The sequence below is a fragment of the Carica papaya genome, chromosome 1, assembly GCF_054855325.1.
Source record: "Carica papaya isolate Zhongbai chromosome 1, ASM5485532v1, whole genome shotgun sequence".
NCBI lineage: Eukaryota > Viridiplantae > Streptophyta > Magnoliopsida > Brassicales > Caricaceae > Carica > Carica papaya.
The window spans coordinates 11646660-11790838 of NC_142309.1; the positions used below are offsets into that span (position 1 = coordinate 11646660).

Here is a 144179-nt window from a genome sequence, read left to right on the forward strand (position 1 = left end):
TCAGGAGTAAGTGAAACAGGTGGATCGACCCATAAACCTCAATCCAGATCCATAACTCCAAGAACAAGCTGAACACATCTATGTCTTGAAGTTTGTGTCATTCAATATTGGGATAGAATTAACATTCGCGATGATACTTTTAGCAGAAAAGAAAGCTAAATAGAGAACAGACAACATCCAATCAATCAATACTCAAATAAAATTATAAACCATAAATTATAATAATGAATTTAAATTAAAGTAAATCTCATATTAAGATATCAAACACTCCATTAACACTTTATCTTTGAAAAAATATTAACTTATAAGTGATATCTTGTTGTAATAATTAAATAATAACAGTAAGAACACATACTAAACAATAAATCTTTCTTTAGACCGATTTATAGTTCACATGCAAAACTGAATAAGTGTTACATATTTATTACCTCAAATTAGAATACTATTATATTAAACATTAATCTTCTTTTGAGTCGATTAACATTAATATAAATTACACTCATATAATCATTTGCGTTATAAAATAAATCAACTTAACACAATGGATGTCACTTTGGCGACATATTGTCCAAATCAATTCACTTCAAAATGCATATACATACACCAATATTTAAATCCAAAATTATACCAAATTTATTCTACAAAAAGAAGAAAAATATCCATAAAAATAACAAAAATTATCCTGAAGATTGACCCCTTAATTTTTTTGGGTCAAACTATTGACCAATCAAAGTCAAACTTGATTGGGTCGGGTCTGGACTGTACCAGACCAAGTTGGGCCCAACTCGAACCCATTTGGGCTTTCGGCCCCTGTGTATGCGGGCCTCCCGTCCCCTCTTTTTTTTTTTCCTTCCTTATTCTTTTTTTTTTCTTTCAACCTCAGGCTTGAGGCTAAAGCCCAAACTCAAAAAAAATATTGGTTCCATGACCCACAACCTGAATAAGAAGAAAACTCTAATTTTTTTTCTTTTAGTCTTCTTCTTCTTTCCGTGAGGGGTAACTATCAGCAGCTGCCTATAACCCCCTTCTCCACCCAACGCCATATGTGATGTCGTAGTCAGAAGGCCACAGTCACCTCACTGGTGCGGTCGTAGGACTACATTGATCCCATCACCGTGGCTCTGCGATCTCGTCATTATAGCCACACGACGCTCTTCTTCTTCTTTCTCTTTTTCCTTTCACCAAAACTAGAAGGTCTAGCTTGTCCAGCGGTGCAATCGTGATGTTGCTCATCACTGTCATTTGGCCTTGCAACCGTGAAACTGCACAATTGTGTGACCTTGAACCAAAATGCAATTTTTTTTTTCGTTTTCATTTAAACCAAAACAAATTTGAACAAAATAAACCAAAACTTTTAATCCGAATGATTCAAAATGAGTGGTTCTGATACCACTTGTTAGATTCAATCCAAATCAAACCAGATCTAAAAAATAATAACCGTATTCATATTGAATCAAAAGTATTAGATTTTGTAATATGAAGCGTACCTTAATCCATAACAGAAGAAATCTTTGTATAGTACGGTAGATCTTTCAAATTAACACTCAGTTATAAAAATTGGATTTCTCTACTAATGGGATAATAAGAAAAATTGCGCACATGTGATTTGGGAATCATAACCGTCTTTTATATTGTCGATATTTATCATTTTTTATTTGTCAATCATAAAATAAGAAATTAAAAATATGGTATCTGCAGATATTATAAATCCATACTTTAAGTCTGATATATTAAGACTCATATATTAACGTAATTGATCACTTTAAAATGGACCCAATAAATTAATAGTCTGTTGTTCACACCAAGATCCACATCAAGCCCATTTATTGATTAAAAAAACCAACACTTAATATAAATTTGAATTATTTTTGTCCAATCTAATTTTTCAAAAATTAAGTAAAAATCTTTTTTAGTTGATATTTTTCACTTTGAGCTCCACCACCATTGGTAACAAGTTTTTAGATCTTGATATTTTCATAAGATAATTAATGAGAAAATTATAATAAAAAAATGAAGAGGTGTGAAGTAAACAATTTTTCAATTTGCATTTCATATGGATCATATAAGTAGTTAGTGAACCTTCAATACCGACGCCCACTAATGCATAAAAAATCAATATTAAGTTTATCTATACATTTGTTATGTTCATATTAAAAAATCATATGAATTGAATTAAATAATGTTTGGTTTATTCTAAGTTTTGGATTACTAAAATCTTCAATAGTAATATAATTTGATATTTAATTTAGATAAAAAAAATTAATTTAATATTAAAAGATGAATTTTATATATTATAATATTACAACTATATGAATTATTATTATTGTGAATAAAATAATTTTAGATAATTTTAATGCCAAATGTAATTAATTGATAAATTTGTGTGCATTATTTTTTGAAATATATGAATTTTGCCATGATGGAAATGGATAACATCTCTTCTTTTAAAAAAAAGAATTAACATTATGAATGTTACATGACCTACATCTTGATGAATAACTTTTTTTATAATTATAATTAGAAAAAAATTTTAGTCAATCAATAAAATAGCCTAACAAGTCTCTATTGTGTAAGAGATATTATATTTTTTTATGTTTATATCATGTACGGTGAATCAAAGTTAACATAAAATAATTTTTTTTCTCCATTTTCATATCATTCAAAACTTATATATATACATATAACTTTATAATTAGAATTCACATAGTTATAAAAAGTAAAGTAAGAAAAGAAAAAGAAAAATTACTTGCTTGGCAAATAAGGTATGAGAATAGGTATTGAAAGAGATAATTTATTTAAACAACGTTCTAATATCATTAATCATGATGGAAAAAGGCCCTTAGAAATAATAACAAGAATATAAAGATTCATACTTATGAGAAATGTATTAGTTTAGAAGATCTCTCATGGATTACATTATTAGATGGACAACTCGAAATGACATATTTAACATAATGATGATATCTACATTCAATTGTAGGATCACTTGATAGATTGGAGGAGTTATCGATATTTCGAGTTTTATAACAATATAGACATTCAATTATAAAATATACAGAGAGATTATGACAATATTTACATTAATTTTTACAAAATTGAGCCTCAATGTTCTAATAAGATTGTTGGAAATAAATAATAAGAGCGACAATCAAATATTAAGACCATGATATGTCTTCTCAAAAGTAATTTTATTAATGGCTGAATTTAATTTGGAAGAGGATTCTTAGCTAACATAGAGGCTTGAACAGTTTCTCTGTCACGGATCACACCCCATCTTATAGGAGTAATGACCGGAGCATATTTATTTAAATTATATAAACTCAAGTTAAGTAAAATAATTTAAGTTTATTAATAATAAAAGAGTTGCAGAAGTGTTACATCCCTTAAATATAAAACATAAACATATATACGAGACTCTAAATTTCTTTACTTACATTACTAAACAAAAATACGAAACAGTAACTTTCATATCAAAGTTTAGCCTTCAAAGATTTCCTCCGTATCACCACTCACTCTGCAGCAGTATTTTCTGTATATTGAAGGTGATAGAAGGGGTAAGATAAAATATTTCAATAAACAATATTATAAAATCACAATATAGTACATGCAATACATAGTTTCTTTACACACAACAAAACATATATCATATAATCTTTTCAAAATAGATACAAATCAGAAGACAAAAAATATAAATCAGAAAACAGATGCATGTTGTATACTTCATCACTATTACGGAGGATCAATCAATTACTATACATTATGCATAGACACAGATACTTATCGCTCGTTCTCTATGTACTTGAATATGGAACGACATACATGAGTACCTTGAAACACTGATACCTCCTGAACACAGAATGGTTAGGACACCCGAACACATAATAGTTATATACGGCCAGATTGAAGCCTAGCATAATGCAAGTGCTTTCAGATAACTTCTTTTCATAATGAGTGATGCACACATATCAAAATCACATTTCGAAAATACAAAGCGAAATAGTATTTATAACGAAGTAAAACTTTAACAAATACTTATTTAATAAATATAGAAAATAAATTAAACATGTACACATTTTTATAATGAAAATATGTAAAATACTTTAAAACTACGTAAACTATGAATTCATAATATCCACTTACCTTAGGTCCTTAACAGTCGTAGTCTTAGTTTGGGTAGAGTTCTGGCTTTATTTATAACTTTTTCCTCTAAAAAATTTAGCAAAGTTTCAAGATAATTTTTGGTTACTTTCTTGACTCAAAAATATCCAACACAATACTCAAAAACTAATCCTAAAAATCAAAGAGAAACCGAACTTTAAAACTTAAGAAAAAACTTATATTTCTAACAGTTTATAGCTTCATTTTGATCGTGAGTCTTATTCTTCTTATCTTTCTATTTCTTTGCTCTCATAAATTTAGCAGAGTTTCTCCAAGATTTTTATCTAAAACTTCAAAATACTCTTAAATATCACATACTTCATACTCCATTTTCTTCTTTCACCTCTATGCTTCTTACTATTTTTCTCTCATTTAGAATGTCTCTTCCTCCCTTCTCCTATCCCTTATTTATAGGAGTGGGGAGGCACGAGAAAAAAATTGCAACTATTCCATCTTATTATTTCATCTAAAAGTTATCATTTTTCATAATGTCACTTCACTTAAAAGGTTACCACTTTCACATGTCGTTTTACCTAAAAGGCCTTTTAACATGTTACTTCTTTTAAAAGGTTATCACTTTTTACATGCCGTTTTATTTAAAAGACTTTTTCACATGTCACTTCATATAAAAGTTATCATTTTTTGTTATGTCATTTGGTCTAATAATTATCACTTTTCATTATACCACTTCATTTAAAATATTTCCACATTTTCTCATGCATCTTCATGTTTATTCCAGCTCCTTCATCCTTATCCATCCTTTTTCCATTTGACTCTACACTATATTCTTAACTTAATTATATATTTTCAAAACATACAAAGCTAAATTAAATATATTAGATATAAGAAATTAACTTAGAAGTATTTTTAAGCTATCACATCTTCCCTCCCTTAAAAAGAAATTTGGTCTTCCAAATTGGACTTACCAATAGTCATAAACAGACTGGGTATATGGCTTCTTTAGTCGAATGGTGTTGTTATAATACCTTTACTAAGGAGATTACCTTGGACCGTAATATCCTTTTTTTGTGATCCACTATCTGTACAGGAAGCTCAATATAAGATAAGTTATCTTAAAGTGTAAAAGGTTCATCTCGAAATACATACAATGGATCTGAATGATATTTCTTCAACATCGATACGTGGAAGACATTGTGTATGTTGGCTAACTTAGATGGCAATGTTAAATGGTAGGCGACAGCTCCCACTTTATCCAATATCTCAAAAGATCCAGTAAATCGAAGATTGAGTTTTTCTTTCTTCCCAAATCTCATAACCTCTTTAATTTGTGAAGTTTTCAAAAATACATGGTCGCCTACTTCAAATTTTAAATCTCTTCTTCGATTGTTAGCATAACTTTTCTGCTTATTTTCAGCTGTCATAAGATGTCTTCGGATCAATTTCACTTTCTCTGTAGTTTCTTCTATTAATTTAGGTTTAACCAATTTTTTTTCTCCAACTTCATCCTAACAAATAGGTGATCTGCAGGGTCTTCCATACAAAGCTTCATAGGGTGCCATTTGAATGCTGGACTGATCATCATTGTTATACGCGAACTCAATCAGAGGTAAATAATCGTTCCAATCACCTCACAACTCAATGACACAGACTCATAGCATATCTTCTAGAGTTTGAATTGTCTATTCTGATTGACCATCTATTTGAGGATGGAAATCCGTACAAAAGGATAACTTGGTCCCAATAGCATTCTGTAGATCGGTCCAAAATCTTGAAGTAAAGCGGGAATCTTGGTCGGAGACGATTGTGATTGGAATTCCATGCAATCTTACAATCTCCTTGATATAAAGCCTGACCAACTTTTCCAGCGAGTCATTTATTTTGATAGCCAAAAAATAAGTAGACTTGGTTAATCTATCAACGATAACCCATATAGCATCATGTTAGAATCTTGTTTTAGGTAGACCCACCGCGAAATCCATAGTAATATATTCTTATTTCCACTCTGCTACCGACAAGGATTGAAGTAGTCCTGCTGGTATCTAACGTTCAGCCTTTATTTGTTGGCATATTAGACATTTAAAAACAAACTCTGCTATATCCTTCTTCATCCCACTCCATTGATATCTGATCCTCAAGTTTTGATACATCTTAGTGTTGGCAGCATACAGAGCAAATCTAGAGTAGTGCGCTTCTTCAAATATCTCATTTTTCATACTATTATTATTTTAGTACACATACTCTGTTTCCAAACCTCAATACACCATCTTCCAATAGTCTGAATTCTGGTCTAAGTCCCTTACTAACATATTCCATAATCGACTTCAATGTAAGATCAGTCTGCTGAGCTTCTATAATTTTCTATATCAAAATGGGTTGTACTTTTATATTAGTTAGGTATATTCTTGATCTCTTATGTCGGACATTCATATTCAAATTTTTGAACTCCTCTATAAGTCTCCACTTTGAGGCTATTATGTAGGTAATAATGTAAGTACTCTTCCTACTAAGTGCATCTGCAACCATATTGTCTTTACCCGGATGGTATAGGATCTAGCAATCATAATCCTTAAGAAATTTCATCAATATCCTTTGGCGCATATTAAGTTCTTTTTGTAAGAATAAATACTTCAAACTCTTGTGGTTCATGTGAATCTTGAAACTTTCAGCATATAGATAATGACACCAGATCTTTAAGGCAAAAATTATGGCAACTAGTTCTAAGTCATTGGTATGATAGTTATGCTCACGATTTTTTAATTTTCTAGAACCATAAGCTATCATTTTTTGGTATTGCATTAACACGCATCCCAACGCTTATTTTGAAGCATCACTGTAGATAGAAAATCCACTAGTACCATTAAGAATAGTCAATATTGGAGCTGTTGTCAACCGTTTCTTTAGTTTTTGAAAACTTTGTTCACATTTATCATTTCACTCAAACTTTGTAGCATTTCTAGTGAGATGAGTTAGTGGAGTAGCAATCTTTGAAAAAATTTCAATAAACTTCCTGTAATATCCAGCTAGATCGGGAAAACTTCAGACTTCAATTACTATTGTAGGCCTTTTCTAGTTTATTACTGCGTCTACTTTAACTAGATCTACTAATATCTCGTCCTTTGAAACTATATGTCCAAGGAAGACAACCTCATTTAACCAAAACTCACACTTTTTAAACTAGGCATACAACTTCTGTTTCCTAAGTATCTCAAACATTATTGTCAAATGCTCCGCATGTAAATTAATTAATATATCATCAATGAAGACGATGACAAACTTATCCAATAATCATTGAAAGACTTTGTTCATCAAATCTTTAAATGCTGTAGGAGAATTTGTTAGACCAAAATGCATGACTAAGAATTCGTAACAGCCATACCTGGTTCTGAAAACAGTCTTAAGAATATCCTTTTTCTTAATTTTTAGTTGATGGTATCCAGAACGTAGATCAATCTTTGAAAATACTTAGAATCCTTGAAGTTGGTCGAATAAATCATCGATACGAGGCAACATACACTTATTTTTTATGGTAACTTGGTTTAGTTGCCTATAGTCAATACAGAGTCGCATGGTACTATCTTTCTTCTTCACAAATAGTATTGGAGCTCCCCACAGTGATACACTTGGTATGATGAAACCCTTATCCAATAATTCATGCAATTTTTTTTGAGTTCCTCTAATTTGGCTTTCGTCATTCGACACGGAGCCTTAGAGATAGGACTCGTACAAGGAATTAAATCAATAAAGAACTCAATCTCCCGGTCAACAAGTAAACCTGAAAGATCTTCTAAGAAAACATCAAAAAATTCCTTTACCACTGGTATCTGTTGTAGATTGACTTCTTTACTTTTATTCTCCACTACGTAAGCCAAATACCCTACACATTCCTTCTCAAGTAATCGTTGAGCTTGAATGCAAGATACGAGACATGGATATTGGGGCTCCTTAATCCCTTTGAATTTGAAGGCCTTGTCATTGGAAATATTAAAAGTAACCGTCTTTCCATGACAATTTATATTGACATGGTACACTTCCAACCAATCCATTCCTAGTATGACATCAAAATCATGTATGTCTAAGAGTATAAGATCTGTTGGTAACTCTCTATTAGCAATCTCTACAATACATGTTTAATAGACTGTGCTAGTGATCAAGTCTTTATTAGTTTGGGTAGAGACTACTAATACATATTCTAAAGGTGAATGTTCAATGTTCAAATGCTGAGCAAATTCATGTGATGCAAAAGAGTACGAAGATCCTAGGTTTATTAAAACTTTAGCTAAGGTACTAGAGATAGTGAGCATACCTTAGATTACATCATGAGAGAATTGAACATCTCGCTCTGTAATGGCATATACTCTTCCTTGAGTTGTTGGTCTGATATGCTCTTTATTTATAGGACACTCTTTGATCCGATGTTGAGTACTACAACATCTGAAGCATCCATTTGTCAACTTATAGTAAGGTCTGCTACCATGGTTCTTTCTAAAGTGAGATATATCTGTTCTGGTCCTTGTGTTGGGACTAAGAGATTCGTTTTCTGCCTTTTATCAAGTTGTTGTGGCTCATAGACATTTCTCTTATTATTCGGTATGAATGGTCAATCCCCTTAGATCTGTTGTGGGATTAGACTTGTAGCATCTTCTACAATTTGGGCTCGTTCCAAGGCTTTTTGAATTTTTAAAATAGAGATCTCTTTACGCTGGCCTCTCTAAAACTTCCTGACTCTTATGCTTCCATCTGCTACTAAGTTAGGCGCGAACCGAGCCAGCTCTATAAATTTTTCTGCATATTCTGCCTCCTTCATATTCCATTGCTTTAATTCTAGGAACTTCATTTGCTTTTATTCGTAAACAAAGTTAGAAAAATACTTCTCATAGAATGCCGCTCCAAATACTTTTCAAAGGATCGGTGCCCTCAACGATCCCTTCTTCAGGCGCCATCAGTGTTCTGTAGCTCCCTTGAATATGAATGTAGCTAATTGTACCTTTTGCTCTGAAGTGGCGCTGAGAACATCAAATATCTTCTTTAACTCCATGATTCTCTGTTCGGCTAATATCGGGTTAGTTGCTCCAGCAAATGATGGTGGGTTCATTCTCTTAAATCTTTTAATGAGTTTTTCATTATTTTCCTCCATCGGCTGGGTGTTACTGGTACTAGTATTATTATCGTTTGTAGCACTTTGGCTATGAACTACGTGTTGAGTTACCACCGTGGTCAAGCCTTCGACTACACGCATGAGTCTATCTAGACTCTGCTCGATCCGGTCTTCTGGAATCCAATGTGCTTGCTCTCTCGTTATCCTTGTCATTTTCTATATTAATGAAATCCAATTCTATCTAAGTCTTGTATAACCGTAAGTCTTGTATTCAAGGGATATCCTAGAATCATGATTTGATACCACTTGTCACGGACCACATCCCGTCTTATAAGGTAATGACTAAAGTATATTTCCTTAATCATATAGACTTGAGTTGAGTAAAATAACTTAACTTTATTAATGATAAAAGAGTCGCAAAAGTGTTACATCCCTTAAATATAAAATATAAACATATATATAAGACTCTAAATTTTCTTACTTACATTATTAAACAAAAATATGAAACAGTAACCTTAATATCATAGTCTAGGCTTCAGAGATTTCCTCCGTATCACTGCTCACTATGCAGCGATATCCTCTGTATCTGGAGGGTGATAAGGGTGAGATAAAATATTTCAATACGTAATATTATGACATCACAATATAATACATGCAATATATAGTTCTTTACACATAACAGAACATATATTATATAATTTTTCCAAAATAGATACGAATTAGAAGACGAAAGCATAAATCAGAAAATATATGCATGTTGTATACTTCATCACTATTATGAAGGATCAATCAGTTATTATACATTATGCATAGACACATATTTATCACTGATTTTCTATGTACTCGAACACCAAATGACATATATGAGTAATTTGAAATACTACTACCCCCCGAACACATAACAATTAGGGCACGCAGATTGGACTATTTTTTCATACACCCGAATACGGAATGGTTGTGTATGGGTACACACTTATTACTTCGCCAACACCCGAATATGGAACAGTTATGTACGACTAGATTGAAGCCTAGCATAATGCAGGTGCTTTCAGATAACTTCTTTGCATAATGAGTGATGCACACATCAAAATTATATTTCAAAAAAACAAAGCGAAATAACATTTATAACGAAGTAAAACTTTAACAAATACTTACTTAACAAATATGGAAAACAAATTAAACATGTGCACATTTTTATACTGAAAAAACATAAAATATTTCAAAACTACGTAGGCTATGAATTCATAATATCTACTTACCTTAGGTCCTTAGCAATCGTAATTTTAATTCCAGCAGAGTTCCGGCTTTATTTATAATTTTTTCCTCTAAAAAATTTCAACAAAGTTTCAAAATGATTTTTTGTCACTTTTTTGACTCAAAAATATCCAACGCAATACTAAAAAACTAATCCCAAAAATAAAAGAGAAACCAAACTTCAAAACTTAAGAAAAAGTTTACATTTCTAACAGTTTATAGCTTCATTTTAATCGTGAGCCTTATTCTTCTTCTCTTTCTTTTTCTCTATTCTCACAAATTTAGCAGAGTTTCTCCAAGGTTTTTATCTAAAACATCAAAATACTCTCAAATATCACACATTTCGTACTTCCTCTTCTTCCTTCACCTCTATACTTCTTACTATTTTTCTCTCATTCGGAATGTCTCTTCTTCCCTTTTCCTATCTCCTATTTATAGGAGTGGGGAGCCACGAGAAAAAAGTTGTTACCATTCTATCTTACTATTTCATCTAAAAATTATCAACTTTCATCATGTCACTTCACTTAAAAGGTTACCACTCTTCACATGTCGTTTTACCTAAAAAGTCTTTTAATATGTCACTTCATTTAAAAGGTTACCACTTTTCATATGTCGTTTTATCTAAAAGAGCTTTTCACATGTCACTTCATCTAAAGAGTTACCACTTTTCACATGTCGTTTTATCTAAAAGACCTTTTCACATGTCACTTTATCTAAAAGATTACCACTTTTCACATGTCACTTCATATAAAAGTTGTCATTTTTCGTTATATTATTTTGTCTAATAGTGATCACTTTTCATTATACCACTTCATTTAAAATATTCCTAAATTTTTATGCTTATTCCAGCTCCTTCATTCTTATCCATCTTGTCTCCGTTTGACTCTAACACTATGTTCTTAACCTAATTATATATTTTCAAACACATGCAAAACTAAATTAAATATATCAGATATAAGAAATTAACTCGGAGATATTTTCAAACTATCACATTCTCACTCTAGGCGATAAGGCATATAGATCGTATGAGATATTGATGATATTTATTAATTTCGGCTTATAAGAACTAATTTCATATAAGTGGCACTCAAGCTAAAAATTCATCTATAGACTGTTCATGTTCTTTTTTAAAAATGTATTGTACAATCCATAATTGATAATAATGAACGAGTTTTACAATATTATACCAAGTTATTAAAAAATCTTGAATGCTCTTTTCATTATCAGAATAAGAAAATTAAATATGAATAAAAAAAATTTAAGTACTTTAAAACCAAGTGATGATTTGACGATTTTTGTTATAATAATCTTTTAAGTGATTTATATATTTGGTATTATTTTTATATTTTTCACAAGATAGTCTGAATATATCTCATAATATGTTAAAGTTTGCACAACTAAAAATACTATTCTTTCTTGAATTAAAATATTATAATTATAACTAAAAATAGTATTAATATGTGATAAATAGCATATTTTTTTTGTTAGAAAAGCAAAATTTTAAAAAAAAAAGTGAATAGATAACATCGAATAAGAAAAGAAATAAGGTTGCAAGAGATCTAGAGGAGAAATTGCACTTGAGGTGGTGAGTACACTTTCAATAGTAAGCTAAACATGTAAGGGAGTTGGAGTATGTCACAAAGATGATTATAGAATTAGAACAAGCTAATTACTAAATAAAGGACTTGGGGCACAATTATGAATGGTTTAGAAAAAGTGAAAGGATGAGAGGCATAAAGCAAAAACTCTAATATTATTTTAGTTTGATAAAATCTGTGTCTCTCTATTAAACTATTTTGAGTAACAAAAAATTCTTATTTACACATGTATTTATTAGTTAATAAAAAAATAATATGTTCAAAAAATAATAAAGAATTTTGACATGTGCCTATTACTGATTTAAGAGACATAATTTCTTCATTAATACATAAGCGGATGTATCTCCAATTCTATTAATATTTTTTGTATGTTCGCTTTCTTAAAATTTTCATTTTATTTTCTTTCAAATTAAGCAAAAAAAAAAAAGAAAAAGAAAAAGAAGGAAATAAGATTTGGCTATTTTTATAACCAATGATTCTTTTTTTTTCTTTATAAAAATTAAATCAAATAATAATGAAAATGTTTGATTAACAACATTTGACTATAACTTTTACAAAGCTAAAATAATTTGAAACTAAACAAAAATATTAAAAATATTTTCGGTCATAACTGAAATTAAACTCTATAAGCACAGAAATATAGTTATCGTGATTTTTAAAAATTATCTATACATTAGATAGATACAGACAATTTATGAAAAGTATCATGATATAAAAGTTTATTAAAATATATATTCATATTTGAAAATTTTAATTTACTAATATTTAGTAACTTAATTTTTAAATATAAATAAAATTTAATATTTTAATATTAATATGAGATCCTTTATATTTATAAAATATTTTTTACTGTAAAAATAAATAATTTAATTAATATTTATTAATTAAAAAATAAATAATTTATATTTTTTTTTGTCATTTCAATATCTATAATTATTTTTTAATAAATAATAAATTTTATTCTTCAAAATAATAATATTTTCTATATTTATTTTTATTAAATATGATATAATTTATTACTAAAAATATTTTTTTAAAACTTTATTTTGATAACATTTTTACTACTGACAAAATATGCACAAGCTGCGCAGAACAGTGAAAATATTAAAGCAATAATTTAATTTTCTTTGTTTTTTAGTTATAATAAGACGTTTTTTATTTTCCTTTTTAAATTACTTTTTTATTTTTTCGCTTCCTTTTCTTTTTCTCCAGTGTTTTTTTTTTTTTTTAACTAATATATACCAATTAGTTTAATTGTGTAATTTACAAGAACTTCGATGCAATCCTTGAAATTTCAAATTTTGTCCCTCGATTTTCCCGTCCCTCCCCGACGAGGTTTTAGAACGAGATAAAACAAGAGAAAAAAAGAGGATAACCGAATCTATTCTCACATACGCTCTTACCAGAGAGTAGTAGTTGAGGTTAGGCTCATTTCCTTCCAGGCTCCTTCAATGGCGGTTTCATTCACTACCCTGGTATTTTCTCTGCTAACTTATCATCGTTTTGTTTGTTCCCGGGATATCCATTGTTAAAGAAAACGAAATTGAAATGAAATTAGCTGAAAAGGGTTTTGCATTATTACAACTCTTCCTCGTTTCCTGTTTTTCGTGACGACCAAACACTGTTCAAAATTCGATTTTCTTTTTCTTTGTTTAATCTTGTTTTTGTTTAAAGTTGTTTTCGCTTAAACTTGGCTACTTCTCATTTACTTCAATCTCTTTTGCCTTTATCGCAGTCAAATGCCGGGTCGCTCTCAGCTCCAAGAAGCATATCGCAGAACAAGATTTTTGTTCCTACGTGCAATGCAGTCAAATTTGACAGGAGAATTTCATTTGAATCGAACAGTTCATCTTCTAGCCCACTCTGTGGTTCGCGGTGGACGGTCCCGCTCAATTCTTCTTCTAAGAGAAGATTTGGTCTTCTCACTTCGATCCGGGCTAGTACTGGGGTTCGGAGCCTTTATCTTCTCTTTTTTTTTTTTGTTAATTTTCTTTCTCTAGTTTTAAAATTTTTGTTGAGTGTGGCTTGCTTGCAAATAATTAAAAGGAAACGTTTCTCGATATCTTTTGTGATTTGTTATGGTTTTAATCATGAAAATATTTATTATTGACTTGGTTCAGGGAGTGTTGGATTTAACGAATCAGCTAGGTTGTATTTTTTTGAGTTTTTTCAGTAACCAAATGTATAAAATTTGTTTCCGTACTAAAAACACTGATATGAAGTCAGCGCATGCTGATTTTAGAATAAATTTATCAATTCCTTTGAATTTCATAGTATTAAGTTTTCTAAGTTATGCTTTGGAAAGATGTGATGGAAAGCCTATTGAAGTTGAAGGAGAGCCGGAAAATATAGTTTGACTTTATACTTCCGTTTCAGGAAGTGGATTTGCAATCAAAAGTAACCCACAAAGTGTACTTGGATATCAGCATTGGCAATCCTGTGGGGAAGCTAGCTGGTAGGATTGTCATAGGATTGTTTGGTGATGATGTGCCTCAAACAGCGGAGAACTTCCGGGCTTTATGTACAGGTTCTTATATTATTTAATCTCTGTGTTAATTGTTCACATCAATTTTTTTTTTTTTTTGATTGGTTGATAAAGCTTTACTTTCATTTCATATCTTGATAAGGGGACAAGGGCTTCGGCTATAAAAATTCCACGTTCCATCGTGTAATTAAGGATTTCATGATTCAAGGAGGGGACTTTGATAAAGGGAATGTGAGTGGTTTCTTTGTACCTGTACTTTTGTTATCTTTTATTTATTGTCTTTTGCAAATATCTCAAATGAATGCAAAATGGGTCAAAAATGAAGCAAAAGAAGGGCGTAACGTTATTGTTTTAGTTTCCTATGAGGAATATATCACAATTTTCTTTTGTGTTGGATAATGTGGGTCGAGTTTCCATGATGAGGTTATCTATGACAAGAACCAACAATTTAAATGAAAGGAAATGGAGGGGATAGTTGAGAATCAGGCCCACGTGCTCAACTTACCTTTTACCTATTTCCTTCTTCCTTCTCTTGAAACAACCTTTTTCTAAGAAAAAAGGTTGGTGCGGAAACAAAAAAGCAAAGAATATTGCTCCCAATTCCTTAGCTCCTGTTTGTTCAAAGAAAGTGAAGAAAAAAAAACCACTTTCTCAAACATGAGTATATACAAATCCGTATATCAAGAGCTCTGTACATTAGGTTCGTCAGAATAGAGAAAAGATAGCAAGACTAGAGAGAGATATAGACAAGCAAGAGAGATTCGAGAGAGAGGGAGTTGAGAAGGAGATTGAGAGGATTTGGAGATAAATTGTTTTTAGTATTTTTTGAATATGAGATTACAACCTACTTCCATCCAAGATCAACCTATTTATAGTGTTGAATTTAGAATCATAATATGTTAATTGGATATAGATTGCTAGGCCTTCATTTATTCCTTGTATGCAATGGTAAACACATTATACCATGGATGCACATGCTCTAACTTCACAACACAACCTTACGTCTCAGATAAACTTTTAATAGTTTACTATTGGCACTAACAACACTGTCCCTCGAATAGCGACCTTGTCCCCAAGTCTGAGATGTGGAAATTGCTGATGAAAAAACTCATGTTTTTCCCAAGTACAATCATTGCATTGCTTCCAAGCCATTACCGGTACTTATTCTGCTTCTTTCCCATTCCTGATAACTTTCGTACTTTGCAAAATTCTACGGAAGTTAACACAACAATCCCTTCTGAATCCACAGTAGGAAGTTCTTCAAAATAGATCTTCTTCCCTGACACATTTAATTGTGACACAAGAAATACTGGTGAATTCGAGAAGTCCCGACATTTTCAGCTCATAAGCAGCCTCTCCAATCTTCTACAAAATCTCAAAAAGCTCATAGAAGCAAGGAGATAGCTTGGATGCATTTCCCTTTTGCATTGAGCCTTGTTGAAAAAGTTACAACTTCCATAACACTAGTTCACGTTCATTTAAATGCCTCTCTCTGCGATTTCTATCTGCAAATTGCTTGATTCTCTGTTGAGTCTTAAGTAATTGTTGCCGTATCTCCTCACTCATTTGCTGTATTTCCATAAAAACTCTTCCATTGCTTGAGGTGGGGTTTGGATATCTATGATACCCAAGAAACACTGAGGAGCATAACCTTACTATCCCTGAAAAAGAGTCATCTTTAAACTAGAATGTTGGTTGTGTTACGCCACCATTTTGCTAGTATCAAACACTTAGTCCGATCCTTGGGCTTCTAATGAGCCATACATCTCAAAATCATTTCCAAGCATTGGTTCAAGCATTCAGTTTGACCATCTGTTTGCAGATGGTATGCCAAACTGAAATGCAGGGGTATCACTGAAAGTATCATTAATTCCCTCCAAAATATGCTTGTGATGATTTTATTTGATCTAATACTAACAACTCGGAAATCCAGTGAAGTTGATGAACATTTTCTAGGTAAATTCGAGCAACCTTTTGGTCAGTGAAGGGATGCTTTAGGGCCATAAAGTGACCCTATTTGGTAAAACGGTCAACAACCACTAAAATGGTATCTTTTTTTCCTCCGACTTAGGCGATTGTTTTGTGAAAACCAAATAGACATACATCCAAGCCTAGGTGGGAACAGTGAGTGGCTATAATATTCGTTGCGGAGATACTTCCCTCGTTTTGCGATGCTGGCAAACCTCACAACACTATATCCATTCCATAAGCTGCTGGTTTGCCCCTTGCCAGTAGAACTATTTCAAAAAAAGACTTTCATGGGTTGCCTTAATGCCAGAATGCTCTCTGGTCCCCCTCCCCCCCAACAATGCAGAGTTATGACATTGTTGCATGGTTTTTTTCCGATGCTTAAGATGTTGATAGGCCGCCTTAATGCCAGAATGCTCTCCCCTCCCCCGCCCCAAACAACACTGAGTTATGACATTGTTGAATGGTTTTTTTCCTTGAGGCCGTACTGGATCCTATCATGACCCTATCTTTCCACCTCAGAATACCATACTTTAAGCATAAAGAGGGTTTGCTCGTGGACACGAGAAGTAAATCTTATAATAAATTATGCAAGAAGGAATGGAGTTGCTTATAACAGTCCCACACCTCGGTCAACCAGGATGGAGTTGCTGTCAACACTACAGCTTGCAGTTCAGCTGCATTCCCATCCTCCAACTGCCTGGATAGGGAATTTGCTACTCGGTTCTCAGACCCTTTTTTTGTGCTGAATGGAATAATTTAAGCCTAACAGTTTCGGCATCCTTCTTTGCTGCATCATGGAAATAACCCTCTGCTTCAGGAGGTATTTGAGACTTCTCTGGTCAGTTTAATCATGAACAAAGCTCCCTTGAAGTAGTGACGCCACTTGGGCACAAGATATAGGACCGCCGACCATTCTTTTCCATACACTGATTTGTCCTGATTGCAAATGTTTAAAGATTTACTAATAAAGGCAATCAATCTCTCTTCTGCATCAACACAGCTAACCAATTATAGTTCCACTTGCATCTATTTCCACTCTGATGGGCTTAGAGAAATTTGGAAGCCTCAAAATTGGACGAGTCACCACTGCTTCCTTTAGGGTTTGGGATGCTTCTGCAACATCCACATTCTAAATAAATGCATTCTTTTTAAGCAAGTCTGTCAGCGGTTTGCTTATTATTCCACAGTGTCTGATGACCTTCCAGTAATGTAATAGCATGTTAGTCCCAGAAAACCTCTCAACAGCTTTACTGTTTTAAGTTGTGGCCAATTGAGCATAGATCCTATCTTCTTCGAATCTGTTTTGACCCTTTGTGCAAGAATCAAGTGTTGTAAGTATTCAATTTCCACATGTAAAAAAGAACACTTTGGTTTTCTTGGCTAATAAATTTTGGGACCTCAAGACAGTCAATAGCTTTTCCAATTGTTCAAATGCTCTTCTTCAGTCATACCATAGATTAATATGTTTGCTTATTATTCCACAGTGTCTGATGACCTTGCAGAAATGTAATAGCATGTTAGTCCCAGAAAACCTCTCAACAGCTTTACTGTTTTAAGTTGTGGCCAATTGAGCATCGATCCTATCTTCTTCGAATCTGTTTTGACCCTTTGTGCAAGAATCAAGTGTTGTAAGTATTCAATTTCCACATGTAAAAAGGAACACTTTGGTTTTCTTGGCTAATAAATTTTGGGACCTCAAGACAGTCAATAGCTTTTCCAGTTGTTCAAATGCTCTTCTTCAGTCATACCATAGATTAATATGTCGTCGAGGAATACTAGTACACGCTTGCACAAGTATTCGTGGAAGACATGGTTCATTAAAGCTTGGAATGTGGTGGTGCATTGATTAAGCTAAAGGGCACCGCCTTAAACTCATAATGATCATGGTGTGTCCCAAAGGCAATTTTGTGGATATCCTTCTCTTTCACTCTTATTTAGTAATATCCCGCCCTTAGATCTATCTTGAAGAATATCAAAGCCTCGCTCAATTTGTCCAGTAAATCAACAACAATTGGGATCGGGACCTTGTTCTTAACTATGAAAAAGTTCAATTAATGGTAATCCACATAAAACCTCCATGTTTCATCATTCTTTTTAATTAGTAGGACCGGCGAGGCAAAAGGATTGTTACTTAGCTGTACAAGATAATTTGCTAGCATATTTTTCACTTACTGCTCAATTTCATTCTTTTGAAAACAAGCATAACGGTAAATTTCTCCTTACCTTGCACTTTGGTCCTTGTTACACAAAACACAATTCCATCATTGATCTATAGCAAAAATTGGAGGCTTTTTTAACCTCTATCTCTTTTGAATTATTTCTTAGGAAAAAGAGTGGAGGTCTTCCCTTTTCCTTAGAATGCGACTAATTACTCCTAGGATTCCACCTCTGAGGAGCGAAAAATTTATTCCTCCTAGTGAATCTAGCCATCTTAATGATTGATTGTTCGTGAAGTAGAGTCTGCTCAAAGGCTTGGTCCAATTTTTAAGGCTTCAACAATCTAATCATTGGTTGTAATTCCTCCTTCAACCCATTAATAAAGCTGGATATGAATCTCTCAGATAGTATGGGATTATTAGTTACCATTCTAGTCCTCAGTTGCTAAATTTGTTCTCAGTACTCCAACACTGTCCCTACTAGAACCAATTTATTGAATTCTTCTATGAGATCTTTACGAGCAGCTCTTCAAAATCTTGTACATAATTCTTTCACAAACAAATCTCAATCCAAGCTTTCATTCTTAGACAACCACCTTTGGGCCCATATATCAATAATTTCTCCTAAAAATAGCATAACAATTTGCACTCTCTTCTCATTTGGAGTTCCATTTAAGAAGAAATATTTAATGCATCGCCTAATCTAGGCCTAGAGTTTACACCTCCAGACACAGGTATCTCAACCTCAGGCAGCGCAGGATTATTACTAGAATTCCTTGTGTGACCTCTGTTACTGCTTTCCCCAGCCTCATACACCTTTAGTGTAGGCAATAAACCCTTATCTAAAGTATTATTTGGTTTTTAGGGACTTACCTGAGCGTTTGTCTATGATTCTCTCAAATTACTGCATAGTAGCTCCACAATTTGTTCGAATTGCTGATGAGCCTGCCTCTATGACTCATACATTTTAGTTACAAACTCAAACAACTTTTAATCAACTTCTTTCACGGATTCATCAAGCTGTTCGATCCTTTGCTAATATGCTAATATTGCCTTCCTTTATTTTGTGTGATTGGCACCATCTATGCTTGCGTTCCTCATAATCCAATGGCTCTAATACTATTTTGTCAAGAACTCTGGACACTAGATCCAACAAAATAGAGAAAAAATAGCAATGCTAGAGAGAGATATAGAGAAGAGAGAGATTCGAGAGAGCAAGAGTTGAAAAGGAGAGTTAGAGAATTTGGAGATATATTATTTTTAGTATTTTTTGAATATAAGATTAATGCTGCTACCATCTAACATCAACCTATTTATAATGTTGAATTAGAATTGTTATATATTAACAGAATAACAAATTGTTGGGCCATACATTTATTCCTTACACACAATGCTAAACACACATATACTACACATGTAGATACTCTTAACTTCACAACACAGCCTTACGTCTCTGCTAAACCTATAACAGTTCACTATTGCACTGGCACCATATGCTTTTGCATTGTGAAAGACTAGTATTTCTTTGTTTTAACATTCATACATAAGATTTAGGCGAGTTTCTCGAGCACTTAATGCATTTGTAGATCCAAGATATTATATCATGAATTATACCTGGATTACGATTAAAGGGTCTACATGTCGCCTATTATTTTCATTCTATGATGGCATTAGAGCATTAGGTTTGCGATTCCTCTTAGAGTTCTTCATGTCGTTTTCTTGCAAACAGGTGCTTTACCCAACACAATGAAGGGACTCGACATGCCACATGGCCTGTGTGCCATAATGGCTCGCTTGCCTTAATAGCAATTTCATTTTGGCGAACAGATCCCATGGGATGAGTCTTTGGAAGGGCATTATAAAACACAACCAGAATAGTGTGCTTGAGCGTACCAAGTGGGAGGTGGGAAGAGGTAACAAAGTGAGATTCTGGCTCGACAAATGGTGTGGGGATGAATATCTTATTTTCAGGCTTCCTATGATTTTTGCCATTGCCCAAGATAAGAATTTCCTTGTTGAGGAGGTGTTTGGGGGGTGTCAATGGTAGGGAGTGGGCGATAATGGTGAATAGAAATATGCAAGAATGGGAGGTGGAAGAGTATGAGAACTTACTCCAGCTCATGGCCATAGTCCACCTCAACAATACCAAGGACAAGCTCATATGGAACTTGAAGAAAAATGGTAACTTTTTTGTTAAATCTTTTTACTGGCACTTGGAATGCTACTGTAAAGATCCGAAATCTTAAGGAAAAGAATATATATTAAAATAGCAAAAATAAATAATAATTAGGGTTTACATTACTTGTACAGTAATTTAGAATGTTCAATAGGAATACGAGAATGTCCATTTTAGATAAGAGTTAAAATAATAGCATATAAATGAAGCTAAAATCCTATGGGGTTAACTTCCACTGACAATTTTGATGGGGTCCGGAATGTAACATTTACCTGCAACCCTCCAGCTGTTTAGAATCTGGATCTTGGTTTTCTTGATCTGAAATGGTTAAATAGGATGATGAATTACATTAGTTCAATAAGAATATCACACTAATTATTGACATGAAAAACCGAAAGTTGGTAAAAATTATAAAATAACTAATGGAGTCATTTGTTTTCTTAAATAAATAAATTTAATATAAAATCATTTATTCTATATTTACTGTTACGAGTTTTCAAAATCGACTTATAAGAACAATAACTCAAATAACATTATGATTTCATATATAAGTGAGCAAGAACAACAAATTTTTCTTTTTCCCTGCTTACTGGTACATCTGGAGGTCCATAAAGATGTCCTAGAACCCAATATCCAAATTTGTCAATTAACCGGCTGTCTTCATACCCCGTCTGGTAATGAGCACCAAACACACTATCGTCTCGATACCCTATATGGTATGAAGATGAACCATATCTCTCAAACTTTTTCGGTATGAGACTTTTTAGTCTCGTCCGACTGAGATAATGTTCATAGTAGGGTTCCCTATGTACTGGATCCGTATACCATTTCTCAGAGTACTCAGTAAGCCTTTCATATCTATATTCACATTATTAACCAATTATCAGTTACATACCAATATTTCATATTTACAGATCAACGTAAGTCATGCAAATAAGCGATACGCACAATAAGAAACATGATTGAGACATTTATTGCAAAACAAATCAACAAATGAGGGATATGCAATTAGTTAAACTTAATAACCGAGAAAATAATTAAAACTAGCAATTTAATGCACACAATTAATAGTAAACACTTTAAGCAGTATAATAGAAAATAAACAGTAAACTAGAGCAAATATGCACTGACCAGTTCCAGCTCTACTAATGACTTGTAATTATTTTTAGGATTTTTAATTTTCACAAAATACAGTATTATCGATATTTAAGTTTCAATTTACTGTAACATGGAAAAGAGTGAGGAATTCTTACTCTGAACCGGTGTTCGAAACACGTACATTCTACTGCGCCTCCTGACAACCCCCTGGATTTTCTGAATTTTTCTGCGTAAATTAAAACATTTATCACATATCCAAAAATACCCCGAAAGGTCAAAATAGACGTTTTAAAATCTTTATGGCCGGTTTTAGGGTTCCGGTACGGGGTGGCGTTGTGCTCTAGTGCCAGCACCTCTACCTGCGGCGGTGGTTCACCTCAAACTGGTCGGTTTTACATATAAATCTGCGAAAAACCCAGTTAGGATGCTTTGGTTGGCCGAAAAAGACAAAAAACCGAAATCTTACTGGTGGAAAGTCTCCGAGTGTGACGGCTCTGCCGGTCCTCCTTCGCGGCTGAAGTTCTCTTTCGGTTAACCTGCACCAAAAAAGGATGGAAAACACAGTGGTAAAAAAATAACGAGAAACGGGACATCGGAGAGGGTTTTGGGTTTTGGCCGTGGCGGCTTGGCCGAGCTTTGCTCGCGGTTTCTTGCTCATCTATTGACCCTTTAGCTCTAATATTGGCATAGAGAGACTCGGGATTGAATTCCTAGCGGGAAGGGAAAAAGTTTACATCTCTTGGTGGTTGTTGGTGGCTTTGGTGCGTCCCTTTGGCAATTGGTCTTCCCTCCGGCCGCTTCCTCCTCCTTCTCCAGCTGGGTGTCGGCTAGGGTTTCGGGGCCGACTGAAGAGAGATTTAAATATCTCTCTTCTCTTTGATCTTGGTCGTCCATTCGCGTCGACGTGGAGCAAGGAGAGCTGTTTGATTGTTGCTTGTTTAGGTCAACTGCGTGGGCAAATCTGGACCGTCCATCGCGATCAATTTCATCCGTCCGATTACGTTTAAAGAGAGAATGTATTTGGGCCATTCGTGCGCGCGGGATACGATCTGGGCCATCGGATCGCTCAGGCACGCGGATCGCTCGTGTGGCCTCTCGCATGGAGCTGATGTCAGCGCATCCGCCACGTGGCGTGTTATGACTTGTTGTGGCTGCTGATTGGGCCGTCCTACGTGGCCAAATTTTTTTTTTTGCGATTTTACCTTGTTTTCAAATTTTCTTTCAAAAACACTCCCTTTATTCACATTTTCATCTCTTTTTTCCAAAATTGTTTTCAATTTCATTTCTAATTCATTTTTTCTCAAAAATTTAATAAAATTTAAATTAAAATAAAATTTTGATTATTTATATATATATTTTATAGATTGAAAAAATCATTTCGGACCAAATTTCCAAACCCGGATGTTACAGCTACAGTGAGATGAGGGGCGCTAATTTCCAACTAAGATAAATAAGAAGGCTCAAGTTCCTCCAAGAATTTTTTTCTTTGCTTGGGAAGTGGTGAAAGAGCGAATGCTGACTATTGATAATATGGGGAAAACAATAGTGAATAGATGATTCCTTTGCAAAAGTACCGTTGAGATTTGCAACCACATTTTGTTCTGGTGTCTACTTTCTTATAATCTCTGGACTATGGTCTATGGTCTATGGTCTATGGTCTCATAGGTATTAATTGGGCTATGGCAGGTTCGATGAAAATGAGTTATTGACTTGGAAGGGTCTTAATAAGAAGAATAGATTTTCTTGTCTCATTCCATTGTCTATTTTTTGGATCATTGGAAAGGAAAGAAACAATAGGGCTTTTGAGGGGAGGGAAGATTATATTATTAATATAAAAGATAGATGGTTTCGTTATTTTGCTTCTATTGTTTTAGGACAACCTTTATACATTGGAAGATTTTGAAGTAATTATGGATATACTTATTGACATGTAAATTTTGTAAATGGGTGGCATCACCCTTTTGGTGTCGTTTACTTTATGTACATCTTACACTTTTTATTTTTTTAAAAAAGAGATGAGCTAGTAGCTCCTCTCTTGCTTTTTTTTTTTTTATAAAATTTTTCTTTGAAAATTTCACTATAAAAATAGCAAAATTTTTATTTTTTCTCATTGTTTTCTTTTCTCTAACATATAAACTTTTAATAAATGTCCTAAAGAATGATTCAGAGATTGAGTGCAATCTATGTAGAGAAAAAAACGTAGAAGAGTGTGTTGTTTCAGTCGATTTAAAGAAGAGTAGCAGATTTGGATTACAGTGGTGATCTTGTGCAGTGGCTTTTATACCATGTTGTGATCATTATTTGAATCAAAAGAAAGGACGAAGCAAAGTGACTTCAGAGAAGAAAGAATTCTATTTTATTATTTGAGTATAGATTCTCAACTATTTATACAAGTTTTTCATGATAGAAAACATCTATTAAAGATTTGCAACTATTCATTCTATGTATGAAACATGATATTGTGTTCCTACAAATTAAGGATTTGCAAATAAATGTAAAATACTTATAGAAATATTGCATTATTTTTGGCACTTAAAACAATATTTATCTCCCTCTTGGATTACAAGAATAATAATAATCTAAACCTAATACCTAAGAAAGACAAAACAAAAGGGCTATCTGATTATCATCCTATTAGTTTGGTGACTCCCATCTATAAAATCATAGTTATGGTGTCGTTCTTATGGCTTAGTGAAGGAGACAAATCATTGTGGGAAGGAGACAAATCATGGACGCATCATTTATTGTTAATGAATATGTGGCTTTTATGCTAAGGGTAAAGAAAGAAGAGGTAGTCCTTAAATTAGACTTTGAAAAGGCTTATGATAGGGTGAATTGGAGATTCGACGGACACAGTGGGGCCCACAAGGCTTTCGGACCTAAATGGAGATCAATGGATGATAGGGTGCCTGTTTTTTGTCTGTCTTGCGGTGTTAGTGAATGGAAGAGCCTAGCAGTGGTTTCAGGGCACTCAAAGGATCAGATGAGGTGATCAACTATCTCTCTTCCTTTTCACTTTATGCTGTGTTTGGATGATAAACTATTAATGGCAGTATGATAATTCACTGGATTTGTCTTTTTTAGATCACTTCCAAATAGATGGTATGATTGGTTAGGTGGTTTTTAGTGGTAGATTATTTTTCAATTTTTTTCACATTTTTCAAACCGATTCGGTTGTTTTTAATGATTGAATATTTTTCTTCCCATTTTACTTTCACAATTATTTATTAATTCTTGTTTTACCCTTAAATCCAAATTTTGTTTTTCTTATATTAAGTATTAAAAAATTAAATTTTTATTCTTCATAATAAATTTATTTTTTAATATTTTAAGAAAAAATTTATTAAAAATTACAGTTTAAATAATTTAACAAGTTAAATGACTTAACTACAAGTTAGATGAGTTTTTTTCCTTATATTTTTTCATTTAATATTACATACAATAAGACATGGACAAATTGGTAATTTAACTGAATATACAACCCTACCATCATATCAATTCAAACAAAACAGTTGTCATTACTATATATTAATACACAATCTTTTCAACTATAGTATAGTTTTGTAATTGTCATCTTGTGCAGTTATCAAACCTTACCGTACATTAATTACTCATTAAAAAAATCAACCAAACACAACATTAGTAGTAGATGGTTTAAGTAGGATGCTTATTAGAGGATCTAAGAAAGGAGCAATTGAAGAATCTATTGTTGGGAATGATAGAGTTCAGGTGTCCCACCTCCAATTTGCAGATGAGATAATCCTATTCCTATCTCATGACAATAGACCTATCTTTAATACACTTATGTTGGTTAGACTGTTTGAACTTACGTTTCGTTTTCTCATCAACATGGCAAAATGTGGGTTGTAGTAATATGGCTGATAGCACAATGAAAATCTAGGGGAGGTTATCGATTGTGTGACTCTAGCATGACCCATTACATATCTTAGCATCTCGTTGACTCTAGCATAACCCTAGGTGTAAATTGTTTTGGGATGAGGTGTCTAATGTTAAGATAATTGGAAAAGGGGTCTTCTTTCCTTGGTAGGATTACTCTTCTACAAGCATGCTTGTCTAGTATCCTTATCTATTACACGTTCTTATTTAAGGTCTCTGCTAGTATAATTGAGCACTTAGAGGGTGTGATGAGAAATTTTCTATGGTAAGGGAATCGTGAGGATAGGAGAGATCATCTAGTTAATTGGGAGGTATGTTGTAGGTAGAACATTTCGGAGATTGGGCATAGGAAATTTTAAATTTAGGAACTTTATCATTATTTGTTAAATAGCTATGATGCTTTTCGGAGGGACCTAATTCTTTGTGGCATAAAGTGATAAAAAATTGTTCATGGGAGAGAGTGGAATGGCTGGGATACTATAGCTATGAGATCCACCATCCACAAAAGTCCATGGAAGTCAATTTCAACTTTGATTAACATCTACAAGCTCCTTACTGGGTATAAAGTTGGGAACGGTTCCTAGGTCCTTTTTGGGAGGATCTTTGGAGGGGAGACCAACCCTTGGTTATCCAGTTCCAATGTCTCTTTCGCATATCTTCCCCCAGTAGTGCCCTGATTGACTCTTTTACACTTCCAACACTTCTCTGGCTTGGAATTTCCATTTTTCCCATGGTTTGAATGATAGAGAAACCATTAAACTCCTCACAGTGTTGAACTTGTTACAATTGTTTCAACCCTCCCAGCAATCTGATTGCAGGATATGAACCATTGACTCCTTGGATACATATACCTGCAAATCCTTTTTCAACCATATAACAGAGAACCTTGATTGTTACCAAAGTATCTTTACCAAGGCATTCTGGCAAGTCAAAGTCTCATTGGAGGTGAACGTCTTTGTGTGAACTGCAATCCTAAACCGGTTTAACCCTAATGAGTTGCTGCAAATTCCTCGGTCTAAACAACCTTTGTCTCCAGACAAGTGTTTTATGTGCCATAACAGCAGGAAAACACATTGTCATCTCTTTTTACATTGTGGAATGGCATGGAAATGGGTTAGGCTCTTTGACACTTTTAACCTAGTGTGAGTTACTCCTTTTGATTGTTTCATCAATACAAATTTTGGTGGTTTTGGAATTAAGGTAAATGCTAGATCATTGTGGCAAGAAGCCTTGTTTGCTACTCTTTGGACTATTTCGATAGAAAGAAATCGCCAGATTTTTAAAGTCCGTTCTTTGCAGGACAAGGCTCATGGGAAATACTCTGACATCTCCCTCACTGTCCTTGGTTGAAGTTTTGACGTGTTTTGTTTTGTATTCGGTGCTTTCTTTTTATATTTTGTTTTGTTTTGACTTCCTTTGTTTTAGCAAGATATCTTATCCGCCATTTTTTTGTACTATTTCCTCCCTTATCTTTATGATATTTCGTTTAAGAAAAACATTAATTTGTGTGGTGATGAAGCATGAGTCTGCTAATGCCAGGCATCTTGGCAATTACTTGTAAAGGTGTTTTACATCCTCCATTCTGGTCATGGTTAACCAGAAATTGATAGAGTGCAAGAGATTTGACCTTATTACTCCTTAGAAGAATTATAGTAATGTAACTAATTAGTTTTTATGTACTTTACTAATTCACCATTAGGATTATTATTTTCTTTCTCTGGGTTATATTCTATTTCTATTGGTAATTCTATTATTTTTTATCTGTAGCTGTTTCATTCACTTCTATTAGCAAGCAAATAGTGTACTTAATACAGAGACTTCCAATTTAATCATGAAGTAGTAAACATTTTTAGTACACATGATCAACTATAGGTTAATTGAATGGACTAAAGTGAGGCCCTGCTCTCGTCTTTTATTTGCTTGGAGTTTATCCAGTTGAACAGGTAGAGAAATTAATAAATAAGAGAAAGAATAAATTTTTTTTAATGTGCTAGAGGTGTTGGAGAGGGTATTTTGGCTATTTTCAGGTCTTTTTGATGATATTATATTGTCTACTTAGTTAAATGACATCAAAACTAACAGAAAATCTCTTAAGTTATATTTCTGTAGGTTTCCAACATGCAGTCATGTTTTTCTTTTTTTATATTATCCTAAAATTCAGTAATTTCTTTTGTAATTTGCCTTCAATTAAAAGTTGAAAAAGAACAAATAAATGGAAATACTTTTTCTAGAATGTCTAAATCCTGAACATTTATATGTAGAAGTACTTAATCAATTATATATTACTAATTAGTATCCTTTCAAAAAAAAAATTATTGATTAGTATATTAGTCTGCCTTATTTTTTGTGCTAAGAACTGAATTTCATCATGTATATGACATAGTTATGGCTTCCCAAAAGTTATGTTTTATTATTTTTCATATTTCAGAACGGATGTTTTTTCATGAATCAAAGTACCAGTATCCAATTTGACCCTTATTGACTGAGCTTGTATCTTTGACTATAAAGTTATCGAGTTAGACACTTAGATATACTTATACCTGGCACTTGCGTTTACTCCGAGCCACAGAAGTGAAGTAATGATAACTCATCTCTGTTTATTTCAAAAAAAAAAAACTCATCTCTGTATTTATGGTCTATGATACTTAGCCTAATATGACAAAGAAAACAGAAAAAAATTTGTAATTAAATAAGAGATAAAATTCCCAAACTAACAATGCATCTGTTTTAGTAGTTCCTAAATAAGCTAATTATCCTTAATACATAAAAATAATAATTACATTAGTATCTCATACTATTGGGGTATGTATCTTCTAGAAGATCTCGGTTTTATCTCACTTAATATTTTACATTCTCTCTTTTTAGGTTTGTAAGTATGTTGCTGTATTGTAACCTCAGAGCTTGCTGGTTCCATCAATAAAATCTTTTTTTCCTTGGTATTCTTGCATGGGAAGTTTCTTTGAGTTTCTTTTGTATTGTTTCTTGAATCTGCTTCGTTAACCTGCTGGCATACTGGGAAAGTGACAGTACATATAGTGTCATTTAGTCAATCTTATGTGATATTAGCATGGAAGTAAAATGACTTTTTAGAAAATTTTTTGAGGCAGTATACACCAACTGCTAGTGGCTTTAGTAATTTGTTCGTTACCTAATAATTTTACTTCCTTTTATGTGAGGTGTGAATGTATGAATTTCTTACTGCCTATAGCATAAACATTTAGTTACATGCTTTTTGTCCTAATTTTACGTTGACATATTGAACGTTGAATTTTGCTGCAGGGAACTGGAGGCAAAAGTATATATGGACGGACATTTAAGGATGAAAACTTCAAGTGTAAGTTTGTCCTTGTGTAAAAATGCTACGGATTTAAACCCACTTAAGTGAAGCCTTTGAAGGTCATATCCTTATCTCGGGAAATTAGAAAGAAGATAAGAATGATGGTCTAGGTCATCTGATATTCTTATCTTGATTTTAGTTTATGTACAATACCTATGCCATATGGCTGTTACATTGATGAAAATTAACCTGTGCTTCATAGTTTTGTTTTTGTTTACAAATTTTACTTCTACCTTATATAATAAGCAGGATATCTTGCAGTGTCGCACATTGGACCTGGAGTTGTTAGTATGGCAAATGCAGGCCCTAATACAAATGGGAGTCAGTTTTTCATTTGTACTGTGAAGGTACTTTAATGCTCTTTTCTCCTCTACTCCCTCTCTCTAGTTTTAATCTTTTGTCATGAGTTAGCCTTAAGAGTATTTTAAATACATGATGAAATATTTGCATCGAATAGAATAGTCTAATTTAGTGGTGAGAAGTTGATAGATGCATGAATTTTGAGCCCTTTTTGCCAAAAACAAAATTGCAATAATATCTACAGAATTGCCCAGCAAAGTCATGAGTTTGAGGACATTCCCTTGAGGAGACAAATTGGCCCTAGGAATCCAAATTCAAATGAGGACAACCTAATGGCTATTAATAGAATGAAAAAAGGAAGACAACAGAAAAGTCTATTAAGGAGTTGCAAATTGAGTGCAGCAAAGTCATTTGACATCTATTCCCCCATTAAGTAAGAAGCAACTGGCTTTATTAGGAAGCTTTGTGAGGAAGAACAGTAGTTGGGTGTTCATAAAGGTCTGGTTTGGTGTTCTATTGAGGGGATCAAAACTAGTTTGTTAGAGAAATTATTTGAGGAGGAAGAGATTAAGGGAGCTGTGTGGAATTTAGTGAAGGACAAAGCTTTAAGTCCCAGTAGTTTCTCCATTGCTCCATTGCTTTCTTTTAGAGATGTTCATGTTGTTCAGGGGATGTTTTTAATGTTTTCAAGAATTTTATCATACTGGGAAAGTAGGTACTAGTATGAAGTCCATTCTCAGTATTAAAGGATCATTCCAAAGAAGTCACAGATTAAAAACCTACTATTTTGGTGGCTGTCACTTATAAGATCATCACTAATATTTTAGTTGGGAGATTGTGTGAGGTCCTTGATGGCACTATCTATTCCACCCAAAGTGTAGCAGAAGGCAAATCCTTGATGGCTCTTTTGTTGCTAATTAAGCAGTGGAGAAGTGAGAAAGCATAAGCAAAAAGGTCTGCTGTTTAAATTGAATTTGAGAGAGATTGCAATGGAAGTAGTTGTGCTGTTTCTGGATAAGGTCCTTGATAGAAAATAATTGGAGAAGGAGAGAGACCCTAGATTAAGAGTTGTCTCTTTACAATGACATTTTAATTAGTTGTTAATGATCAACCTAGATCTTTGTTTAAAGAGTAGCATGGCTATAGACAAAGAAATTTTCTATATTTATTTACTTGAAGTACATTTGGCTCGCTGAACGGAATAAAGTTGGAATGCAATAGTAATTTGGTAGTAATGGAATAATGCTGCAATGTAATGAAATTGTGGTTACATTGCAATATTTGGTTGGAAATTATGATAGCTTATTGCAACTTTGTTATAATGTTCGATTGGGTAGGAAAAAGGTTGGAATAAAACTGCAATAAGATATAAATAGCTATAGTTTTATATTTCAAAAAAATAAATAGCTATAGTTTTTTATATGAAACCTAAGATCAACCAACGTGTTCAAGAACTCACACAATTTTATTTAAGGCACCAAAAGAATTTTATTTTATGAAAATTCTCCCTACTTAACCTTCTATCAAGAATGATAAAAATTAAAATCACTGAGAAACAGAGAATTAAAAGAATAATGGAAAAATGTCATAAGAAATTATTTTGATTAGTAGATCTACTCCTTACTCAACAAGAATGATGAAGACACATCTGTTGAATAAAACTCACGATATTATTAATTTTAATCTTGAATGCTTATAATAAAAACTTGATGACTTATTTATAGAGTAAGTCATGTAAATAAAAAAGTAATAAAAATCTTCTAATTAGAATTGTAATTACTTAGAAAATTAATTAAAAATAAAATCTAAATTTTTAAGTAGGTGCAATTACATAAGAAATTAACTAAAATTAAAGTTTAAATTTTTAATTATGATAAATATGGTCTTCCCTCTTTTCTTGGCCGATTGTTTTCTTTTCTTACAAATTTCCATCATGTGCATGAAAAAAGTTAATAAGATCATTATGCCCTTGATTAAGTGCTTGGGTAACTTATTTCCTTGGACTTCTTTAGTAGATCTAAACTCATCTTACTTATTAATCCAAACTTGGATGAAGAGTTGGAAAGCTTATTGTAATCCTTGGATCTGCCTCCTTGTTATGGGTCCACTTGGCATGATGATGTCTCTTCCATGTGACCCAAGATGATCCATGCCCGCATCAGTTTTTCTTTTTATTAGATTTGTTTAAAATATATATATATAATTACATCTATATATCAATTAAATAATTGGCTACAAGCCTCAAGGACAAAATAAAAAATAATGTTGAATATCAAGAGATAACTACAAGGAGTCTACCTATGATGAGTTTTTAGTCAAGTGGAAAGGACGTGCTGAAACTGATTGTGCTTGGATCAGAGAGGCTGATCTCAGGAGGCTCAACCTTGCCATGCATGTTACATGCTATGATTTCAATTCGACAAACCTGAGTTTTTCCCACTCGGGGAGAACTGATGGCACATAGGCATGGTAGTAATTTACTACTAAAGAATTGTATTATTTAGGACATTTTTACATGTTTTCAGTTTATATATATTTGTTTTCCTATTTATTAGGAGTATTATTTCTAATCTTTTTAGTATTAGTATTTCTTAGTTTAATTCTATTCAGTAAATGATTACTTGGCATTCTATAAATATCCTTCTAATTTCTTGTAAGATTGTCGTTCTGTTATCCAATACAATACTTTGAGAATTTCTACATGCTTGATTATGATTCAATCAAATCTTAGGTGTGAAACATAAAAACCTTAGTGTGATATCTAGGTTTCTCTCAAATTCCTAAGTTGGCAATATCCCGTATTTTTTCTACATCACCAGGTATATCCTTGTTTCTATCAGTTGCTTTGATTGAAGATGGCGGATGATTTTGGTTTTTTTCTTTTTTCTTTTTTCTATTTTTGAGATTTGTTTGGAGAATCATTTTTTTTTTAAATTTTGTTTTTCCACATTTATGGGCTTCCCTCATATCACTAACATCTTATTACTTCCTTTGTTACTCAACAAGGCCTCATTTTTGTTGAGATTTCCATTTTTTCAGACATCCAAGTGACAAGGAGGCTTCTTCTTATTTGATGGCCTTGCTTAGATTGCTTGAATCATTCCATCCTTTGCTTAGACTTAGATAATTGTCCTTGGTTTCTAGACTCTTTGGGTTCATTTTCCTGTTAGTACTTTCTCACCTTTTTAACTTATTAAGTGCACTTTTAGTAATTTGCTTTTTACTGACTTTTGAAAGGTGAAAATTCCTATGAAGGTCAGTCTTTATCTAGACTCTAGTATTTAGTAGGATCATCACTAGTGGTTTTCCTTGCAATTTTCATGATGTGTTCTTACGCGTCAGAGATATCAATTTCTTTCTGCATTCCTGGCTTCATAGCTCAGAATAAGCTGATTGAACTCTTTGGGGTTCTTAGGTTTGTCTCATGAGGTGTTTTTCTCTTCCTGCTTGAGGGGTTGTGCAAAGGAGCATAGAGGGTTATGGAGAGGGATATTCTTTGCTGGATGTTTGGGTTTATGTTGGAACTTCATGCCAATGATCTTTAATAACTATGTTAACCATGAATTTTATTTATGGGGTGATTTGCACGGCCTTTTGTGGGCAAAGAAGCAAATATTCTTTTTGTTCCTTTTCAGTGTCTATGTCAATTATTCTAAGGAATCAATAACCTATATGACACTGATGTCTGTCTCCTTTTTCTTAATTGTCTATGGCTTTTTCCTTTCATTTCCCAGGGATTTACTTTTACTAGCTGTCCTTGTAATCTCTTTCTCTCTTAATTAATATATTATTTTTGTATAATTCATTACTATGCACAGACATATATATATATATATATATAGTATACAAAGAGTGTTTGTTTGTCTAATATATATGCGGAGAGAGAGAGAGAGAGAGAGAGAGAGAGAGAGAGAGAGAGGCACACAGAAAAGTACCTTCCATTTAAGGCACTACTCTTTTTTTTGGTTCAAAACTCTCCATTTTTTAGACATAGCAAAGTTTGTTATCATAATGCCTTCAAATTCAGACAGCCTTGATTGAGTACTGGTAATAAATGCAGTCTTTCTTCTTTGGCATTTGGACAAATAGTTTACCCTCATCTTTCCAGGTGCTACGGTTAATAACTTCAGTATTGGTTGGTGAAATTGTTTGTTCTAGTTAAAGATAGATGAATTGCCATGAGGTAAACATGCTTATCTAAATTTTGGCAATGTCAGACACCATGGCTTGATCAGAGGCATGTTGTATTTGGGCAAGTTTTGGAAGGGATGGATATCGTCAAGCTTATAGAGTCACAGGAGACTGATAGAGGAGACCGACCCAGAAAGAAGGTGATCATTGCTGATTGTGGCGAACTTCCAATTTCTGATGCTTAATTTTGGCAAACCCTTGGCACTTGATCTGTTGCATTTGCCTTGTGTCATACTAGTTTATACAATTCGAAGAGCTCTTTTTATGCTGGTCAGTGTTAATATTTGATCTCAAATTTTCTTCCTGGACATCGTTGACTCAGTAATCATCTATATGTGGTATTTAATGCAGTAGATTTACAATAAATTTGAGTTGAGTTGATAACGGGTCAAATAAAGGTTCGTACCATTCTGATCAGGTTATGTCTCTTGGAAGTACAATTATGTTTAAGGCTGTTTGGGATTATTAAAAGAAACTTGCTCTAGTTACTAATTTAGAAAATAATAATTTTCTTTTAGATAAATTTGTTAATGGTTAAAAATGAGTAATAGTAGGTGTTAGGATAAAACAAAAAAAAAAAAACAGTGAGTGTACAAGGACAAATGGAATGGATGGGTTGAATATGTTAAGAAATAATTATACAAAATATTTTTATTAGTATGAGCTCAATTTTTTCAGGGACAAAGAGGTTCTCTGAAGCTTATTAAAACAGTGTTTGACTTGGTTTAACTTTTGATCAAAAGCAACTTATAAGTTCTTGGTGGTTGAAATTTTTTTTTTTTTTTTTTTTAAATAATAATAATAATAATAATGGGTTTATAAAGACAGATATGTTGTTAATGTAAAAGTTTTTTAATAATTAAATTTTGTTAACAAATAACTTTAGTAGGTTAAACTCTCAAGATAAAGAATTTGATAATCTAATATATATATTATATGCATATTAATTTAATACATGTATATAAGTTAACTTGATTATTTTTAAAAAAAAATTAATTTAATAGTATATGTATATATATAATTAATTTAAATTTTTTTTATTAAATTAAATTTATTATTAATTAGTTTGTGTGCTGTTATCTTAAAGTTAGTTATTTTCTGGATTGTTCAATTTTAAAATTTTTTAAATAATTTTTGAAGACGCTGAACTTTGATGAAATGGAGGAGATGAAGAAGTTTGGCGGTAGAGCTGATGAGTATTAGAGAAAATTCTTGTAACAACCCATTCCTCACAAGCGTACATTTTTATAGAAAATTTGTTATCCTCAAAAACTTAAAAAAGATGACATACAAAAATTTCATTAGGTTATTATAAATTAGTAAATACCCAATCGGCTAAAATCAATCAAAATTATCTCATGGCCAAAAAATCTAAGCAATACAATTTTCAATCTTTATACAATCAAGTAAACATCACAAGGCTGATAACACAAAATTTAATAATAAAAAAAAAGTCATTCGTGCAAAGTTAACACAGAGTAAGTTTAGAAAATTTTCTCTGCAAATAAAGTATGCTTAAAAATTGGAATTAAGAACTAAGGTAGAAGATTGCTCATATTTATAGCACAAAAGGTACGATCATCTCAATTATAATGTTTTGAACCTGTTAAAAGTTAAAAATATCATTCAACACTTACTATTTATTAATACAAGTTCGAATACATGTGAACGATGTATCTTTGGCAAACAACATCGAACATTTTTTCTGTCTGGAGGATCTTGGTGAGCACGTGCACTGCTTGAGTTGGTATACACTGACATATGTAGAAAAAAACCGACACTATCATAGGGCTAAAATTGGTACTTTCTAATTATATTAATAATTATTCAAGGATGATATGAGAATATTTTTACAAGAAGAGTTATAGGCCTACGAAGTGTTCAAGAAGTTTAAAGTCATGGTGGAAAATCAAAGAGATCGTAAAATTAAAGTTTTACAAAGTGATTGAGGCGAATAATTTATCTTAAAGAACTTTGGTTGTTTTTATGAAAAATACAATATTCGCAGATAGTTAACAGCAACATATACTCCTCAACAAAACAGTGTCGCTTAGAGAAGGAAGAATGATTGTCAAGATGGTTAGACCGATGTTCAAAGAGAAAAATATGTTAACACTTTTTACCTGAAACATTAAATAGAACAGTTTATATCTTGAATAAGAGTCCAACAAAATCTACTCCGAATTGAACACTAATTGAAGCATGGAGCAGTGTCAAACCAATGATTAGTCACATGAATATTTTTGGTTGTGTACACTATGCTCATGTACCAACTGAGAATATATCAAAATGTGATAATAAAAAGTGAAAGATGTATTCTTACTGGCTATGCCAATAGTATAAAAGGGTACATAGTTCCATGTGCAATCATCGAAAAATAACTGTGATGATCAACTATTATTAATTGATTGATTAGATTAGGTATTTATTCCTGCTTTCTTGTTATTTGATTAACTATATAATCTAATAATATATTTATTCAGTTTTTTCTTATCAACCGGTTATAGACTTTCTTAAACAATCAAAATATATTATAATAATAAATTTATAATACAAACAAAATGCAAAACTTGAAAATAAGTTGATATAAATATAGCATAATAAATTATAATAACTTCATTGATAAAACTATCAAGCTCCTCATATAAATATTTTTGAGTGAAATGAACAAATTTTGGCCATTTGCTCAGCTTTTTCCATTCTTAATTGGAAACTATCAAGTATTATTCTTTTTTATAATGTCGATTTCGTCATCCATGGCTTTCAACCAATTACGTTATTTTTTAACTTCTTTAAAGATTTGTGACTCGACCAAGGTAAAATTATATGATTATAAATTTCTAGTAGATTTTTTATCCGTCTTCGAGCTGACTATGGAATAATCGACTCTTCTTTGGTATTTCTACCAGAACTCGGACTTGAACTTATATTAGAAGTTTAGCTTAAAGTTTATTTACTTTGTCTTTGAGTGATATCTTGATCATGTACCTCAACTATTTGAGTAGTTTTCTAACTCAATAAGATAATAGTTGTTGATGACTACTTTTTGTGAACATTCTCTTCTTCCTAATTTCAAGAAACATTCTCATCGAACATAGCACGAGCACCATGTATGCCATGTACTTTTTCTTGAACGTGTACTAATGTTTATAGTTTATACGTAGTGATATTTTCTTTTATTTATGATAACAAGTTGTAAAATTTAGATACTAATTTATGTGTTATAGGATAATAAATAGTTAGTATTACCTTACACTATAAAAATGACACTAACTTATATAAAAAATGTACATTTTATACTACATAAGAAGTCAGTTATTATATAATTTTTTTTAAAAAAATAGTTGTATTAAGTTACACTCTGAATAATTGCTACATTAGTAAATTATAGTACCAAGTTATTATATTTGCTGTGAATAGTAATTATTACGTATTGAATGAATATGATATTAAAATTATTTTTTTTTTAATATTGATAATTAGTTAATATTTATCTCATAAGACTATTTTGATGTCATTAGTTCAACCATTATTAATTTATATGCATTTTTTAAATCCATCCTACAAATCCTACCCTCTCTAGACACAGGCATTGGAGAACAAAAACTTCATATACCAGATTCAATTTTGATCATTTAGAAGAGAAGAAGTACTTCGTTCCTAGCTCATTCTTTTTCCAATTAATTAAAAAATAAACTAGCAAATAAGGTTCCACTCTTTTCTTTATTTAACTATTTTTTCATGCCTTCTTTTTGTTAATTATTCTTTTTAATTTTTTTTCTATTTATTTATTTATTTTTTAAATTAAAAAAATAACATGTTCAGTAAGTAATTATATTACTACTCTTTGAATATAATAATTCTACTTATAAATAAATATATATATATGTACATACACACACACGCGCGCACACAGACATATGTGCACATATAGGATAGGGGTACACTTAGATGTACAATGGCATTACATCCGACATTCCATCTCCTCCCAGTGATTGATTGAGGTCAGTCTGAAAGAAATTAGACTCTGCACGTGCACCGAGGAGGATCCCGTGTGATCTCTGCACGTGACCTCTCTTTTAAATCACAAAATAAATAAATATATTACAAGTGTCCGCGACAGGACACCACCCAAGAAAAAAGTGCGGGCCCCGTCGTATCAGTTGCTATTAGTCGTGCGATCTTAATCATGCCACGTGTCTGAATGGAGACGACGGGATGGAGAAAATGACGGATCATACGTTAACATTCTGTCGGCGGAGCTTTAAATGTGGTAATTATTAAATGATTAAACTCATTATTTGTCTCTTAATTACACCATTTTTACCTTCAGAATCTCTTTTCTACTCCTCATTTTTTGTTCTTAATTTTTTCAACCAACCCAAAAATGGAGTATTAATTCTTCTTATTTTTTGGCAGAAAATAAAACGAGAACATTGACTGTTAAATGTAATATTTAATTAATAAAAATATTAATATTTATAATATTTTCTTAGATAATGTAATATATAATTAATTTGTGTAATATTTTCAAGTTCATGGAATTATGGGCAAATTTTGTTCTGTACGTATAAAATCTGAATCAAGAAGCATGGAAATTTTGCATTAACAAATTCCTGTCCACATAAGAAATATGAGGGATAAAGAGATACAATTACATCTTTTCACCCATCATCTTCCTCCATTGTTTTTCTTTCCCCCAACAATAAGGAGAGCTTTATATGAATTCATAAATAAGAAATTCTAGTTTACATAAAGGGTTTGTTCCACAGAGAATTTGATTGCAAATATCGGTGTGATGAATAGAACTGTATCTACAAAAAACTTCCAACACTATGGTGTGTAGAAATGAAATGGTGGTATTTACAAGAGATCCTGATTGCAAGTATTTACAATTCAGACTTTTAATAGCAAGTTTTTTTTTTTCGATTCCTGACTCCCAAGTAGAGAAATAAGTTGTATGCTCAAACCAACACGATCTACTAACATTTACACGCGAAGACTAAAGAAGCCGCTCTATCTTTTTCCTTACCAAGTAAAAGTTGCTCACGAACATGATTTTATCAGCCCCAAGTTGTAAAGGAATTTCTCTGATCTAGACCTGAAAAGATTGCCTAAAGAAAACCTCCCACTTTCCTGCGATGGTGAAGACTTTATACATGAGTCGTCTTTCACTCGAAGAATGGTGAGGCCAATCTCTTTTCGAACTGCTTCAATCATTTCACTTTTCACTGGATTTCCAGATGCATCTGTCACATAAAAAGCATTCACGGCTTGGGAACCCCTGGTGGTAACCTCTGCTCGAGTGACTGAAAGACCATTTTCTCTGAATATGCGAGTAACATCAGACAAAAGGCCAACCCTATCTTCGCTACAGAGTTCTAATCGTATGCCCTGTAAACCACTAGCAGCAAGTTAGCATCAGATATCCATATATATATATATATACACACACACACACACATAAGATTACTTCAATTCCCACGTTTGTACGTCAGATATACATGTTTTTTAAACATTCCCATGTTTGTACAACAGATAGACATGTGTTTTAAACATTCCCATGTTTGTACCTCGGAAGCTCGTCTCTTAATAGCAGCCTCCAGGCAATTAATTAATCTTTGTCTCTCTGCTTCAGAACTTATGGGGCACCCATCCATATGCCTGATATAGTATTCCTATTAAACAAAAAATTAAACAGTAAAATGAGATAAGATATATAAACCGACTTCAGAAAAACAAAAAATTACCACAAAAATGAAAAATTAACCTGATAAGCTTCTGGTCCTTCAGCTATCACAGTTGCGTGATATACCATGTATTGCATATCTGTCAAAGTGCAAACAGTATCAAAGAGTAGCTTGGGGCGATCAGCGCACCTCAAGTTCACTGCAGTATATCCCTTATCTGTACAATTTTCGACAGTTATCAGAGGTTTCCTTCCTTCACTTGTTGACCTGCAATCCACGTCATTCGCATCAAAATCACGATCTGCATACATCATCTGATGCAGCCTCCTTTCCTTATGAGTAGAACCCACAGAAACAGCAGTATTAGCACTCCTCTTATCTCTATCCCCTTTTAGTATATACAAAAGAAGCTGCTTGATCCTAGCAAGCCTATCATGATCATCAATTCGCAAGCCCGTAGCCTCATCCGTGATGTAAACCACAGATGCCATTCTAGAGTTGTGGGTCCAGACTTCTGCAGCTACTACATTGCATTTGAGATCAGCCAGAACAGCAAAAATTTCTGAAAGCAATCCAGGTCTGTCTCGTCCTGTCAATTCAATTGTTGTGTGTTCTGTGGCAGCTTGGACACCCACAGATCTTTTCATTGACCGGAAGCTGCGTGCTCTTGGTCCCAAGGACTGTGACATGGAAATTTAAATATCAAGATGATTTGAAATTCACATGGCTCCACAAAGAATGAACGAAAGCAACCCTCAAAATAGAGATGAAAAACAAACTTCTGTTAATCTGGTACTTTTGTTATCTAGTTGTTGATAGTCTTAATTGAAAATTTGAAAGTATGCTATCAAGGAAATAATATAGGAACTTGCATATGTACCTACATACGATTTGACAGCTCCTCTTCCATGACATTCAACATGTAATCAAAGAAAAGAGAAATAGATTTCTTTTCCCTGTTTAATTCTTCTTACTATTACATATTAGTTTTTCTGGTGCGAAGGAGGTACCTTAAGAAATAAGAGAAAAATGCTGGAAAAAATTTAAGTTTACATGGAAGGATAGCATATAAAAGTCCTTTTTGGTGGAAAGCAGAGAGGATGTGATTACTTTTTGGTATTTCACTATGAAATTCAAAGGTAAAGCAAGCGAAGACTGGTGAGTTCAGACGTACCTGTTGAATTCTTTCACCTATATCATCTTCAGATACCTTCTTCCCATGCCGATCTGTAACATGAAACACTGCAGAGAAAAATCATCAAGTTAATCACAAATTTAAAAATGAACGGAACCATGTTGGCAAGGGGATGAATCCAAAACTAACCATCCATAAACCATTCTCCATCAGAGGAAATGTAAGCTCGTCTAATTACAAGATCTAAATCGGTCAAAACCTGAACCACTTCTAACAAGCTCCCTCTCTTATTCGCACTATCAACCTGAAAAGCTTCCACGTATCTATGTAAACAAATACGTATAGAACCCCACCTAAGAAAAAGAAACAGAAATTCAAGAAAACTCAATCAAGTACCTTAATTAAGGTGGCTTTTCCGTTTGAGGCATTATCAATCGTAACCCTGCAAATTCCACATGGAAGCAATCAGAGTTGGAGAAAATGTAAAATTTGAGCTAGATTAAATAGAAAAATTGTACCTAGGAGGATTCATACGAATGAGTAGCTTCTGAAATTCATCATCCATTGCAACAGAAGGAGACCAGGAATCCATTTGCAGGAAGAGAGAAAGTAGAGAAGAGTAGATGGGGTAAGATAAGATGTGAATTTTCTTGGTTAATTTCTGAATCTCCGATTTTCTTTGTAACTAGGTTTGGCTGGCTGCTGAACTGGTGGCTCTTGAGGAGGACGAAGAGTTCCGGAAGGACACAACAATAATAACAACAATACCACATGGAGGAACACGTTTTTTTTAATTAATTTTTTTTTTTTTAAAAAAAAGAAATATTATTTATTATTTATTTCTTTACAAAATAAAAATAAATAATAGTAAATGCAAAAGAGATTCAAGTATCCAATCTATTTTTTAGGATCTACTTAGAACAAATCAGAAGTTTTTGTTGAATCTTTAAAAATTTATATTAATAATATTTAAAATAATAAATATATAATTCACAAATTATTTCAAGTAATAGTGAGATTTATTGTTGGAAATATAAATTTAATGAATTTAAAAATATAATCATACAATAAGTTAAAAATTAAAATAAAATAAAATTTGACACGTGCTTTATAGGTACAAAATTTGGGAAGTTATTATTAAAAATAAAATAAAAGGATAATAGTGTGATTATCACTGGTGAATGGGGCCCCCACTATTTACATTTAGTCATCTCTCTTACCCTTAGATTGTGACACCAACTTTAAATGATTTTTATTTTTAATTTTTTAAATAGTTGGGTGTTCTCTTCGGCTTTTGCTATTTATGGGTTCCCTTGTTTTGGTAGGGGGGGGGGGTACCCTAGAAGAGAGGTGCCCACACACTAAGGTCTTTATAGAAAAGCATAAGAATATAAGCTTTATAGGGTGTTGTAAAGAATCAATCATAAAAAAATTTAGTTGTGGATTTTATGTCACTCTTTTATTTAAGGAATCCTTTGAAGATTTAAACTCTTTACCAAATTTTATAAGAGTTTTTTAAAGTGAAGTTTAGATTTAAGTTTTATTAAATTTATCCCGAACTCAATTTATTTTTGTTTATTATTTTTTCACTCTTTTTTTTATTAATATTTTTCTTTTTATATGTTGGTATCACTACTTTTATTATTATTATCAATTTATTTTTGTTATTCATTATAGAAATAAAAATAATAATAATTAAATTTATTATTTTATTATTACCAAATAATATAGATACACACGTTAATGGGTTACTCTTTTTTTTTTTTTTTTCTTTTAGTGTAGTCTATTATTTTTAATTTTAGCATTCGTAGTCTCTCTCATAATACTATTTTAGTGAAGTCATTTAAGAAAGAAAAGTGAGGAAATAAAATGTTTGCACTCTAAATTAATGTGATGTTTTATCATGTTACGAACATCTTCATTAATAGCTTTTGTCTTTTTCTTTTGTTATATTTCGAATATATCACCTATAAGTTAGTGGATTTCTTATTATATAAGTAATATTTTTAATGAGGTTGTCAAGTGATACATACTTTTTCTCATAGAATTTTAGAAAAAATATATAAGTATGATTTTATCTCTATATTTGATGTTAAATTATCTTAAGGTTTGCTCTAATGCATTGAAAAAAACTATTATGATAAGCTTGTAATTTATTAAAATCAATAAAGCGTGATAACTCATAATCTCCAAGTATTTTATTGAATCGTAATTAGGCCATTAAGAGATTAAATTTTGTTAGTTAAAATTTGAAATTTTACTAATTAGTAATTAGTCATTGTAGCATAACTAGTGGAGGTTAAGAATTCATCATTTCGACATTTTAATATAATAAATATCGGTTCATATATCTAATTCTTGACAAAGTAATAGATTACAATGTAAATTTGAGATCTTGCAATATTTATTATTAATGTCAATAGCCTCATCTACTCGCATCAAAGAGTTTTTTTTAATGTAAAAACATATATGTATATTGAATTTTGAATATATATGTGCATGACAATTGAGAAAGAAATCTCTATAAATGTACTTGTTATCAATTTATTTTGAGTATATATTATTTTATGCATAAATATGTACTTTTCTTTTTGTTTGGTACTAGCAACTAATGGAGTACTATTTATTTACAGGTATTAAGTTTATAAATCATTTGTGTTCTTTTAAAAGTCTAAACGCAAGACTAGTAACAATTATAAGGTATGATTGAGAAGATTGGTTCAAGATCTTTTAGCATTTTATATCTGACAACTAAAGCAAATTTTGGAATTATATTCAAATTTTTAATCACATATAATTGGCTTTATATAAAAAAAGAATTTATGTTTTGACATTTATTTTATGATTTTTTATTAACTATTTATTTTGCATAAAATAAATAGTTTTACCTAATTATTGAGAATTTCTTATAAAAGATAAATGAGCTTTTATATAGGTTCAAACAACAATCTCATTCATGTATCTTCTCTCTAAGTCATCACTTTAAATATTTTACTAACATTTAAAAAATATCTTCCAAGTATTAGTTCATAGTGCATAATTTCACTTCACAAGAGTTTTTTCATCTTTTACAAGAGTATTTCTCTCTTTGAGAATAACTCTCTTTTCTTTCACAAGAATTCCTTTTCCATAAAGACAAATTACGTTTAAGCATTTTTTTTTTATCTTTTACAAGAATATTTCTCTTTTTGAGAATAACGCTCTTTTCTTCCACAAAAATTCTCTTTTCATAAAGTCAAATTACCTTTAAGCATTTTCTAATCATTTTTTACAATAACTAAATAATAGATTGTGAAAAAAAAATTATAACACATTCTCTTTTGTAGCACAAATAGAAAGATGATTACTTTTTTTTTTTCTCTTGAAGAGCATATGAACAAGATGAAGTGTAAGAAGAATAAGAAATTAGAGCTTAAGAGTAAAAGTGAAAACTTTTTGCTCAAGATTCAAAATTTCCTCTCAAATATATAATGTGTGGTAGGTGATTTACATTTATAATGGGATATATAAAGAGCTGTTATTCACATTTAAAAAAATATGATTTTTACATTTTAAAATCCTAAAATATGTTTTTACAAATGAAGACATTTATATCACATCTAATAGAAAATTTAGAGTTAAAGGTTTGTTTCAATTCATTGGTTTTTATTCTATGAATTACTAAATGTGATTTGAGTTGCCAAATATACTTTGGTATTTTTAAGATGAAAACTGTAATGACCCCGGAATATCTAAATGAAATAAAAGATAATTAAAGTGCGGAAGTGTAATAAAAGTTCAGAGTTTACATTCCTCACACAAATAACTGAAAGTATCAAACGGTGTTACGAAATTCACCATTTTGAAAGAAACACAAGAAATAAAGAAATAAATGGAAAATAAAGAAATCTAGCATCTACTCGCAATCCTTTTGCGGATTGGACTCTGGAACCTGATTCTCTTGATTTGAAATGCTTAAATAAGGGATGAGCTACACTATCTCAATAAAAATATTACATTATATTACCGACACAGAAGTAAAGGGTGGTATAAAATCAAAACAACTAATAGAACACTTAATTTAAGTAAATTCATTTATCATAAATAAAATCATTTATTAAATACTTATCGTAGTGAGATTTATAAAAACAATCTATACAGACAATAATATTATACAGATCATGATTCTATGTATAATCAGCAGTCATAGCACATATTATAAATCTATATCCATCATCAATAAATCAAATAATAACTGTCATTCTTTTTACCAACTTGCTGATATCCATGAAGGTTCATAGGGATGTCTCCACTACACGTAACCCTTTCATTTAACATTCTCAATTACGGGCCATCTCCATACCTTATCCGGTATGAGTGCCAATTTACCAAACCTTAATATCCCGTCCAATATGAGTACCAATTTACCAAACCTCAATACTCCGTCCAGTATGAGGGTGAAGTGGGCCGTCCCCATACCCCATCCGGTATGAATGCCAATTTTACCAAGTCTATATACCTCGTCAAGTATGAGACAACGTTCACGGTAGGATTTCTTATGTCCCCCAGTCCGTCCACCATCTCCTAGGATATCCAGTAAGGCTGCCGTTTCATTTATTCATTTCATCACACAATTTTTACCATTTAACCTTATTCTTTTTTTTGATTTGACAGTAAGCATATAGAATAAACCATACATGCATTCAAAATCATAAAAAAATTTAATAAGATACCATCATGCATATAAACTATAAAAATAATCAACAAACAACAGTAGATAATTCTCAATTCTGGCTCCATTAGCAATCCGTAATTAATTATACACATTTTTTAAATTCACACAAAATATCGTATTATCATTTCTTTGGACTTCAGTTCTATGATAGAAAATAGGGTGAAAGATCTTAACTCAATTTGATATCCGATAAGCTAAGCTGTTCGACTGCGCCTACGGGTGATTCTTAGTCCCCTTAATTTTTCTTCGAGAATTAAAACGCGCTAATAGCACCTACAAATGTCCCAAACAAATCCAAAATTAGTCTCGGAGCCCACTTGGCTAATTTCAGAATTTTGGCACGGTGGCTTCACCGTGCTCCGGCGACGGGGCCGCTGCCCGCAACAGCGGTCCGCCTCGAGTTGGATGTTTTCGGTCTAATTCGATCAATTTTGCATCGATCCCTACGAGAAAACACATTAAAGGGCATCGGCGGCGGGGATCTCTGGTGCGGCGGCTCCTTCGGCTCACGTTGTGGTTGGGTATTTTGCTCTGGTCAACTCGTAGAGAAGGATACGGTGATCACAACGGTGAAAAAATTACACAGAACGGGAATCAGGAAAGACTTTATTGGAGGCATTTTGTGAAATTTCTCGCGGCGGCGGCAGCGGGCTTCACTGGAATTTTTCGGCCAATTGGATTTCGAGCAAAAGGGAAAATTTTTATCTTTTTTGGCGGTCGAAAAAAGCTCCGGTGCGGCGGCGGTGTCCTTCCGGCAGTCGGGTCTTTTTCTCTGGCGAGGGAGTCTGGTGGCTAGGGTTAGGGTTTGGTGTGGATGACGGTTATTTATATATCCGCTTTTGATTTGGGTCGTCCATCGCGTTTGATCTGGACCGTCCGATCGCGATTAAATAGGGAGTGAATCTGAGCCGTTAATCGCGATTCAATCTAAGTCGTCCATCGCGATCCACTCTGGGCCATCCAATCGCGTTCAAATTTGACCGTCTGATCCGCTGCTACGCGACGCGTCTTGATTCGCCAGGCTTGCTGACCGGGCGTCTGATGTGGTAAAACTTCTCTAAATTGCATTTTGACCTCTATTTTTTGATTTTTCTTTTAAAAATATTCCGAAAACCTAAATTTTTACATATTTTTTTCAAAATTATTTTCAATTTAATTCTCAATCAATTTTACTTTATTTTTACTCTAAATTAAATTTAAAAAATTAAAAAATTAAGAATTTACCTTTATAATTAAACCCTAAATTACAAAAAAATTAATTTAGGGTGTTACAAAAACAATATGTTATTTAGTAAAATTTTCTCAGTAAAATGTTTTTAATATAAAATTTAGTTAATTAATTATGCTATAAGATTAATAATAAATATTGAAAGATGAAATATTATATACCAATAAGAAATAATTATTATAGTTATTAAAACGATCTTTTTATAAAAAAAAAAATTATTCCAATAATTTAAAGTACTTTAAAATATTTATTTTATTTAATTATTTTATGTATTTTATTCAATATAAATATGAATATTAAATCATTACTATTTAATTTTAAAGTCAAAATTATTTAAAAATTTAAAATTTAAATACAATTATTGATAGTAAATTAATAATATTCTATTTAATAAATTAGTGAAATATAAAATCCATAAATATAGTCACTAAAAATATTATTCACCTCTAACAACACAAATCATTTTAAAAAAAAAAAATTTATTCTATTGAGGAAATTTCCCCTATTCTCTTTCCTTTCCTCTTTTTCCTTCATTTCATTTACGTTTTTTAAAAAAAAAAAAAAAAAATCTTGTCATATGAATTGTTTATAGAAAAATTAGTTTCCTAAAATTTATGATTATAGACCAACCAAATTCGTTCCATTTTTGTTTCCTAAAATCTATTCTCATTACTAGATTTCAAACCCAAGCTTTTTTTACGCCTCCAACCAGGCCCATTATTCAAGCCCATCTTGGCTCGAGTAAAGGACCAAAGTTTCTCTTCTTCTGGCTCCAGTAAACGAACACAAAGGCAGAGAACGAGGCGCAGAAGCAGAAGAAGGAGAAACGGAGCTGATGTGCAGAGACAGAGAGGCCTCATGGATAGAGATTTTCAGCCCCAGACCATTCGATGATGACGGAGCTATGACCAGAAGAAACCGAAAAAAGCAAGCGTGAATTTGAGGGGAAAGAAGCAACGGAGAGGCAGGCTGGCGTGAGTCGAGGAGCGCCTGGGTATCCCTCTGTAAAAGGAGAGAAAAACAGAGCAGAGAAGGGAGAAGATGGCGCGAACAACAGAGGATATATGACGGATTGAGCAAGGGGAAAGAGGAGGAGAATAGAGAGAGCTTTTGGAAGAAGGGAAACTGGTTGGAGGGATGAAAGAGGAGCGGAACAGAGAGCATAGGGTTCTAGGGTTTTGCGGGAAAATAAATGTGCGTTATTGTTTCCAAGAAAAGAGGGAACAGAAATGAAGGAGGAAAAGCCAGAGTGGTTAGGAACCAGGATGTTTTGAGGCTGTCTGAGGAAGGAGGTAAATTTCCTTACTAAGAAGTTTGAAAAAAATCTAGGTATCAAATATAGAGTTCTTAGATATCAAATCTAAAGTTTGATTAAGTTATGAGAAATTATTAAAAATATTATTGAATACTTAAAATAATTCTCTTAAAAGATTAAGATTTTATTTATAGGATGCTAAGTAAAATTTTCTTAAACTAGATTAGAAAGTATCAAAACTAGTTTAAGAATATTATTTCTAATAAAATGGACAATTATGAAATAGCAAATTTCTTAAATAATAAATTTTTACTGTGGCTATGCACCAATAATTCTCTCCCATGAAAAAATTTTGCTATGTCGAGTTGAAATCATATAATGTAACATATATGACGGAGTTGAGCTTCTTAATGTTAGTGTTTGTGATCTAAGTACAATCAATTTGACGACAACCTTTTCCATTTCACTAGAAACTCTTTATAAATATAATTTTTTGTGGCTACCTCTTGATAATCAATAATATTTTCAATCTCATCCTCGATAATCAATAATGTTTTTAGTGTCTAAGAAGTGAATATGACCATTATCATAACAAACAATAGGATCACCCCCTTGATATGAAGTAAAATCTTCAATGTTGAAAAACCTTACTTACATTCATATCATTTGGCAAACCAACAACATAAGTGTTTGAGCTATTCTTCTTTAGGATTTTGCAAGGACCAATATTTTTGGAATGAATTTTTTTGTAAATGTTCTTAAGAAAGCTTTATTACTTAAAAAGAGTTGTCCTCTAACATATGCATGTACGTTTATATGTTTAGCAAATTCTTGTGCCTTAATACTAGGACGAGCATCCACTAGTAAAGTAACCAAATTAAAAGTCTTCCTTGGCTGTATGCCCATACTACATTAAAAAAGACTAATTCATGTGTTTGATTTATTGAACAATTAATTATCAAGAAATTTAACAAGAAAAATAAGGTCTTAATTGGTATCACTCCTCTAACTTTAGTTTATACTTTAAGGGGTTTTTACTTGCAAAAAAAAAAAAAGGAAGAAGAAATTCATGAAGGTTTAATTACTAAACCATTTCAAAATAATATGTTCTGGGTTGGTTTAGATAACAAAGATCTGATTATAGATTATATTTCAGAAAGTTTTATAAATATACTAGGGAAATCAAAATTGAAGTAAGTCCTTATGATTCCACTAGAGCCCATCTAATATATTGACTCCACAAATAGGATTCAAATGATTATGTGGTTTTTTCGACATTTTTTTCATGCGAATACAATTCAAGGCTCAAAAACTTCAAGAAACTTATTTTTTTTTCTAATAAAGAAATTCCACACAACATCGAAGGAGGCTCCCAAGCTTCTATTGACAACTTTAGTTTGCTAATTAGTTTGTGAATGAAAATGTATAGAATACTTGAGCTGAGTGTATGATATCCTCCATAAAGTATGCAAAAATAAATTATGAATTTTATATCATAATATAAAACGATAGATAACATAAGCCCATGTAAGCAAACTACTTCTTTAAAGAGCAATTTGGTCATATAAGAAACATCAAAGGGCTTTACAAATGGTATGAAATGAGCAATTTTAGAAAACCAATACCACTAAAAATATTGAATCATAGCATCTAGTTGTTTTTAATAAATTAAATTTTAATTCCATGCTTATATATATATATATATATCAGTAGCTTGTTGGGTATAGGTAGTGGTGTGTATAGACCTATATTTTGTTTATTTTCTTTGATAATTTGACAGATATGACGGGTCACATCTCTTTTTATGCTTAGCTTGTAAAATCAATTTTCCACCATTACAATTATTCTATATCTTCCAAAATGACCTATTATGCCTCCTGGATCCAATTTCGAGATTACTTATAATTGGAGAGATATGTTAAGTAATCAAAGATGAGTTCCTTTAAATAATGTATACATTGTGCAATGAAAAATTAAGATAACATTTTCAATCAACTAAGTCTTGCTAAATTACATCGAAGTTCTTATAATATGGATAACTTATTTTAACCAAATCAAACCCCACAATTTGGATAGTTATGGAGGTGAGTATTACAAACATTCAGCTTAATCGTTTACTGATTGATTGTAAAAATCCATGAACTCCAAATGAAATAAATTATGAATTAAATGCGGAAGCGAAAAAATAAATTAAGATTTACATTCCTTACAGAATAATTCAGGATACCCAATAGGGCTACGGGAATAACCATTCTAAAAGAATAACTAATAATCAAAGAAATAAATGAAAAGTAAACAAACTGAACGTTCTACTCGCAACCCTCTTGTGGATCGGGCTCTGAATCTTGGTCCTCTTGATTTGGAATGGTTAATAAAGGAGTGAGATATACTAGCCCAGTAATAATGTCACGCTACTAACTGATACAGAAATGAAGGTTGGTAGAAATAATAAAAACAACTAATGAAACTCTTAATTTAAGTAAAATTCGTTTATCATAAATAAATCATTTATCGCATGCTTACCACAACGAGATTTTCAAAACTAACCTATAGAGTTAAGAGCATAAACAATACAATAATCTCATGTGCAATCAGTCAAAATAATAACTTTTCTCTTTTATCAGCCTACTGGTATTCATGAGTGTTCATAGGAATATCTCAACTATACGTGAACCTTTATTAACATTTTCAAATAACGGGCCGTCCCCATATCCTGTCCAGTATGAGCACCAAAAGATACCATCCCTCAATACCCCGTCCGGTATAAACGTCAAATTACAAATCCTCGATACCCGTCCGGTATGAGACAATGTTCACAATAGGGTTTCCTATGTACCTGGTTCGTCTACCATCTCTTAGGATATCCAGTACAGCTACCGTTCATCCATCCACATAATTAAACAATTTTCCGTTTATCTTTAATTTTTAGTTTTCCAATTTAACCGTAATCACATAAAACAAGCAAAATATGCATCAAGGAAAATACAATCGCATCATCATACCAATTCCAGCATATTATTATGCATTCGAAAAACTGTAAGATTAGGCAATCAGTTAAACATAGCAAACAACAATAAATAACCAGTTCCGGCTCCATTAGTAACCTGTAATTAATTATGAATATTTTTTAAATTTTACAAAATACCATATTATTTAAAATTAAACTTCAATTTCATAATAGAAAATAAGTTGAGAGATTCTTAGTCAAATTGATGTCAAAATTGGCGGTCCTCGAGTTTCCTAAATTTTTCTGTAGAGATTAAAACGCGGTTCAAGTACCTATAAATACTCCAAAAAAATCTAAATAAGTGTTAGGAACCTCAAATCTAGTCTTTCATGCATATTATATAAAACATATTGAAATTGACTAATATGAGAATATATTGCTAAAACTTTAAGTTCATGTTTTTTCTTATAAGGATCAAATTATTGATATTTTTATAAACCGCTTCTAAAAGAAGATTTTCTCTAATTTTGGAACTATTTACGTTTTTATTCCACAATGACATCAGTTTGGGAGGGAGTGTTATCTAAATCATAATTTCACAATCCTCTTTAATTTATTTATCATAAATATTTAATTTATTATTTATATATTTTTTTAGTTTAAATTATATTCCAATGCGTATAAATATAGAAACACAATTATAATATGAAATATAATGCAATTTTTTTTTTAAATTTCTTACGTTATATTATATTTTACAACAGTCTATTGAAAAGTTATATAAATAATTTATTTTTTTCATTTTTTTTTTTTATTATAATTTATTTTTATATTTATTATTTTATTTTACTATTAGTTTACACTACTTTTATAAAATTCATATATATTTTCAATAATATCGAGATCAATCAATATTTTATTTTATATGAAATTAAAATGTACTTTCTGTTCATTATTTAGTATTATGAATTAACTCTTGAGTCTAGGTGGGTGGAATCAAAACATTGTCGAGTTCTTATTATGGAATTATCGATATTAAAAAATAAATATTTAAGGTCTAAATATTTTTATTTGAATTGCATGCATGCATTTTGCACGCCTATATCATCTATTTGTATGATAACTTTGATAACTTTTAACGTACATAGTGGTCAAAGTCATAATATCCGTAAGATTGTATAAAAAATAAAACAAAATTATTCATGAAATTTTTTTAAAAAAATTCGATAGGATTAAAATGGTAAAAAATGAATTAAGTTGCATTTCTACATTTTTTATGGATTCTTTAACATTTCAAATATTTAATGTAGTATTATCAAAATCGTATTTTCAACTTAAATTAATTACATAAAACAAGATGATTTAAAGCATATCTACATCATGTATTTTTTTTTTTTTTTGAAAAAAAGCTGAATAGAAAAATGAAGATGTTGACTTGGGGAGATGAAGAAAGTGAAGAACAACGAATGAGTCAAACAATTACGTACTAGTTTTTACAAAATCTTCAATCCCTCCACGTGGGAAATGGAGGAGGCCGGTGGGGGCAGTCTAAATTATTTTTCCTACTTTTTACTTTTATTATTTTCTCGCGTCTGACAAGTAAAATATATATATATATATATATCAAATTAGGTAGGTCCCCAAGACTCGCCCGAGTTGATTCATTGGTTATGCATAGTCCATTAGCAGGCCCCACATCCTCATCATAATTATTAATTATTATTTTTAAAAGATTATTATTATTGTTATTGTTAAAAAAAACAGATTACAATAGATATTATAATTTTTTTTTGTAATTCTTTTTTAAATAAAATTTTTAATTATCTTTTTGAATATTAAATAAATGTATTTATTTTCTAAAACAATTAATTTTATATGAAATGATAAAGTATAAATAAAGCTCAATTTTATTTATTTTTTATAAAAAAATAAATTATAATAAAGATCAAATTATATGGACAAATCTTTTTTTTTTTTTTTAACAACTATGTGGTATCTTGAAGTTAGTTACATTATAGTTAATTCATTTATTACTCTTAACATCACATTATAATAATTAGTAATTGAAATAATAAACAAATTATTTATCTATAGAAAATACATATATTTTATAATTCTTATATTATTTATCTATTTTTTTTTTTAAAAAAAAGTATATATAGAAGTGAAATCCAAATGATAAACTTCAACACAAGTCTTTTTTTATTTATTTATTTTGACCTAGTTATAATTATTTCTGAAAATAAATTTAAAATTAACTAAAAGAGAATACAAGGAAAGGGAGAAAACGTGAAGCAAGGAAGAAAGAGATGCAAATAACATGGATGCAGAAACAGAGTACAAAGGAAGAAAACACTAAAATTAAAGGAAAACGAAGCCACCGCCTGCTACGTTTGTTTACTATATATATATACACATATACATACATACATACATATTTGTCATTTATCTATGTACATTTTGAAGAAAAATATATAAAAAGGAACCAATCCCTTACAGACGTGTCCATTGCCGTTGAAAACGCGCATTTACCTCTCCTCCTCTTTTCTCTTCTCCTCTTTTCTCTTCTCCTCTGTTTAATCTTCTTCTTGTGTTTGTCAACCCATGGGTTTGCCTCTTTCTCTCTGGCACCCATGACCTGCATTTTCTAATTTCCACTCTGTTATAACGATTCTTATAGTTACGGAACCGGAGAAACCGTTTCTTCTCTGGCTGATAACTCATTTTTCAACCACTAATTGAGCTGCCGGAAGGGGGTGCTCGGGACAGCTTTTGATAGGTTGGTGACGCTTATGGATCTGAGGAGATTGGCGCGAGTGCTGTTCGTCGCGGTGGTTCTGGTGATCTACCTTCACGGTGAAGTTGCTCGTGCCAACATTCTGTTCCGAGTGCAGAACAAGTTCGCTGGGAGAGAGAGGAGTCTTGGTGCTCTCAAGGCCCATGATGCCCACCGTCACGCCAGAATCCTCTCCGCCGTCGATCTCCCTCTCGGTGGCGATAGCCTTGCCGAGTCTGCCGGGTTCGTCCTTCCCCCTTCCTTCGATTTTGATTTTCTGTTGTCGTTTTACGTGAAGTAAAACGAGTGAATTGGATTGTTTTGTAGCCACTTCCGTTGCTTTCTATTGTTTTAATTCTCTTTTGCATAGGTATACGTCTATACAGTTACGTGTATATATTTGTGCGCACAATATGAAATTTGATGCGTGCATAACTTTCTTTAATGAACGAACATAAATGCGTTTTATCCTTTTTAAGTTAGAGATGTTTGTTGTTCGAAATTAAATTAGCAAGTCAAAGAGATGTTTGATTATCATGTTGTAGATTCTGAGATGTCTTAATAATATTACCTTATTCAGCTAATGGTAGCTTTGGCTCTGAACTTTCTATTATAGTAAGTTATCGATTTCTTTTTCTTTGCATAACAAGTTTGCCTGAGCTAGAAGTGGTTTCTTCAAGAAAATGCTTCTATTTTTCTTTTAATTTAATTTTCTGTAATCATTGTGATCCTCTTTTATCTAAAACCTTTTTTAAAAAAAATTATTTTACGGCTTGATTTTAGTGTTCTTTTCCTGTTCCATTTGTTGGAAGTCAATACTCTCACCATACTGATACTAGGGCTTTTCTCCTTTTGAACTTTAATTAATACTTTGTAGTAGATTCAATTCTCTAGAGACTGCTGATACAAAATTCATAAACAGTTGGAAAGAATTTACTTTGCAGTTGATGCTTTTTTTTTTTTGGGGTCCTGGTAAAGATTTTAAGGTCTAATGGAAGTCTTCATTTTCCATTATGATATTTTCTTACTTTGCTCCATCGTTTTAGGCTATACTTTACAAAAATTGGGCTTGGATCTCCATCAAAGGACTATTATGTGCAGGTTGATACAGGAAGTGATATCCTCTGGGTGAACTGTGCTGAATGTACAAGGTGTCCCAAGAAAAGTGATTTGGATGTATGCTTCTGGAACCTACATGAAGTTCCAATGTCTTATCTTGAATTGTAATATATATATATATATGTATATCTGTATATATAGATCTTTTGTGGTGATTGAAATATGCTCTCATCTTATTATAATGGATTTCTGCAGATAAAACTCACATTATATGATACGAAGAGCTCCTCAACTGCAAAAAGGGTTACTTGTGATGATGATTTTTGTTCTCTTATAAGTAGCAGTCAATCATCTACCTGTCAGTTAGGCTCTCCTTGTGAATATACTGTTGTTTATGGAGATGGAAGCTCAACTAATGGGTACTTTGTGAGAGACACCGTACACCTGGACCAAGTGACCGGAAACCATCAAACTGGATCAACAAATGGGAGTATTGTGTTTGGGTAAGTTAAGTTTCTACCATCACACGGTTGTCATTTTGTGCTAAGAAACTAGGGCTTGCTGGGTTGTATACGCTTATTTGGCTGCATAACATTTTTTTGTATTGAACTTTGACTTTTGGTTCTTCTATCTGGGTTGTATACGCTTCGGTGTTGGAAAGAAAGATTTATTATAACAGGTCCACTTTTGGGTTTGCTGGTAGTGTAGACTTAGCACCCTGTTTATGAACTTACTGTTGGATCTTCTTTATGAACATTACATCGTACCTTCTTTGTTTGGACATTATCAATGCCAGTTTAACATGGTATTCAGTTATTGCTTATTGTAGTTTTGTCAAATGGTTATATTTCAGTATGCTAATTGGCATATTATAACTTGAGAATGTCAACTATTATTTCTCAACAACATTTCTGCCTCACAACTTTTGTTTCTAAAATGTTAAAAATGATAATACCAATTATTTTCTCATGTTCTGTGGAGTTCGTTGCTGTTAGTCTTACTTGGTAGGTCTGGGCTGAGAATGAACTCAACTATCAATTTAGTTGTTGGATTAGCACATTATTGGACATAACTGAAAAACAAGAAATTGTTTGAGGTAATTTTGTGGAAGCTTTTTTTTGCAAATACAAGTAGATGGTCTTTTCCATTACCTGTTTGGGCTCATTCTTTACAAGTAGTTTGGGCTCATGTTTTACAAGTAGGACATGGATTTTCTTCTTTTTTTTTTCTTTAACCATTTTGTAATAAACTTGTCATGTCAGATTTTATTGTGTCTTTTCAATATTTTATTTGATGGTGATAAGAAGCCTCCTTCACTTGGCTAAGTGATCAAGTGCTGTGGGTTTTTATTAGGCCTAGTTTTAAAATACTACTGAAAGAAGATTGGTGAAAGGAAAAGGAAGAAAATATATTTCGGTTCTCGAAAGATTTTCTTTATTTCAATCTTCTTTTGACCACAGTTGCTGGAAGCTTTTGGTGTTTTCCATAATTAAAGAGCATTTTAGTATCTGGCGTGCCCTTTTCTCTTGATAATCTCAAGTATATGATTTTACTTATGCTTACATTATGATGTAAAAGGTATAATTAGATTCTTTTTCTGGTAGATTTTTATTATTGTTTCCGTTCTATTACATTAAGGTTTCCTTGTTTGTTTGGCCTTGCATTTTATTGACTCTTTAGCTTTTTCCCCCCCTATTTTCACTTCACTAAATTTTTTCCCTTGATAGCCTTAAATTTGTTCACTGTTTGTTTCAAATATCAGTTTGAAAATTTTGATATTTCTATGTGCATGTGGGTTTGTCTTGCTGTGTACATGCATATGCATCTGTAGGTGACACGCTCATGACGGTGCATGCTGATTGTGTTGCTGCATCTGTTGTGCACATATGTTTGATGGATTTGTTTAATCTTTTTGTTTCTTCTCAATCTCCCTTCTGTGTGCTCATTGCAAGTAACAATTAGAGATTTGAGTTTACTTTTTTAAAAAAAAAATAAAAAGCGTAAAATATTATTCATAAGGTACCAAAAAAGGAGGTACCACCCATGTACAAAAACCTCTACAATGAAGTTAGAGTGTCAATGACATTTTCAAAATCCCCATCATTTATGATTTCATGACCTAGCACAATTGATTCAAACAAGTGTATCCATCTATCAATTAATCTAAGATTTGAGTTTACTTTTTATTATTTATTATTATTATTATTTTTCATGTTTGGAATATATTGTTTTAATTTCTTTCCCAGAATCATTTGCCATTTCAATTTAGGTTTCTATGTATGTTATATGTTTTGTTATTCGAAGTGCACTTAAGGAAATGCCGTGTCTAATTTGCTGATTTCTCTGTGGGAAACAGGTGTGGAGCTAAACAGTCTGGACAGCTTGGTGGGTCTCAATCGGCAGTAGATGGTATAATTGGATTTGGTCAATCAAATACATCCATGATTTCACAGCTTGCTGCTGCTGGAAAGGTGAAAAGAGTGTTTGCACACTGCTTAGATAATGTCAATGGTGGTGGAATCTTTGCCATTGGAGAAGTGGTGTCACCAAAAGTGAAAACAACTCCGATGGTTCCCAATCAGTATGTGATGCTCTCTTAGGTTATTTTTCTATTCTTTACATTTTACATTTGATGCAAATCTTGGCTGTGTTATATGTCCAAATTCTTGTTATCATATGAAAACATTTATTGCACTCTAAAGTTTATACTGGGTGAGAGTAGTACTCAGAAGTTATCATTGCGCATTGTTAAAACTTTGAATAAAAGAAGAATATGTCAAGGAAGGTTCTGGCAATATAGGACATAGACACTATTACATGTTAATCAGAAGATAAAATCTCCAAAAGGTCAATAAGCTGTTCCTCATTTACAAGAGGTTGTAATTTGAATCAAAGGTTCAAAGTACATCGTCTTTGTTTTTAATCATCTCTGAGGGGATCTCCTCTTCTTCAAAAGCCTGCTTGCTCCATTGATTCTAAATCACCTAGAGAATCTGAAGTGGCTTGAGAAGTCAACGCTCAAAAGTGGCTTGACCAAGCACAATGCAAAAGTAAATGGCTTGGAGTTCCAGCTGTTCCTTTACAAAAATAATAAACACTGAGAAGGCTTTCACTTCTTAGGTTGTCAGCACTCAAGTTTCTTTTTAACCATGCATACATGACCTTTGGGTTGGGTGTGTGTGTGTATTGGGGGGGAAGGGAAATTATGCCATAGTGCAGTGGAATAGAAAAACAGAAAAAATGAGATAAAAAGGAACATTTTCCACAATCAAAGGATTGAACTTAACCAAAATCTCATGGTTGGAGATACTCAATTTAATAGGTCTGATAATTTAGTCACAAGCCAATGCGATGGCAGTAGAGTTGTGACTAATTAATTGAGTGATGTTTTACATTCATCTATTTGCTTATGAATAGCTTATGGGATTGAATAAAATTTGGATGAAGTTTGGGAAAGAATGCTCGGAGTGAAACCATTACTTAGTATTTTCTAAAGTAAGGAGAGAAAAAAGGTAATGTTAGGAGATGAATTCACTAGCCCTACTAGTGAGTAAAACTCTGTCTTGTTTGCTCGGAGCTCTCATCCCAACTTAGATAACCAACAAAGAAAGGGAGGGTCTTAGTGTAATCATTGTAGAAAAGCATGTGATACTCGAGACAATTATTTGAAGTTGATGGAAGATAAGCTAATTTGAAGACACAAAATCAACTGTAGATAAAGAAAATAAGAGAAATTATGACTGATGAATGTTTCTAGACTAAGGAATCATGTCCATTTAGCAAAGAGCAGATAAAAGCCCTCTAAAACATGTTCCTGCATCAAAACTCTATTAATAACAACATAAGACTTGAGACAATTGAAAAAAAAAGTAATTCTTTCAATGCTCTTAATGCTATTTTAGGAAGTCAATCTACTTGGATAATTAACTCAGGGGCATCCGACTAGATGATAGAAAATAAAACATTATTATAATAATATAATTCATTCAAAGAGAATCTCATTGTAAAAATAATGGATCGATCTCACTCAAGAGTGGCCCGAAATGTGATCCCTGTCTTAGAGGAGTTAATCTTAAAGGAAGTACCTTATGTACATAATTTGTATTGCAACTTGTTATTAATAAGCAAACTTATACAAAATCATAATTATAGTACTAAATCTTACTCAAACTTAAGCGAATTTCAGGATCTAGATTTTATGAGGATGATTGGCAATGCTAAGGTGTATTACGGACTTTTTTTTCTTTAAAGATAATGGATCTTTCAGGAGGCAATCCTATAATGCACTATATGTTGATTGTCAAGACAATTCAACTTACTTATACAATTTTAATACAATATGTTATGACATGATCAATTGGGACATCTAAACTTTATATACCTTCAAATTTGTTCCCTTCTTTATTCAAAAAATAAAAATCGAAAAAATTTCATTGTGAAATATGTTAATTGTCAAAACATACTCATATTATATATTCTTCATTACCCTACAAAGCCTTTAAATCATTGATGGTACATAGTGATATCCTAGAGCCATCTAGAATCAACAATATTACTGGTACTAAATGGTTTATTTACTTTATAAATGATCATACAAGAGTTACGTAGTTATTTCTCATGAAAAAAAAAATCAGGAGTTAGCTATATATTCAAAAAATTCAAAACATGGTCTTAACTCAATTCTACACAAAAATACAAGTATTGAAGATAGATAATGCAAAAGAATATTTTGAAAAAGAATTACGTATGTATCTTAAAAAAGAAGGGATTGTTCATCAAAGTTCATTTGTTGATACCCTTCAACAAATTGGATAGCCGAAAGGAAAAATAGACATATCTTGGAAGCTGCTCGGTCTCTCATGTTCACAACTTAAGCTCCAATATTTTTCTGGGGAGGAGCTCCTCTGACTGCAAGAATGTCTTCTCAAATACTTGAGTTTCAAACACTTTACTAAGTTATGCTCTAATATTTTTCTACCACTCGACTTCTATTTACCTATCTGTCAAAGTTTTTGGTTGCTTAGTCTTTCTGCACGTACACAACCATCACAGTAGCACACTGGACCTCAAATCGATAAAATGCATTTTTGTAAGGTGCCCATCAGTCACCTGGAAGTTTTATAACTCCACAGACATCACATATTATGAAAACCAATCATACTATAAAATTGGTATTCAAGAGAAGAAGAATACACGAGTATCCCAATTTTGGGAGTTTACTATTAAATATGTTCATCCTTCTCCAACTAAACTTATTCAGTCTCCTGAATATACAGATCAAGATGGGGCACTTGAATCTGAACCTACTCATCACACTGAAAAATTTGAACTTCGGTTCTACACCAAAATGAACAAGAACCAAGAAAAGAAAGAGTCACATCACCTGATCAGTTATGAATCTAATCTAGATCCAGATCCAACATCATTGAATATTTCAGGTAATCCATGTTTAGGTCTCTTCCTTGATCTGTTTAATGACAGATTTATCACTTTAAGAAAACAAAAAAAAAACGTACACTGGTCATTCAATTTATAATTTTATTTCTTAAAAAGGTTTATCATCAACTCACTAGATATTTATTAGCAATATTGATACAATACAAATACCAAAGAAGATACATGAAATATTAAAAGTACTAGTATAAAAAATAATAATTATGGAGAAAATACAAGTCTTAGAAAAGAATGAGACTTGGGAAATAGCAAAATTATCCCTTAAAAAAGAATAAGATTTGGGATATAGCAGATTACCACTTGGAAAATACTCGGTCGATTGTAAATAGGTGTTCACAATTAAGTACAATGCTGATGGTAATATCAATAGATTCAAAATTCGGTTAGTAGCCAAAAGTTTTACTCAATCTTTCGGAATCGATTATGAGGAGACAATTGCACCAGTAACAAAGTTTAATATAGTCTACACTAATGTTCGTAGTTGACAATCTGGATTAACCACTATTCTAAATAGATACGAAGAATGTTTATCTCAATTGAAAGTTAGAGGAAGAAGTCTACATGGTGATATCACAAAGCTTCGAAAGTCAAGTCACTAACAAAAAGATCTGCATGCTGAAGAGGTCCCTATATAGACAAATAATTTTCAAGAGCATCGTTTGAAAAATTCACTAAGACAATGAAGAAGTTTAGATATAACTAATACTAAATAGATCACACTGCGTTTATCAAGCATGATCATTTAGGAAAAAAGACAATTTTCATCGTATATGTAGATGATATTTATTTTAAGACATGACACAGAGGGGATACTCAAAGTAAAAAAGGTCTTAGTTAAAGAATTTGATATTAAAGACATAAGAAATATTATATATTTATCGGGAATAAAAATTTGTAGGTCGAGGAAATGAATCTTATCTTCTCACCGAAAATGTGTTGGATCTTCTTAAAGTGACCAAAATGCTTAGATGTATATCCAGAGACACACGTATGGATTCCAATATTAAATTAGAGAGTAAAATTGATTGTGCTCTAGTTGATAAAGAAAGGTATCAAACTAGTGGATCAATCGATTTACTTCTTACGTACTAAACTATATATCAGTTTTGCCGTCAGGATATGAGTTGATTCATGAATAACCCAACTCAAAAACTTATTGAGGCAATGTTTGGAATTCTCAAGCATCTAAAAATGACAACTAGGTAGGAACTATCTTTCTAGAAAAATAGAAGCCAAAAAATTAAAATATAAACTGATGTAAAGTAGACCGGTTCTATGATTGATAAAAAATTCACTTTTCAATACTGTACATATTGGAGAAACTTAGTTAATTGGAGAAGTAAAAAGCAGTCAATGGTATCAAGGAGTATTGCTAAGGGTGAGTTTAGAGTTTTAACGCATGGTATCTATGAAAGAATGCGGCTACAAAGGGTATTGGGTGGATTGAGATTTCCCTCCTTAGAGTTTATGAAAGTGGTTTATATGACAATCTCCTATTAAGATGGAATCATAGTCGACTTTCGTAACTAAAAAATCTTTTTTTTTTATAGAACTGATTTATATTTAATTTCCTAGAAAAACGTTCTCTAATTTTCTCCTATATATATTCAAATTTTGTAAATTAAGTAACATGAACAAAAATTCAATAAATAAAAAATTTAATAATAATTTTCAGTATACAACCTAGTGTAGAAGTCTTAGACAATCTTATTTTGACCATTCTGCCCGTTATAATCCATCACATCAATGATCAAATTGGAAATATAGTAGGAAATGGCCATCTGATAGAAGAATTTTCTATTGCAGTCTCCTTCCCAAGTCCATAAAAATCTAGACCTTTGCCTCCGTGCCACCTCCTCCATTGACAATGAATATGCTAGGTCAAAGTTGGCAAGTTGTTTCTTTTGTGTGTCACAATCCCATATGGGTACCTCAAATTTGTTCAACTCTTTAATCACCCCAGAAAGTTCCTTCTCCTTTGCAGCCCCATTGTTGTAAAAAGTGGAATTCTAGACTGTGATTTTTGGCTTGACATAGGTGAGTCTTGCAACAAGAAAATGCTCATGGAGGATAAGTCTCATTCCACCAGCCTTTCAACAATTCAAAAAACTACTTATCTCAAAGCCACTTTTTTATTGTCAGTGGCATAAAAAAAAGGCTGAAGATGGAGCCACAAACAAGATGCAGAAATAGGCAAACAACAAAGAGAGTTGCCATGAACTTTCTTGCTGTCTTTTGTTAGGTTTAGATGTCTTTTATTTCAGAAATTCTATTTTCAGGTATTTGAATAAATAACCCAATCAAGAAACTTAAAATTATAGTCATTAGATCCAAGTTTAAAATAATGTTGATTAAATCCTACAAATTAGGAAAAAGTCAGGTTATTAAGAGATATTAGGAAGGAGCAGCCACTCTTTCCTGTTTATTTGTACTCAGATTCTAAAACCTGGGGTTTGATTCATAAGCTTTATGGCTCATAAAATATTGATCTTGCTATGCACCATTTTTATTTCAAAATCCATGAATTTAACGTTGTCTATGGAAGAAACTAAATATCTGGTTTTTGTCAATTGCTTACATAACCTATTCTGCATTTAGAGGTTCTCTTCTAGATTGTTTTCTTACAAGTGTTGAGAACCTAATGGCAAGTAGCGTTCTACTATGAATTTGAATCATGAATAGAGGTTTTTGCCTTACATTCACACTCTCCTCTTGTTGATTTTTAGTTACTATTATTATATCATTTCTTTGAAACATGCAGGATCTTTCCTAAATAAGAATAGCTCATGGATCTTAAAAATTTTCTCAAGATATATTTTCAAAAATTTTAGGGCACATTACAATGTTGTTCTGAAGGAAATTGAAGTTGGTGGTGCTGTTCTAGAACTTCCAACAGATGTCTTTGATGCCGGAGATAACAGAGGTACAATAATTGATAGTGGTACAACTTTGGCCTATCTTCCTGACGTAGTTTATGAGTCATTGATGAACAAGGTACTTGCAGTTCTTTAAATTTTGTTAATTTGAAAATCTGTGGTTAAATCCTCATGCCATATTTGTTAAAATTAGATTCTGGCTCGGCGGTCTGGATTGAAAATACAAACCGTTCAGGAAACATTCTCTTGTTTTCAGTTCAATGAAAAGTAAGATCCCAACTGCAGTTACTTGTAATTATTATAAAATTACTGTTTTGTGGACAAGGCCTATTGTTTGGCTGCTGTGCCTGAATGTTGTTTTAAGTTTCATATTGTTTCTTTCATTGTTGTACCTATTCTTGCTATTAAACTCTTCTTTATATTATTTTTTTTTGTTGGGAGAGGGGGATTAATCTACCCTCCTCCTCCCCCAACAATCTATTTGCGGCAGTGTTGTAAATGTGGAACATTTCTTCCTCTAAATTAAGATTGACCGGACATGGCTCTAAAGGAGGAAAAGAAAAAGCACAAAAACCCTGAAGGATGTTAAGTTGAGTGTAATTCTTACATATGTTTCCTTAAACTAATATTGGGTGAATCGCCATCATTCAGTAAGTTGAGCTGTCGTGCTGTATTCATTTCTAGGTTTCTAGACCCCTATAAAAGTTTGAAAATGCAAAGATTTCCTGATTTTGAAGATTAAAATGCAGACTACTTTAGATTAGCTTTGATTAGAGTTTCTTCTTAAGAGCTACTGGAAACTTTGTGCTGAACCAGAGTTCTTAAGTCAAGATTTACTGGATAGAAAGAAACCTTTCTTTCTCTAATTAAATATAGCGTTTAATCCTAGCCTTCAAGTTTTGCTAACTTCATTTCTCGGTAGTTTCCTTCTGTATTGTAATCTACAGACAAGAATATTTCAACAGTAGAATGTACACTTATGGAGATCCACATTTTTTTTCCTTAATGTCTCTGTTTTGTGCTGTAGGAAAAACTTTGCGAGGAGTTATTGATAAAAGAGTTATTTTCTTAATGTCTAATTTATATGTTATATTTGCCTCAGTTTCTTCAGTTCAGTGCTTTTTCCCAAATAATATGTTTGTTTATATTAAACTTTGAAACTTTGATTTTCTCTTTTAGTCCCTTGGGATTATTTTTATATGTTTTTTTGGATACACTTGCAGTGTTGATGATGGATTCCCGACTGTTACTTTTCATTTTGAAGATTCCATTTCCTTGACAGTTTATCCTCATGATTATCTCTTCCAAGTTCGTGTAAGTAAATTATTCAATGGAATTTTAATATTTTATGTCAGTTGACATGGTTACTGTCTTTTTTTAAAATAGATACGTTCATATATTACAACTATCATGATTTATCTGATTGTTTGATCTCAGTGTCTGCTATGATTTTTTACCTAAAATCTTGTCTTTGTTGTATCTAGATTGCAATCCAATTATGATTTTCAGTTTGCTATGTTCGATCGCTTAAAATTAGTAAACATCTTTCAGTGTTTGTTTAGACATCTTCCATACTTGGTGCAATTCTTTTCATCACCGCATGAGGGGGCTGAAGACTTAGATCTGCGACTCTTGGGTTTGTTAACAAAAGGCTTCCATTATTTATTCTACTCTTTTGACCAACTAACTTAAATGGCTGCTATATTTCTTAATCACAAGCATGGATCTGAGAATTTTATAAATCTCGTTTGATCAGCCTGTTCTATTGGACCTGATAATTTACTTTTTTTGTTAAATCTAAGTCTATGAAGCTTATGCATTTTAATTGTTAAATTACTCGGGCTTTGCTTTCGTTACTATTTTGTATCAATAGTGTTGGCAGCTGTACTTCATTGAGTGTTTTCCAATTTCATTATGTGATTTGTTAAATTTATTAGAGCAGGCAGCTCTTAAATAAAGCTGAATAATGTGAAATTCTCCTTATAATTTACTTCAGGCAGCAAGGAAACAGGTGGAGGGACAATACTAAATTATTAAGTTTAGTAAAAATAAATGCAGTTCTGTTAAAAAAAGAAAGGAAATGAAAAAAAAAAAAGAAATCCTTAGTATATTGTCGGTAACATAAAAAAGCCTTAGTGTGGGTTACATTGTTATATGTTTTTGACTTTGATACCCCTTAGTTAATTCTCTAATATGTTAAATGCTAGGGGCTTTATGCAAACTAAGTCAAGGCCATTAGTTTGCACTATTGAAAAATTGACATTTTATTTTTATTTAATTAATTGGAAAGGTATATTTTTAATGTGATGGAAAGCATAAGGATTAATAGATTTTGATTAAATCATGAATTTTAGTTCTAGATTTTTGTTTACATTTTCAGAAGTTTTGTGTTTGTAGTTTTGGTCTTTAGTTAATTTCTAGTTTCATCTGTTGACAAATCATTTTCGTGGCTCTCTTCAGGAAGAAATGTGGTGTTTTGGTTGGCAGAACGGAGGGATGCAAACTAAGGATGGAACACAATTGACTCTTTTGGGAGGTGAGTTTGGAATTGCTTGTAAAACTACATTTTCTTCTTTCCAATTATCACAGGTCTAATGCCTGGGTGGTCTTAAACTATGTTGAGTGTAAGGGTCAAGGATTAAAGACTTGCTGACTTTCACTAAGTTTTCTATTGAACTTAACCTAGAATTGTTTTGTTAGATAGCTATCCTGTATGACTAATAATATTTTCCTGGTTGGAAATACCTAAAGGACGCAGTATTTTTTTAGTTACTTGACAAAAACTTGTCCTGATCTTTTAGCTCAGTTGTGTAATCTTTATTATATTACCTATTCAAGTAGTTGTTATGGAGATAAATTAACACTATGGGTTAATTAAGAAAGAATCCAATGATTTCCTAGCGTTTGAAGTATCCAACAAGTTTTTTCTAAATTCTTCTATAATTTTTTCATCACTAAAAAAACAGAATTTGTACATATAATAGACTGGATAACTGTTTTATACTAACTGCCCCATCCTAGACAGGGGTCATAGACTTATATAAATTGCATATACTGCCAATTTAATGGATGGCAAAAAGACAACAAAACAAATTAGATCTGTCATATCTGATATGAGGCGGAGAAGTAAACAAACATTTGGCAGTACATTGGACATTCCACCACTAACACTTGCCTTAACTATTTTTCTTTCTTCATTTTAACAGTTGCCTGTTATCAGCGACTGGTTCATGACATCATTCTTGCATTTGTCACATATATTTATACACACACACACACGCATATTTATCTCTCAAAAGAGTTGGGACTAAAACATAACTTTTTGTACGTCTGCTCGGGCGCTTTTTTCCCATTTAAACTCATTTGTTTTTTGTTTGTTTTCTAATGCAGATTTAGTTCTTTCAAATAAATTGGTTTTATATGATATTGAGAACCAAGTTATTGGATGGACTGAGTACAACTGTGAGTATATTCCGTAGTGTTCATCAATTCTACTTTTTTTTTTTTTTTTTTGTGTCAAAGTTACTGTTTATTATGGGATTGAGTTGTGAAATGTTGATGGTGAGTGACTAGTTTTAGACATGGAGCTTGTGATTGGATTGTTTTGATAGAGTGAAAGGATGGTGGTTTTGGTTGGTTTCAGGCTCTTCAAGCATCAAGGTGAGGGATGAAGTGACTAGAGCTACTTACACTGTTGGGGCTCACAATCTTTCATGGTCACCTAGTTTGAGCGTGGGAAGAATTCTAACATTCTTGTCAATACTAATTGTAATGCTGCAAAGTTTTGTTTCTTAGATTTTGGTAACATTGGGCGGCTACAACATTCATTTATTATATGTTGTACCATAATTTCTTATAGTTGATGTGTGCTTGTTTTAAATTTATTCTGGAATATAAACCTTTAAAATTTCATTTTATATAATTCTTGTAAATTTTTCGGAATAATTTTACCTAGTAAGTATTGTTCTCATTCATAGCTGTCCATATTAGACTTTCTCATGAATAGAACGAATATCTAATTCAATATGTTTACAACAAAAACGTTGGATTGTTATAAGTAACACTAATATTATTACACAGTAAAGTAGATATAGACTTTGTGTTCATAGGAAACTGAAGTTCATTAAGTAAGTTATTAATCCAAGTCATTTTAGCAACAGCAGAAGCCACAACACAATGATCTTCTTCAACACTAGAACGTGGAAGACAGCAGGTTTTTCCTTGGCACTCCAAGAAGATAATTGGATCTAAGAAAATTCAATATTCAGTTGTTGAGAGACGACACCAGCCGTAATCATCAGAATATCTTATGAGCTGATCATGTGCAACTACTTAAAAGTGCATGTCTTTGGTATGCTTGGTTGACTGAGAAATAGAGCTTTAGGTGAGTGGAAGTAAGATACAGCAGCTTTTTCATCATGTTGTCGAACACCTCCAGCAGCTTGACACCAGGGGTTCTGCCAGCACCTGCAACTATTCATGCAAGGTACTTGACCTTGTTCCTTAAACCCCTCATTATACACACACACATTTATTAGTTATTCACACTCTTTCATCTCAATTTCATCTAGTCTTTTTTTAAGTATAAATTATCAGAGAGGGAAATAGAATGATGATGAAGATGTTGAAGAATGGGAATGAGCAAAAGATGTTGCAGATGATGAGGATGGTAATAATGATATAATAGTAATAATGGGTTGCTGGTGAGTATTAATGTTTTTCACAGTATTGGGCTGTAAAATTCATACTGACAAGACATTATTTTGCTTTTTTGCTCAATTTCTAAGCTAAAAAGAAAAAGAAAACAGAATTTACGCATTCAACGTGTGTCAGTGCAGGTAAAAAAATGAACCATACACACTATGTTATGGCGGGGGGAGAATGAGGAAGATAATCTGCAAATTTGATATGATCCAAAATCAATTCAAAAAAAATAACCTGAGACAGGTTCAAATTTAGTACACTAGAGATTAGGAGGGTTCAGCTTCGGTAATACCCTCCCGGAACCTAGTTTTGGGTCTTGTCACAAGAATATAAAGACAGCAAGTTTTAACTTTGTCAAGATTTAGTATATTTTTCTTAAATGTTAGTTGAAAATATTTTAATATTATTTAAGTCGTGGCCCAACCCTTTCTTAGTAAGCCATGACAAGAGCACACATGTACTTAATTCAAAATAACATAACTTTCATTAACTTAAAAAGTGTGTAAAAGCATTCCATCCATTATATATATACAACAGATACATACAATATAAGTATTCAAATTAGTAACCTGATTTTAAAGTCTAACTTCAAAAACTTTCTTCCTTCGTATCATTATTTATTCTACAACAGTCTTTTTAATATCTAAAAAATAATAACAGGGGTGAAATTCATAATCCTAATTGGCAGATATTATGACAACACAGCTGATACATTCAATATATATAACTTTTCACAGACATTGAAAATACATATATTATATAGTTTAAAAAATTAGATCAAAAACACATGTATCTTGTACATTTTTAAAAACTAGATTCACAATTCAGAAAACTAATTCACAAATATAAATATTTATATTACACAGCATGGACACATTGCTGTATTGTACAATGAGTCATACTTCATTACTGTTATAGCAGTCGATCACATAATCCTACCGCATCATGTGTAAGCACAAATATGTGTCATATACGTACTAAATCACATAGTAGATATAGTATCAGATCACATAATAGGTACATTATACATACATATGTACTAGATCATATAATAAGTATACAAATCACGTTAATTCCTAATATAATATAGGTACTTTCAGAACAGGTCGCCTTTATAATACGTGATGCACACAGACGAGTTATTTTCAAAATACTTTTCACAAAAAAACTTGATTCAAAATTTTTTTTTTGATTAAATATATATTATTAACAATCAAAATTAATCATATACTAAAAGTAGGATAACATATTGTAAAAATATATATGCTAATATTATAAAAAAATTCACTTAACTTAATCCTTTAAGAAACATGTTGCAAATTTTTCCTCGTTACTATCAACTTAACTATTTACTCGGATGAAGTCTCCCTTTATAAATTATCTTAATTTGTTTTTATTTAGTTTTATTATTTTATATAAATCATCAATTTTTTTTTAATATTATACAAATTTTCTAAAATAAATAAAAATTTTATATAAAATAAAAAAAATAAAAATTATAAAAGGTCAGTTATAAAATAATTACTAAAATTAAATACGAGAATTAAATTTCAATAAAATCAGATTATATGGAAAATAAATTTTTTATAGGCATATTTTTCTCATAATTACAAAACCTAACAAAATAGTTTCTTCTCTGAGTGATTCCTCAATTTCCAACTAATTGGAGCTCCGGCGAGGGTTTTTTCTGTAATCTTTTGATAGGTTGCTGAGGCTTATGGATTTGAGGAGACTGGCGAGCGTGCTGGTGGTGACGGTGGTTTTGGTGATCCACGTCGGCGGCGAAGTTGCTCGTGCCAACATTCTGTTCCGAGTGCAGAACAAGTTCGCTGGACGAAATAGGAGTCTGGATGCTCTCAAAGCTCATGATGCCCACCGTCAAGCGAGAATCCTGTCCGCCGTCGATCTCCCTCTCGGTGGCGATAGCCTTGTGGAGTCTACTGGGTTTGTTCTATTACCTTATTCCTTTCTCTTCTCTTTAGTTTCTGATTTTCAGTTCTCATTTTTTCATGGTTATGGAAGTAGAACAAGTAGAAGAAGTGTTTTCCTTTTAAATAGAGAGATTTTAGTGTTAAAAATTAATTTGTCTCCTTAGGAATTTGGGAAAAATTCGTAGACACCATAGACGAGAAAGGTCTGTAACATTGCTTTGAAGGACGTGAAAGCATTAGATAATCAGAAAATTTGAGAAATTCGTAAAGTAATTTATTGAATAATTAAATTAAAAATATATTTATTATTTTTACTACCTAACTTTTATTGAATAGGATTAAATTAAAAAAATAATATAGTTAATAAAATTGAGAATATTACTCCTGATAAGATTGGAAAATTTAATGATTAAGAATAATATTAATAAAATAGGACATTCTACTAATATAAATAAAAAAACTAAATGTTAACAATAATAAAATCCTAAAGTACTGACTATAATACTAAGCTCCAAAATAATATAGTCGTTTTATATTTAATAGGATCATATTTGTAATCTAGTTAGGTAATATATAACTAGTCTATTATGCATTATTCTCTCTTAAGTGGAGAAAATTCGTTCGCGAATGATGTAAAACATTGGTCGTTGAGCTTTTCCATAAAAACTTTTTCAAGGCTTTCTGGTTGGTCGCTCTCTCCAATACACAAAATAATAGAAAAACACAATTGTTAAGTACTGTGAAGTCCTGGCAGAAGAATGAAATTAACATATGGTGTGTGAAACTCAATGTTGCTTGGAATGGAATATTTCAAATATTCTTCCACATCAAGAACAACTTGGTAATTTTGGGCTGTAGTTGTAGGAGGTTGCCGAATTAACTCTTTTTAGTATTATCTCTTAATGTTGCATCTTCTACCAACTAATTCTAAAATTTTAATTTTTTAAACTTTTGTGCTCACTCGATTATTGACATATCGGCCTGAAGTAAAGTGTAAGCTTGATCAAGAAATTTGTCAAAGAAGTTGGGAGGTAAATATTTTTAACAGGAAATCCTTTGTGCATGTGACATGGTATATTAATTGAAATATTCTTCCATTGAGTTAAGCAACTCGAGGAAGACATGTTGCTCTCTTGTCCCATCAAAATTAGGAGTTTTAACCTTTATCTTCTTGGTAATATCTCTAATATTGTCTTCAGCATGTCTTGACTTGTGCAACTTGCAACTTTGGAATGGTGGAGCTACTGCAAGTGTCTTAATTCTTCCAAAATTGCGTTAACTATGTTTTGCATTGTCTCTGGTCTGGTATTAATTTTTGCCTTGTATGAATGTTCACTAGGATTCAGTGTTAGTCACTATTATTGAATCTGATTTTTTTTTAACTAGCAATATCAGTTTGTTTCTAGTGAGATCGATCACGAGAGTCAATATAGTCAAACTTGGATATAAGGGTACTCAAATGCAGTTGATTTTGCTGCTTGCAGTTGCTTGTGTATGTGGCTCACATGCCACCTTTCAGTCACTAGGCAATAGTGAGTTTCGATCAATCAACTTGATTAGAGGTGGCATTGCAGATTAAAGGTTGGTGTGAGGCATGACTATGTGAAAGTACGGGATCGAGTGAGGCAACAGTTAGAAGAACTTGCAATGTTGTGTGTCTAGTGGAGCTTCATGGTGGGGCTTCTAGGTTGTCCGATTGAGGTCCTTTGAGACTTGTGGTGGCAGCTGTGTCGATCACCCCCCACTAGTGATGTGATCTAAGATGGTGGTAGTAAATTGGGTTTGGGTTTGCAGTGTTAATTTTTTTTTTGGATGAGTTTGGGACAGTTTATGTGAATTTTTTGGCTAGGTGCTCTTTTTGTTGGATTGCTAGCAATATGGTTGGTGACAAATAGTTGTACTTTGAAGATCGAGGTTCTTCTCTTTAGGCTTTATTGGAGTCGAATGGTTCTTTTAGTATTTCTATAGACAGGGCGCACAGTCAATGTGCGGGGCAACCACTTCTTGATCTATACTGGAATTGGGGGGGGAGGGGGGAGGGGGGGCATCATCATTGCCCTCGACCAGGACTGCTAGATATGATGTATTATAAGCTTCCGACATTCCAGTTAGAAAGATTGAGGATGATGTCTCATTCTCCACATCTGTAATTACTTTTTTTTTTTTTACATCCAATAATATTTTTCTTCTTTTAGCTTTATATAAGACTAATATATGACAAATTGGGGTTGATTTGCTTGCCTACTGATTTGTAGAGAAAACCTTAGAAATTAGACCTAGAGTTTCTTTGACATCATATGTAAGAAGTCTTAAACATCTTTTTTAAGATTTTGATTGCATTACAAAATCAGAAAATTGAAAAACTTGGAAGTATTTATTGAATGATTGAAATTTTTTCTCGAGAAGTGAAATCATAAGAATGTTTATGATGTTTCCCAAGTAACTTTTTGGAAACATGATCAAACTAAGAACTACTAAAACTTAATAAGACCAGAGTTTTGGCATTTTATTAAAGGGGACTTGCTAGAGTTGTTTAGAGAATTGTACGTGGCGGGTTCCTTCGTGAAGTTCTTCAACTCCACATTCTTGGTTCTCATTGCTAGGGTGGGGGGTGCAAAAAACATTAAAGACTTCCGGCATATTAGTCTTTTGGGGTGCATATACAAACTCATTTCTAAAGTTTTGGTTTGGTAATTGTTTAAGGTACTTAGTGAGGTGATTGAGGGGCATTAACATGCTTTGTGGAGGGTATACAGATTTTAGATGCAGTGATGGTGGCGAATGAAGTGGTTGATGACTTAGGGAGAAATAAGAGGGAGAGGATGCTTTATAAGCTTGATATAGAGAAAGCATACGACCATGTGACTTGGGAGTTTGTGGATTACATGCTTGGGAGGTTAGGGTTTGGGAACAAGTGGAGGAAGTGGATGAAGTCATGCATTATTACTGCTTATTTTGCCATGATGGTTAATGGAGATCCTTCATCATTCTTTGAGGCAACGAAAGGCTTGCGACAGGGTGACCTTCTATCCCATCTTTTATTTATCATTGTTATGGAGTCGTGAGTAGGTTGTTGGAGAGAGCTAGGGAGGTGGATCTGGTTAAGGGAATGATTGTGGGAAGAGGAGATCAGCAGGTAGAGATATCTCAATTGTTCTTTACCGATGACACCTTTATTTTTTGTCAACCTAAGGAGAGGATGTTGTTTCATCTTCGGTGTATTCTTATGTGCTTTGAGGCGGTGTTTGAGTTAAATATTAACTTGAAAAAATCTGAATTGGTGAGAATTGGTGATAGGAGGGATAAAAAAAGGCTTGCAGAGGTGCTGGGATGTAAACTAGTTAAACTTCCTATCAAATACCTTGTTGTTCCTTTGGGGTCTAAAGACAAGGATACGAAGATGTGGGATCTTGTGATTGAGTGTCTAAAATAAGGCTTGAAGGTTGGAAGAGGAACTACATGTCTAAAGGAGGAAGGTTAACAATAATTAAGAGTACGTTAACTAACCTTCCCATTTATTATTTATCTATGCCGAGAATTCCCGTGAAGATTGCAAAGAAGCTAAAAATTATTTAGTGCCGATTTTTATGGGGGAGGTGATGAGGGAATTAGAAGATATCACCTTATGAAGTGGGATGATGGGAAGATGCCATTGGAGCAAAGGGGTTTGGAGCTTAGATCTTTTGTTGAGATGAATACTGCACTCCAAGGAAAATGACTTTTGAGGTATATCAGGGAGGATGAGGGGTTGTGGAAGCGGGTTGTGTAGGCTCGATGGGGTATAAGTGACATAGGTGGATCTCATAGGGTAAGGAATAGGCCGCATGGTACGAGGCTTTGGAGGAAAATAGGGATGGGGGAACATAAATTTTAGGAATGCATCAATTGGAAGTTGGGGAAGGGAGATAAAATTCGCTTCTAGAAGGATGAATGGGTTAGACGGAGTAGGCTCAAAGATCAATTTCTGAGGATTTTTTGCCATTGTACTATATAAGAATATGGTGGTTGAGGACATATTCTGAGGGGAACAGGTCTACGGAGTGGAAGAGTATGAAGCCCTGCTATTCCTATTATCCCAAGTTCAGTTAAACGGCAACATGGATTAGATTGTCTGAAACTTGAAGAAAGGGCAATTCACTGTCAAGTCATTCTATAATTATTTAACAAGGAGGGAAGGAACGGGGTTGGCACATTTTTTGGTTAATCAGATGTGGAAGGCGAAGGCTCCTCCAATAATTGGTTTTTTTTTGCTTGGGAAGCGAGTAAAGAATGCATCATGAATATTGATAAACTGATGCGAATGGGTAAAACTATGGTTAATGGCGGCTATTTAAAGGCTCATGAATCTTGCAACCACATCATTCTCTGGTGTCTGATGGTGTATAGCGTTTGGTCTATGGATATATGGTCTCCTGGGGATTAATTAGGTGATTGCAGGGTTAGTGAGGGATGAATTATGGACCCATCTTAAACTTATTCGTTTATCTATTTTTTGAATGATCTAGAAGAAGAGGAATGCTAGAGTTTTTTAGGGGATTGAGGGGGAGGTTGTACAAGTTAGGGACAAATGGATGCATGTTTTTCAATTTTTGATTTTGGGTCGTGATATTTATAGGATGGAGGATTTTGAGAATGTCATTAATTTACTAACAGACTTGTAAATATCTAGTAAATTGGTGGTACTCCTTTGGTACTATTGTTTATATTTATACTATATTCTTTTTATTTCAAAAAAAAGATTAGAAGTACTGTATTAAAGGTATCCACGGGAGTAGTAGGGATTGATGGGATGCCCTAGCAAGGAGATCCATATCCCACTGTGGTCGCTGGAAAGCTATTTCTCAAGTACTGCCTTTGTTCCTTCCTTTTAGCCGCATAATTTTCCCACTTGTTTTATCTTTATGTTTCTTTTAGTCATAACACTCTAATCTATGATTTTATTGTAAATATTGAGGGGACCAAAGCCTGAAATTTTTATTTCACTCACAAACTATCTAACAAGGAGGTTCCTGAAATGCAAAATCTTTTGGCCCAGATAGAATTGATTCACCTTTCTTCTCGTTTTGGTGCTAGAAGTTAGTCCTTGGATCCCTTGAGGGCATTTTTAAATCTTTCGTTGAATACCTCATTAACCACCTTACATCTACCCATTTTCATATGGTCAAAGTGTTTTGGAAAACGCCGGTTCTATCAAAAGGTGTTTCTATAGACAACCATGCATTGAAGACTCAAGACTAATGAGATGCTACAAGTCTGACATTTGCTCTCTGTACTTTCTCTAGACACCTGTATTATGTGCTTTGAAGGAGGAGAAATACACTCTCACTTATTTATCCATTGGGAAATAGTGTGGAATATGTGGACGAAATGTTGAATCTCTTTGGCATTAAGTGGGTCACACCTCCTACAGTTGAGAGTTTTTTATGGGCACACGTCAAAGGTGATAAGGTGAGAAAGGAAGCAAAAGCAGAGGCTGTTTATGCATCTACAGTATATGTGCATACGTCAACCATTGATAAGCTGATGCAGAGAGGGGTAGTATGGGTGAACAGATGTTATTTATGCAAGCAGACTGCAGAAATTTGCAACCATTTACTGTTTTGGTGACCGATGGTCTATAGTTTATGGTCTATGGTATATGGTCTGGTTGGGATTTCTTGGGTCATTGCGAGGTTGGTAAAGGATGAGATTTGGGCTTGGGCAAGTCTATGTAAAATTAAAAAATTTGCTAGTTTCATTCATTTGATTATTTTTTTGGGTCATTTGTAAAGAAAGGAATAGTAGGGCCTTTGAGGGGGTGAAAAACGAGATTCATAAATTGAGGGATAGGTAGTTTCATTATTTTGGATTTATTTTACTGGGGCATGACATCTATAGAGTATAAGATTTTGGGTATATAGTTGATATGCTTACTTGTAAATATTTTGTAAATGGGTGATACCCCTTTGGTATTGATGATTCTTTAATATAGTTTACCTTTTATACTAAAAAAAAAAAAAAAAAAAGAGAAAGGAAGCAAAAACTTTGTGGTAAGGGGTCATCTATACTGGGCTATGGACCTTATGGCTCACAAGAAATTGGAAAACCTTTGACAAATGAAGTACTTCGTTTGATGAGCTTTGGAGAGAGTAATGTTTTTAGCATCCTTATGGGTCAAGACATATGGAAAATTCTCATATCTTGGTATATCAGATTTACACTGGAATTGGGAGATTGTTATCTTTTGTGTTTAAGTTGTTACATTCGTTTTGTATTATATCTCCTTATAATTTCTTTTCCTCACTATAGTTTGAAACGCTGGGAGGATGTCTTACCCTCCTTCCATTATATTTTTCTCCTCTTTTCTTGATAATACTTCTTAAAGATTGGAAATATTACTCCTAATAAGATAGAAAACTAGTACTTATAAAATTAAGGGTACTACTGCTAATAAAATAGGAAATACTACTAATATAAAAAGGAAAACTAAATCCTAATAATAATAAAATTCTAAAGCTACTAAAATTATGATCCTGTTAAATAGTATATAAGTTTGATATTTAACAGATTTATAAATTTTTAATCTATTTAAATACTCTATAACTACTCAGTCTGCATCATTTACATTCTTTATTCTTATTTGTAGTTTCTGAGATGTCTTAATAATATTACCTTACTCAGCTTCGGTGGTAGTTTCACCTATGAACTCTCTGTTATCTTAGTTTATTGATTTCTTTTTGTTTATATGCAATCTGCCCGAGCTATAAGTGGTTTCTTAAAAAAATGCTTCTGTTTTCCTTTCATTTGTTTTCTGTAATGATTGAGCGATCCTCGTTTATGTAAACCTTTTTGGTTATTTTATAGCTTGATTTTATTTTCTTTTCCTGTTCCTTTTGTTGGAAGTCAATGCTCTAACTGGTATCAGCTTTATCCTTTAGAACTTAAATTAAAAGGAAATACTTGTAGTAACTTTCAATTCTCCAAAGACTCCTGTTACAAAATCCATAACAGGTGGAAAGAATTTACCTTGCGGTTAATGCTTTTTTTTTACCTGGTCAAGTTTTTAAGGTCTAATAAAAATTCTTATTTTGCATTATGATCGTTTTCAACTTTGCTCTATTATTTTAGGTTGTACTTCACAAAAATTGGGCTTGGGTCTCCACCGAAGGACTATTATGTGCAAGTTGATACAGGAAGTGATATCCTATGGGTGAACTGTGCTGGATGCACCAGTTGTCCCAAGAAAAGTGATTTGGGTGTATGCTTCCAGAATCCTACATCTTGAAGTTACAATCTCACTATTTTGTGTAATTTATATATACATATATGTGTAGATCTTTTGTGGTTATTGTAGAATGCTTGCATCTTATTATAATTGATTATTGACAGATAAAACTCACATTATATGATTCGAAGAGCTCCTCTACTGCAAAAAGAGTTACTTGTGATGATGATTTTTGTACTCTTATAAGTTCCAGTCAAGCATCTACTTGTCAATCAGGCTCCCCTTGTAAATATATTGTTGTTTATGGAGATGGGAGCTCAACTAATGGATACTTTGTGAGGGACACTGTACAGCTAGACCAAGTGACAGGAAACCATCAAACTAGATCAACAAATGGGAATATTGTGTTTGGGTAAGTTAAATTTCTATTATTGCACTCTGTTGTCATTTTGTGCTAAGAAACTAGGGCTTATTTGCCTGCATGACATTTTTTTGTGTTGAACTTTGACTTTGTCTTGTATCAGGGTTGTAAATTGTTAGGAATAATAGCAATTTGAACTGCCTGAAATCAATTAGTTAAGTTAGTGAAATTTTTCTTCAATTTCTCAAATAACTCTTGCTTGGTGGTATTAGTATGTAGCAGGTACAAACTGGGTTGCAAGCTGTCACCGTACTATTAGGTTGTTGTTGTGCTGTACCGAGATTGGTGCCAGTACAAATGTCATATTGGGTGACATGCCAATCGTGATGGAAGTCTAATGACATATCACCTATTCTCCCTTTTCTCCATCTATTCTTCTTGATTCTTGCTTGGCGGTATTAGTCTATAGCTGGTACAAACTGGGTTGCAAGCTGTCACCGTACTATTAGGTTGTTGTGCTGTACCAAGACTATTGCTAGTACAAATGTCATATTGGGTGACATGCCAATCGTGATGGAAGTCTAATGATGTGTCACCTATTCTCCCTTACTTCTCTCCATCTACTCTTCTTGATTCTTCTCTTCTTCTTCCTCTTCCCAACCTACTATTCTCTTCCTTCGTCACTCTCTATTCTTAAGCAATTTTTTTGGCCAACCTTGTCGACCAATGAACAGTGGCTTGAAAACTTAGTTGGGAAGTGAGTTGCTCTTGGCAAAACACCTTTGTTGACTATGAAGATGTTAAAAAATAACGGTCAAGCGGTAATGATTGAGTCATAGAGAATAACCCATAGAGGATTCAACAAGGTGGTTAGACCAACATTGGCATGATTTTGTGACCAAATCTATGAGACTTTAGGTGCTAAGTTCTCAGAGAAACTAGAGGCCAAATTAGTTGAGGATGGTGGTCAACTGTAGGCTTTGCTGGCTGGAAATATGTGCACCCTGCTGAGTACGCTGCAAACCATGCACAACCCACTTGCTCTTTCACATAACTTTGGACAAGTAGTAACCCTACATCATCTCGCGGATTGTTCCATAGAGTGCAAGGGAGAGAAGTTGGTATATTCACTGCAAAGAAAGGTCCTTGAGTAGCATGCTTGGGCAAAAAACACCCAGGATTGATATTCCTGTGTTTGAAGGAACAAATCCAATCTTGGCTGAAGAGGTGCAATAAGTATCTTCATGTGTATGGGGCCCTTGATTTGCCAAAATATAGACGTTGCTAACATATATGTGGGAGAAGAACCGGACACTTGGTTTCAAGGATGACAAGCCCAACAAAGTTACTAGTTAGGATGGACAAACATTTGGAGAAGACTTGCAGAATGTCTGGAGACCCCTTGGTGGTAGATGTGTTAGAGGAGTTCAACAATTGAGGTCAATGATGTTAAGAGGTAATCCTCACCTTAGTGGAACTTTTCTGATATCTAGTTTCATTAGGAGCCTAAGTGAGTAACTAAGACCCATGATCAAACTCAATAAACCACAAAGCCTATGAAAAAACACAACTTGAATCACAACACATTGAAGATATGCTTCAGGGCCAAATGAGTGTTAGCCAAAACCCTCACCGGAACTAGAAAATGACACACATAACCCTGCTCATCCTGTAAAGCCATATTTTCTGATCCAAACCACACACAATACTTGCCCATCCTTCAGGAGCTAACAGAAATTATTATTATGGCCGAACACCAACTCAAAAGTAGCAGCACAAGACCACAATAAGAGAACCAAAGAAACCCTTTATTGCTTGCTGTGTGGACAGAAATATTTTTCTGGGCATTAATATAAGGGGAAGCAAGTGATGATATTTAGAATTGGTGGAAGAGAAGGATGGAGAGGACCAAGGTCAAATGTAAGGAGATGAGATAGCAGAAGAAACAAGAGAAATGGAGGACACTGGGGAAATTTCTGTCCAAGCATGGAAGGTCAAAACAATGGCTGCACAGTCAATATATAGTCCGTAGTAAACTCCAAGCCCATACTTATACTTGACAATGGTAGTGCCCACACCTTGATGGATGCTAAGGTGGCAAGATGGTATAATGCAAGATTACTGGAAGCACCAACTCTGAAAGTTCTAGTAGCCAACAGATAGAGAATGGTGAACCTATACAAAATCGTTAAACTCAATCGTATGATGCAGAAAATGTGATTCAAACACTCATTCCATGTGTTAGATTTTTAGGATTCTACCATGTCATATTGGGTGCTGACTGGATGAAGAAACAAAATCCAATATCATTGGACTTTGAGAAGCTTCAGGTGGTGTCTATGAAGGAAGGAGAAAAGGTGCTGATACAAGGAGTATCTAATGAAGGAAGTTTTAGGCACTCATGAGGGTAGAGACTGTCTAGATTGGTGCAGAAGTAATGGAAGGGAACTAGCAACTTGCTGCATACTAAAAAGTAGATTGCTGGTGAAGATAGAAAAGGAGAATTGAAAGCTGAAGCATTTCAGACTTTGATTCAACAATATCAAGGCATTTTTCCAAAGCCAAGTTCTTTGCCCCATGGGGAACGTGACCAGGCAATTCCATTAGTCCCTGGAGCATCAATGAATCTCAAACCTTACAAGTATTCGTACTTTCCAAAAACTGAGATAGAAAAACAGATCCAACTGATAGATAGTTTTGTAGTCAGGCTAAAATACCATTTGTTACCCCAGTGCTACTAGTAAAATAAAGATGGAATTTGGGGGTTTTGCTTTAAATTATAGACAATCGAGTACTATTACAGTTAAGGACAAGTTTCTGATACCAGTGATAGAGGATTTCTTGAATGAATTACATGGGTTGTCGATATTTTCTAAAATGGATTTCAGGGTAGGCTACCATCGTATCAAAGTTAAGGAAGTAGACATTTATAAAACCACATTTAGAACCCACCTCACCACTTCGAATTCAAAGTGACCTCTTTTGACTTTACTAGTTCCCCAACTACCTTCCAATTCCTGAGAAGCCACATTTTTCAGACCATACTTGAGGAAATATTGCTGGTCTTTTTTGATGACATACTAGTATACAGTCCAACTTGGATGGACACCTTACCGCTTAGAGATAAGCTGATTTTTTAACCTTGGATGACATACTAGTTTTATTTTCTTTCTCTTTTAAGCTGATTTTTTTTTTTAATTTCTTCAATTTCTTTTCACTTTCATTTGCCACTTCAATTTTGATTCCTATGTATGTTTTATCTTTGTCACTTGAAGTGCATTTGATGAAATGCCGCTCCTAGATAATTTGTTCATTTCACTTTGGAAATAGGTGTGGAGCTAAACAGTCTGGACAGCTTGGTGGGTCTCAATCAGCAGTTGATGGTATACTTGGATTTGGTCAAAAAGAGACATCCATGATTTCACAGCTTGCTGCTGCTGGAAAGGTGGCAAGAAAGTTTGCACACTGCTTAGATAATGTCAATGGTGGTGGAATTTTTGCCATTGGAGAAGTGGTGTCCCCAAAAGTGAAAACAACTCCGATGGTACCAAATCAGTATGTGATGCTATCTTAGGTTATTTATCTTTTCTTTACATTTTATGTTTGACGCAAATCTTGTCTGCTTACATGTTCAAATACTTTTCTTTTTTAAATTTATTGCTCGTATTATGTGAAAACATTTATTGTGTTCTAGATGCATACATGGTGAGAGTAGTACTCTTAAGGTAGTCCTCATGTTGCATAATTAAAATTTTGAATAAAACGACATTGTGTCGAGGAAGGTTCCACCCACATATGGCATAAACACTATGACATATAGTCCAAAATGTCAACAAGCTCTTCCTCATTTGCAAGAGGTTGTGCTTTGAACCAAAGGTTCAAAATAAAATACGCATCTAGTTGTTTTCAGTTGTGTTTCAGGGAGTCTACATTTCCCCCAAAACATGCCCTCTTACTCCTTTGATTCTAAATACTTAGAATTAGAAGTGGCTTGAGAAGTCAAAGCTCAAAGTGGTATGATTAAGCAGCGGAAACGTGGTGGGCCTATAACCCACAGGTTCCAGGATCGAAACTTGGCTCTGATACTAATTGTAACGGTCCCAAAAACTCCAAAGGAGATAAATTATAAATTTAGTGTGGAAGTGAAATAATAAATTAAGGTTTACATTCCTTACACAATAATTCAGATTAACCAATAAGGTACGGAAATGACCGTTTTAAAAGAAATAGCGAAAAATCAAAGAAATAAACGGAAAATAAATAACTAGGCGTCCTACTCGCAACCCTCTTGTGGATCGGGATCTGGATCCTGATTTTTTTGATCGGAAATGGTTAATGAAATAATGAGGTACACTAACCCAATAAAAATATCACGTTACTCACTGACACAGAAATAAAGGTTGGTAGAAATCATAAAAACAATTAATGGAGCTCTTAATTTAAGTAAATTCATTTATCATAAATAAAATCATTCACCGCATATTTACTATAGCGAGATTTTCAAAAAACAACTTATACAGTTAATAATATAACACATCATAATTTCATATGCAATTAGTCGGAACAACAACTTTTCATTTTTTTAACCTAGTGGTATTCATGGGGCCCATAGGAATGTCCCCATTACGCGTGAACCATTTTTTAATATTTTTAATTAACAGGCCATCCCAAGACCCCGTCTAGTATGAACGCCAAAAGATACTATCTCTCAATACTCCGTCCGGTATGAGGGTGAAACGGGTCATCCCCATACCCCGTCCGGTATGAGCACCAAATTACCAAATCTCGATACCCCGTCCGGTATGAGGCAACGTTCACGGTAGGGTTCCCTATGTATCCGGTCCGTCCACCATATTTCAAAATATCCAGTAAAGCTGCCGTTCATCCATCTGCTTAATCAAATAATTTTCATTTACCTTTAATTTTCAGTTTTCCAATTCAACCGTAATCATATAAAACAGACAAAACATGCATTAAATGAATACAATCGCATCATCATACCAATTTTAGTGTATTATTATGCATTCGAATACTGTAAAATAAGGCAATTGGTTAAACACAACAAACAATAGTAAATAACCGGTTCTGGTTCCATTAGTAATCTTTAATTAATTATGAATATTTTTTAAATTTCACAAAATACCATATTATTTAAAATTAAACTTCAATTCTATAACAGTGAATGAGGTGAAGGATTCTTACTCAAATTAATGTCCGCAATGCTAAACTTTTGACTGCGTTTATAGACGGTCCCCGTGTTCCATAAATTTTTCTTCGGGGATTAAAACGCGCTTCAAGTACCTAAAAATATCCCAAAAAATCAAAAATCAGTGATTTACCTCGGGTTGGCTGTTTTCGGCCGGTTTTGTACCAATCCCTGCGAGAAAACACGTTAAGGGGCATCGATTGACCCAAAATAATCGAAAACCGAAGCTTACCAGTGGCGGGGTTCTCTAGTGTGGTGGCTTCGCCGGCTCACCTTCGCGGTTGGGTGTTTTGCTTCGGTTAACCTGTAGAGAAAGGAATGGTGATTACAATGGTGGAAGAATTATATGAAACGGGAATCGGGAAGGGCCTCATCAGAGGCGTTTTTTACTTTTGCCTGCAGTGGCGGCACCGGACTTTGCCCGCGGCTTCTGGCCAATCTGTGGGTCCTTTTGCTCCGATTTGATCATGGGGGTATTTAAAATCGAATTTTGAGCAAAAGGACAAATTTTTATCTCTTTTGACAGTTGGAAGTGGCTTCGGCGCGACGGGGGGCGGCGGTCGGCTCCCTTCCCGGCTACTGGGTCTTCTTCTTCGGTGGGAGGGTCTGGCGGTTAGGGTTAGGGTTAGGGTGAAAAGGGTTATTTATATCCGTTGCGATTTGATATTGGTCGTCCATCGCGTTTGATCTGCACCGTCCGATCGCATTTAAATAAGAAGTGAATCTGGTCCGTTCATCGTGATTTGATATGGCCCGTTTGATCGCGTTTAAATAGAAAGGAGATCTAGACCGTTCATTGCGTTTAATAATGACTTCCAATTGCGTCTGAGGAGGGAACGGATCCGAACCGTTCGCGTGCGCGGGAACGAATCCGGACTGTCTGATCGCGGGCACACGGATCGACAGCGTGACCTCCTGCGTGCCACCGTGTTAGCGTTCCTTGCCACGCGGTGTTTTCCGTTTCGTCGAGATTGCTGACTGGGCGTCCTACGTGGTATAATTTTTTTAAATTGCGTTTTGATTTATAGTTTCTGATTTTTCTTTCAAAAATATATTTAGAACCTAAAATTTCACTATTTTTTTCCAAAATTGTTTTCAATTTTATCATCCTTTTAATTTTCTTCATTTTTACATTAAATAAAAATTAAAACATAAAATTAAAAAAAATTATATTTATATATTAATTTTAATTACATTAAAATTAAATAAATTAAGGATATTACAACTCTCCATTCCCTTAAAAGAAATTTGGTCTCTCAAATTTGTTTTTCTCTCACTCAATCAAATAGTCAGGGATGTTGGGCTCTGAAGTTTGATTTTAGCTCCCATGTAGCCTCTCCCGGTGTGTGATTTTGCCATAGGACCGTAACAAAGAGAATTTTCCAATTGCGAAGTACTCTGCTCTTTCAGTCCACAATACTGATCGGTACTTCTTCGTAGGATAGATCTTCCTGTAATGAAAGAGACTCATGAGTCAAGACGTGAGAGAGGTCCGGGTTGTACTTGCGTAGCATGGACACGTAAAACACATTATGAACCCTGGAAAGTTCTGGAGGTAGTGCCAGTCTGTAGGCGACGATGCTAATTCTGTCTAAGATTTCAAATGGCCCAACAAAGCGGGGATTTAGTTTTTCCCTCTTGCCAAACTTACTGATTCCTTTGAAAGAAGTGATCTTAAGGAACACCCAATCACCTTTCTCAAATTTCAAATCCTTCCTCCGGGTATCAACATAATTCTTCTGCGTGCTTTGAGCCGTCTGAATGTTCTTCTTGATCTTAACTGTTTTGACTGTAGTCTCCTCTACAAGATCTGTGCTAAATAATCTTCTATCACCCACTTCTTCTCAACAGATCGGCAATTTACATAGGCGACCATACAATGCCTCCTACGGAGCCATACCAATTCTTGCTTAGTAGCCGTTATTGTAGGCGAGCTCTATCAGGGATAAATGATCGTCCCAATGGCTCCGTAGGAGGCATTGTATGGTCGCCTATGTAAATTGCCGATCTGTTGAGAAGAAGTGGGTCTTGCTTAGTAGCCGTTATTGTAGGCGAGCTCTATCAGGGATAAATGATCGTCCCAATGGCCCCTGAAGTCAAGAACACAAGCTCAGAGCATATTCTCTAGTGTGCGGATCGTCCTTTCTGATTTGCCCATCGGTTTGAGGGTGGAATGCAGTACTAAGGGACAATTTCGTTCCCATTGCCTGTTGAAAATTAGTCCAGAACCGAGAAATGAACCTGGGGTCCCTGTTGGACACTACTGTCACTAATATTCCATGTAACCTGACTATCTCCCGAATATACATTCTTGCTAACTTGTATAAGGGGTCGGTCATTCTGATGGCTAAGAAGTACAAAGACTTGGTAAGCCGATCAACAATTACCAGATGACATCATGCCCTGAGCGTGCCCTAGGCAATCCTATCACGAAATCTATTGTGATATGTTCCCACTTCTACTCCGGAATTGGTAATGGTTGAAGTAGCCCGCCTGGACATTGATGCTTTGCTTTGATCTGCTGCCATACCAAACACTTAGAAACAAAGCTGGCCACATCTCTTTTCATCCCGTTTCACCAAAATCGGGGTCGCATATTTTGATTCATTTTAGTGCTTTCGGGATGCATGTCAAACTTTGAGCTATGAGCCTCTGTCATGATGTCATTTTTCAAGTCACTATCACCTGGAACACACACCATGTCTTGAAATCTAAGCAATCCATCGGCAGAGATTCGAAATTCTGAATTAACTCCCTGTTCTGCATCTTTCTTGAGGGCTGCTAAGGTGGAATCGGCGGACTGAGTTTCCTTTATTCTCTGGATCAACTCAAGTTGCACAGTCAGGTGGGCCAAACATGTGACTCTTTTCAGGTCTTGAAATCGTACCTGTTATGCAGCCCCTATTATCTTGCATTTTGAAATCATTAAGTGAGCTAATATACCTGCACTTTTTCTACTAAGTGCGTCGGCTACCAAGTTGCCCTTACCCGCGTGATATAAGATGTTGCAATCATAGTTCTTGAGAAGTTCTATCCATCTTCTCTGATGCATGTTGAGATCCTTTTGAGTGAATATGTGTTTCAAATTTTTATGGTCGGTATAGATCTGAAAGGTCTCCCTATACAAGTAATGACGTCAAGTTTTCAAGATGTGGATAATTGCGGTAAGTTCTAAATCATGGGTGGGGTAGTTTTTCTTATGACTCTTCAACTGGCTGGACCCATAGATTATGACCTTCCCATGCTGCATCAGAACACAACCTAACCCTAGGTAGGAGGCATCAGTATAAACTGTATATTCACCCGATCCGCTCGGTAAGGCCAACACAGGTGCAGTAGTCAACCGTTTCTTTAGTTTTGAAAAATTCCTTTAACAGTTCTCGTTCCACTCAAACTTGACGTTCTTCTTTGTGAGCCGAGTCAGAGGAACAGTTAGGTTAGAAAATCCTTTCACAAACCTGCGGTAATAACTTGTCATCTTCAGAAAGTTATAGATTTCCTTGATCGAGGTCAATTTTTTCCAGCCAAGCACTGCCTCAACTTTTTTGGAGTTTACTGACACTCCATCTTTTGATATGATGTATCCTAAAAAAGTAGTCTGCTCAAGGCAGAATCCACACTTACTCAATTTTGCATACAATTTTTTTTCTCTGAGAATCTGCAAAATCTGAATAAAATGGTGAACGTGTTCTTCTTTACAAAACCTGAGTCAGATGGTGACTTGAGTCAGATGCAATGAGTTTCAGCTGACCCCTTTTACAAAGATAATAAACACTGAGAAGGCTCTTCCTTAGGTTGTCAACAGTCAAGTTTCTTCTCATTCATACATACATGACTTCGTGTTGAGTTTCTATGTGTGTGTGTATATATATGGTGGGGAGATTGTCCTGTAGCACTGTGGAAGAGAAAAATAGAAAAAGATTAGATAAGAAGATGTATTCCACAATCGAAAGATTGAACTGAACCAAAATGAAACGGTTGGCAGATATTCAATTAAAAAGGTTTGATGGTATAGTCATAAGCCAATGTAATGGCAGTAGAGAGTTGTGGCTAATCAGTTTGGTAATGTTTTATATTAATCTATTTGCTTATGAATTGATTGTGGAATTTTTAGGTACTCAATGGTTGGTTGGTATTTGTACTCAATCATGTTGGTCTTATTATGTATTTTGTGTTAGGCCATCTCAAATAACTCTATCTTATTAGAATCAGCAGGATCCTAAACCTTATTACTTGTTTTGCGTAACAATTAATTTTAACATGTCCTGTAATATGTAAAGTAGGATACTAGCTCGCATGTTGACGCGGACCCAAATGTTATTTTTTATCTACATTCAGATCAATATTACTTAGGTCCATGATGATTTTTTTGAAGTCATCAACATGTTCCTTATAGATGTACCTTACTCATGCAGAGAGTGCACAATTGTTTTTCAAAATATAAATGGTTTATGAGTGATTTAGTCATGTAAAGGGATTCCAGCTTCAACCATTTTGGGACTGAACTCTCCTCGGTAATAAAGAGATTCCAGCTTCATACCCTTGATGCCATTATGAGCAAATTAATCTGGTCAATCTACCACAACTAGGACAAACAGCAACTATGACTCTGATACTAGTTTGTTTTAATTTAATAGCAATTTGTTAGGTCTGTTACCAAGTTATTGAGTATATCATTCCAGTTGTTAGCTCACTACTGCGAAGCAGAAAATTAGTAAAACTAAGATGCATGCAAGCAAAAGAGGAAACAAATAATTTAACTTTGTTGAACTTTGTACCTACAACATGAACCAAGACAATGGTCTCCATTCACAATGAAATTAAGAGATTAGAAGGACAATTTTAGACTCAAGACCACTCAATTCCAAATTCCAATTACACCCGTAGGGAAGTGTAAAGTTTATATTAAGTATGGTAAAGGGTATATTAGTAATATACATCTCTAGTTATATTAAGTGTATTTCCTCTTTCATATAAACCTATATATATAGGAGCATAATATTCAATGAAACACATACTTTCGTTTTCCACATGGTATCAAAGTTTTAAGTTGAAAAATTTTAAACTCTTTTATAAAATTTTTTCAGTCTTCATTTTTGAAATAAGAAAACCATAAAGGGGCCCAACCTTCATAGCCAATCACCACCTTCCAACCATTGGCCACTACAGAATGTTTACCAGCAACCAAGACCGGCCTTTATCGCTGATAGCAGTTGTCCAATTGCACCGGTCGCACCACCTTTGGCTCAGCTTCTAGCGAGCCGTGCGCACCAGCAAGCTCTCCCATCCGCCATGCACCTCCAGTCTCTTCTAGCCAGATTGCCATGCGCTTGACTCCAACTGTGTATGTCCCCAGTCGATCCTGTTCCAACCAGTATAACTGCGTTTGGCCAGCCTCGACCATTGGCTCTAGCCTCCAAAGTGCATTACCAGAAGCAATGTAACTTCAAGCAATTACTTCTTGTAGTCGCCAGCACACCAACTAGCTCCAATCGCACTTGTTTTCCAGTTAGCCTTTGCCAGTAACCTCTTTTTTGGTTTGAAAATATTTATTCGACCTTAATTGACATCCATCCAATGCGTCCACTATGGTTATTTCGTATCTCCCTTTTTCTTTTCATAAAATTTTGCTTACTATACCCGCTGTTGTAACATTATAAACTGTCTTGTTACTTTTTCTCCTGTCAAGATAAATCTGACCCCTTTCCTGGTTCCTGCCTACATATATGAGATAGTTTAAGAAGTGAACATCTTTATAAGTAGTGGGATATGGGAAAATGATAGAAAATGTGATTTCATTATATTTCTGACCAGGAACAAGACCTATCACAAGAATATTTTTTTTAGTAGGGCGATAATTCTAAAAGGATAGATTGCTTGTCTTTTCTTACATTTAAGGTGAAATACGATCCTGGGGAGCTAATTCAAGACCCTCTGGTAAAATAAGAGCAACTCCCACATTCAAAACCACCACCCCCCCCCATTTTATTCTTTAATGATGTTGGAGGTAATATCTCAAATCATCGGCACAAATTCTCACATGGAAAATTTAATACAAAATAATGGCAAATTTCAGCGATTCCTGTTTGCTTGTCACTTCACTAGTAAAGACTATTCAAGTTGGTGAAAGTTGATTTAGACTACTCTCAAGGAAAATGGAAAACTCAGTTACCTTTTTGGGACCAGACGAAAATCAGGAGATCAACATTTGATGCTTGGGATGAAGAGAAGACTCAATAATTATGGTTTGGCGTTGGAATGCTATATAGCCAGAAATAAGTAAAACAGTCGTGTTTCTGCCTTCAGCAAAAGAGGTTTGAGACTCGATTAGAGAACTTATTCTAAGGGAAAGGCGTAGCCCAAATATATGACCTAATTGTCAAAGTTTGGACAACCAAAAAGGGAAACAAATCAGTTATAAAATATGTCACTCTTTTGAAGAATTGGTGGTAAGAACTTGATTAGTATCACATTCTCAATATGGAATATAGTAAAGACACAGCAGTATTAAAAAGACTGGTTGAAAAAGAGCGTATTAATTTATGGTTGGATTCAATGAAGAGTATGATCAGGTGAGAGTTTAGATTCTAGGAAAAGAAGAGACACCATCCCTGAACGATGTAGTATCTCTTATTACTGCTGAAAAGAGCATAAGAGCAATAATGCTTGACCTTTGAATTACTGATAGCTTCGCAATGGCAACTGAAGGCTCCAAACCATGTGGAGAATGAAGTATTGTATGTATTATGAATTAGAGGGTCCTACATATACACATTTTTAGGGTAATAAAAAGAAGCATATAATTAAGTACATGTATGGTTATTTTATTAGTATGCCCTTTACCCTGATTATACAAAGATATATTTTCCTATTCCATAAATTTTCCTAACGGAGGCAAATTGTGAAAATCGACTTAACTATAGTATTTGAGGAATTCTACTTGAACGACACCATATGTAAGAGTGTGAATGCTACTTTCATTTCTTTAGTGCTCAAAAAGGATAAGTCTATGAAGGATCTCCAACTATCACTCCATTAGTTAGTGAAAATGTCTATAAAATCATCACTAAACTCATGTCTTTAAGAATTTCTGAGATTTTGGATGGCGCAATATTATTAAACATAGAGCATTTGTGCAAGAGGGAGATAAATCCTTGACACATCCCTAGGCTTGAATAAGGTAGAAGATCATATCCATAGATCTAATGGGAAAGGATTAATTCTCAAATTGGATTTTGAAAAAAAATGCCTATAGGGTTCATCGGAATGTTTTAGGAGTGATGGCGCACAAGGGTTTTGGTTCACAGCGGAGAAGGGTTATTTATCATCAGTTTCTTTTTCGGTAATAATCAATGGAAAAGCCCAATAGTGATTTCAAGCATCAAGAAGATTGAGGCAAGGAGATCCTCTACCCCCATTTCTCTTGATTCTTGTAGTGGATGTGTTGAGTAGAATGTTGTCTAGAGCAAATGAACGAAATAGGGTGAAGGATTTAGTGGTGGGAAAGGATAGAATAGGGGTTTTGCACACAATTTTTTGATGACAAAATCCTTTTTTTGCAATGTGATGAGTAGATCAATGAGAAATGTGCTCGCGCTTATTAAAGTTTTTGAATATTTTTAGAGGCTGAAATCAATATGGGAAAAAGTAGTATAATATGAATTAATGTGGAGGATCAAATCTTAGCAACCCTATGGGAGTCGATAGAGTGTGCGAGATTTGATTGGCCTTTGACATACTTAGATGTCTCTTTAGGGGGTAATCCAAGGAGTAACCATTTTTTGGAGTAGTGGAGAATAAAGTGGCAAAGAAGCTAGAGAGTTGGAAAGGAAGGCTTTTCTCTCTAGGAGGTAGAGTGACCTTGGCAGGAATATGTTTGTCTAGCATGGCAGTTTACTTTTATCTCTGTTTCAGATACCTGTGGGGCCAGCAGAGAGAAATGAGAGACGGGTGAGGAACCTTTTATGAGCAGGAGCAAATGATAAAGACGGGGACCATTTTGTGAGCTAGAATGTGTTTTGCAAGTGCAAAAGTTTGGGACTTGGGAATATTAGATCAAAGAACTTATCCATATTGACAAAATGGCTTTGGCGCTTTCCAAGGGAACCAAATTCTTTATGGTACATAGTGATAATCAATATCCATAATAGAACAGATTTTTATGGGGTGGTACGGAGAACAAAAGACTGTATCATCTTGTTAAATGGGAAGAAGTTCTGTTACCGACAAAGTTGGGTGGTCTCGGCATAAGATCTATCGCTAACATCAATAAAGCTTTCCATGGAAAATGGATATGAAGATATTTAAAAGAAGATAACAACTTTTGGAGGAAAGTTATTGAGATTAAATGAATGAAAAAAGACAAGGATGACAGATTTGTCCATCCCAAAAGACCTCACGGTACTAGTGTATGGAAAGGCATACTTGCAAATTATAATGAGTTGATTGCAAACACTCATTAGTAGGTGGGTCGGGGCACCAAGATTAATTTTTGGCATGATGCTTGGTGTGAAGAAAGAAAAATCAAATTTATTTTCCCTGCCATATATGCTATAGCATAACAGAAAAACTTGCTAGTTTCTAAAGTTTTTTACAGTTCCGGGTCACTGCTGTATTGCGGTTAGCAAGAACTTAAACCATTGGGAGCTGGAGGAATTTGGGAATTTCCTCTCTATGATGGCCTGTGTTCATTTGAGAGACACTCCAAACACCCTCATCTGGAAATTGAGCGAAAATGACAAGTTTTCCATAAGCTCTTTTTATAATAAGATTGCTGGTTTTTGGGACCGGAACAACAACGATCAGCAATTGTCATTTCCGTTTAAAGCTATATGGAAAACAATGGCTCCCCCCCAGGATTGCTTTCATTTCATGGGAAGCGGCTAAGGAGAAAATTTTGACTTCAAATAATTTGATGAAAAGAGGTAGAACTTTGGTTAACAGATGTTTCCTCTGCAAATAGAACGCTGAAAGTTGCAACCATATTCTGTTATGGTGCCCCTTCTCTACAGATTTATGGAATATGATCTACAACTTGATGGGTATTAATTGGGTAATGGCGGACTCTATTCATAGAGAACTTTTGGCTTGGGAATGTTTACTTTCTTACAACAAAGCTGCTTGTCTTATCCCCCTCTCTATTTTTTGGATCTTATAGAAGGAGAGGAACAATCGTGCTTTTGAGGGCATTGAAAATACTTTTGTAAATATTAGAGATAGATGGTTACACTATTTTGACTCCTTACTCTTGAGTCACAATTTGCTATCTTTAGAGGATATTGGAGCAGTTGTTGATAAGTTAATTGACATGTAACAACCTTTTGTATATGGGGCGGTACCCTCTTGGTATCTTTTAATTCAAATTTTCTTTTATTTAAAAAATAATAATCAATATCCATAATAATGGCAGGAATGGATGGGACACATAGGAGGACAATCTATATGCCAGTTACCCCTTGGAGATCCATCACCCAAACTCTTCCTTTGTTTTACCCTTAACCAGATTGCATGTGGGAGTGGAGCTACAATGAGGTTTTGGGAGGACTTGGGTGGAAGATCAACCATTAGCTTCTCAATTCCCTCGCCTGTTTAACTTATCATCTATACATGGTTTCCAAATCTTGCAATTCATTTCCACTAGAGAAGGGAATGTTGCTTTGAAACTACCATTTCACCAGTAACTTATCGGGCCGGGAGATCCTTGAATTGCAAAATCTACTAGGATTACTGGAACTGATACATTTATCTTCACAGCTTGACACTAGAACCTAGTCACTGGAACTGTTGGGAATATATACCTGCAAGTCTTTCTTTGAGTACCTCGTCAAAAACTGTCCTTTAAACTAGTTTAATTTTGCTGAAGTGCTTTAGAAAGCGCTTGTGCTATCAAATGTAAAGATATTTACTTGGACAACTATGCATCAAAGGTGCAATATCAAGAGTTGTTACAAATTCGTCATCCTTCCAACATCCTATCTCCGGATATTTGTGTTATGTGCTTTAGAGTAGGTTAATCTCGTTCCGATTTATTTCTCCATTGTGAGATAGCTGGGAAGATCTAGACAAGAATGCTCAGTGTGTTTGGACTAAGTTGGGTCATTTCTACAGTGGAAAGCTTTCTATATGCGCACATAAAGACTAACGGAGTAAGAAAGGAAGTAAAACTATTGTGGAGAGAGCCCATTTTCTCTGGCATATGGACATTATGGCTTGGAAGGAAGAGAACAATCTTCAATGACAGACATACATCTTTCCATGAGATATGGGACAGAATGATTCTTTTGGCGACTTTATGGGAACAAGGGTATTTCTTTGAGAGAGCTATATCTGATCGCCAAAGGAATTGGGAGAATATTATCTTTGTTCATTAATAGCCATATAATTTGTTCACTTGTGTTCTGTAAAAAATTTTTCTTTCTTTTTCGTGGAAATTTTAGGAGAATGTCTTATTCTCCTTGTACTTTTCTCTTCCTATGTTAACGAAGATTCTTTTTCTATAAAAAAAAAAAAAAATCCTAACTCAGATTGTCCAATGGTTACATAAGAAAGTCCTCTGTTGTGCTAGCTGCTGAACTTTCTGATTATGAAATCATTTATGTCAGAGATGGACGTGTGAGCTAATGCAAACTGGTTCTAGTTTTGGCTGTAGTAAGGAAACAAGCTACTTGTAAAAGCAAGAGGACATCAGTATCAATTGAGGGGATTTGGGTCCTAACAGGCATAAGAACTAAACAGATTCTTCCTCAATTTCAGTGAGTGATAAGAAGGGTAGTAATTTGTCAGTGAACACATAACATTATATATCCATTAATTTTCTGTTGTACTATTTAAGCCTTCAATGTAATAAATGTGGATTATGCTACATATTGAAATAAACTTTTTTCTGGTTATTTTAAACTGCTTACATACCTATGCTGCATTTAGATGCTCTTCTAGACTGTTTTCTTACCAGTGTTAAGAATCTTATTAGTAGTCTTCTACAATGAAATTTTGAATCATGAATGGAGGATTTTTGCATTACATTGCACTCTCTTATTCTTGTTTTTAGTTGCTATTCTTATTTTAATTTTTTTTCAAAACATGCAGGAGACTTTCCTAAATAAGAATAGCTCCTGGATCTTAAAACTTTTCTCAGGATGTATTTTTCAAAAATTTTAGGGAACATTACAATGTTGTTCTGAAGGATATTGAAGTTGGTGGTGCTGTTCTAGACCTTCCAACAGATGTATTTGATGCCGGAGATAACAGAGGGACAATAATCGATAGTGGTACAGCTTTGGCCTATCTTCCTGATGTGGTTTATGAGTCATTGATGAATAAGGTACTGCCGTTCTTTACATTTTGTTACTTGGAAAATTTTTTATTAATAGCTGATGCTGTATTTGTTAAAATCAGATTCTGGCTCTGCAACCTGGATTGAAAATACAAACTATTCAGAAAACATTCTCTTGTTTTCAATACAGTGAAAAGTAAGACACCAACCGCAATTACTTGTGGCTATTATCAGTAAGTTGTGGACAAGGCATTTCTTTCTTCTGCTGTGCCTGAATACTTTTTTTAATTTTGATGTTGAGTTATTGCTGGGCCCTCCAATGATATGCATGGTTTATAGGTCGATGCTACAGCAGAATTAATTTCTTTTATGGCCAGAAGGCAAAATATATTTGGCGCATTGCTGTAAATGTGAAACATTTGTTCGTGTAAATTAAGATTGGCAGTATATAGCTGTAAAGGAGGAAATGGAAGAAGACAGAAACCCTGAAAGGATTTTAAATTGAGTGTAATTCGACTGGTCTTTCCTTAAACTACTATTGGGTAATGCACCATCTGAATCATGTATAAGTTAAAGGAACGCAACTGGTTAATCATAAGTTTAAACAGTTACTATGATCCTCTTAGTGATTCAGCCATCAATGAGTAAGTTGAGATGTCTTGCTGTATTGATTTCTCTGTTTGCAGACTCTTATAAAAGATCGAAAATGCAAAATTTCCTGATTTTGAAGATTAAATAATTGCGGACTATGTTAAAATTAGTAGATGTTTGTGCTCAACCAGAGTTCAAAATTTAAGATTTACTAGATGTTTGGGTTCTTTTCTTTCTTTCTCTAATTAGATATAGCATTTAGCCCTGGGCTTCAAGTTTCACTAACTTCCATTGCTTGGAAGTTTCCTTCCATATTGTAATCTGCAAAAAAAAAAAAAAAAGGAAATGCCAACAGTAGAATGTACACTTGTGGAGATACACTTTTTTCTTTTCTTAATGTCTCTGTTTTTGTGCTATCGGGAGGAGTTAGTTATAAAAGAGTGCTTTCCTGATTTATATCTTATATATTCTGTGCTTCCGTTTCTTAAGTTCAGTGCTTTTCACCACATAATATGTTTGTTTATGGTAAACTGTAAAATTTCAGTTTACTCTCACCAGTCCATGTGGATTCTTTCATATGTTTTTTTTTGTATACTTGCAGTATTGATGATGGATTCCCAATTGTTACTCTTAATTTTGAAGATTCCATCTTTTTGACAGTTTATCCTCACGATTATATCTTCCAATTTCTTGTAAGTAAAATATTGACTGGAATTTTTATATAGTTTGATAAGCTTACACGGTTACTGCCATGTTTTAGAAAAGAGATGCTGATATACTATAAAAACTATCATAATTTATCTGATTGTTTAATCTGAGTGTCTGCTATGATCTTTTACCTAAAATGTTGTTTGTTGTCTCTAGAAAGTAACAAAGTTATGATTTTTGGTCTACTATTTTTGGTTGTTTACATTAGTAAACACCTTCGGTGTTTGGTTTAGATATCTACCAAACTTACTGCAACTCTCTGCATCACTGGATTAGGAGGCTGAAAGCTTAGATCTGCACCTATTGGGTTTGTTAACAGAGACTTGCACCATTTGATCTACTCTTTTAACCAATTAATGTGAAGGCTGCTATATTCTTAACCACAAGCACGGATCTGAGAATTTTATAAATCTTTTTATCAGTCTGTTTTGTGGAACCTGATAGTTTTACTTTTTTAATAAATCTTAGTTTATGAAGCTTGTAAATTTCAACTATTAAATTACTTGGGCTTTTCTTTGTTGGCCTTTTTGGATCAGTAGTCTTGGCCATTGTATTTCATTGACTGCCTTCCAAATATGATATCTGATGTTCTAAATGTATTAGAACAGACCGTTCTGTAATAAAGATGAATAGTATAAATTTCTCCTTATATTTTACCAATTTTGGGCAGCAAAGAAATAGGTCGGGGAACAATTAACCCAAATTAACCTAGGTTATTGAGTTTGGCAAAAAAAAAAAAAAAAGCAGATCCATTGAACCAGAAGAAAAAAAAAAAGAAGGGAAACCTGGTATCCTGTTAGTAACAGTTTATATTCTAGTGGGCCTTGTTTAGTACGTATGGGTAATATTGTTGCATATTTTTTGTTTTCAGAATCCTTCATTTAATTCTCTAATACATTAAACACTAGTGATACAGTACATACTCGCCAATTCCTTTATGTAAACTAAGCCTAAGCCCTTAATTAGTCCTGTTGAAAACTTCAGAAATGTTTTTTTTATTTAATTTATTAGAAAGGTATATTTATTTTGTGGTGAAAGCATTTGGATTAGTTGGTATTGATTAAATAGTCAGTTTTAGTTGTAGATTCTTGTTCTACATTTTAGAAGTTTGTGTTTGTGATTTTGGTCTGTGGTAAACTTCTTGTTTCATCTGTTGACAAATCATTTTCATTGCTCTCTTCAGGAAGAAATGTGGTGTTTTGGTTGGCAGAATGGAGGGATGCAAACTAAGGATGGAATGCAATTGACTCTTTTGGGAGGTGAGTTTGGAATTGCATGTAAAACTACATTTTCTTTGTTCTAACTATCAGAGATCAATTGACTTCCACTAAGTTTTCTGTTGAACTGAGCCTGTAAATGTTTTATTAGATGGCTATCCTCAATGACTAATAATGCATTTATGGTCAAAAGTACTTAAAGGACGAGATATATTTTTAATTATGCGAAAGCATATCTAAAGATGATATGAAAGAAATTTTGTTGCAACAGTATTGGTTGTCTTTTTCAATTGAATCTCGACAAAATGTTGTCCTGTTTTCAGCTCATTTGCATAATCTTTATTGTATTCCCTGCTCAGGAACTTGTTCTGAAAGTAAATAAGAGAGAACCCAACTATTTCCTAGTGCTTAAAGCACGGAAGAAATTTTTTCTGAATTCTCCTATAATCCTTTTATAATTAAAAAACAGAATTTGTGCTCTTAATAAACTGAATTTATGGTGGGAAAAGATATGTCTCTCATTCCCTTTGTTACTTTTCTGGGTTGTGTGGAAAGAAATAAACATGATGGCTTTGTAGGGGGTGGAGGAAATTACAGATAGAGTTAGAAACGAGTGGTTCCAAACACTGGGTTTTTTAGTTATAGGTCATCCTCTATATTCTCTGGAGGATATGAGAACCTTAGTTACATTTTGATTGACATGTAAATAATTTTTTATGGTATTTAATGATGTATATCATTTTTAATTAAAAAATAAATAAATAAACTGAATAACTGCTTTATATTGTCTTGTCCTAGACAGTGGTTATAGACATTAAATATCATATAAACTGCCAACTTAGCAGGTGGCAAAGAGACAATAAAACATATTAAATCTGCCATAACTGATGTGGCAGAAAATTATTCTTTCAGGTAAGTAAACGAACAATTGGCAGTATATTAGACATTCCACAAGACTAACACTTAGCTTCCTTATGTATTCTTCTTTCTCTTCTTAACAATTGGACGTTCTAATCAACTAGGGTTGTAACGTCCTTGCATTTGTTACGTATGATATATATATATATATATATATACACACGCGCATATATTCTAAGAGTTGGAACTAAAATATAAGTTTTTGCATGATACTATGTGTGTATATATGTAGGTTTTGCATGTTTTCTTGGATTTTTCTTTTGCCTTTAAATTCTTTATTTTCTGTTTGCTTTCTGATGCAGATTTAGTTCTTTCAAATAAATTGGTTATATATGATATTGAGAACCAAGTCATTGGATGGACTGAATACAACTGTGAGTATTTGTAGAGTTCATATATTTTACTGTTCTTTGTGTGGTTAAATTACTGTTTTCTTTAGGATTGAGTTGTGAAATGATGATGGAGAGTGACTGGTTTTAGCCATGGAGCTTGTGATTGGATTGTTTTGATAGAGAGGTCTGATTTTGGTTGGTTTCAGGCTCGTCAGGCATCAAGGTGAGGGATGAAGTGACTGGAGTTACTTACAGTGTTGAGACTCACAATCTTTCAAGGTCATCGTGTTTGAGCCTCGGAAGAATTCTGACATTGTTGTCAATACTAATTGTCATACTGCACAATTTTGTTCCATAAATTTTGGTAACGTTGGGTGGCTATAGCATTCATCTATTATGTAGGACCCTAATTTTTATATATGATGCGTGTCTTGTCTTCGATTTATGTAATTACAAGTTTTAAACATAATTTCATTCTGCAAGTAGTATCTTCAGTGATTAGGTTATTTATAAAAGAGGGAGAGTCCATCTTAAAGTAGTGCTCTGAATACACATAATAATTAAAATGGTTATAAATATAATTTGCACATAATCATTTTCTTTACTCCTGATTAGATAACTTGCATGAAGATTTATTAATGTCAAATACGGTGGTATATGTGTAAGGTTCATTAATGTTTAAATTTAATTATATTTAGATGATGGTTAATTAATATTTGATAGTAATAATTATTTTTATTTAGATTAACAAGACGATATGGTTACATATTTGAATAAATTTTTTATTTTGATCATACGTTGTTATATATAATAATAAATGAAAAATTTAAAAAAATTTTAAAAAATATATATTGATAAATATATAGATATATAAATATATATAATTAAATATATCATATACATATATAAATTTATGTATAAATATATTTATATATAAAATTGATATAATTAAATATATCATATATATGTAAATATATAATTAAAAATATAAATATATAAATTTAATTAAATATATATTTATATATATAATATTTTAAAAAAATATATAAAAAGAAGTGTAAAGTAGAAAAAATTAAAGAGAAGAGTAATATTGTAAATAATAAAAAAACATTAAGGGTATAAATGAAAAAAATTATTAAACCATCATAAAATTACAAAATCGGTGGTTTGAGAAAATTGAAAAAATTATGATTTTAAAAACTATGACTCAACTACAAATAAATTATATCATATGCTTGAAAATACAAACAAATAGAAAAAATTATAAAAAAATTATACCATCATTATTGAACCATCATCCAAATAAAATTTTAGTATGATGGTGGAAGCATCCAGAAGATTGGTTTTAATTTGATGAACATATTTGTTAATTAGTTTTGACTCGTAATGTAGTGAAATTGAAACTATTTGAACTGGATTTTCTCATGAACAAAATGAATATTTGATTTAGTATGCGTAAATTAAGAATGTTGGATGAAATTTAAAGTTATTTTGATAACGACATTATAATGCTATGAAACAGGTACAGACTCCACGGGACATTGAATTTTATTAAGTTACTAAATCAAAATCAACATCATGTTAGTGATAAAAAAAAGTTGGAGGGCTACTTTGCCTTGACTTTAGGGCAGGATGGGTACCATGCTTGAATAGCATATGATACTATTTTCTTCATTTTATAAAAATAAAGAAATAATCATGTATAACTTCTATTATTACTAAAATAAAGAAAGAAAATCATGTAGGTTTTGCATAGTAGAAGTATACTTATTTGTGCATACAACATATATTGATGGATGGATGCATGGTAGACATATCCTCAATTCACATTACCTGCAATGTTATCAAATGCTCACATATTTGAGTGTAGTAAGTGTGTTTATATGCATTCTGCACGGTTCTCTCTTTCCCCACGAGCTATCAATATTTTTTTGTTAATATAAAAATAAATTTGTATTCATCATTTATATTGAAAAACTTTAAAAATTATAGTACTTGAAACTCTATCATGTTTGATGCATTCCTATACTTCTTAAACCATTAGATTTATTTCAATAATTCATTTTTAAAAAAATATTTACATAGATCTCATATGATATTAATGGTGATTCAAATGATTTTAGCATTAAAGATTCTAACAAAAACACTAACGCTGGTGGAGCCGGGAAAGAGAAGTATTATTGCATCCACTGTAAAGTGGCTGGTCATTCACTAGAGAGATGTAACAAGGTTAGTGGAACTAAACCAACATGCACACACACTGGTATGTATGGACATAGTTTAGAAGCATGCTACAAGTTGCACAGTTGCCCTAAGGGATACAAGAATTGAGGGAAAGGGAGAGAAACAGTGGTAAACCAGATCTCTGGAATTGAAGAAAATGAAACTGGTGAGGCTGGAATCTGCAACATGATTACCCAAGAGCAGTATACCCAATTGTTGGCATTGCTCCAGCAAAACAGCGCCATGGTCAATATGGTGCAGGCTCGAGCCTCAAGCTGCACTGAGGCAAATCTGCCTGGCTTTTCAGGTAAGTGTTTTTTCCTAATAATATATGTGTTGTTGAATAAGAGGGATTGGAGACGGTCCCCTAGATAACTGACACTAGTGTTTCAGACCACATAGTATGCACACCTGATTTATACACAAAAGACACGGTAAGTGTCACCTATACAGTAGGGTTACCGAGTGATGAGAGAATTAAAGTTGTTTGCACAAGAACTGTGAAAATCTCAGAGGACTTGGTCCTCAACAATGTGCCAGGTGTGCCAAGTTTCAATTTCAATCTGATATCGACCAAGAGACTAACCAAGGATTCACAGTGTTGCTTGATTTTCTCATCTGAAATTTGTGTGATACAAGGTCTTTAAACATGGAACGGGATTGGAGTGGGTAAATAAAAGCGTGGATTGTACACTTCGCAGCAAAAGAGGGACAACTTTTGCAACAAGGTCTAATAGGTGTTGCAACCCAAGAGGGTGGGTGGATTAAGAACAGATTTTCAATTGTGGCATCACCGACTAGGACACTCAATGTTACCCAGAATAGGTCTTTTTTTGAAAATGCTCAAATATATAAAACATGAACTTTGTGATGTATGTCCCTTAGCTAAGTTGAATAGATTACCTTTCGGTATTAGTGAATATAAATCAGAACATTATTTTGAGCTGATTCATTGTGATATTTGAGGACTTGCAATGAGGTCTCCTATGAGAGATATAGATATAGATATTTTTTGTCTGTTGTTGATGGTTACAGTAGGTGCACATAGGTCTTTTTGCAAAAAAAGAAAACAAGTCAAAAGCAGGGCCAGGACTTTCAGAACTTTTATGCATGGGTGGAAACTCAGTTTGGAAGGAAGATTAAAACAGTAAGGAGTGACAATGGTAAGGAATTTCTCATGCATGATTTCTATTTAAGAAAAGGAATTGCGCACCAAACAAGCTGTGTTGAGACGCCTCAACAGAATGGGAAAATGGAAAGGAAACATCAACAGATCTTGAATATGGCTAGGACACTTAAATTTCAAAGTAGTTTAGGATTAAAGTATTGGAGTGATTTCATACTAACAGCTGTGTAAATTATCAATAGGGTTCCCTCCTCTGTGATCCATAGTAAAACACCATATGAGAAGGTATATAAGAAGAAGCCATCTTACAGTCACATGAGGATATTTGGTTGCCTTGCATTTGCTTCTACCTCAACAAACAACCAGCACAAATTTGATCCAAGAGCAAAGAAATGTGTTTTTTGGTTATCCCCATGGAACTAAGGGGTGCAAGCTGTTTGACATGGAGAATGGTAAGACACTTATATCTAGGAATGTTATATTCTCTGAGTGGATGATGCCTTTCAAAAGAAAAAAAATCTGAAGAGTTGACTGCAGGGGACCAGAATCAGATAACTGCAGAACTGGACATGAATAGGGATATCAGACCTATTAATGAGGTAAATAGCAAAATTCGAAGAGGCAAAAATGCAGAAAGGGAAACAGAAGAAATGTAAACAGAATCAAACGGAGACAACGATAATACAGAAGAAAATGAAATGAATGAAGAGGAAGAACCTACTGTGGAGGAGATGGAATAACCATCACGGCTGAGAAGGTCAAGCAGGGAAAGGAGACAACCTATATGGATGAAAGACTATGTCTTGGAAAAGGCCATGAATGTGACTGGAAATCAGAGAGTAAAAAAGGAATCAAAACTATAGAAGGTAAAGCTGTTCCTTTATCTTTATGCATGAGTTACAATAAACTAAATACTATAAATAGAAAATTTGTACTTATAGTGGATGCACAACAAGAGCCCAAGAGCTATCAAGAAGCATGCTGAGACAATGAATGGGTCAATGCAATGAAGAATGGAACAGAAGCACTAGAGAGAAATGAGACCTGGATCATCACAGACCTGCCAACCAACAAAAGGTGGTTGGGTGCAAGTGGGTGTACAAAATCAAATATAATGCAGATGGAACAGTGGAAAGATTAAAGGCCGGACTTGTTACGAAAGGATACACACAAAAGGAGGCCCTAGACTATCATGAAATGTTCTTTCCAGTGGCTAAAATCACCACAGTAAGGTTAATGCTTTCTTTGGCAGCAACAAAAGGGTGGCACCTGAGGCAGTTTGATGTCAACAATGCATTTCTACATGGGAATTTGGATGAGGAAGTGTACATGGAGCTGCCACCCGGGTACCAAATCACAGAAAATTCAAAGGTATGCAAACTGAAGAAAAGCATTTATGGATTAAAACAGACATCTAGGCAATGGTATGCGAAGTTCTCATCATTTATTTTGTGACAAGGATTTGAATAATCGAGGGCTGATTATAGCCTCTTTGTAAAACAAGAAGGGGAAAATTTCACAGCAATACTGATTTATGCTGATGATGTGATTATGATAGGGAAAGATTTGAAAACAATTGAGGCATTAAAATTGGACTTGGATGAGAGATTTAAGATCAAGGATCTAGGAAAGCTTAAATACTTCCTAGGTATAGAAGTAGCAAGATCAAAGGAAGGGATCCATATTTTTCAAAAAATGTATGCTATAAACCGTTTGACTGAGGCTGGAATATTAGAATCAAAACCTTCAAATGTGCCTTTATATTAAAATTTTATTATGTATTTAAGAGTTATAAGCTATGTATTCGTGGTTGTTTAATTTAGTAGTTATAGAGTAGTAGAGTAGTGGTGTCTTAATTATAAAGTAGTGGTGTTTTAACCATGAAGTAGTGGCCGTGAAATAGTAGTTTCTTAATTTCAATAATTATAAATTAGTGGATTAGTGATTTTCTTAGTGAGTTAGTCGTTATTTATTTTTTGTAACGTTTGTTTATTTTTGTCTTATTTAAATGGACTGATTTCATCAATAAAAATCACTTGAAGTTAGTTTGATTATTCTATTATTCTATTTCTATATCTGCTCAAAATAGACACTCTTTTGATATGGAAGTGTTTTTATGAATATATCCGCTACTTGTTCAATTTTTTCCTTCAACTAGAATATTATTATTATCTCTAAACTTGACTGTCATTTTTTCCATATGATCAAACTATTTAAATATTATCTTCATGTCTGCAGTTGGTTCTTCTCCAACCGAACTCATTTGACTAACTATTGTCATCGTTCTAGATAAAAAATCTTGCATTGATTCATTGCCTTTCATGATTAAATTTTCAAATTTATGCTGAAGAGTTTGGAATTTTACGACTATTACCTTTGATGAGTTTTGAAACTCTATTTGTAGAATTATCCATGCTTTGCTTTGAAGTCATGGTGATCCCTTTTTTTTTTTTTTACAAAGTCTTTTGACTCTCAACTTGATAGTATAGGTTGCACATAACTATTCTCTGACGTTATGGCTGCCTATTGTTGCTGCAGAACAAAAAAAAAACTATTAATTTTTTTTAGTTCTGACATTGTTGTTGGAAAAAAAAATATAAAAAATTTCTATTCAATAAAAAAAGGAATGCAGATATATAACAATTTATAATCTATATATAGGTAGTGAAAGAATCGTCTATTTAACGCTATTTAACTGTTTATTTATCACAATCTAATTTTTTATTATTTTATTTTAATTTTTTATAACCGTTAATTTATATTTTTATTCGTAACCAATAATTTATGATCGACTGACTGCTGAAGGTGCATACGTGTGTATATATCTTTCTCGTGCGTATGTATATATTCGTTTAAGCGAAATGACACCGTTTGTAATTAGGGTAAAAGATTATCTTCTTCCCTCTCATATAAAAGGAAAATAACATATTTTTTGGTCAGTTCGACAGAAAGAAAGCTCTTGAACGGCTGCTAGGATGTGATTTCTTCGTTCAGGTAAAGTTTCTAATCATTTTTCCTTGTTTTTCTTGTTGATTTGGTGTTTTTTAGTCAGAAAAATTACACTATATCTTATTTATATGTGAGTTAGAGTTTTTAATTTATTTATATTTTAAATATAGGAGAGGGCATTTGAAAATAGATGGTTAGAATAGTTAGAAATTAGTAAAAGGCTTAGAAATAATACAAACATAATATTACTACGCAGAATAGAGTTGTAAGTAGTCTAAATTTACCAGTTCTCTATATGAATGACGTAACAAGTTAAGTTATTCACATTCACAGAAAAAACATTAGTTTCTCTTTTATCATTCTCTCTTTCATCAATTGACTCCAGTAGTTTATCATTATAGAAAGTAGCTATAATTAATAATATGTCAAATTTTAATTACTGTTGGCATGTGAATTTTGTTTTCTATTAAAAGAAATTCATCTATTTTTATATTTAGATATAAACGATCGCACACAGAATTTATTTAATACATATTTTACACCTACACATCCAGCTTTATATTTATATATACTTTTATACTACACCCACCCACACATATATACATATATATATATATATACCCAGCATACATACATGTTTAATCTTACAACACCCACCTTCCCTCTGTAAACATCCATTACACATAACAGCATGCCCGTTCCTCTTCTTATACCAATACAAATGCATTTACGTTACAAACATAGTACCACTTCAAAAATAATATCATAAAAATAAATATACATTTGATCTACATTGAAAACAGATTTATCTAGTTTTTAAATAACATACATTTTTAATTATTTTATAACTGTATTTTGATTAAATAATTACGAAGATGGATTGATATATTTTTATCAGAGTCAGAAGTCAACCACGCTGCCCAACCAGTTGCCAGTCGTGATGTTCACACCTCTTCCTCTTCGATTGATATTTGGACTTTTGGCACGGTGCGTCGTTGTCTGCAGCTCTTTCGGGTGTCCCTTGCTTTCTCTTCCAGCGTTTCCCTATCAATTAGGGTTTTTGGAGCTGATGGGAGAGGAGTTTAAATACTCTTGCCTACAAGATTCTGATCATCCGATCGGGTTGACATGACACTTGAAGGGTCGTTCGATCACAAACATGCGGATTGCTAATATGTGATCCTGCTCAGACTCCCTACTAGCGTGGCCACCACACAGCGTGACCCGATTGGCGAGCTGCCACATGGATTTTCCTACGTGGCCCACTTTTCTGAAATTAAAAAATGATCTTTAGTCACTTAAAATCTTTTTAAATTGGTCTTTTTTAATTCGAAAAAGGGGATAACTTCGAAATTTTTTTTCAAAGAAGTCATAATTTAATAATTTTAATACATTTGCATTTCTTGGTGGATTTTGTAATTTTTGATTTAATTAATGCAAACAATTTTTTTTTTTAAAAGAATTTATCTCTTAACTTATAAAATTTACTTATTTCCAAAATTCAATCAATTACAATCTCCTACCCCTTGTTTTCTTAAAAAAATTTGGTCATCCAAATTTGTACTACTAATAATTTGAATACTGTTATCCTTGTAATTTTCCAATGATCTCTTCACTAAGTGGTATGGTTATAATATTTTATGTGTATAAGAGAATATTATTTTGGTTTATGTTGAATTTTTGAATTCTTTAATGTCAAGCATCACCCAGGTAATTATCATTATCGTTTAACCTTATTTAGGAGCATCATGACTTGTTTGATCCTCACTCTAAATAGTCTTTGGTGTACATCGCATTCTCTATGCACCACAAGGATGAGTTTTTTTATTACAGAGAGAACTACAACACTTTGGTAGGTTTACTGTCTTGCAAAGTTCATATGCCTAAGTAAAAAAAAATCTCGAGCTTCTAATACTTAGGATTTGATGGTGCTTCATTCTAATTTTTCTTTTTTTAAACAAATTTAGTGTGGTTAAAGAAGTATCATTTAATTTAATACTATATTCATCATTAAGTTTCATGTGTCTAATTTAATTTATTTGTTTTATAATTTTTGATAATTAAAAACATGATTAGTTGAAACATATTTAGCGAGAAATGGAATCTATGATTATTACTGAAGATAATAAGGAATTTCTTTAGTGGAACGTCTATTCATTAGTCTTGTCATGAGTAGTTATGTTAAGTTTTACTTCTTGTAGGTACTAGGTTTCCAACATTTTCAATGACTATCCTTAAATATAATCACGAGTTTATCACATTATTAATATCTCCTTGTTGGTTTAGAGAGAGAAATCCTCTAAGTGTGGTGGTTATGATTCACCACGTTCCATTGCACTACATCGACAATATATATTTAGTAAGTTTATCTTAATATAATGTTTATTGTGGGAATATGCCCCTAAGATCATTTCTTTCACATATGAAAATTTACTCAAGAGTAACAAGAATTTTTAAAAAGAGTCCTAGTTAGGCATGTTTGTTTGATTTGTTAGAAGGGGTTTTTTTTTTGCATATGATTATTCAATTTCTTATGATTCTGAATCTTTATTGCATTTTTATGCATAATTTAGATATAAATTTCGAAACAATTAGGGTTATTTATTTTTGTTATGAGAATTCAATTAGAAATCTTCGAATAAAAATTTTGGATAGTTATTTGATTCATAACGGATTTAGTAATTGTTGTTTAAGGTAAATTTATTGAATCTTTTTTTTTTATTATAATATTGTCAAACTACTTCTACCATGTTTTCTTAAAATGCGTTTATATATATTTTTATAATTCTTTTATCATCTCCAAATTCTTATATGCTAATATTTTATTTAGCATCATTATTTCCTATATAATTTAATTATCATATCCATTAAGGTATTTCAGGTTTTATAAAATTGATGTTATTCATGTTTTTCTCTTTCACTATCTTTTATGTATTTAGACTTTCTTAGACACCTTTATACTTATACACACATCTTAACATCATTCATATGTATGTATACTCATAGTGATACACATTTAATGCTTTTACACTCACAGATGTATATACCCTCAGTTTTATACACATACTGTCTTACAAGCCCGTATTTGTATTTTATGTATATGACATGTGTTTTATATCGCACATACATATGCATATAGGCATGTAGACATATATACATGGACACACAACATGTATATACAACATATATATATATATATATATATATATATTATTCTTTCACCTAATTGCACATGCGCAGATGCAACTACACGCAGCTCATACCAAACCATTCACTCATAGTCAGATATATACACATATAACAACATACACACAACTTTAATTCCATAAACATAGCTATACATGCAATTACGTAGACACAAATCCTTAACTATATACATGTGTACATACAAACATACATACTTTCCTACAATGCATTAATCATGCTATATGAATTTTATGTATTTTAAGTGAACAAGAAAAAAAAAATAATAATAAATTAAGTGCGGAAGCTCAAATTCTTTAATTTAAGAATGAGTCCTTCAATTTTCCACTGAATTATTTTCTTTTTTCTGCTTGTATTTTGAGGATAAGCATTATCAAGTAAGTACGACTTATCATCTTGTCATGTTAATTACTTTTTATTTAACTAATTTTATTCATTCCTTTGGATTCTTTCACTATTTGTTTACAAGATGGTTTCATTGTCTCACCTATGCCCCCTTTTTATCTTTCATGACATGTTTAGCTTATTCCTACTATTCTATCCTTAATTATATAACAACCAAAACTCTTTAATTCATTACTAATTCATAAATCTCTAACCATTATTCAAACAAGAAAATTTTATTTAATTTCACATCTGTATTATATTATGATTATAATTCTACTAATCAATCTGCTTCCCTTTTTAAGTAATTTTAAAGCCCCATTTTCACTCAATACATTATATATATATATATATATGTGTGTAGATGCACAAATACATAATACAAAGTTATCCATGCACATATTTGTCCATACGCACATACATTTATATACATACAGATTTACATCAACCTATATATATTCACATGCACACACATTTGCACGCTGATTCATATACATATGTATGCATCCAGACCAATTGTATAACATATACACACAAATTTATATATACAAAAATATATACATATATATTTGTAAAATAATTTAAGCATAATGCGTACGGGAAATTGGAGCAGAAAAGAAAAGGTAAAGGGAAACATAATCATTCCCAGCATGTTCTTACCTGCATGAAATTCATGCTTCTTAATGTTAAAACTTAAGTTATAGTTTATTAATGGATTTAGAGATAAATCCTAAAATGGACAACACTCTACTCTCATAATTTGTTCTCCTACTTCTATTGATCAACTTATCGGTAGGAATTATTTTATTCATCATCTTCTATTGACTTTAGAGTGAAGCTAAAAACTTTTGATTCCAACATTTAATAAAACATCTTTTAAGGGGTCATGTCACCTAATCCTTTTTTTTTTTTTTTGCCTTATTTTTTATCAAAATCCTAAAACTTATATTACAAGGGATGGTTTTGAGGAATCTGGCTATGATATTAATTGTAATGATTCTTGAATGTACATTCAAGATTCTTGAATGTACATTCAATGGTTTTATAATTCATGGAATCAATGAAAACATTAATTTCACTCAACAATTTACACTAATTTTTCCATAAACATCCATTGTATGTATTTACATTACATGATTATATATACCCATGTGGTATTTATAGTCTACAAAATTCCAAAATAAAACTAAAATATTTATAATCTCTAAATTTTTTACAACAGATTGTCATTCACGAATGGAAGTTTTTACAGATTAAGAACTTGATCCTGATTATTCTGATATGGAGGAAAATATAAAAAATAAGATGAGGTACACTACCTTAATAAGAATACATAAACTAAAATACATAATGGTTTATCAAAGTATTGTAGAAAATAATAAAACTATCAATGGATTATTTATTTTGATAAAACTTATCTTTATTTTGCAGAAACCATTTTAAATTTTAGATTCATACTATCCACCTCGTCTTCCTTTATAAATTTTAATACTCATTAGGAAATTATTTCTATACCCTTTAACAAATTTCCTTACGCATAATCAATCCATCATCAAAACACATTCATATACAGATATCGTACCTATTCATCAAATTTGACCATTTGTCTTTCTATACTCATTAACAACATTTTCATATTCATCAACAATTCATCATCAAAACACATTCATATATAGATACCGTACATATCCATCAAATTTGACCATTCATCTTTCCATACCCATAATCAATTCATCATCGAAACACATTCATATTTAGACACTATATGTATCCATCAAATTTGACCATTCACCATTTAGTTTTTAAGATTAAAGTTTCTTATTCACCTTTTTAAATTTCATCACGTGATGCCATTTTGACTAGTAACGTTGAGGGCTCGTAAAGGTCATGTGGATACCAAATATTTTCATAACAATCATCAATTGTTCTCATACCCGTCCAGTCATGAGTACCATAATTATAAACCGTCTCCATATCTCATATGGTAATGAGCATCATTAAACAATGTTCTCAATATCCCATCCGATATAGGCGCCACTATGATAGCTCGCAATTCCACAGAGGAACTATGGTTGTTTGGCATAAGCTAATTTAGAAAATCGATCGGTCATAACACAACACAATGCAAAAATGCATCTACTTATCCCTTGTAACATTGTAAAAATAATAAATTAAAATTCATGAGGTATTAGAATGTGAAAAGTCAAACTAAAATAGACCATACCTGAAAATAAAATAAATTGCGAATCTTCTGATTTGGGCACTACAATCTATGATTTCTGATATAGAAAAGATGAGAATTTGAATGGAATGAACAAAACAACAAGCTTAGTAAATATACCTAGTAGATTACACCCTAAGCATGCGCATATAACATACAATTAGGCATACATGTAAAATTTTTTTACCTTTATAGAAATGGATGAATTTCAAACAGGGGGGTTTTAAATCTTAATCTATAATTTAGAGGTTGTGTTTTTTTTTATAGTTTCTTTAGTGCTTTTATAATTTTCTGTTTTCCTACTAGTTTTTCTAATTTAAATTGTAGATTCTAATTGCACGCTCAATGTCTAATAGAATAAATACCATTTAGAGATCTGGATCCCCACAACCACGTGAGTAAGAATAGAATGATCATGCACAAATTGGTCACAACTTTATTTAGCCAGGTGACCCAAAAAAAAGACATGCATCTCAACCAGGTCTGGAAGGGCTTTCATCAACTCATTGGCAAGGTTTACCTACTGTTAAATTTTAGCCATACTATTCTGACGCATATTTACAGTTTTGTCTGGAGATATTCTTTGTATTTTTGCTTGGTTCGTATACTTGTGTTGTTTCTTAAGTTTTATTTGAAGACTTTACATTTCTTATTAACTTAACCTTGTTTCATTCAGTCTTTTTTATTTTAAACTCGATCATTCCATTTATCTTATCTTCTTCTTTATTTATGCATTCTAATTAATTTAATACTCTTCCTTGAGTTCTTGGCCTAGTCTCCTCTTTATTGATAGGATACTTTTTGATCCGTTGTTGAGTATTACCATATCTGAAGCATCTATTTGTCAGCTTGTAGCAAGGTCTGCTACTATGGTTCTTTCCACAATGGTGGTACTATGGCCCTTCTGCTAGGATTATGAGACCCATATTTTATCTTTTATTAGGTTGTTGTGACTCTTGAGCCTTCCTCTTATTATTTGGTATGATGGTTAACCCGTTGGATCTGTTGTAGGACTGAGCATATAGCCTCTTATGTAATTTGGGCTTGTTCCAGTGCTTCTTGGTAGTCATTAAACTTCAGAACTGAGATTTTATCCCATATCTCCTTACACAAGCCTTTCTGAAACTTCTTGGCTCTTAAGCTTCTATGGGCTACTAAGTTGGGTGGGAACCGAGCCAACTCTATGAACTTTTATGCATATTCTGCCACCCTCATATTCCCTTGCTTTAACTCTAGAAACTTCATTTGCTTATGTTTTCAAACAAATTTAGGGAAATACTTCTTGTAGAATGACTCTCCAAATGCTTTCTAAAGGATCAGTGTCCTTAGGGATCCATTCTTCAGGCGGCACCGGTGTTTTGTAGCTTCCTTGAACATGAATGTAGCTAATTATACCTTTTGTTCTGAAGTGGGGCTTAAAACCTCGAACATCTTCTCCAACTCTATGATCCATTGCTAGGCTAATATTGGGTCGGTTCCACCAGCAAATGGTGGTGGGTTCATCCTTTTGAATCTTTCAATGAGTTTTCCATCATTTTCCTCCATCAGCTGGGTGTTACCAATACCATCATTACTACTGTTAGTAACGCTTTGGCTATGGGCTACATGTTGACCTACTACCGCAACCAAGCTTCGACTATACGTACGACTCTATCTAGACTTTGTTCGATTTGGTCTTCCAGAATTCGATGTGCCTACTCTCTCAGTATCCTTGCCGTTTTCTACATTCATGAAATTCGAACTTAGAGGCATTTCACTATGTTTCACAACTCTATCTAAGTCTCATGTAACCCTAAACCTCGTATTTAAGGGACATCCTAAAATCATACTCTGATACCACTTGTCACAGATCATACCCCGTCTTATAAGATAATAACAGAAGTATACTAACTTAAATCATATAGACTCGAGTTAAGTAAAATAACTTAACTTTATTAATCATAACATAGTCTCAGAGTCTACCTTCATAACTTTTCTCCGTATCACAACTCAGTTTGCAACAATATCTTCGGTATCTAGAGGGTGATAAGGAGGTGAGATAAAATATTTCAATAAGCAATATTATGAAATTATAGCATAGTACATGCAATATATAGTTCTCTTTACACACAACAAAATATATATCATATAATTTTTTCAAAAATGGATATAGGAATTAGAAGACATATTCACAAATCAAAAAATAGATTCACAATTACTTTATTGAATACTTCATTACTATTATGGAGGGTTAATCAATTACCATATCTTATGCGTAGGCACAGATACTTATCACTAGCTCCTCATGTACTCGAACACGGAACGACAGACATGAGTATCTGGAAACACTGCTACCCCCCATATATGGAACTGTTAGGGCACACGAATCAGATTGTTTCTCCATACACCCAAATACGGAACGGTTATGTATGAGTACACACTTATCACTTTGTCAATACACCCGAATACAGAATGGTTATGTTCGGCCACATTAAAGCCTAACATAATGCAGGTGCTTTCAGAACAACTTCTTTCCATAATGAGTGATGCGCACATATCAAAATTACATTTTAGAAACAAAAGGCGAAATAATATTTTTATCAAAGTAAAACTTTAACAAATGCTTATTTAGCAAATATAAAAGACAAATTAAATATTTACATATTTTTATACTAAAAATACGTAAAGTACTTCAAAGTTACGTAAGCTAATGAATCCATAATATCCACTTACTCATTTATTTATATTAAAAATATGTAAAACACTTCAAAAAATTACATAGGCTAACAAAATCATAATACACACTTATCTTGAGTTCTTAGCAGTCACAATTTTAACTCCGATAGAGTTCTGCCTTTATTTATGACATTTTTCTCTCAAAATCTAATAGAGTTTTATGATTATTTTTGGTCATTTTCTTGACTAAAAAATATTCAATAGAATATTAAAAAACTAATCTAAAAAATTAAAGAGAAACCGAACTTCAAAACTTAAGAAAAGGCTTACCTTTCTAATGGTTTATAACATTCTTTTGACTGTGAGTCTTCTTCCTCTTCTTTTACTATCACGATTTAGCAGAGTTTTTCAAATTTTTTTATCTAAAATCTCACAATACTCTCAAAAATCACATACTTCGTACTCCTTATTTCCTCACTTTTATGATTCTCACTATTTTTCTCTCATCAGGAATGTCTCTTCCTCCCTTCTCCCATCCCCTATTTATAGGAATGGGGACTCACGAGAGAAAGGTTGCCATAATTTCGTCATACAATTTCATCTAAAAGTTGTCATCTTTCATTACGTCACTTCATCTAAAAAGTTATCATTTTTCATATGCTTTTTTGTTTAGAAGGTTACCACTTTTCACATGTCACTTCATCTAAAAATTTATCACTTTTTACATGTCACTTCATTTATAAATTAAAACTTTTCGTTATGTCATTTCATATAAAAGTTACTACTTTTTACATGTCACATCATCTAAAAGTTACCACTTTTTATTATACCACTTTATCTAAAAGGTTCTCACATTTTTCCATGCCTCTTAATGCTTATTTTAGATAATTCATCCTTATCCATCATTTTTTCATTTGACATTAAACTATATCTTTAACCTTATTATATATTTTCAAATACATACAAATGCTAAATTAAATATATTAAACATAAGTAATTAACTCAAAGATATTTTAAAGGTATCGCATGGAATCTTGATCATTTGATTGGATTTGACAGGAAACCATCCTAGCGGTTGGATCGCAATCTGCGCGAGGGAGAATCTCGACTGCATGATCGCAACACACGCAGACTGTTAGATTGTAATCCACGTGAGATAGCCTCGTAGCCATTGGATCAGTAAACCCACACGATCATGGTCGTCCATCAATAGCACAACAAGGACGGGCCATGGCTTTTGGACTGGCTTGGGCAGGAAATGCCCAGAGCGTATGCGTAGATTGCCACATATGCAAGCTCGACTTGTGTGTTCGTCACATGACATGTTGTTATCAGCCGCGTGGCCACGTCACATGTTGATGTGGTTAGACTTCCAGAAATTACAAAAGCCTTAGTTTTCTTTATTTTTATTCATTTAGGTCCTTAGGCCCATTTTTTAGGCGTAAACGACCTCTAATTTTTCTAATTTTTTGCGTTTACCTTCCTAATTTCCTATTTAATTTATTTTTGGGCTTAAATATTATTTTTAAATTTTTTAAATGTTTATTTTATGATATTTAACTTAGTTAATCTCTTATAAATTTATTTTCTACTTCTCTAATTTTTTAAATAATTTTATCTTATTAATTTACGAAGTCTAATATTTTTTAAATTCCTTTGGTTTAATTAATTTCATTATTTAATAGGTTTCAATTATTTTAAAAATATTTCCTGGTTTATTTAAAATTTAATTTTTTTTAAGTTAGGGAATCTTGGATTAGGGAGTTACAGCCACCAAACCATTTTCCAACCCTATCTGGTATGGAACTTCCTAGCCACGCCTGATTGAGGTTATATTCACAGTAGGGATCACATACACATACTCTCAAACGCGATTTAGTAACATTTACATCCAAACATCCCCCAACAGCCATACATATCCCCACATATATACATTTGCTTGTAACTTATCTTACATATACATACCCACAATTTATATCTATACCAACACGTATTTATAAAAATTGTTATATATATTCACACAAACATACTCACATGAACACTTTATCCATGCATTTACATATATTTATATATATACATATATAAAAACACAAGTACACACACAACAATGTACATATATGTATATCGAGCACACACAGAGTATATTAAGCAAGTAGACAGCCACATACATATATTTATACAAAACACATGCCTTATATTTATATTTAGATATAAATGATGACATAATTTACTTAACACATACCTTACACCTACACATCCAGCTTTATATTTATATATACTTTTATATTACATCTATATATATATATACCCAACATACATACACGTTTAATCCTACAACACCCACCTCCCCTCTTTAAACATCCACGCGCATCCATTACAGTATCCGCACACACAGTTTCACACACATAACAACATGCTCCTTCCTCTTCTTATACAAACACAAATACATTTATGATTAAAACATAATACCACTTCAAAAATAATAACATCATAAAAATAAATATACATTTGATCTATATCGAAAACAGATTTATCTTGTTCCATCGACACATATGGGGTATTAGTTTTCAAACAACTTACATTTTTAGTTATTGTATGACCATACTTCGAATGAGATGGAATCCTAATCATTCGATCAGATACAACAAGAAACCATCCTGGCCGTTAGATCGCGATCTGCGTGAGGGAGTATCTCAGTCGCATGATCGCGACACACGCAGACTGTTGGATCGTGATCTACGTGAGACGGCTTCCTAGCTGTTAGATCAGAAAACCCTCATGAATGAGTCCATCCATCAATACCACAGCAAGGACGACCCATGACCGTTGGATCGACTTGGGTAGGAAATGCCCATAGCCATCCAATTCGTGCATATAGGGATTGCCACACACAAGTGCAGCCTGCATGTCTGCCACATGGCGTGTGGCTATTGGCCGCGTGGTCATGTCACACACTGACATGGCTAAACTTCAAGAAATTATAAAAAGCCCCAATTTTTTGTATTTTTGTTCATTTAGGTTCCCAGACCCCCTTTTTTGGGCCCAAACGACCATTGATTTTTCTTATTTTATTTATTTTTAGGCTTAAATATTATTATCAAATCGTTTAAATATTTATTTTATGATATTTAATTTAGTTAATTTCCTATTTCTTTATAAATTTATTGTTTACTTCCCTAATCTCCTAAATAATTTTGTCTTATTAATTTATGAATTTTAATATTTTCTAAATTATTTTAGTTTAATTAATTTCAATAGTTAATAGGTTTCAATTCTTTTAAAATTCCTTTCTAGTTTATTTAAAATTTAATTTTTTTAAGTTAGGGGATCTTGGGTTTGGCTGTTACAATCTCCCTCCCTAAAGAAATTTGGTCCTCCAAATTTTCATTTGCTTGACATAGGAATAGCACATGTGACTCTTAAGCATGGCTTAAGAGGTAATTAGTAGTTTATCACACCATCGTCCTCTTATTTAGTTTGAAGAGAGAAATAGCATCGGTGTGATGGTTAGGGTTCAACACACTTCTACTACGCTACTATGATGAGAAATGCATTGGAGACTTATTGAATAGCTGAATAAGGCCAAGCTCCTAAGATTCTATCACTAATGAAATTTTAATTTAGGAATACTTAGAATTCTATCTAAGTGGTATTTGATTCTCAGTAGCTAGATTTATTAGGAGAAAGAATCCTAACTAAGTGTTGATTTATTTTTGTTACCAATCAATTTTGAAATAGGAATAAGAGTTTTGGAATACCTAAGGAATTGGGCTATCTTATAGAAAAGCAAGGAAAAGTTCTTTACAAAAGAATTAAGAATTACTATTGGACTCAGATTAGAATAAGGGTTTGTTATTTCCAGGGAGAGTTTATGTGGAGGAATTTTCTCTCATCTTGGGAATTTCTCCCGGATGAGAATTTCCCACACAAGGGATTTTAGTTCTATGATGGAGGAATTTTCCTCATATTAGGGAGATATTTTCCCCAACTTAGGGAATATTCTCTAGTTTGGAGAAATTTCTTCCACATGGAAAGTTTCTCATAAGGGGGATTTTCTCCAATTGAGAAAAGTTGTCCCGTGCAGTGGGAAATTTCATGTGGAAACCTAACCCTAAGACTCCACAACACTTTGATACCTCATGCACAAGGGATGCCCTAGTGTCATATTGCTATAATACCACATGTGACAGCCTGCAATTCTACTGGGGAACTGCGGTCGTCGAGCACTAACTAATTTAGAAAATTGGCTGGCCATAATACAATGCAATGTGGAAGCGCGTCTACTTATCCCTTGTAACATCGTAAAAATAATAAATTACAACTCATGAGGTATCAGAATGTAAAGAGTCAAACTTAAAAAGAACATACTTAAAAATAAAATAAACTGTGAATCTTCTTATTTGGGCACTACAATATAAGTTTTCTAATTTGGAAAAGATGAGAATTCTAATGGGATGAGCAAAACAATGAGCTCAGTAAGTACACCTAGTAGCCTACACCCTAGGCGATGCATACAACATACAATCAAACATATATATAAAACGTTTATGACCTTCATAGAAAAGGATGAATTTCAAAAAAGAGGGTTTTAAATCTTAATCTATAAACCTAGAGGTTGGGTTTTTTTTTTCCTATAAATTTATTTATTTAGGTTTTAGAATTTAATTGTTTTAATTATTAAATTTACTTTGATTTTTTTTTTTGCAAATCAATTAATCAAATAATTTATTATATGCAATATTAAAATCAAATAATTTCCAGTCATTTAACTCATGATTCAATCATCATTCACGTAAGACATTTTCAAATTCTTAATTCAAACTACTTTCATATATTATCAATTTACATTATATACACATGCATAGAACGATTATACAACAAGCATCGTGAATGAAAACTTTATTAATTTTTTGATCACTCAATTCTTAATTATTAACTTCTTAACTTTATTAAAATCCTTAATTTTTTGAGTTTTTGAAAAAGTTATTGGTCTTAAAAAAACATGCAAGTGAGGCTTCATGATTGCTATTAGAGGTACTTACCACATTCCAGACAAATAAGACTTAACACTCACTTCACGATCCTTTAACTCTCCCCTTTTCCAATTCCACAATTCCTACGAAAAACTATACATAGGCGTAAGAAAATTTTCTATTAATGATATTAAATCTTAGTTACTAATTATTTTAATTTTAATTTAATCCTGACAAATTAAAATAACGACTTAATTTACACTAAGGGATGTTAAATGGCTAATTTGGAAAATCTACCTTGAACCAGTTTAGAATTCCCAAAAAAGGCATCCTGATTTGCCACAAGAAAGTTTGGAGTGGAATTTGAACCTGGATATAACAACCAGAAGTGGTTAGTGGTTAAAACTAGTTTAACATAACTGGATTGGTTCAACAAACGCAGTTTGGGGTCTGTTTGAACTGGTTAAGCCAGTTGGACTTCTCAACTAAAAAAAAGGCTTCTACCTTACTAGCAAACGCCAGAGAAAGCACAGATTCGACCTTTGTCCGTTACCCGTAGCTTTACATGGCATCCCTCAGCCGGTGCACATAGCTTGACACAAAAATTGCCCAAAATAGTTGTCCCCACTCAGTGGCTAAATGCTATACACATATGGGGTCCCAGACCCCTATGGATCTGACACTGATGCTTGCGGCACAACAGCCTGTGCGTAGGAAAGGAACCCACACATTTAGAACGGCTCCTCGCACATGTGCCGGAGCATAAAACCACCCCCAATTGCGGCCAAACCTTGCTCATGCTCTACCCCTTGGTCTCCCTTTCCCTTACGGAAAACTTGGCCTGCCAGGCTCCTCCACTCACGAGCGACGTGCTCAGTTGGAGATCACCATCTTGGCATACCCACGACCTGGCCACTAGTGGCCAAGCCCCTATTTTTTCCCCCGCGTTTGCGACCCACACCACTCACGCACGAGAATCACTTTTATCCTCAGCTTTGTTGTCCTATGCTACTCCCTCTTTTCTTCCATCTCTTCCCTCAACTCATCTCCCTCTCTTGCTCACCCCACTCTCTTCTCTTTCCCCTTAGCTCACCTTCTTCTATCACTTACCCCGCTCTCTTATTTTCTTCCTCAGCCTTTCTCTCCTTCCTGCTTTCCCCCCCTCGCGTACGCGGCCGCCACCGCATGCAGGGCCACTACCCCTCTCTCCCTTTTTTTTCTCTTTTTTTCTCTTATTCTCCCATTCTTTTCCTTCTTTTATTCCTCTCCCAGCGAGACCGTTACTGGGCGGTCTCTCTATTTCTCCTTGACTTGTGGCTACATGATCTCCCCCACCTCCCTCTCTTTTCGGTCGAAGGGCCCCAACCAAGGGAAAACATATTAAGATTCCCCCTAAATAGGCCTGCCCTCGGCCGTCGGGTCTTTATTTATGAGATCTGGGCCATTCATATTATGTACGGGTACACACTTATATCTTGTTAATAGACCCGAATACAAAACGGTTATGTATGGATACACAATTATTACTTTGCCAATACACCTAAACACAAAACGGTTATGTATAGCCACATTAAAATCTAGCATAATGCAAGTACTTTCAGAATAACTTCTTTCTATATGAGTGATGTACACATATCAACATCATATTTCGAAAACAAAAAGCGAAGTAACACTTATATCAAAGTAAAACTTTAACAAATACTTATCTAAAAAATACTTCAAAGCTACCTAGCCAATGAATCCATAATATCCACTTACTCATTTATTTATACTAAAATATGTAAAAAAATTAAAAAAAACTACATAGGCTAACAAAATCATAATACTCACTTACCTAGGTCCTTAGCAGTTGCAATCTTAATTTGGTAGAGTTTGTCTTTATTTATGACATTTTTCTCTTAAAAAATTGGTGGAGTTTCGGGATAATTTTTGATCACTTTCTTGACTAAAAAATATCCAACACAATACTCAAAAACTAATATCGAATGTTAAAGAGAAACTGAACTTCAAAACTTAAGAAAATACTTACCTTTCTATGGGTTTATAACATTCTTTTTATCGTGAACTTTCTTTTTCTTCTTTTTCTCTTCCTTTACTATCACGAATTTAACAGAGTTTTTCTAAGATGTTAATCTAAAACCTCACAATACTCTTAAAAATCACACACTTTGTACTCCTTCTTTCCTCATCTCTATGCTTCTCACTATTTTTCTCTCATCTGGAATGTCTCTTCCTCCTTTCTTCCATCGCCTATTTATAGGAGTAGGGAGCCACGAGAGAACGGTTGCAACCATTCTATCATATAGTTTCATCTAAAAGTTGCCACCTTTCATCATGTCACTTCATTTAAAAAGTTATCACTTTTCACATGCTGTTTTATCTAAAAGATTACCACTTTTCACATGTCACTTCATTTAAAAGTTTACCACTTTTCACATGCCACTTCATCTAAAAGTTGTCACTTTTCTTTATTCACTTAATCTAAAAATTATCACTTTTTACATGTCACCTCATCTAAAATTTGACACTTTCGGTTATGTGATTTCATCTAAAAGTTACTACTTTTCATTATACCACATCATCTAAAAGGTTCTTCCCTTTTCCCATTTCTTTTCATGCGTATTCTAGCTCCTTCATCCTTAATGAATGATGCACACATATCAAAATAACATTTAAGAAAGAAAAGGCAAAATAATATTATATGAAAATAAAACTTTAACAAAACTTACTTAGCAAATATAAAAGACAAATTAAATATTTGCATATTTTTATACTGAAAATACAGAAAGTACTTCAAAGTTATATAGGATAATGAATCCATAATATCCACATACTCATTTATTTATATTAAAAATATGTAAAACACTTTAAAAAACTTCATAGGCTAACAAAATCATAATACACACTTACCTTGAGTTCTTAGCAGTCGCAATCTTAACTTCGACAGAGTTCCAGCTTTATTTATGATTTTTTTCTCTAAAAAATTCAACAGAGTTTCATGATTATTTTTGGTCACTTTCTTGACTAAAAAATATTCAATGGAATATTAAAAAACTAGTCTAAAAAATTAAAGAGAAATCGAACTTCAAAACTTAAGAAAAGACTTACTTTCTAATGGTTTATAACCTTCTTTTGACTGTGAGTCTTCTTCCTCTATTTTTCATTTTCCTTTACTATCACGATTTAACAGAGTTTTCCCAAAGTTTTTATCTAAAATCTCACAATGCTCTCAAAAATCACATACTTCATACTCCTTATTTCTTCACTTTTACGATTCTCACTATTTTTCTCTCATTAGGAATGTCTCTTCCTCCCTTCTCCCATTCCCTATTTATAGGAATAAGGAGTCACCAGAGAAAGGTTGCCATAATTTTGTCATACAATTTTATCTAAAAGTTATCACCTTTCATCATGTCACTTCATCTAAAAGGTTATCACTTTTCACATGGTATTTTATTTAGAAGGTTACCAGTGTTTACATGTTACTTCATCTAAAAAGTTATTACTTTTTATATGTCACTTATCTAAAAGTTATAACTTTCCGTTATGTCATTTCATCTAAAAGCTACCACTTTTAACATGTCACTTCATCTAAAAGTTACTACTTTCTGTTATGTCATTTTATCTAAAAGTTACCACTTTTCATTATACCACTTTATCTAAAAGGTTCTCACATTTCTCCATGCCTCTTCATGCTTATTTTATCTCCTTCATCCTTATCCATCCTTTTTCCGTTTGACATTAAACTATGTTTTTAACTTTATTATTTATTTTTAAATACATACAAATGCTAAATTAAATATATTAAACATAAAAAATTAACTCAGAGATATTTTAAAGCTATCACATGGAATCCTGATCGTTTGATTGGATTCGATGGGAAACTATCCGAGCGGTTGGATCGCAATCCACGCGAGGGAGAATCTCGATCGCATGATCGCGACACGCGCAGACCGTTGGATTATAATTCGCGTGAGATAGCCTCTTAGTCGTCGGATCAACAAACCCACACGATCATGGTCATCCATCAATAACACAACAAGGACGGGCCATGGCTTTTGGATTGGCTTGGGCAGGAAATGCCCAGAGCGTATGTGCATGTTGCTATTAGCCACGTGGCTACATCACATGTTGATGTGGCTGGACTTCCAGAAATTACAAAAGCCCCAGTTTTCTTTATTTTTGTTCATTTAGGTCCTTATGCTCCTTTTTTAGGCCTAAATGGCCTCTAATTTTTCTAATTTTTCGCGTGTAGCTTTCTAATTTCCTCTTTAATTTATTTTTGGGCTTAAATATTTTTTTTTAAATTGTTTAAATATTTATTTTATGATATTTAATTTAGTTAATTTCTTATAAATTTATTTTCTACTTCCCTAATTTTTTAAATAATTTTATCTTATTAATTTACGAATTCTAATATTTTTAAAATTCCTTTGGTTTAATTAATTTCATTATTTAATAGGTTTCGATTATTTTAAAATACTTTCTTGGTTTATTTAAAATTTAATTTTTCTAAGTTAAGGAATCTTGGATTAGGTAGTTATAGCCACCAAACCATTTTCAAACCCTATCTGGTATGGAACTTCATAGCCACGCCTGATTGAGGTTATATTCATAGTAGGGATCACATACACATACTCTCAAACACGATTTAGTTACATTTACATCCAAACATCCACCAACAGCCATGCATATCCCCACATATATACATTTGCTTACAACTTATCTCACATATACATACCCACAATTTATATCTATACCAACACGTATTTATAAAAATTTATATATATATATTCATACAAACATATTCACATGAACACTTTATCCATGCATTTACATATATTTATATATATACATATATAAAAACACAAGTACACACACATGTAATTTAGGTTATGACACAACACACACAACAATGTACATATATGTATATCGAGCACACACAGAGTATATTAAGTAAGTAGACAGCCGCATACATATATGTATATAAAACACATGGCTTATGTTTATATTTAGATATAAACGATCACACATAGAATTTATTTAACACATACTTTACACCTACACATCCAGCTTTTATATTTATATATACTTTTATATTACATCCATATATATATATATATATATATATACCCACCCAACATACATACATGTCTAATCCTACAACACCCACCTCCCCTCTTTAAACATCCACACACATCCATTGCAGTATCCGCATACATAGTTTCACACATACAATAGCATGCTCGTTCCTCTTCTTATACCAATACAAATGCATTTATGATTAAAACATAATACCACTTTAAAAATAATAACATCATAAAAATAAATATACATTTGATCTATATCAAAAACTGATTTATCTAGTTCCATTGGCACATATGGGGTATTAGTTTTCAAACAACATACATTTTTAGTTATTATATGACCATACTTTGATCAAACAATTATAGAGATGGTTTGATATATCCTTACCGAAGCTAGAAATCGACCACATTATTTCAAGTAGCCATCGATCGCAGTCTTCACACCTCTTCCTCTCGGGTTGATGTTTTCCTAGTGGAGGCAATTTAGACTTTTGGAACGCCGCCACCGCCTTCGCTTCACTGTTTGTAGCTCTCTCCAAGCGTTCCCTACTTCCTCTTTTGACATCTCCCTGTCGATTAAGGTTTTTAGAGTTGATGGGAAAAGGGTTTAAATACTTCTGTCCACAAGATCTCGACCGTTGATCGAGTTGACGTGGCACTCGAAGGGTCATTCGATCATACACACGTAGATTGCCAGTGTGTGATCACGTATGAGACTCCTTGCTAGCGTGGCCACCACACGGGGTGACCCAATTGGCCGAGCTACCATGTGGGTTTTCCTACGTGGCCCACTTCTTGGAAATTACAGAGTGACCCTTGGTCACTTAAGATCTTTTCAAATTTGTGATTTTTAATTCGAAAAAGGCTCTAACTTCGGAATTTCTTTTCAAGGAAGCCATAATTTAATAATTTTAATATATTTGCATTTCTAGGTGGATTTTGTGATTTTTTATTTAATTAATTCAAACATTTTTTCCAAAAAAAGAATTTCTCTCTTAACTTACAAAATTTACTTATTTCTATAATTAAGGTTATTACAGTTTATTTTTGAGCGACTACTGAGAAATGTAAAAGTAGTTTCTATAATCCAATGTAATTGGGTGTGCGTCACTCATTATAGGCAACACAGATAGAAACGCACCGCTTGGAAGTTTTTGTAATGGAATCTTATCCCAATTGAAAATTCAATCATCACATATTTTATTATTTTATCAGTTTAAAATTGAGCAAAAACAACTACTTAATCTATAAAAAAAATTTTGTTTATAAAAAATTCCAACCATGTTATTTTATTAAAAAAATTTCAGAGCCTCACATTGAAATAATTGATGCAACATATTTATATAGTAGATATAGATACTGTATACATATACATATAATTTGGTTTTCTACATCATTTTGTGTTCTTATCTAGCTTTTAAGATAAAAAGGACAAAAAAGAGGAAATGATTGTATCTGAATGCAAACCTGTTCAATCTTAATACGTCGAGGAGAGCTCATCTGAAACTCTATTGGAAAACACGGAATCTGAACCAGATGACTCTACACATAATCAACATAACAAATAAATAGAAAACAAATATAATAAACTATAAAAGTCATCAACAAATACACCAAACTATACACGTTATTAATAATCTTACAGACAACCCAAGTCAATATGATGATATGTCAAGTGTTTTTCATGGACTCAACGCGACCCACTGTGACTTTAGTGTATGTCCTTTAGTACTCAATTTGGTCTCAATCTTCATGGCTTCAAGCGACCCAACTTTATAAGTATGTTGTAACATGCTGAGACAAAATTCATCTTAATCATAATAGTCTTATTAACATATTAATGAATTAAGTCATAGGTCCTATTAATAAAAAATTACGGTTTGACTATTACCTGCCTATAATATACTTATAAATTGACGAGTTATATATTATTAGTGGGGTTTGAACTAGTAAACTTCAAGTAGAGCGTAAAGATCTTTATTAAAAGATGGTTGTATTGGTGGTAATTAATTATGATATATTTAATAGAAACAGAGAAACAAAAAGTTAATTAGGCGTAAATAATTTTCTACTTAAACTACTCTTTTAAGTAAGCTCGTAAAATTGAAGAAAAAATAGTATATAACTGAAAAAAATGAATATGATACATAAATGTTTACAAAATTTAGATTGAAAGACCTTTTGGTAATCTCATAGGTTTACTTCTTGCGTTACTATAATCAAATAAGATAGACATTACTGATCTTTTATTTGTAAAATCTAGCAATTAATACTTGTATATATGGAATCTAACGATTAGTAATCTCACATGTTGAACGTGTAAACCAATGATTGGATTTTTAAACATAACTCCAAATAAAAAAGTCGAAACCATTATCTTTTTACTTTTCAGTAGGATTTTCCACGAACGGCTCTAAAATTGCCACGTTGCTGCATATGCCACGTGTCAATTGTGCAACCTTATTCCTTGATTCATTGCTTTATAAACCCAAAACTAGTCTTTTTCTTGACTCTATCTCTATATCTCTCTCTTTCTTTCTCTCTCTCTCTCTCTCTCTCTCTCTCTCTCTCTCTTTCTCTCTCTTTATATATATATCGCGGTAGGTTTCAGACTTTCAGAGCTTGTGCTTCGTCTTCTTTGTTCATCTTCTTCAATTTGCTCTTTTTGATCTTTCTCTCCACCCTAAAATTAACCATTTATGTTTTTTTCCCTAGTTTTCAATGCACATCGTCAAGCTTCAAAGTGACTAGGGGATTTTTCAAATTTTTCTCTCGTTATCATCATCTTCTTCTCAATTTTTCTCCTCAAATCTAAAGCTCACCATTTCGCTTTATCTGATCTTTTCTCACCATCATCCTTTTCGATCTTCTTATTCATTGGTATCCAGGTAAATCGATTAGTTTTGTCTCTTGACGAAAATGGAGGTATTAAACAACGATATTTTTCCAAAGGACTCTATCCCAACCTTCGCTCAAGGCCTCTCTGTCCTTGTGGTTGATCAAGACACAAGCACGCTCATGTACTTGTCTTCAGTGCTTGGATACTACAAGTACAACGGTAAACTCTCATATATACGCGTATATGGATATATGTATATATTCAATGGATCTAAAATTTGGTTATCACGCTTTATCTTAGTTTTGGTTTAAATTTACGTTTTTAATTTGATGAAAATATCTTCTTATCTAACCGTAAATCTGGTTTTGGATTCTCTCTCTATATGCATATGTATTTATTATACGTGTCTGTACATGTTTACGAATGTATTGGCATAGATCTTGCAAGTTATCTATCTATACCAATGTCTTGCATAAAAATGGATATTTTTGAGATAAATTTGTTCAGATTTTTCATGGATCTACGACATAATCAACCAATACAAATAAAATTACAGTACACATATATATAAGGAAAAGAATTGAAGGAAAGGTTGGTAATGTAACATATATACGTATATATAATGTATATACAACTAGCTTCTCCTCTTAAGTACATATATAATATTTTTTGTTTTTGGTTGAATGAGAATTGCTTTTAGGACACGCATCCAAACATATATAGTTTTGTCTGTATACATGTTTGATTTTATCTAACATTTTTCTTAATTTTTCTATTTTTCTTGGTTTGGTAGTGATACTTGATTATTATTATAATTTTAAATTCAGATTTTTTTCCATGTAAATCGTTGTCCATTATTGTCTTTTTGTATTTTTCTAAACAATGAAAAAAATCATATTTTATTATATATTATATATGTCTATGTCATTTTAGATTCATCTAAAAACGCATGTATATGATCAGATTAAATTATTGATTATTAATAGAAATAGAAAATCACGGATAATAATATTAAATAAATTAAAAGGAAACATAATCCGATAACAAATGCTATATAAGATGACAATTAAATATATTTTTTCTATTTTGATAGTCTAAATTTAATTCAATCATTAATATTTTAGAGTAAAAGTTCGGATATATCTACCTAATGTAAGAAGCATATCATTAATATGGTATTTTAACTTTAATATTATGTAATTATTATATGTATGTTCAAACCGATAATTTAACTTGACAATCAATATGATTTATAGAAGGATATAACACAAATACATGACTTATCACACACTTCATTATCTCAATACGTTTTACATAAGATGAAATGTTGGCGTACTAGGCTGTCGTGCCCACGCATGTTCCATGTTTTGTATATCTGAATGTACATTTAATCTTAAGTTTGTGATGAAACTTAAAATTAGGTATCATCATTAATTATGAATTTTGATTTCTTTTGCAATTATAAACATTATATCGTAAACCAATACATTCAAGCATACCCACATGCATATACATATATAAGACATTATGCGTCTAACTTCATTAGATTTCATATTTATACATAAGATATAATTTCATTAAGAAAATATTTCAATTCTTTTTTTTATTTGTATTATTAGATTGATCAAACTTAACATTTTTTTTTCTTCACTCTTTCAGTGACCACTACTGAATCAGGAGTTGTTGCTGTAAACTTAATTTTAGAACAACCAGATCGTTTCAAGCTTGTTATGACATCCATGAAATTACGTGATATGGATATTATCGTATTCTTAAAAACAGTCAGAAGAAGAGGGATTGCTACAGTTTGTATGTTGCTTCAAAATTTTATAACTCTTTTTATTTTTTAGATGTTCTTTATCTATTTTTATTATCATGCAGTGATGGGATCAGAGACCGAAATGGACACTACCCTTAAAGCGTTGCAGGATGGTGTATGCTTCTGTTTGGAGAAACCCATTTCACCACAGAATGTTAGAGATGTGTGGCAACACGGGATAAAGAAAAATAGATCAAATGAAATCGGATCGATTAAAGAAGGAGAGAATGGTAATGGAGTTGGGGAAAATCAAGCTAAGGTGAACCCTCAAAGTATTCCAGTGTCAAACCGAAAGGAACCAAATGTTGTACCTGGAAATAGACAATCAAAAGTGAGAAAGACAAGATCTGCTTTTGACAATACTAGCGTTAATGCAGCTTGGGAAGATGGTGAGGAGGACAAGGGTGGGAACTGTGCTAAGAAACAACGTATGGTTTGGAACCATGACCTGGAATTAGAGTTTACAGCTGTTGTCAGCGCTTTAAGCGACAAAGGTGATTTCCCACTATTTATAAAAAGTTATTACTTTAATTTTAATGTGTATATATATATGTCTATATAATTATATCCTTTGGTTTCTACATGCAGAAACTCGTCTAAAGTCAACACTAAGTTTCATGAATGTTCCAGAGTCGACTCAACCCCAAGTTACTAGTCATAAACAGGTTTCATACTGTCACTATTTTTTTAAAAATCAAGTAACTTTTATGTGCTCTAGAAATATAATGAATTTGCAACTAAGAGCCTATTTAGTGAATTTATTAAAAATTATTTTTACAATCAATCGAATAAAATATAAAATAGTTTTGACAACAATTAAAGTCAAAATTTGTTTTTAATAATTTTAAACTCAAAAGTTAAAATGAGTAATTTTTATAGAATAACTTTAATTTTTATTAAAAATATATATTTAAAACTTTAAAAGTCAATTTCCCAAAACACAAACTTTTTGTTTTTTAAGGTGACAATATTTTTTACAACTATTTCTATCAAACGTAAATTAGCTTTGACTAAAAACACTTTTAATTAATAATTATTTTAACAATATTTCTAAAATTCACAACACAAACTACAGTTTATTCAAATATTCACTGAAAATACGAAAATAGCATTAATTACCTAGTATTTCTTTACTTTTATATTGTATGTGATAAGGTTCGTGTACGTATTAATTATTAATCTTTACTAGCCCAACGATGAATTTAATTAAATACTGATGTAATTAATATACGATCCGATATAGTTTATAGAGATTTGATTCTAAATTTTAAATCAAATATCATAAATATACATATTAATTATTATGTCACTGAACAATGTTCAAAACAATGCTTCAAGGGTGCAAGTTGGATCATCATATGAGGTACATAATAAAAATTCATTCCTGCAGATTGGAGACTCATTGAACAATCTTCAAAACAATGCTTCAAGGGTGCAAGTTGGATCATCACATGAGGTACAGAATAACAATACCTTGTTGCAGACTGAAACCTCATCAAACAATGTTCTAAACAATGCTTCAAGGGTGCAAGTTGGATCATCATGTGAGGTACATGATAACAATTCGTTGTTGCAGGTTGGATCCTCATTGAACAATGTTCAAAACAATGCCTCAAGGGTGCAAGTTGGATCATCATATGGGCTGCAGAATAACAATATGCTTCTGCAGCCTGGATCGTCATTAAACTGGCTGCAGAATAATTTGCCGATGTTTCATCCTAGACCCTCATTTAATTTCCAGAATAACAATGCAGCTTTGCAATGCGAGTCATCACTAGACGTGCAGGATGATGAAGTGTCGTCGATATATAGACCACAACCAGAAGGGATGCAGGAGACTCTTCTGGTGCTACAACAGGGATCATCATCATCATCACTTGGTTTATGGAAAAACATTTCAAACCCGCAGCCTGGAATCCCATCAGATAGTTACCTTCCTCCCCTTACTAATCAAAGCCAAAACCAAGGTGTAACGGATTACCAGAGCTTGCAGAACTTTCTTGACAACGAAGAGGCAGAAACTACTGGTAATGGCAATGACCCAAAACCGGAGGAGGTTGAACAACTATGTCAATGGCTTGCAAAGGTTTTGGCTGGGGATGAGGAGTGATGCTGGTAACTGAAATTCTCTTCAGTACACTGCAAACTCTCTTATTTGATCAACTAATCGAATGATGTCTATACAGTAAACTGTACTAAAATTTTCATATGCAGTAGTAATATGTTTTTTCCGAACACTTTACAAGTACTTTTGTTTTGCTGCAAACAAGTAGAATTAAAGATTTATTTTTATCCGCGAACGAATTTTATCCCGATCATCCCCTTTGACCAAATTTATTACGACCTCATTCCCTCCACCTTTACTAATATTCTCTGCACGCTCATTTAATATTCATTGCATGTACTTATTACTAGCCTGCACTGATAACAATGCAGAATCTTCTTTTACATAGATGAACATTCCTTTATACTGGCCAACAAGAATATTAATGAAATGAATCTGGCTGTGAATATATGCAATTCTTTATGCATCTTGAATTAATTCTTACTTAATCAAGGTCTCAGTTTTCTGAAGTTCAACACTATTTGAAACTGCATCAGCTCGTATGTAATAGCCCGTAACTTAAAAGGAAATAAATTATAAATTGAATGCGGAAGCGAAATAATACACCCAAACATAAAATAGTTATGTGTGGGTACACACTTATCACTTTGCTAATACACCCGAATACAAAACGGTTATGTTTGGGTGCACACTTATTACTTTGCCAATACACCCAAACACAAAATGATTATGTACAGCCACACTAAAATCAAGCATAATGCAGGTACTTTCAGAACAACTTCTTTCTATAATGAGTGATGCACACGTATCAACATCACATTTCGAAAACAAAACGTGAAGTAACACTTATATCAAAGTAAAACTTTAACAAATACTTATTTAGAAAATACTTCAAAGCTACCTAGGCCAATGAATCCATAATATCCAGTTACTCAATTATTTATACTAAAAATATGTAAAACACTTAAAAAAAACTACATAGGCTAACAAAATCATAATACTCACTTACCGTAGGTCCCAAGCAGTCGCAATCTTAATTTGGCAGAGTTTTGTCTTCATTTATGACATTTTTCTCTTAAAAATTTGGTAGAGTTTCTGGATGATTTTGATCACTTTCTTGACTAAAAAATATCCAACATAATACTCAAAAACTAATATCGAAAGTTAAAGAGAAACCAAACTTCAAAACTTAAAAAAATACTTACCTATCTAATGGTTTATAACATTCTTTTTATCGTGAACTTTTTTTTCTCTTCCTTTACTATCACGAATTTAGTAGAGTTTTTCTAAGATTTTAATCTAAAACCTCACAATACTCTTAAAAATCACACACTTTGTACTCCTTCTTTCCTCATCTCTATGCTTCTCACTGTTTTTCTCTCATCCGGAATGTCTCTTCCTCCTTTTTTCCATCGCCTATTTATAGGAGTAGGGAGCCACGAGAGAACGGTTGCAACCATTCTGTCATACAATTTCATCTAAAAGTTGCCACCTTTCATCATGTCACTTCATTTAAAAAGTTATCACTTTTCACATGCTGTTTTATCTAAAAAGTTACCATTTTTCACAAGTCACTTCATCTAAAAGGTTACCATTTTTCACATGCCACTTTATCTAAAAGTTGTTACTTTTTGTTATGTCACTTCATCTAAAAGTTACCACTTTTTACATGTCACCTAATCTAAAAGTTGCCACTTTTGATTATGTGACTTCATCTAAAAGTTACTACTTTTCATTATACCACATCATCTAAAATGTTCTTACCTTTTTTCATGTTTTTTCATACGTATTCTAGCTCCTTCAACCTTATCTATCCTTTTTCGTTTGACTCTAAATTATGTCCTTAACCTTATTATATATTTCGAAACATATATAAAAGTTAAATTAAGTATATCAAACATAAAAAAATAAAACGCGAGTATTTTTGAACCATCACAGCCTCCCCCCTAAACAAAATTGGTCCCCTAAATTGAACTTACCACTGGTCACAGATAGATGTGGATATTTTGCATTCATATCCACTCTACTACCAGTAAGGGCTGAAGTAGTCCTACTAGCCTTTGAGGTTCAACCTTTACTTGTTGGCAGGTGAGACATTTAGAAATGAACTCTGCTATATCCTTCTTCATCCCACTTCACTGGTACTTGGTCTTCAAGTTCTGATATATCTTTGTGTTGCTAGGGTGTATAATAAATCTAGAGTAGTGGGCTTTTTTTACTATCTCATTTTTTAAACTATTATTATTTGCCACATATATCATGTTTCCAAACCTCAATACACCATCTTCTGATAGCCTGAATTATGGTTTTAATCCCTTACTGACATCTTCCATAATCAATTTCAAGGTAAGATCAGACTGCTGGGCTTCTCTAATTTATGCACTAAAATGGGTTGTACTTTTATATTTGCTAGGTATCCAGTATCCTCTTGATCTCTTATGTCAAACATTCAGGTTCAACTTTTGAAAATCCTCTATAAGTCTATACTCTAAGGCCATCATATAGGCAAGAGCACAAATACTCTTCCTACTAAATGCATATGCAACCATATTACCTTTTTGCAGATGGTATAGGATCTTGCAATCATAATCTTTAAATAAATCCATTTATATCTTTTGGTGCATATTAAGTTCTTTCTACGAGAACAAGTACTTCAAAACCTTATGGTCTATATGAATATCAAAATTTTTACCATATAGGTAATAACGCCAGATCTTTAAGGCAAAAACTATGGTGGCTAGTTCTACGTCATGGGTAGGATAGTTATGCTCATGATTCTTTAATTATCTAGAACCATATGTTATCACTTTTTCCTATTGCATTAACACACATCCTAATCCTTACTTTGAAGCATTACTGTAGATAGAGAATCCACCAATACCATTAGGAATAGTCAATACTGGGGCTGTTATCAACTACTTTTTTAGTTCCTAAAAATTTTGTTCACACTTATCATTTACTCGAACTTTATGGCCTTTCTAGTGAGCTGAGTTAGTGGAGTAGCGATCTTAGAAAAAATTTCAATAAAATTCCTATAGTATCTAGCTAGATCGAAGAAACTTCGAACTTCAGTTACTGTTATGGGCCTTTTTTAGTTTATTATCGCTTCTACCTTAGTTAGATATACTGATATCTGCTACTAAGTTGGGCACGAACCAAGCCAACTCTATAAAATTTTATGCATATTCTGCCACTCTCATATTCCCTTTCTTTAACTCTAGAAACTTCATTTGCTTTTTTTTTTCAAACAAAGTTAGGGAAATACTTCTTGTAGAATGACTCTCCAAATGCTTTCCGAGGATAAGTGTCCTTAGGGATCCCTTCTTCAGGTGGCACCAGTGTTTTGTACCTCCCTTGAACATGAATGTAACTAATTATACCTTTTGCTTTGAAGTGGGGCTTAGAACCTCAAACATCTTCTCCAACTCTATGATCCACTGTTCGGCTAATATTGGGTCGGTTCCACCAGCAAATGGTGGTGGGTTCATCCTCTTCAATTTTTCAATGAGTTTTCCATCATTTTCCTCCACCGGCTAAGTGTTACTGGTACCATCATTACTACTGTTAGTAACAGTTGGGCTATGGGATACATGTTGACCTACCACCCAAACCAAGCCTTCGACTATACGCATGACTCTATCTAGACTTTGTTCGATCTGGTCTTTTAGAACCCGATGTGCCTGCTCTCTCAGTATCCTTGCCATTTTCTACATTCATGAAATTTGAACTTAGAGGCATTTCACTATGTGTCACAACTCTATCTAGGTCTCATGTAACCCTAAACCTCGTATTTAAGGGATGTTCTAAAATCGTGCTCTGATACCACTTGTCACAGATCATACCCAGTTTTATAAGGTAATGATCGAAGTATACAACCTTAAATCACATAGACTCGAGTTAAGTAAAATAACTTAACTTTATTAATCTTAACATAGTCTCAGAGTCTACCTTCATAACTTTTATCCGTATCACAACTCAGTTTGCAACAATATCTTCAATATCTGCAGGGTGATAGGGAGAGTGAGACAAAGTATCCCAATAAGCGACATTATGAAATCACAACATAATACATGCAATATATTATTTTTTTATACACAAACAAACTTATATAATATAATCTTTCCGAAAACAGATATACGAAAATAAAAAATATATTCACAATTGCTTCATTGAATACTTCATCTCTATTACAGAGGGTTAATCAATTACCATATCTTATGCGTAGACACACATACTTATCACTAGTTTCTTATGTACCCGAACATGGAACGACATACATGAGTATCTTGAAACATTGCTACCCTCGTATATGGAACCGTTAGGGCACACAGATCAGATTGTTTCCCTATACACCCAACTACGAAACGGTTATGTATTAGTAAACACTTATCACTTTGTCACTACACCCGTATACAGATGGTTATGTTCGACCACATTAAAGCCTACCATAATTCAGGTGCTTTTAGAACAACTTCTTTCCATAATGAGTGATGCGCATATATGAAAATTATATTTCAGAAAGAAAAGGAAAAATAATACTTATATCAAAATAAAACTTTAACAAAACTTACTTAGCAAATACAAAAGACAAATTAAATATTTGCATATTTTTATACTGAAAATACGTAAAGTACTTCAAAGTTACGTAGGCTAATGAATCCATAATATCTACTTACTCATTTATTTATATTAAAAATATGTAAAACACTTCAAAAAACTACATAGGTCAACAAAATCATAATACACACTTACCTTGAGTTCTTAGCAATCACAATCTTAACTCCGACAGAGTTCCGGCTTTATTTATGATATTTTTCTCTCAAAAATCCAGCAAGGTTTCATGATTATTTTTAGTCACTTTCTTGACTAAAAAATATTCAATGAAATATTAAAAAACTAATCCTAAAAATTAAAGAGAAATCGAACTTCAAAACTTAAGAAAAGACTTACCTTTCTAATGGTTTATAACCTTATTTTGACTATGAGTCTTCTTCCTCTTTTCCTCTTCCTTTACTATCACGATTTAGCAGGGTTTTCCCAAAGTTTTTATCTAAAACCTCAATATACTTTAAAAAATCACATATTTCGTACTCCTTATTTCTTCACTTTTACGATTCTCATTATTTTTCTCTCATCAGGAATGTCTCTTCCTCCCTTCCCCATCCCTTATTTATAGGAATGAGGAGTCACGAGAGAAAGGTTGCCATACTTTCGTCATACAATTTTATCAAAAAGTTGTCACCTTTCATCTTGTCACTTCATCTAAAAGGTTATCACTTTTCACATGCTATTTTATTTAAAAGGTTACTAGTTTTTACATGTCACTTCATCTAAAAGTTACCACTTTTCATTATACCACTTTATCTAAAAGGTTTTCACCTTTCTCCATGCCTCTTCATGCTTATTTTAGCTCATTCATCCTTATCTATCCTTTTTTCGTTTGACATTAAACTATGTCTTTAACCTTATTATATATTTTCAAATACATACAAATGCTAAATTAAATATATTAAACATAAGAAATTAGCTCAGAGATATTTTAAAGCTATCACATGGAATCCTGATTGTTTGATTGGATTCGATAGGAAACCATCCTAGCGGTTGGATCGTAATTTGCACGAGGGACAATCTCAATCGCGACACACACAGACTGTTAAATTGTAATTCGCGTGAGATAGCCTCCTGGTCGTCGGATCAGCAAACCACACGATCATGGACGTCCATCAATAACACAACAAGGACGGGCCATGGCTTTTGGATTAGCTTGGGCAAGAAATGCTCAGAGCGTATGCACAGATTGCCACATATGCAAGTTCGGCCTGTGTGTTCGTCACATGGCATGTTACTATTAGCCGCGTGGCCATGTCACATGTTGATGCGGCTGGACTTCCAAAAATTATAAAAGCCCCAGTTTTCTTTATTTATGTTCATTTAGGTCCCTAGGCTCCTTTCTTAGGCCTAAATGGCCTCTAATTTTTTGCGTGTAGCTTCCTAATTTCCTCTTTAATTTATTTTTGGGCTTAAATATTATTTTTAAATTGTTTAAATGTTTATTTTATGATATTTAATTTAGTTAATTTCTTATAAATTTACTTTCTACTTCCCTAATTTCTTAAATAATTTTATCTTATTAATTTACGAATTCTAATATTTTTTAAATTCTTTTAGTTTAATTGATTTCAATATTTAATAGGTTTCAATTCTTTTAAAATTCTTTCCTAGTTTATTTAAATTTTAATTTCTCTAAGTTAGGGAATCTCAGATTAGGTAGTTACAGCCACCAAACCATTTTCCGACCCTATCTGGTATGGAACTTCCCAGCCACATTTGATTGAGGTTATATTCACAGTGGGATTCACCACATACACATACTCTCAAACACGATTTTGTTACATTTACATCCAAACATCCACCAACAGCCATGCATATCCCCACATATATACATTTGCTTATAACTTATCTCACATATACATACCCACAATTTATATCTATACCAACACGTATTTACAAAACTTGTTATATTCACACAAACATATTCACATGAACACTTTATCCATGTACTTACATATATTTATATATATACATATATAAAAAGACAAGTACACACAAATGTAATTTAGGCTATGACACAACACACACAACAATGTACCTATATATATATATATATCGAGCACACACAAAGTATATTACGTAAGTAGACAGCCACATATATATATGTATACAAAACACATGGCTTATGTTTATATTTAGATATAAACGAAAACATAGAATTTATTTAACACATACTTTACACCTACACATCCAGCTTTACATTTATATATACTTTTATATTACATCCATATATATATATATATATATATATATACCCATCATACATACATGTTTAATCCTACAACACCCACCTCCCCTCTTTAAACATCCACACACATCCATTACAGTATCCGCACACATAGTTTCACACATATAACAGCATGCTCGTTCCTCTTCTTATACCAATACAAATGCATTTATGATTGAAACATAATACCACTTCAAAAGTAATAACATCATAAAATAAATATACATTTGATCTATATCGAAAACAGATTTATCTAGTTCCATCGGCACATATGGGGTATTAGTTTTCAAACAACATACATTTTTAGTTATTATATGACCATACTTTGATCAAACAATTACAGAGATTGTTTGATATATCCTTACCAAAGCTAGAAATCGACAACATTATTTCAAGTAGCCGTCGATCGTAGTGTTCACACCTCTTCCTCTCGGGTTGATGTTTTCCTAGTGGAGCCAATGTAGACTTTTGGAACGCAGCCACCGCCTTCGTTTGGCTGTTTGTAGCTCTCTCCAAGCGTTCCATACTTCCTGTTTTGTCGTCTCCCTATCGATTAAGGTTTTTGGAGATGATGGAAGGAGGGTTTAAATACTTCTGTCCACAAGATCTCGACGCTGATCGAGTTGACGTGGCACTCGAAGGGCCATTCAATCACAAACACGTAGATTGCCAGTGTGTGATCCTGTGTGAGACTCCTTGCTAGAGTGGCCACCACAAGGGGTGACTCAATTGGCCGAGCTACCGCTTGGGCTTTCCTACTCGGCCCACTTTTCTGAAGTTACAAAGTGACCCTTGGTCACTTAAGATCTTTTCAAATTTTTCATTTTTAATTCAAAAAAAGCTCTAACTTCGGAATTTCTTTTCAAGGAAGCCATAATTTAATACTTTTAATATATTTGCATTTCTAGGTGGATTTTGTGATTTTTGATTTAATTAATTCAAATATTTTTTCCATAAAAAAAATTTCTCTCTTAACTTACGAAATTTACTTATTTCTATAATTAAGGTTATTACAGTTTACTTTTGAGCGATTACTGAGAAATGTAAAAGTAGTTTCTATAATCGAATGTAATTGGGTGTGCATCACTTATTATAGGCAACACATAGATAGAAACGCACCACTTGGAAGTTTGTAATGGAATATTATCCCAATTGAAAATTCAATCATCACATATTTTATTATTTTATCATTTTAAAATTGAGCAAAAACAACTACTTAATCTATAAAAAAAATTTTGTTTATAAAAAATTCCAACCGTGTTGTCTTATTAAAAATATTTCAGAGTCTCACCTTGAAATAATTGAATCCGCAACATATTTATATAGTAGATATAGATACACATACATATACATATAATTTGGTTTTCTGCATCATTTTGTGTTCTTATCTAGCTTTTAAGATAAAAAGGACAAAAAAGAGGAAATGATGGTATTTGAATGTAAACCTGTTCAATCTCGAGGAGAGCTCATCTGAAACTCTATTGAAAAACATGGAATCTGAACCCCCGCTGCCTGCAGCGGCGGTTTGCCTCGGGCTGGCCATTTTCGGGCAGTTTTGGCCGATTTCGGCCAGTTTTATACTCATCCCTACGAGAAAATACGTTAAGGGACCTCGGTTGGCCGAAAAAGTCAAAAAACAGAAGCTTTCTGTTTTCGGGTGCGATGGCTCCACCAACTCACCTTCATGATTGGACATTTTTCTTCGGTCAACCTGTGGAAAACAAAATGGTGAATACAATGGTGGAAAAATTGCATGAAACAAGAATCGGGAAGGGGCTCATCGGAGGCGATTTTTTATTTTTTCTGTGGCGGTGCCGCTGGGCTTTACCCGTAATTTTCGGCTAATCCGTCGGTCTTTTGCTCCTATTTGGCCATGTGGTGTTAAAAATAAAATTTCGAGTGACAGAGAGAATTTTTACCTTTTTTGGCGATCGGAGGTGGCTCTGACGTGGCAACGGGTGACAGTCGACTCCCTTCCTGACGACTCGTTCTTCTTCTCCGATGGGGGGGCTGACGGCTAGGGTTAGAGTTTGGTGTGAAGTGAGGTATTTATATCATTCTTTTAATCTGGGTCATCCATCGCATTTGATCTGGACCGTCCTTCGCACTTGATATGGACCGTCCATCGCGTTTGATCTGGACCATCCATCGTGTTACGTGATAATTTATTTTCATTTAACTTCTTCCTAAATTTCAACCATAGTACTTTAAAAAATTTGCCCTTGCTTTTGTTTTCTTTATTTAAATTCCCACTAAATTTACCCAATTTGATTAAGTTAGGTTTGTTTTTTTTTGTGAAAGTTTGGTTGGTTTATAATTTGTTAAATTCATTGTTTAAATTTTGTCTTAAAATTTTATAAATCCTTATGTCACTTACCTATCCAACTTGTTTTTAATTTCTTATGACTAATTTCCATTTTATTTTTGTAAGATTTAATTGATCTAATATATTAACCAAATTTCTTTTCCAATTAACTCCTTATTCAAAGATCCCAAAACTTAGTTAAATTTTTTTTTTGGTTTTTTTGAACATTTGTTTATTAGAGGTTTATTTATCTAGGTTTTAGAATTTAATTGTTTTAATTATTAAATTTACTTTCATTTTTTAGGCAAATAAATCATTTCATCAATCAATCAAATAATTTATTGCATACAATATTAAAATCAAATAATTTTCGATCCTCAACTCATGATTCAATCATCATTCACGTAAGACCTTTTCAAATTCCTAATTCGAACAACTTTCATACATTATCAATTTACACTACATACACAAGCATAGAAAGATCATACAACAAGCATCGTGAATGAAAACTTTATTAATTTTTTGATCACTTAATTCTTAATTATTAACTTCTTAACTTTATTAGAATCCTTAATTTTTTGAGTTTTTAAAAACGTTCTTTGTCTCTGAAAAACATGCAAGTGAGGCTTTGAGATAGCTACTAAGGGCTTAATTGGATGATTTGTATAATGATTCATTAATGCTGGGTTACGGTTCGGTATGTGCAAGACTCATTAATATTCAAATTTAACCATGTTTGGATGATGATTTATTAATGTTTGATAGTGGCAACTGTTTTTGTTTGGATTGACAATATGATATGGTTGTATATTTGAACAAATTATTTTTTTTGCCCCTGCTTTATTTTATATAGTAATAAATAAAAAATAAAAAGAAAAAAGATTAAAAAAATATGTAGTGTTAAATATAGAGATATATAAATATATCTAGTTAAATATATACATATATAATATATATAATTAAAGATATATATATATATACAAGTAAATATATTAAATACATATATATAATTAAAATATTACATACATGAAAGTGTTTGCACGCAGGAAAATGCCCAGACACAGAGAGAGAGAGAGGGAATCTGTGAGAGAAAAAAGAAAAAAAAAATTGGGAAGTTGCAGGTTGGAGTGGAAGCAAGGGTAATTTAGTAAATAAGAAAATTTTTTAAAGGTATAATAAGAAAAAATAATCGAACCATCATAAAACCACTGAATCGTTGGTTTAAAAAAATTAAAAAAATCATGGTATTGAGGACCATGACTCAACAAGTAAAAAATCGATGTTTGGAAATGCAAACAAACAAAAAAAAATCGTGAAAAATCATACTATCTTCACTTAACCATCATCCAAACATGTCGTGAAGGTACTTACCACATTCCGGACAAAAAAAACTTAACGTTCACTTCACAATCCTTTAACACCTCCATTTTTCCAATTCCACAATGCCTACGCAAAACTATACATAACCTTCATAAAATTTCCTATTGATGAAATTAAATCTTAGTTACTAATTATTTTAATTTTAATATAATCCTAACCAATTAAAAAAAATGACTTAATTTACACCAAGAGATGTTAAATGGTTAATTTAGAAAATCTACCTTGAACAGGTTCGGAATTCCCGGAGGAACGCACACGGGAAAGTTTGGAGTGGAATTTGACCTGCATAGAACAACCAAAACTAGTTAGTGGTTAAAACTGGTTCAACGGACATGGTTTGGGGCCGGTTCGAATGGGTCAAATCGGTTTGACCAGTGAACCCGAAAAGAAGGCAAAAAACTTACCAACAGACGTTGGAGAAGGTATGAATGTGACCTTTGGTCGGTACCCATAGCCATACACGGTATCCCTCGACCAATTCGCATAGCCCGACGTGAAAACTGCCTAAAATAATTGTCTCCACTCAATGGCGGAATGCCACATGCATCTGGTGTCTTAGACCCCTTCGGATCCAGCACTGGTGCTTGCAACACAATAACCTCATGTAAGAAAGCCACCCGCACAAGCGACAACGACCCCTGTATGCAACCTTGAACTCGCAACCACCCTTGGTCGTGGCCAAACCCAGTGCATGCTCCTTCCCTCGGTCTCCCTTTCCCTTGCAGGCAAACCGACCCATTAGGCTCCTCTGCTCGCGGGCGATTTGCCTGGTTGTGGATCACCATCTTGGCATGCCCACAGTCTGGCCACTCGCAGCCACACCTCTCTTTTCTTTTTGCGTGCACTTGACCCACACTATTTGCACACGCAAATCACTCCTCTTCTCTATTTTGTGGTCCTACGCTGCTCCCTCTTTTTTTCTTTCTCCTCCCTCAGCTCGTCTTCTTTTCTCCCTCACCCTGCTCTCCTCTCTTTCCCTTCGGCTAACCTTATTCTCTCGCTTACCCCGCTCACTTCTTTTTTCCCTCAATCTATCTCTCCTTCCCACTTCTCCCCCCTCGCATACGCGGCCACCGTCACACCAAGACCACTACCCCTCTCTCCCTCGGCTCCTTCTCTTATCTTCTTTTCTCTTCTTCTTTGTTTTTTTTCCTTTTTTTCTTATTCTTCGGGCGAAAACACTGCTGGGAGGTCTTTTTCTTCTCCCTGGCTCGCGGTGGTCCATTGTGCGCAGCTCCTTCTTTGGGTGAAGATCGCTATTACGCGATCTCTCCCACCCCCTCTCCTTTTAGCTGAATGGCCCCAAGTGAGGGAAACTCGATTAAAGTTTCCCTAAATAGGCCCGCCCTTGGCCTTTGGATCTCCATTTGGGAGATTTAGTCCTTCATTTTGGTCAGGGGCATTTTTGTCCATTCGTTTTTTGACTGTTTGATCAGGAGTCCGTAGATCGTAGCCGTATGATCTAGGGTTTTATTAAGGATAAAAGGGTCCATTTACATGCATGAAATATCGACCGTTAGATCATATCTCATGCGATCTGGACTGCTCATTTGAATTTCAAATGAGATGGAATCCTGACCGTTCGATCAGATCCGACAGGAAACCATCATGGCCATTGGATCGCTATCTGCATGAGGGTGAATCTCAACCGCATGATCGGGACACACGTCGAACGTTGGATTGTGATCTATGTGAGACGGCTTCCTAGCCGTTAGATCAGAAAACCCACATGATCATGGCCGTCCATCAATAACACAGCAAGGACGACCCATGACCATTAAATCGACTTGGTCAAGAAATGCCCACGACCATCTAATTCGCGCATACGCGAATTGCCACACACCAAGTGCAGCCTGCAGGTCCGCCACATGGCATGTGGCTATTGGCCGTGTGGCCACGTCACACACTAACATGGCTGAACTTTAAGAAATTACAAAAAGACCTAGTTTTTTGTATTTTTGTTCATTTAGGTTCCCAGACCCCCTTTTTTGGGCCCAAACGACCACCGATTTTTCTTATTTTATTTATTTTTAGGCTTAAATATTATTTTCAAATTGTTTAAATTTTTATTTTATGATATTTAATTTAGTTAATTTCCTATTTCTTTATAAATTTATTGTTTACTTCCCTAATCTCCTAAATAATTTTGTCTTATTAATTTATGAATTTTAATATTTTCTAAATTATTTTAGTTTAATTAATTTCAATAGTTAATAGGTTTCAATTCTTTTAAAATTCCTTTCTAGTTTATTTAAAATTTAATTTTTTTACGTTAGGGGATCTTGGGTTTGGCTGTTACAATCTCCCTCCCTAAAGAAATTTGGTCCTCCAAATTTTTATTTGCTTGACATAGGAATGGCACATGTGACTCTTAAGCATGGTTTAAGAGGTAATTACTAGTTTATCACACCATCGTCCTCTTATTCAGTTTAAAGAGAGAAATAGCATTGGTGTGATGGTTAGGGTTCAACACACTTCTACTACGCTACTATGATGAGAAATGCATTGGAGACTTATTGAATAGTTGGATAAGGCCAAGCTCCTAAGATTCTATCACTTATGAAATTTTAATTTAGGAATACTTAGAATTTTATCTAAGTGTTATTTGATTCTCAGTAGCTAGATTTATTAGGAGAAAGAATCCTAACTAAGTGTTGATTTATTTCTATTACCAATCAATTTTGAAATACGAATAAGAGTTTTGGAATACCTAAGGAATTGCTCTATCTTAGAGAAAAGCAAAGAAAAGTTCTTTACAAAAGAATTAATAATTACTATTGGACTCAGATTAGAATAAGGGTTTGTCATTTCCAGGGAGAGTTTATGTGGAGGGATTTTATCTCATCTTGGTAATTTCACCCATATGAGAATTTCCCACACGAGGGATTTTAGTTCTATGATGGAGGAATTTTCCTCATATTAGGGAGATATTTTCCTCAACTTGGGGAATATTCTCTAGTTTGGAGAAATTTCTTCAACATGGAAAGTTTCTCATAAGGGGGATGTTCTCCAATTGAGAAAAGCTGTCCCCTGAAGTGGGAACTACTTTCATATATTATCAATTTACACTATATACACATGCATAGAACAATTATACAACAAGCATCGTGAATGAAAACTTTATTAATTTTTTGATCACTCAATTCTTAATTATTAACTTCTTAACTTTATTAAAATCCTTAATTTTTTGAGTTTTTGAAAAAGTTCTTGGTCTTAAAAAAACATGCAAGTGAGGCCTCTTGATTGCTATTAGAGGTACTTACCACAATTCGAACAAATAAGACTTAACACTCACTTTACGATCCTTTAACTCTCCCCTTTTCCAATTCCTACGAAAAACAATACATAGGCTTAAGAAAATTTTCTATTAATGATATTAAATCTTAGTTACTAATATTTTAATTTTAATTTAATCCTGACAAATTAAAATAACGACTTAATTTACACTAAGGGATGTTAAATGTCTAATTTGGAAAATCTACCTTGAACCAGTTTAGAATTCTTGAAAAAAGGCATCCTGATTTGCCACAAGAAAGTTTGGAGTGGAATTTGAACCTGGATATAACAACCAGAAGTGGTTAGTGGTTAAAACTAGTTTAACATAACTGGATCGGTTCAACAAACCCAGTTTGGGGTCTGTTTGAACTGGTCAAGCCAGTTGGACTTCTCAACTAAAAAAAAGGCAAAAACCTTACTAGTAGACGCCAGAGAAGGCACAGATTCGACCTTTGGCTGTTACCCGTAGCTTTACATGGCATCCCTCAGCCGGTTCACATAGCCCGACACAAAAATTGCCCAAAATAGTTGTCCCCACTCAGTGGCCAAATGCTATACACATATGGGGTCCCAGACCCCTACGGATCCGACACTGGTGCTTGCGGCACAACAGTTTGTGTGTAGGAAAGGAACCCACACATTTAGAACGGCTCCTTACACACGTGCTCGAGCATGCAACCACCCCCCATTGCGGCCAAACCTCGCTCATGCTCTACCCCTTAGTCTCCCTTTCCCTTACGGAAAACCTAGCCCGCCAGGCTCCTCCACTCACGAGCGACGTGCTCGGTTGTAGATCCCCGCGTTTGCGACCCACATCACTCACGCACGAGAATCACTTTTATCCTCCGCTTTGTGGTCCTATACTACTCCCTCTTTTCTTCCATCTCTTCCCTCAACTCATCTCCCTTTCTTGCTCACCCCACTCTCTTCTCTTTCCCCTTAACTCACCTTCTTCTATCACTTACCCCGCTCTCTTATTTTCTACCTCAGCTTTTCTCTCTTTCCCGCTTTCCCCCCCTCGCGTACACGGCCACCACCGCACGCAGGGCCACTACCCCTCTCTCCCTCGACTCCCTTTTTTTCTCTTATTATCCCATTCTTTTCCTTCTTTTATTCCTCTCCCAACGAGACCGTTACTGGGCGGTCTCTCTCTGTCTCCTTGACTTGCATCTACGCGATCTCCCCCACCTCCCTCTCCTTTCGGTCGAAGGGCCCCAACCAAGTGAAAACATATTAAGATTCCCCCTAAATAGGCCTGCCCTCGGCCATCGGGTCTTTATTTATGAGATCTGGGCCATTCATTTTTGTTAGGGGTATTTTCATCCATCCACATATAAAAATGCATCTGACTGTTCGATCAGGAGCCCCTAGATCTCATACAATTTCATCTAATTTATAGGAGTATGGAGCCATGAGAGAATGGTTGCAACCATTTTCTCATACAATTTCATCTAAAAGTTGCCACCTTTCATCATGTCACTTCATTTAAAAAGTTATCACTTTTCACATGCTGTTTTATCTAAAAGGTTACCATTTTTCACATGTCATTTCATCTAAAAGCTTACACTTTTTTCATGCCA

The 144179-nt window shown here is 33.2% G+C and overlaps 4 protein-coding genes and 1 long non-coding RNA gene across 10 annotated transcripts; 4 read left to right on the forward strand and 1 right to left on the reverse strand.

The window, feature by feature from the left end:
* Nucleotides 1–13328: 13328 nt before the first annotated feature.
* On the forward strand, nt 13329–34094 carry PNSL5 (cyclophilin 20-2). 3 transcript variants are annotated; one of them, XM_088219638.1, is made up of 7 exons: nt 13329–13541; nt 13802–14014; nt 14443–14587; nt 14694–14782; nt 29129–29183; nt 29448–29533; nt 33704–34094. In XM_088219638.1, exons 1-7 carry the CDS (start codon nt 13518–13520, stop codon nt 33860–33862), a joined length of 771 nt encoding a protein of 256 aa, XP_088075764.1. In that variant the 5' UTR covers nt 13329–13517; the 3' UTR covers nt 33863–34094. The 3 variants fall into 3 exon arrangements, with proteins under 3 accessions (XP_088075764.1, XP_088075766.1, XP_088075759.1); XM_088219640.1 differs by having other exon boundaries at nt 14443–14593; nt 33595–33768; XM_088219633.1 differs by having other exon boundaries at nt 13331–13541; nt 14443–14593.
* Nucleotides 34095–38424: 4330 nt separating this feature from the next.
* Nucleotides 38425–41245, reverse strand: LOC110816365 (ACT domain-containing protein ACR4-like). Its single transcript, XM_022044521.2, has 7 exons — nt 41021–41245; nt 40899–40944; nt 40692–40806; nt 40542–40609; nt 39448–40047; nt 39251–39355; nt 38425–39071 (listed from the first exon to the last, which is right to left on the reverse strand). Exons 1-7 carry the CDS (start codon nt 41092–41094, stop codon nt 38724–38726), a joined length of 1356 nt encoding a protein of 451 aa, XP_021900213.1. The 5' UTR covers nt 41095–41245; the 3' UTR covers nt 38425–38723.
* Nucleotides 41246–53094: 11849 nt separating this feature from the next.
* Nucleotides 53095–66743, forward strand: LOC110816310 (aspartic proteinase 36-like). Of its 2 annotated transcripts, none has more exons than XM_088219659.1 (10): nt 53095–53665; nt 54469–54598; nt 54737–54984; nt 56838–57062; nt 62746–62929; nt 63005–63078; nt 64035–64125; nt 65272–65347; nt 66202–66273; nt 66455–66743. In XM_088219659.1, the coding sequence occupies exons 1-10, from the start codon at nt 53439–53441 to the stop codon at nt 66604–66606; spliced, it is 1479 nt and encodes a 492-aa protein (XP_088075785.1). In that variant the 5' UTR covers nt 53095–53438; the 3' UTR covers nt 66607–66743. The 2 variants fall into 2 exon arrangements, with proteins under 2 accessions (XP_088075785.1, XP_088075790.1); XM_088219664.1 differs by having other exon boundaries at nt 53105–53665; nt 62767–62929.
* Nucleotides 66744–69071: 2328 nt separating this feature from the next.
* On the forward strand, nt 69072–97749 carry LOC110816308 (aspartic proteinase 36-like). The gene is made up of 10 exons (XM_088219668.1): nt 69072–69459; nt 76554–76683; nt 76815–77062; nt 80342–80566; nt 93375–93537; nt 93612–93685; nt 94682–94772; nt 95972–96047; nt 97226–97297; nt 97462–97749. Exons 1-10 carry the CDS (start codon nt 69233–69235, stop codon nt 97611–97613), a joined length of 1458 nt encoding a protein of 485 aa, XP_088075794.1. The 5' UTR covers nt 69072–69232; the 3' UTR covers nt 97614–97749.
* A 1615-nt stretch (nt 97750–99364) lies between these two features.
* Nucleotides 99365–105233, forward strand: LOC110816375 (uncharacterized). 3 transcript variants are annotated; one of them, XR_015819026.1, is made up of 3 exons: nt 99365–101975; nt 103545–103598; nt 104452–105233. It is a non-coding gene; the product is annotated as an uncharacterized LOC110816375 (long non-coding RNA). The 3 variants fall into 3 exon arrangements; XR_015819027.1 differs by having other exon boundaries at nt 99365–101056; nt 101142–103598; XR_015819028.1 differs by having other exon boundaries at nt 99365–99785; nt 100847–103598; nt 104452–105232.
* The last annotated feature ends 38946 nt before the right edge of the window (nt 105234–144179 follow it).

What these genes read in the sequence shown, in the direction of transcription:
- LOC110816308 (XM_088219668.1), top strand. Translation starts at nt 69,233, where the DNA reads ATGGATTTGAGGAGACTGGCGAGCGTGCTGGTGGTGACGGTGGTTTTG. An exon ending in AATGGGAATATTGTGTTTGG is followed by an intron (nt 77,063 to 80,341) that starts GTAAGTTAAATT and finishes CTTTGGAAATAG; the next exon opens with GTGTGGAGCTAAACAGTCTG. An exon ending in ATGAGTCATTGATGAATAAG is followed by an intron (nt 93,538 to 93,611) that starts GTACTGCCGTTC and finishes TGTTAAAATCAG; the next exon opens with ATTCTGGCTCTGCAACCTGG.
- LOC110816310 (XM_088219659.1), top strand. Translation starts at nt 53,439, where the DNA reads ATGGATCTGAGGAGATTGGCGCGAGTGCTGTTCGTCGCGGTGGTTCTG. An exon ending in CCAAGAAAAGTGATTTGGAT is followed by an intron (nt 54,599 to 54,736) that starts GTATGCTTCTGG and finishes GGATTTCTGCAG; the next exon opens with ATAAAACTCACATTATATGA. An exon ending in ACTCCGATGGTTCCCAATCA is followed by an intron (nt 57,063 to 62,745) that starts GTATGTGATGCT and finishes AATTTTCTCAAG; the next exon opens with ATATATTTTCAAAAATTTTA.
- LOC110816365 (XM_022044521.2), bottom strand. Translation starts at nt 41,094, where the DNA reads ATGGATTCCTGGTCTCCTTCTGTTGCAATGGATGATGAATTTCAGAAG. An exon ending in ATTCGTATGAATCCTCCTAG is followed by an intron (nt 40,945 to 41,020) that starts GTACAATTTTTC and finishes TGGAATTTGCAG; the next exon opens with GGTTACGATTGATAATGCCT. An exon ending in AAGGACCAGAAGCTTATCAG is followed by an intron (nt 39,356 to 39,447) that starts GTTAATTTTTCA and finishes TTTGTTTAATAG; the next exon opens with GAATACTATATCAGGCATAT.
- PNSL5 (XM_088219633.1), top strand. Translation starts at nt 13,518, where the DNA reads ATGGCGGTTTCATTCACTACCCTG. An exon ending in GGGACTTTGATAAAGGGAAT is followed by an intron (nt 14,783 to 29,128) that starts GTGAGTGGTTTC and finishes ATTTTGCTGCAG; the next exon opens with GGAACTGGAGGCAAAAGTAT. An exon ending in TAAGGATGAAAACTTCAAGT is followed by an intron (nt 29,184 to 29,447) that starts GTAAGTTTGTCC and finishes GATATCTTGCAG; the next exon opens with TGTCGCACATTGGACCTGGA.